Source organism: Phyllobates terribilis, unplaced genomic scaffold (assembly GCF_046119375.1).
Source record: "Phyllobates terribilis strain yellow unplaced genomic scaffold, ASM4611937v1 Scaffold_12__6_contigs__length_324123572, whole genome shotgun sequence".
Taxonomy (NCBI): domain Eukaryota; kingdom Metazoa; phylum Chordata; class Amphibia; order Anura; family Dendrobatidae; genus Phyllobates; species Phyllobates terribilis.
Window position 1 is genome coordinate 295,689,282 of NW_027362772.1, and position 144,179 is coordinate 295,833,460.

The 144,179-nt window shown below is 47.2% G+C and overlaps 1 pseudogene; it reads right to left on the reverse strand.

Moving 5' to 3' along the window:
• Positions 1–31,196: 31,196 nt before the first annotated feature.
• LOC141171814 (nicotinamide N-methyltransferase-like) lies at positions 31,197–84,320 on the reverse strand (annotated as a pseudogene).
• Positions 84,321–144,179: the final 59,859 nt, after the last annotated feature.

The following is a 144,179-nucleotide window of genomic DNA, read 5'->3' on the forward strand; positions in this document are numbered from 1 at the left end:
GGGGGTCTAGTTTCCAAAATGGGGTCACTTGTGGGAGAGCTCCAATGTTTGGGCACACAGGGACTCTCTAAATGCAACATGGTATCCGCTAACAAATTGAATGGAAAATCGGCTCAAATTGTTAGCGGACGCCACATTGCATTTGGAGAGCCCCTCTGTGCCCAAACTTTGGAGCTCCCCCACAAGTGACCCCATTTTGGAAACTAGACCCCCCAAGGCACCTATCTAGATGCATAGTGAGCACTTGGAACCCCCAGGTGCTTCACAAATTGATTCGTAATAATGAAAAAGTGAAAAAAAAAACACTTTTTCATTTTTACGAATTAATTTGTGAAGCACCTAGGGGTTCCAAGTGCTCACTATGCATCTAGATAGGTGCCTTGGGGGGTCTAGTTTCCAAAATGGGGTCACTTGTGGGGGAGCTCCAATGTTTGGCCACACAGGGACTCTCTAAATGCAACATGGTATCCGCTAACAAATTGAATGGAAAATCGGCTCAAATTGTTAGCGGACGCCACATTGCGTTTGGAGAGCCCCTCTGTGCCCAAACTTTGGAGATCCCCCACAAGTGACCCCATTTTGGAAACTAGACCCCCCAAGGCACCTTTCTAGATGCATAGTGAGCACTTGGAACCCCCAGGTGCTTCACAAATTGATTCGTAATAATGAAAAAGTGAAAAAAAAAACACTTTTTCATTTTTACGAATTAATTTGTGAAGCACCTAGGGGTTCCAAGTGCTCACTATGCATCTAGATAGGTGCCTTGGGGGGTCTAGTTTCCAAAATGGGGTCACTTGTGGAGGAGCTCCAATGTTTGGGCACACAGGGACTCTCCAAATGCAACATGATATCCGCTAACAATTTGAGCCGACAATTTGTTAGCGGATATCATGTTGCATTTGGAGAGTCCCTGTGTGCCCAAACATTGGAGCTCCCCCACAAGTGACCCCATTTTGGAAACTAGACCCCCCAAGGCACCTATCTAGATTCATAGTGAGCACTTGGAACCCCAGGTGCTTCACAAATTGATTCATAAAAATGAAAAAGTGTTTTTTTTTTCACTTTTTCATTTTTACGAATCAATTTGTGAAGCACCTGGGGGTTCCAAGTGCTCACTATGCATCTAGAAAGGTGCCTTGGGGGGTCTAGTTTCCAAAATGGGGTCACTTGTGGGGGAGCTCCAAAGTTTGGGCACAGAGGGGCTCTCCAAACGCAATGTGGTGTCCGCTAACAATTTGAGCCGATTTTCCATTTAATTTGTTAGCGGATACCATGTTGCATTTAGAGAGTCCCTGTGTGCCCAAACATTGGAGCTCCCCCACAAGTGACCCCATTTTGGAAACTAGACCCCCCAAGGCACCTATCTAGATTCATAGTGAGCACTTGGAACCCCAGGTGCTTCACAAATTGATTCATAAAAATGAAAAAGTGTTTTTTTTTTCACTTTTTCATTTTTACGAATCAATTTGTGAAGCACCTGGGGGTTCCAAGTGCTCACTATGCATCTAGAAAGGTGCCTTGGGGGGTCTAGTTTCCAAAATGGGGTCACTTGTGGGGGAGCTCCAAAGTTTGGGCACAGAGGGGCTCTCCAAACGCAATGTGGTGTCCGCTAACAATTTGAGCCGATTTTCCATTCAATTTGTTAGCGGACACCATGTCGCGTTTGGAGAGCCCGTGATGTGCCTAAACAGTGGAGCTCCCCCACAAGTGTCCCCATTTTGGAAACTATACCCCTCAAAGATTTTATTAAGGTGTATAGTGAACATTTTGAACCCAGAGGTACGGCACATTATTTGTTTACATTAGGTCATCATATTGAATAAGTTTTCATTATTCTTGAGCGCAAGTGCTCGCTACTTGAGTTTGCATCGGGTACTCAGGTATGCACCATGTACAGCGTGTGCTCGAGTGACATGCTCGAGTCCCTGCTCCGCATGTTTCACGGTTATTAGACACCCAAAAAAAAACATGCGGGGATCGCTCGTGCATGGCAGGCAATCCCCGTAAAGTTTTTTGGCCGCGAAGCATATGGGGCAGAGACTCGAGCATGTCACTCAAATACCCACGATACTAAATGCATACCAGAGCACCCGATGCAAACTCAAGTAGCGAGCACTTGCTCTCAACACTAGTCGCCATATCGTCATCTTTTTTTCTTACTTTTGAAAAAAATCCCAACCCCAGCCCTAACCCTAGCACAACCCTAGCCCCAGCACAACCCTAGCCCCAGCACAACCCTAGCCCCAGCACAACCCTAGCCCCAGCACAACCCTAGCCCCAGCACAACCCTAGCCCCAAACCCAGCCCTAACCCTAGCCCAATCCTAACTCAAGAGTTTATTTTTGACGCCGTTCCTTGTGCGGTATAAGTGATTAGACGACTTTATTCTTCGGGTCGGTGTGATTACAGCAATGCCAGAATCATATGGGGTTTTTATGACTGACAGCTGTCACACACTAAAAGACGCATTTTTTGTAAAATCTAGTTTTTGCATCGCCATATTTTGAGAGCTATAATTTTTCCAAATTTTGGCAGACAGTCATGTGACGGCTCGTTTTTTGCGGGATGACTTGACGTTGTTATTGGTGCCATTTTCAGGCACGTGACATTTTTTGATCGCTTTCTATTCCGATTTTTGGGAGGCAGAATAAACAAAAACCAACAATTCAGGAATTGTTTTTTTTTTTTTTTTTTATTCTGTTCCGCGTGTGGTAAAATTGATGAGGCAGCTTTACTCTTCGGGTCAGTACGTTTACAGCGGTACCACATTTGTATAATTTTTCTATGTTTTGGCGCTTATACACAATAAAAGCTATTTTATAGAAAAAAATATTTTTTAGTATCGCTTTATTCTGAGAGCTATAACTTTTTTATTTTTCGGCTGATGGAGCTATATGGCGGCTTGTTTTTTGCGGGACGAGATGACGTTTTCAGCGGTATCATTTTTATTTATATGCGTCTTTTTGATCGCGTGTTATTCCACTTTTTGTTTGGCAGTATGGTGATAAAGCATTGTTTTTTGCTTGTTTTTTTTTTTTTTTTTTTTATCGTGTTCACTGAAGGGGTTAACTAGTGGGACAGTTTTATAGGTCAGGTTGTTCCGGACGCGGCGATACCAAATATGTGTACTTTTATTGTTTTTTTTTTATTTTTTTTATAATAATATTTATTGATGGGTACATTATATTTTTATTTTTGGTGTATTATTTTTTTTATTTTTTTATAATATTTTTGCACATTTTTTTTTTTTTTTTTTTTCCACTTTCACACAGTTTATACACTTTATTACTTTGTCCCACTCTGGGACTTTCACTTTTTTTTTTCTGATCGCCTGCATGGCACAGGAATGGAGCACCATCCCTATGCCATGAAGGCTGTCAGAAGTGCACAGTGTGAAGATTGCTTGGAGATGCACTGCGCATGTCCAAGCAATCTTCCTGCTCTCTGGTGACCCGGATGTTGTCATGACGACATCGGGTCGTCATGGCAACACCCGGGAAGCCTTTGCAGACTGCGCTGGAAGCCGGAAGAGGAGGTGAGTATCGGCGATCACCTCCCCTTGCCCCCGCAATGCCGCGATCGACTTCGATCGACTTCGATCGCGGCATCGCGGGGGTTAATGTGCTGGGAGCGGTGCGTGACCGCTCCCTGCACATAGTACCGGGTGTCAGCTATGACAATCAGCTGACACCCGGCGGCGATCGCGCCTGCACAGCCTGTGTGCGCGCGCGATCGCCATGACGTACTAATACGGGTCTGGCTCTTAAGTCCCAGGGCACAGACGCGTATTAGTACGTCAGATGTTATTAAGGGGTTAAGTGGGTGCGTCAATGTACTATATGTGCTAGATCTAAGTCCTCACATACTCCTGCTGCGGGGTTACTTTGCCCTCTGGAGGTTCCCAGTGCTCCTTGGACACATTTGGCTATGGACTTTATAACTGACCTTCCCCCCTCTGAGGGTTTTACTGTCATCTGGGTGGTCGTGGACCGTTTTAGCAAGATGTGTCACTTGGTTCCCTTCGTCAAACTGCCCTGCGCTAAGACTCTCGCTAAGGCCTTTGTCAAGGAAATTGTCAGACTTCATGGCGTTTCTACTGACATTGTTTCTGATAGCGGACCTCAGTTCGTGGCTCGTTTTTGGCGCGCCTTTTGTGACAGGTTGGGAGTTCATTTGTCGTTCTCATCCGGATATCATCCTGAATCTAATGGCCAGACAGAAAGGAAAAACCAGGATGTTGAGCAGTTCTTGCGTTGTTTTGTGGCAGACAATCAAAAGGGGTGGTCTGAGTTTCTGCCACTTGCTGAATTTGCTCTGAACAATCATACATCTTCTTCTGCTGGTTGTTCGCCTTTTTTTTGTTGTTCTGGGAGACATCCGTCGTTTGGGTCGTTCTCCAAGTTGGTATCTGCCGTGCCTGAGGAGGAGAATTTTTCCGGCGATTTGGAGAGAGTTTGGACGGATGTGCGTGGTAATCTTCAGGAGGCTAACAGAAAATCTAAAGACTACTTTGATAGGAAACGACAGGAGGTTTTGTTCGCTGTTGGTGACATGGTTTGGTTGTCCTCTAGGAATCTGCGGTTGAGGATTCCTTCTAAGAAATTGGGTCCCAAGTTTGTAGGGCCCTTTAAGGTGCTTCAGGTTGTCAACCAATCTGCTGTTAGGTTGGAGGTTCCTACCTTCTGGAGAATTAATCCGGTGTTTCATGTCTCTCTGTTCAAAAAAGCTGTTATGTCGGATTGTGACGCCTCTGCCTCTGTTCCTCCGGTGGTGGAGGACGGGGAATATGAAATTTCTCGCATCCTTAATTCTAGACGGTATAGAGGTAGTTTGCAGTATCTCGTGGCCTGGAAAGGTTTCGGACCCGAGGATAACTCATGGGTGAGGTCGGATGATGTTTCCGCAACCAGACTTATCAGAGCGTTTCACAGGAGATTTCCTGATAAGCCTGGTCCTAGGGGATCCGGAGGATCCTCTTAGAAGGGGGGGTACTGTTAGAACCTTGCTCTTAGGTTTTTTCTATTGCTGGTCACATGACCTTGTTGGCCTATTTAGTCCTGCTCCGCCCTTCTGGCTTTGCTGGACTTCATTGTATTACTACTCTTTAGCTAGCCTGTGCTCAGTATCTAACTCTGTTAGTTTGCTTGGTCTTCGGACCTCTGTGTTATATATATTTTGTTTGTTCGTCTGTCTGCTACTATTTCTGTTAGGAGGTGTCCATTTTGCTCCCAGTCCCTAGTACTTGTAGGGATTTCTTTCCCCACATCTATAGGTCTCCGTACAGACTAGCTGAGGACTTTAGCAGGTCTGATCGCAGGGTCAGGTTCCCTGTTACATCATAGGGATCAAGCTGAGTTCTATCGTAGGGACAGATCTCCTCTCTTTCCTTAGCTCTGGTAGCAGAACCTAACACTTGCAATGCTCCTTACAAGAGCCATGCAGTACACCATATTACAAACATAAGTCCCATTATTGGGGAGTGGGTGTCCCATAGTATTTGCTTATGCCTTGCAAGCAAACGCTGCCAAAAATAAAGACGGAGGAACTTGCAATGCTGGCACCCTGGTGGTATAGTGATGGTGGAGGCTGAGGATAAGGAGAAAAGATTAAACAGCTGAAACGAGGAAGCGTATACCCATGTGTGGGTGTGAAGCGGTGCATGTGAATACACCTCCCGAAATAACACAGTGGATTTGACTTTATGTTACTCTGCTGTCATTTGGTGGTGATGAGAAGTCTGGCCCAATCCAGCCCTTGTTCATTTTGATAAGGGTCAGCTTGCAGCATTGTCAGTTGACAGGCGAGTGCGCTTATCAGTTATAATTCCCCCAGCGGCAATAAAAACACGCTCCGATAACACGCTAGCGGCAGGGCAGGCCAGGACCTCCAAGGCGTACAGAGCGAGTTCATTCCAAGTGTCCAGCTTGGATACCCAATAATTAAAAGGCACAGAGGAATCACGGAGGACACTGGTACGATCGGCAAGGTACTCCCTCACCATCTTTTGAAACTTTCCACTCCTTGTGAGAGTACCCCGCGACTCAGGGCCTGTAAGCTGGGCGGGAGTCAGAAAACTGTCCTAGAACGTTGACAGTGTTCCCCTGCCTCTGCTGGATTGGAGTTGCATCTCTCTCGCCTGTACGTCTTGGTTGGGCAACGAACTTTGACCTCTGCCGCTAGCGTGTTCAGATGGGAATTTTTTTAAGAGTTCTGCAGCAAGGGCCTTCTGGTATTGCCCCATTTTTGTAGACCTCTCCACCTCAGGAATAAGAGAGTGAAAGTTCTCCTTGTATCGGGGGTCTACAAGTGTCACCAACCAGTAATGACTGTCACCCAACATTTTGACAACGCGAGGGTCACAGTTAAGGCAGCGTAACATAAAGTCAGTCATGCGTGCCAGACTGGTAACAGGCAAGATTTCCGTGTCCTCACCAAGATGACGACTGACCATGCTCTCCTCCTCCTCCTCCTCTTCCTCCTCCCCCCTGCCTTCAATCCACCCACGCTGAACCGACGGTATGACACTTGTACAGGTACTACCGTCTGCAACGCATGATTGCTGCTCCTGTTCTTCCTCCTCCTCCTCCTCTCCCTCATTGTCCCCCAATGCACGTTGGGATGAGATGAGGCTGGGCTGTGTGTAATCGCCCGCTACGGCTTCTTGATCCATCTCATCAAACTCTGGCTGCAATGCCTCCTCTTTAATTCTCTGCAGAGAGCGTTGCAAAAGACATGTGGAGGGTAGAGTTCCAACATGTGGGGACATCACACACCAGTGTGTTTGTCGGAAGCTGCAAACGCTGCTGCAACACAGCAAGGGTGGCGGAAGCTGTAGCCGACTTGCGAAAATGAGCTGACAGGCGGCGTACTTTCACGAGCAGATCTGGCAACTCGGGGTACGATTTAAGAAACCGCTGAACCACGAGGTTAACCACATGAGCCAGGCATGGTACGTGTGTGATCTCACCTCACCTCAGAGCCGCCACCAGGTTACGGCCATTGTCACACACGACCATGCCGAGATGTAGGTTCAGCGGTCTCAGCCACAGATCTGCCTGCTCTTTCACAGCTGTCCACAACTCACAAGCAGTGTGAGCTTTATCACCTAAGCTTATGAGTTTCAGCACAGCCTGTTGCCGCTTGGCAGAGGCAGTACTGCAATGCTTCCAGCTTGTAACTGATGTGGTGATATCTGAGATGGAGGCTGAACATGAGGAGAAGGAGGAGGAGGAGGATGCGCAGGAGCTGTACACTGTGGGGGCAACTCTGACAGACATAGGGCCCGCAATCCTCGGTGTGGGGAGGATGTGTTCCGTCCCAAGGTACGACTGGGTCCCGGCTTCCACTATGTTTACCCAGTGTGCCGTCAGAGAGATGTACCGTCCTTGGCCACAAGGACTTGTCCACGTGTCCGTTGTCAGGTGGACTCTCCAAGTAACTGCGTTGTTGAGGGCACGGAAGATGCTTTGGGACACGTGCTTGTTTAGTGCGGGGATGGCACACCGGGCAAAATAGTGTCGGCTGGGGACCGAGTACCGAGGTATTGCCACCGCCATAAGATTGCGGAAGGATTCCGTCTCCACCAGCCTAAAAGACAGCATTTCCAATGCAAGCAGTCGTGAAATGTGCGAATTTAAGACTGTGGCCTGTGGGGCGTTAGCTGCGAATTTCCGCTTTCGTTCAAAGGTCTGGGATATGGACAATTGAACGCTGAGGTGGGACGTGGACGTTGATGCTGTTTCTTGAGAAACTGCCATAACAAGTGAAGACTGAGAGGAGGGGGCATCTTTAAATGCAGTATGGACAGGGGATTGCCTTGCACACACAAAAGGGGGTTCTATTGCACGCACAATAGTGGAAGAAGCAGTGGTGACACCCGCTGACACTGGTCGTGGACCCTGGGTTTCACCCCACAAAGTCGGGTGCTTTGCTGCCATGTGCTTGATCATGCTGGTGGGGGTCAGGCTGGTAGTTTTGTCACCACTGCTGATGCTGGCATGGCAGGTGAAACATATGGCCTTTTTGGGGTTATCAGCAGAGTCTTTAAAAAAATTCCAGACTCTGGAAGACCTACCGCTTGTACTGGCAACGTCCCTCGTGTTGGTGTTACGGGGAACGGTTGCCTGCCTTCTGTCTGCGGCCACCACACTGCTTCTTCCTGCCTGTTGGGGTACTCTGCCTCCCTCCCCCTGTGTGCTGCTGGCCTCACTCTGCATGTCCTCCTTCCACGTTGGGTCAGTTACTAGATCATCCACCACCTCCTCCTCTTCCACTTGCGCAGCACGATCCTCCTCCTCACTTCCTGGCAATTGTGTCTCGTCATCGTCCACCTCTTGTGACAGATTGCCAACCTCGACTTCCTGTGGCCGTAGCTGTTCAAATATTTGGGCATCGCAACATGGGATCTCCTCTTCCACCACTTCAAGCGTATCAGGCGATGGGCCCAAATATGGAAATGGACCAGTGAACAGCTCTTCAGAGTGTCCAAGTGTGGGATCACTTGCTGTCTGACGACACTCGGCATGGTGGGAGGAAGGAGCATCAGGGTGAAGAGGAGTATGCGGTCGAGACTCACGGCTACTAAGAGTTGACCGTGTGGAAGACAGACCGGAGGTGGTGGTGCCCAGGTAACTGGAAGTATTATCTGCTATCCAATTAATAACCTGTTCACACTGATCAGTTCTCAATACTGGTGTTGATCTGTGCTTCCCTAGTAATTCGGTCAAGAAGTGGGAGCGAGAAGATGTGGCTGTTGGTTGTGGCACATTTTCACCTTGGCCACGGCCCCGTCCTCTGCATGAACCATCACCAGAACGTCCACTTCCACGTCCCTTGCCACGCGCCTTGCCCATTGTAAATGAAATAAAATAGCTTACACTTGCACAATCAATGGAAAAAGGGTAATAAAGAGTAGATTAGAACAGTGGAAGAGGAAAACCACAGTTATTGTTTACTGGGGTATACCACACTTTTTTAAATAGAGATATTTGCGGCTGAACAGTGAGCGACACACTCAAACTGCTTTTTTTTTAGATACGAAAGGCCCACACCTGGATAGTACAGCGATTTGACCCGTGGAACTGCGAAACCACACTGGGATATCGGGCCTACACAGGACTATTTTCAACAGATATATTTTTGTGTCTCAACAGTCAGGAGACACTATGTTTTTCTTTACGGAAAAAACTACCAAAAGCTGAATAATAGAGATATTTTACCGTGGGATGGCAAAACCACAGTTATTGTTTACTGGGGTATACCACACTTTTTTAAATAGAGATATTTGCGGCTGAACAGTGAGCTACACACTCAAACTGCTTTTTTTTTAGATACCAAAGGCCCAAAACTGAATAGTACAGCGATTTGACCCGTGGAACTGCGAAACCACACTGGGATGTCGGGCCTACACAAGACTATTTTCAACAGATATATTTTTGTGTCACAACAGTCAGGAGACACTACTGTTTTTCTTTACAGAAAAAACTACAAACAGCTGAATAATAGAGATTTTTTACCGTGGGATGGCAAAACCACAGTTATTGTTTACTGGGGTATACCACACTTTTTTAAATAGAGATATTTGCGGCTGAACAGTGAGCGACACACTCAAACTGTTTTTTTTTTTAGATACAAATGGCCCAAAATGAATAATACAGAGGTTTGAACCGTGGAAGTGCAAAACAACACTTCTGTTTCTCTAGCCTACACCAGACTATTTTCAACAGTTATATTTGTGTCTGAAAAATCAGAGACACGCTTTTTTTAGGGGGGACGGGAGGGGGGACACACCAAAAGGTTAATAAGACGGGTATTTGTACAGTGTGAAGGAGGAAAAAAAAGGAGGATTTAGATGTAAAAAAAGGATTTTTCCTGGCCCCCGACACCTGGTGCTAAGTCCAGCAATTTGAGCAACAGGAGCACACAGGACTGTAATGCAGCATTTGCTGGTATAACCACTGTGTCTCCTATACAGCCTGCCTGCCTGGTATCTGGGATGGATATTAGTCCTGAAAAGGACTGTTTGTTTGTTCTGGCAGCCTTTACAGACCCTACACTAATTATTTTGCAGTTTATATCTCTCCCTAAATCAGCAGCGCTGTCCCTACACTGTCTAATCCGGAGCGACTGTGTCCAAGATGGCGGCGCCCGGTTTTAAATACTCGAGGTGACGCTGTGCGGCCAGCCAATCACTGTAATGCCCACAACCAACATGGCTGCAGCATTACAGTGACTGGCTGGCAATCCCTGCATGTTCATTGGCTCTGTAAAGAGCGCCAAACATGCAGGGCGGAGAACCGAGCTCCCGCCCGAGTAACCCGGAAATGCTCGGTGCTCGCCGAACATCCCGAGTAGCGTGATGCTCGGACGAGTACCGAGCAGTGTCGAGCATGTTCGCTCAACACTACTCCTTACGTTTCCTGTCAAAATACTTCTTGGACTTCTTGCTAGCCTCTTGAAGGTTGCAACGTACATTAGTCCAAACTCTCTCCAAATCACAGGAAAAATTCTCCTCTTGCTGCACCCTCGACCCCAATTTGGAGAACGAACCAAAAGATGGATGTCTCCCAGTACATCAAAAAAAAGAAGAACTTCCAGCAGAGGAGGATGCATGATTGTTAAGAGCAAATTCTGCAAGAGGCAGAAACTCAGACCACACCTCTTGATTGTCCGCCACAAAACAACACAAAAACTGTTCTTTCTTTCAGTCTGTCCATTAGACTCAGGATGATAACCAGACAAAAATGACAAATGGACTCCCAACCTGTCACGAAAAGCAAGCCAAAAGCGAGCCACAAACTGAGGCCATCTATCTGAAACAATATCTGTGGGAACGCCATGGAGCTTGACAATCTCCTTAACAAACGCCTTAGCGAGTGTCTTGGCGCAGGGCAACTTAAATGAATGGAACCAAATGACACATCTTACTAAAACGGTCCACGACCACCCAGATGACGGTAAAACCCTCGGACACAGGAAGATCAGTAATAAAATCCACTCTGAGATGCAGGCAAGGCACACTAGGAACCTCCAGAGGGCAAAGCAACCCCGCAGCAGGAGTATGTGAAGCCTTTGACCTTGCACACACAGTACATTGACGCACCCACTTAATGACTTCCTTCTGCCATCCAGGCCACCAAAAACTGCGACTGATAAGTCTCTTAGTGTCCGAAATTCCTGGAAGACATGCCAACCGAGACTCATGACACTCCACAAACAAATCTCTCCTAAAGGCTCTAGGCACGAACAACCTCCCATGGGGAGTGTTAGATGGAGCATCATCTTGAGCTTTCAGAATCCTATTCTCCAATGCCACCACCACAACTCCTTTCTGTAAAATTCTCTCCTCCTCCTCGGCACCGACCGTAGGAGAGAAGCTGCGAGATAAAGCATCGGCTTTAACATTCTTAGTACTAGGGATATACAGTCATATGAAAAAGTTTGGGCACCCCTATTAATCTTAAGCTTAATGTTTAATAAAAATTGGTGTTTTTGCAACAGCTATTTCAGTTTGATATATGTAATAACTGTTGGACACAGTAATGTTTCTGCCTTGAAATGAGGTTTATTGTACTAACAGAAAATGTGCAATCTGCATTCAAACAAAATTTGACAGGTGCATAAGTATGGGCACCCTTATCATTTTCTTGTTTTAAATACTCCTACCTACTTTTTACTGACTTACTAAAGCACTTTTTTTGGTTTTGTAACCTCATTGAGATTTGAACTTCATAGCCAGTTGTATGCAATCATGAGAAAAGCTACTTAAAGTGGCCACTTGCAAGTTGTTCTCATGTTTGAATCTCCTCTGAAGAGTGGCATCATGGGCTCCTCAAAACAACTGTCAAATGATCTTAAAACAAAGATTATTCAACATAGTTGTTCCGGGGAAGGATACAAAAAGCTGTCTCAGAGATTTAACCTGTCAGTTTCCACTGTGAGGAACATAGTAAGGAAATGGAAGAACACAGGGACAGTTCTTGTTAAGGCCAGAAGTGGCAGGCCAAGAAAAACATCATAAAGGCAGAGAAGAAGAATGGTGAGATCAGTCAAGGACAATCCTCAGACCACCTCCAGAGAGCTGCAGCATCAACTTGCTGCAGATGGTGCCACTGCGCATCGGTCAACTATACAACGCACTTTGCACAAGGAGAAGCTGTATGGGAGAGTGATGCGAAAGAAGCCGTTTCTGCAAGCACGCCACAAACAGAGTCGGCTGAGGTATGCAAAAGCACATTTGGAGAAGCCAATTTCTTTTTGGAAGAAGGTCCTGTGGACTGATGAAACCAAGATTGAGTTGTTTGGTCATACAAAAGGCGTTATGCATGGTGGCAAAAAAACACAGCATTCCAAGAAAAACACTTGCTACCCACAGTAAAATTTGGTGGAGGTTCCATCATGCTTTGGGGCTGTGTGGCCAATGCCGGAACTGGGAATCTTGTTAAAGTTGAGGGACGCAAGGATTCCACTCAGTATCAGCAGATTCTTGATAATAATGTTCAAGAATCAGTGATAAAGTTGAAGTTACGCAGGGGATGGATCTTTCAGCAAGACAATGATCCAAAACACCGCTCCAAATCTACTCAGGCATTCATGCAGAGGATCAATTACAATGTTCTGGAATGGCCATCCCAGTCCCCAGACCTGAATATCATTGAACATCTGTGGGATCATTTGAAGAGGGCTGTCCATGCTCGGCGACCATCAAACTTAACTGAACTGGAATTGTTTTGTAAAGAGGAATGGTCAAAAATACCTTCATCCAGGATCCAGGAACTCATTAAAAGCTACAAGAAGCGACTAGAGGCTGTTATTTTTGCAAAAGGAGGATCTACTAAATATTAATGTCACTTTTCTGGTGAGGTGCCCATACTTATGCACCTGTCAAATTTTGTTTGAATGCAGATTGCACATTTTCTGTTAGTACAATAAACCTCATTTCAAGGCAGAAACATTACTGTGTCCAACAGTTATTACATATATCAAACTGAAATAGCTGTTGCAAAAACACCAATTTTTATTAAACATTAAGCTTAAGATTAATAGGGGTGCCCAAACTTTTTCATATGACTGTAGGTAACAGAAAAATGAAACTGAGAAAAAAAAAGTGCCAACCTAGTTTGACGGGCATTCAAGCACTTGGCAGCATCCAGATAGATCAAATTCTTATGATCTGTGAAAACCTGAATAGGAAATCTAGCGCCCTCCAAAAAATGACGCCAATGTTCAAACGCGAGTTTAATAGCCAGCAACTCCCGATTTCCAACATCATAATTCAGTTCGGTTTCCGAATTTTTTTTCGAAAAGAAGGTACAAGGATGTACTCCACCCTTATTCTCCTGAGACAAAACTGCACCGACCCCCACCGATGAAGCATCGACCTCGACCAAAAAAGGCTTGGTCTCTTCAGGCTGCATAAGTTTAGGGGCAGAACTGAACCTCTCTTTGAGATAATCAAACGCTTCAATGGCCTCAGTAGTCCTCTGGACCGTATTCGCACCTTTCCTGGTGAGATCGGTCAGAGCCTTAACAATTATAGAAAAATTCTTAATGAATTTCCTGTAATAATTGGCAAAACCCAAAAATCTCTGTATAGATTTCAAACCAATAGGCCTAGGCAATTCCTGCACAGCCTGAACCTTCACCGGGTCCATCTCAAAGCCCTCGCTGGAGACAATGTAGCCCAAAAAACTAATTTTCTGCACAGCGAACTCACAGTTCTCCAGCTTAGCAAAGAGTGAATTATCACTCAATAACTGCAAAACTTCACATACACTCTGACAATGGAACTCTTAATCTGGTGAATAAATCAAAATGTCATCCAAATACACAACCACATTCTTACTAGTGTTGAGCGAACATACTCGACACTGCTCGGTACTCGCCCGAGCATCACGCTAGTCGGGATGTTCGGCGAGCACTGAGCATTTCCGGGTTACTCGGGCGGGAGCTCGGGTCTCCGCCCTGCATGTTTGGTGCTCTTTACAGAGCCAATGAACATGCAGGGATTGCCAGCCAGTGACTGTAATGCTGCAGCCTTGTTGGTTGTGGGCATTACAGTGATTGGTTGGCCGCACAGCGTCACCTCGAGTATTTAAAACCGGGCGCCGCCATCTTGGACACAGTCGCTCCGGATTAGACAGTGTAGGGACAGCGTTGCTAATTTAGGGAGAGATATAAACTGCAGAATAGTTAGTGTAGGGTCTGTAAAGGCTGCCAGAACAAACAAACAGTCCTTTTCAGGACTAATATCCATCCCAGATACCAGGCAGGCAGGCTGTATAGGAGACACAGTGGTTATACCAGCAAACGCTGCATTACAGTCCTGTGTGCTCCTGTTGCTGAAATTGCTGGACTTAGCACCAGGTGTCGGGGGCCAGGAAAAATCCTTTTTTTTTCATCTAAATCCTCCTTTTTTTTTCCTCCTTCACACTGTACAAATGCCCGTCTTATTAACCTTTTGGTGCCCCCCCCCCAAAAAAAAGGCGTGTCTCTGATTTTTCAGACACAAATATAACTGTTGAAAATAGTCTGGTGTAGGCAAGAGAAACAGAAGTGTTGTTTTGCACTTCCACGGTTTAATCCTCTGTATTATCCATTTTGGGCCATTTGTATCTAAAAAAAAAAACTGTTTGAGTGTGTCGCTCACTGTTCAGCTGCAAATCTATATATTTAAAAAAGTCTGGTATACCCCAGTAAACAATAACTGTGGTTTTGCCATCCCACGGTAAAAAATCTCTATTATTCAGGTTTGGGTATATTTTCCGTAAAGAAAAACAGTAGTGTCTCCTGACTGTTGTGAAACAAAAATATATCTGTTGAAAATAGTCTTGTGTAGGCCCGACATCCAAGTGTGGTTTTGCAGTTCCACGGTTCAAATCGTTGTACTATCCAGTTTTGGGCCTTTGGTATCTAAAAAAAAATCAGTTTGAGTGTGTCGCTCACTGTTCAGCCGCAAATATCTCTATTTAAAAAAGTGTGGTATACCCCAGTAAACAATAACTGTGGTTTTTGCCATCCCACGGTAAAAAATCTCTATTATTCAGCTGTTCGTAGTTTTTTCCGCAAAGAAAAACAGTAGTGTCTCCTGACTGTTGTGACACAAAAATATATCTGTTGAAAATAGTCTCGTGTAGGCCCGACATCCCAGTGTGGTTTCGCAGTTCCACGGGTCAAATCGCTGTACTATCCAGTTTTGGGCCTTTAGTATCTAAAAAAAAAGCAGTTTGAGTGTGTCGCTCACTGTTCAGCCGCAAATATCTCTATTTAAAAAAGTGTGGTATACCCCAGTAAACAATAACTGTGGTTTTCCTCTTCCACGGTTCTAATCTACTCTTTATTACCCTTTTTCCATTGATAGTGCAAGTGTTAGCTATTTTACTTCATTTACAATGGGCAAGGCGCATGGCAAGGGACGTGGAAGTGTACGTTCTGGTGATGGTTCGTGCAGAGGACGGGGCCGTGGCCAAGGTGAAAATGTGCCACAACCAACAGCTACATCTTCTTGCTCCCACTTCTTGACCGAATTACTAGGGAAGCACAGAACAACACCAGTATTGAGAACTGATCGGTGTGAAGAGGTTATTAATTGGATAGCAGACAATACTTCCAGTTACCTGGGCACCACCACCTCCGGTCTGTCTTCCACACGGTCAACTCTTAGTAGCCGTGAGTCTCGACCGCATACTCCTCCTCACCCTGATGCTCCTTCCCCCCACCATGCCGAGTGTCATCAGACAGCAAGTGATCCCACACTTGGACACTCTGAAGAGCTGTTCACTGGTCCGTTTCCATATTTGGGCCCCTCGCCTCATACGATTGAAGTGGTGGAAGAGGAGATCCCATGTTGCGATGCCCAAATATTTGAACAGCCACGGCCACAGGAAGTCGACGTTGGCAATCTGTCACAAGAGGTGGACGATGACGAGACACAATTGCCAGGAAGTGAGGAGGAGGATCGTGGTGCGCAAGTGGAAGAGGAGGAGGTGGTGGATGATCTAGTAACTGACCCAACGTGGAAGGAGGACATGCAGAGTGAGGCCAGCAGCACACAGGGGGAGGGAGGCAGAGTACCCAAACAGGCAGGAAGAAGCAGTGTGGTGGCTTCAGACAGAAGGCAGGCAACCGTTCCCCGTAACCCCAACACGAGGGACGTTGCCAGTACAAGCGGTAGGTCTTCCAGAGTCTGAAATTTTTTTAAAGACTCTGCTGATAACCCCAAAAAGGCCATATGTTCCACCTGCCATGCCAGCATCAGCAGGGGTGACAAAACTACCATCCTGACCACCACCAGCATGATCAGGCACATGGCAGCAAAGCACCCGAATTTGTGGGGTGAAACCCAGGGTCCACGACCAGTGTCAGCGGGTGTCACCACTGCTTCTTCCACTGTTGTGCATGCAATAGAACCCCCTGTTGTGTGTGCAAGGCAATCCCCTGTCCATACTGCATGTAAAGATGCCCCCTCCTCTCAGTCTTCACTTGCTTTGGCAGTTTCTCAAGAAACAGCATCAACGTCCACGTCCCACCGCAGCGTTCAATTGTCCATATCCCAGACCTTTGAACAAAAGTGGAAATTCGCAGCTAACGCCCCACAGGCCACAGTCCTAAATTCGCACATTTCATGACTGCTTGCGTTGGAAATGCAGCCTTTTAGGCTTGCGGAGACGGAATCCTTCCGCAATCTTATGGCGGTGGCTGTCCCTCGGTACTCGGTCCCCAGCCGACACTATTTTGCCCGGTGTGCCATCCCCACACTACAAAAGCACGTGTCCTAAATCATCTGCCGTGCCCTCAACAACGCAGTTAGTGGGAGAGTTCACCTGACAACGGACACGTGGACAAGTGCTTGTGGCCAGGGACGGTACATCTCTCTGACGGCACACTGGGCAAACATAGTGGAAGCCGGGACCCAGTCGGACCTTGGGACGGAACACATCCTCCCCACACCGAGGATTGCGGGCCCTATGTCAGTCAGAGTTGCCCCCACAGTGTATAGCTCCTGCGCATCCTCCTCCTCCTCCTCCTCCTCCTCATGTTCAGCCTCCATCTCAGATATCACCACATCAGTTACAAGCTGGAAGCATTGCAGTACTGCCTCCGCCAAGCGGCAACAGGCTGTGCTGAAACTCATAAGCTTAGGTGATAAACCTCACACTGCTTGTGAGTTGTGGACACCTGTGAAAGAGCAGGCAGATCTGTGGCTGAGACCACTGAACCTACATCCCGGCATGGTCGTGTGTGACAATGGCCGTAACCTGGTGGCGGCCATGAGGCGAGGTGAGATCACACACGTACCATGCATAGCTCATGTGCTTAACCTCGTGGTTCAGCGGTTTCTTAAATCGTACCCCGAGTTGCCAGATCTGCTCGTGAAAGTACGCCGCCTGTCAGCTCATTTTCGCCAGTCGGCTACAGCTTCCGCCGCCCTTGCTGTGTTACAGCAGCGTTTGCAGCTTCCGGCACACCGACTGGTGTGTGATGTCCCCACACGTTGGAACTCTACCCTCCACATGTTGCAAAGAATTTGTAAGCAGAAGAGAGCAGTTGTGGAGTACCAGCTGCAACAAGGCCGTCGATATTCAGGTCAGACTCCACACATAAGACCTCAGGAGTGGACCTGGATGTCTGACATATGTACCATCCAAGATGGTGAGTGGCGATGACGCCATCATTAGTGTCAGCATCCCACTTGTCTGTCTTTTGCAACGCTTTCTGCAGAGAATTAAAGAGGAGGCATTGCAGCCAGAGTATGATGAGATGGATCAAGAAGCCGTAGCGGGCGATTACCCACTGCCCAGCCTCATCTCATCCCAACGTGCATTGGGGGACAATGAGGGAGAGGAGGAGGAGGAGGAGGAAGAACATGAGCTGCTATCATGCGTTGTAGACGGTAGTACCTGTACAAGTGTCATACCGTCGGTTCAGCGTGGGTGGCCTTAGGACAGGGGGGAGGAGGAAGAGGAGGAGGAGAATGAGGAGAGCATGGTCAGTCGTCATCTTGGTGAGGACATGGAAATCTTGCCCGTTACCAGTCTGGCACACATGACTGACTTTATGTTACGCTGCCTTAACCGTGACCCTCGCGTTGTCAAAATGTTGGGTGGCAGTCATTACTGCTTGGTGACACTTGTAGACCCCCGCTACAAGGAGAACTTTCAATCTCTTATTCCTGAGGTGGAGAGGTCTACAAAAATGGGGCAGTACCATAAGGCCCTTGGTGCAGAACTCTTAAAAAAATTCCCATCTGAATACGCTAGCCTCAGAGGTCACAGTTCGTTGCCCAACCAAGGCGTACAGGCGAGAGAGATGCAACTCCAATCCAGCAGAGGCAGGGGAACACTGTCAATGTTCTGGGACAGTTTTCTGACACCCGCCCACCTTACAGGCCCTGAGGAGCAGGGTACTCTCACAAGGAGTGGAAAGTTTCAAAAGATGGTGAGGGAGTACCTTGCCGACCGTACCAGCGTCCTCCGTGATTCCTCTGCGCCTTTTAATTATTGGGTATCCGAGCTGGACACTTGGAATGAACTCTCTCTGTACGCCTTGGAGGTCCTGGCCTGCCCTGCCGCTAGCGTGTTATCGGAGCGTGTTTTTAGTGCCGCTGGGGGAATTATAACTGATAAGCGCACTCGCCTGTCAACTGACAATGCTGACAAGCTGACCCTTATCAAAATGAACAAGGGCTGGATTGGGCCAGACTTCTCATCACCACCAAATGACAGCAGAGTAGCAAAGTCAAATCCACTGTGTTATTTCGGGAGGTGTATTCACATGCACCGCTTCACACCCACACATGGGTATACGCTTCCTCGTTTTGGTTGTTTAATCTTCTTCTCCTTATCCCCAGCCTCCACCACCACTATACCACCAGGGTGCCAGCATTGCAAGTTCTTCCGTCTTTATTTTTAGCAGCTTTTGCTTGCAAGGCATAAGCAAATACTATGGGACACCCACTCCCCAATAATGGGACTTATGTTTGTAATATGCTGTACTGCATGGCTCTTGTAAGGGGCATTGCAAGTTGCTCTGTCCTATTTTTTGGCAGCTTTTGCTGGGAAAGCATAAGCAAATACTATGGAACACCCACTCCCCAATAATGGGACTTATGTTTGTAATATGCTGTACTGCATGGCTCTTGTAAGGGGCATTGCAAGTTGCTCCGTCCTAATTTTTGGCAGCTTTTGCTGGGAAAGCATAAGCAAATACTATGGGAAACCCACTCCCCAATAATGGGACTTATGTTTGTAATATGCTGTACTGCATGGCTCTTGTAAGGGGCATTGCAAGTTGCTCCGTCCTAATTTTTGGCAACTTTGCTTGGAAAGCATAAGCAAATACCATGGGACACCCACTCCCCAATAATGGGACTTATGTTTGTAATATGCTGTACTGCATGTGACGCGCCCCCTGGGCCGTGTGTACACGTGTGTGGGATACCCGGTGCCGGGTCTCTGGGGTCTGTAGTCTCCGTGGCGGTGACCCGGTCCCGTGACTCAGGCTGGTCAAACCAGTGGCAGTCTTTCTTAGGTTTTGAGGTTAATTGTCCGACTGCGCCACCCGTGGATTGCGGTCAGGGAGTACCACCGCTGCGAGGCAGACCGCTGAGGCTGGTGTTGTGTGCGCAGCATAGAATGGGATAACTCCCCTCGGGAGGAGTATAGCCTCAGGGCAGTGAGTGTGGATGATGGGGGTGATGGTGCACGAACGCAGCAGGAACGACTCAGAGTCTTTGCAGTGCAGTTCAGGGTGTTTACTGTTGATTATAAGGTAGACCCTCCCGGGAGTACTGGCTAGCATAAGAGGCCTGGTCAGTCTGTGAGCAAGCAGGAGTTCCCTTGGCCAGGTGGAGTTGTAGGCCTCCCCGTCTGTCTGCACTCTTCCTGGCTACCTTGCTGTAAGCGGGTAGAAGTAGCCCACGTCCATGAGTGTACCGTGTAGTGCTCACCCATATGGCTGGTGACTTGGGGCCTTCTGTTAGCCCCCACTCCACGACGGCGGTGCTGGTCCCTTGCTTGTGACTGAGCCTCCGGGCTTCTATGGTCAGAGGACCTGAAATCCCCTGCCGGCTGGTTTCTGCTGCTGGATATATAAGTCCTCACAGCCTCGGACTCCTGTGTCCGGTTCCTACTGTCTTCTGCCAGGGAGAGCTCTGCTCAGCTTCCTGCCCCTGGTCTTTAGCTCCTAGCTCCTACAGAGCTCCTTGCTGTTACTTTCCCTTGCTCTCACTCTGACTCTGACTGTTCTCTGTCTCACTCAACCCCGCCCCAGATCCAGTTTATAAGGGCAGAATTCTCCCCTCCCAGGACTGGGGCAGGAGGATGTTGCATGTTTAAGGGATCCTGACCAGGAAACCTCCCACTTGCTCTCTGACGTAATATCTCTATTATTGTGATCAGACCCCTGGGGTGCCACACAGGGCTCTTGTAAGGGGCATTGCAGTTCCTCATAATTTTTGGAAAGCCTTCCATTCACTGCTTAGGCCAACAGTGCACAGGAAACCCAGTTGCTATAAATGGAAAAAAAGGTTTAGTTAACGCACTCTGACCTCCATGTAATTTCCAAGGGGCATTGGAGTGGCTCGAAATTTTTGGTAGGCATTGCACTCACTGTATGCCCTATAACTATGTAGCCGAACCACTCCTTTTGTTACAGAAACATATCCTACAAGACATATCTGGTTGACTGACCTGATATTGATTTGAATGGTCCCTGTTCCTCCTGCTCTTTCTCCTTTGCCACTTCCTCATCCATCATTTATCACCTGAAGCTTTGTTTTAACGGGAGTCATAGAACTTGGATAGTAGCAGGAAAACATCCAGCAATCCTCGGAGGAGGTAGGATATGCGCCAAAACGCTGACCACCTCATGCCTAGCCGCTACTACATACATGGGCTTGCATTACAACAAAACAAAGCAGATGCTAACTTCTATCATCCTCATCATGCTCCTCACCTTGGCACTCTCAACTCCCCTGATGGAGAAGCCAGGGCCCACTGGAGGAGTCTGATAGTCCGGTGGGCTCGGCCAATGCTGCCCTAAAGCAGGCCAGGCTAAGAAAAGTGTGGGAAAGGTTACCGGGACAAATAGGGGTGGCTGGGAACTGAGTATGGACACCCGGCCACCCCCTGGAGGCTGGGGAGCAAGCGAGGACACCCGGCCACCAGGCGGCTGGGGACTGAGTATGGATACCAGGCCGCCGACACAGCCATGGCGTGGTGGCCAGATTCCGTCTCCACATGCCTAAAAGGCCCAATTTAAAGTGCAAGCAAGCAGTATGGTATTGCAACCTGGGGGTGGGTGGGTGGCAGGCTGCATGCTTGCGCTTGCATTGCAAGGAATGGGAGAGGTACAATTGAACACTGCCCTGGGACAAGGACTTGAATGGGGATAGTTGCAAGTCTGCAACGACAGGTGCAAGGTGGGAGGCATCTTCGCATGTACCATGAACAGGGGTTTGGCATGCACACACTACAGCGGAATAGGCTCTCCTTCCCACTAAATGCACTGGGGAGGGCACAGGTAATGTTTTGGTATACGCGCTTAATCTTATGTATAAGGCACACCAGGACAAATAGGGGTGGCTGGGGACTGAGTATGGATACCTCGCTGCCGAAGCAGCCATGAGGTAGTGGCCAGCTTCGGCCTCCTCCAAACTAAAAGGCCCCATTTCAAGTGCAAGCTAGCAGTATGGAATTGCAGTCTGGGGGTGGGTGGTTGGCAGGCTGCACACTTACACTTGCATTAAAAGAAAACATAGCAGATGCTAACTTCTGTCATCATCATCATGCTCCTCACCTTGGCACTCTCAACTCCACCGATGGAGAAGTCAGGGCCCACCGGAGGAGTCTGGTTCTCTGGTGGGCTCGTCCAATGCTGCCTAAAGCAGGCCGGGCTAAGAAAAGTGTGTGGGGGGATGTTCCAAGGAGAAATAGGGGCGGCTGAGGACCGTTTATGGACAGGCTGGGGACCGAGTATGGACACCCGGCCGCCAGGCGGCTGGGGACTGAGTATGGATTCCAGGCCGCCAACACAGCCATGACGTGGTGGCCAGATTCCGCCTCCACATGCCTAAAAGGCCCAATTTCAAGTTCAAGCAAGCAAGCAGTATGGTATTGCAGCCTGGGGGTGGGTGGGTGGCAGGTTGCATACTTGCGCTTGTATTGCAAGGAATGGGGGAGGTACAATTGAACACTGCCCTGGGACTAGAACTTGCATGGGGATAGTTACAAGTCTGCATCTTCGGATGCGGCAAGGATCACTTCTGATGGGCACACTTTTAGACAGTGACCTGGGAGTCAGAGATGCTTCCAGGGGTCTTCCCCATGCTGTTCCCATGTCATTTCAGCACTTTATGCATGTGTCACACAGCACATGGCCAGATAAGGTTGTAAAATGTTAAAATGACATTTCCCGGTGAATGCATTTGTCATAGTTGAAAGCAATACAAAAGTGCAAAAACGCATAACAAATGCTAGTTGTGAACATAGCCGAAGGTGTGGAGGAGTATTTTTGTTTTTGGTCATTTATTTTAACTTATACACAAGTCTTTTCCATGGAAAGGATGTTCCTTAACATATTTCACAGGAAAAAAGTTTCACTTTTGTTTTTGAACGTTTTATTGTGAGCCCGTAAAAGTGGCTTAATACCTCTGACCACGTTGTTGACAGCAGTGACCTGGGGGTAAGAAATGCTTCCTGGGGTGATCCCCATGCTGTCCCCATGTCATTTGAGCACTGTCACTATCGTTTTGGGCACTTGTTAGGCTTTTAAAAGACTGCCAGGGGGTGCCACCGCAAAAATGCTCGAGTCTCCCATAGACTAAGATTGGACTCGTTGCTCGGGTCGAGCACTCGAGTATCACGGCGAGCTCGGCCCGAGCTTCGAGCACCCGAGCATTTAAGTGCTCGCTCAACACTAATTCTTACCAATCAAAGGTCTCAGGATGTCATTAATACGGTTCTGAAAAAATGCAGTTGCATTGGTAAGACCAAAAGGCATCACCAGCTTCTCAAAATGACCTACCGGAGTATTAAAAGCAGCTTTTCATTCATCACCCTTCTTCACTCGTAACAAATTGTATGCCCCCCAGAGATCAATTTTAGATAACCACTTGGCCCCCACCAACTGGTTAAACAAGTCAGGAATTAACAGCAATGGGTAGGAATTGCGTACGGTAATCTTATTAATTTCACAAAAATCCAGACATGGACGTAAACCCCCATCCTTTTTTTTAACACAGAAAAATCCAACTGCCACAGGCGACTTAGAAGGTCTAATGTGACCAGCAGCCAGGCTAGTCTGCATGTACTCCTCCAAGTCCTTTCTTTCAGGAATAGTCAGATTAAACAAGCGACTCTTGGGAAGAGTAGCTCCCGGAACAAACTCAATGGTGGTAAAACTTGTGACTCCTCCTCTGAAAATACCCTTCAAAAATCTTGAATAGGTACAGGTAATTCCCTTTTTTCCACAGTTGCAATGCGACCATTACAACATTTATCATAGCACTTCGGACTCCAAGACTTAATCACATTAGTAGACCAGTCCATTATAGGATTGTGCAGTTTTAACCAAGGCAAACCTAAAACTACCGGAGAGGGTAAATTATCTAAAACAACCAAGTCCAAAATTTCTTGGTGAACTCCATTGATATTGAGGGGAAATGCAGCAACCTTGTGAGTAATACATTTCAAGGGAGTGTTATCAATTGCAATCACAGAACTTGGTGATGACAAAGGTTTGGATTTCAATTTAAGGTTTTCCAAAAACCCTTTATCAATCACATTAAACGAAGCTCACAATACTTAATCAAATGGTCAGCTTTACCACAATAAAGACACAATCCCTCGGCGAACCTCCGGTCTCTTTCCTGAGAGTGGAGTGACATCGCCCCAACCTCCGTCGGTTCTTCGCCATCAGAGCAGATTTTCTGGGGACTAGGACCTGACATTACAGGAGTCTTTACCTCATTCACCCTGGACCTCAGTCTCCTGTCCACACGAACAGCTAACTGCATGGCATCCTGCAGAGCCTCAGGTGCGGGGAATGCAATTAGCATATCCTTAACCCTTTAACTCAGACCAGCAAGAAATAAACATTTCAGCAGAGGATCATTCCATTTGACTTCTGAAGCCCACCTACTGAAGTGTGTGCAATAATTTTCAACATCACCTGACCCCTTATTCAAACGCCTGCGTTCTGCCTCAGCAGATGAGATTCTATCAGGATCGTCATTTAATAGCCCCATAGCAGAAAAAAAATTCTTCTACAGACCTTAAACACGGATCATTAGGTTGGAGAGAAAAGGCCCACCATTGTGGTTCATTGCGCAAAAGTGACATAATAAAACCAATGCGCTGTGATTCATTCCCAGAGGACCTTGGTCTCAAATGAAAATATAACAAGCAAGCATTTTTAAAGGAAAAAAAATCTTGCTGTTTAACATAAAAAACATCAGCCAGTCCTACCTTGGGTTCCACAAAATGCACTCCAGAACAGATACTCACGTGTTGCTGTAGCTTGGCCACCTCCAGAGACAATCCCTGCAAGCATTGAGCCAAATCCTGGACGGAAACCATTAAGATCCCTGAATTTCTTTCCTTTTAGTTTTTTTGGGCTGGACTTACTGTTATGATCTGCAACAAGTACTAAGGAGAGATAGGGGAAAGCTGTCCCTACAATAAGACTAAGCTGAATCCCTACGATGTAGCGGGCTGACTGTTCCTAGTGAACAGACCCGCCTTAGTCCTCGGCTAGTCTGAACAAAGACCTATACCATAAGGGGAGGGGTCCCTAAAAGAATTAAGGACTGGGACAAAAATGGGACACCTCCTAAACAGAGAAGTTGTTGCAAGACACAAAAAGACAAACTGACAAAAGGGTACTAGAGGTCCCAGAAGGACCAAGCGAACTAACAGAGAAAGGCACCGAAGCACCTGGCTAGAGAAACAGTCAACCACTGAAGTCCAGCACATCCAAAAGGGTGGAGCTGGAATATAAAGGCAGATGGTCACGTGACCGCAAAACACAAGATGGAAAAAACAAACAGGAGGGTACTAACAGTACCCCCTTTTTTATGAGGATCCTCCAGATCCTCCAGGCCCAGGCCTATCCGGAGAGCTATAGGAATAATTAAAGGTTTTCTCATAAATATACTGTCACAGAATATATCCTAAGTTAGTGCTCTTTAATGGGTAGTATTAAATCCTACGTTTTACCATAAATACTTTATACTGTATAACTTCCTAATGGCTATGCTCATTGGATTCTGAGAATACGCTTCCAAAGGTATAAAAACAGAAGACCTGAGCAGGTCACCACTGAAGACCATCAGTGGCCAAGGCTATCCAGTCGCAGGTGCCGAAAGTGAGTGAGCATGCACAGTGATCTTCATAGCCTGATCGAAAACCGGAAACCCCAGCTTAGAGTGAACATCAGGCCGAAGATGTGGTACATTGGAGGACTGGACATCAGTCAGGAAGCAGTGGTGGCATCCGGAGAGGTGAGCAGTAGTGTTGAGCCACCCCCGTAGTGTTCGGGTTCGGTTCGGTTCGTCGAACACCGGGATGTTCGAGGAACTGTTCGTCGAACTGTTCGTCGAACACCTTAGAACACCGTCGAACACCGTTAAAACCAATGGCAGGCAAACAAAAACACATAGGAACACATAGAAAACACCTTCAAAGGTGTCCAAAAGCTGACAAACTGCTCAGAAGACGCTTTCTTTAAAAAAGCCGGCCGGCAATTCAGCAGCGGCATACACCGGTACCCGACAATTTAGACATGAAGGAATAGAGCATCACACATAGATTAGATAGATAGAAACATGTCAGTCACATATAAATGAAGTACAGTGACAGTGTTGCTTACTGTACTTGTCATTTAGTGTAAAGGATTTATTAAAAAATATAATAGTGTTTTCGTGCACCGTCTCTTTAAAAAAGCCGGCCGGCAATTCTGCAGCGGTACCCGACAATTTATAACAGACAGAATAGAGCTTCACACATAGATTAGATAGATAGAAACATGTCAGTCACATATATATGAAGTACAGTGACAGTGTTGCTTACTGTACTTGTCATTTACTGCAAAGGATTTATTAAAAAAAATAATAGTGTTTTCATGCACCGTCTCTTTAAAAAAGCCGGCCGGCAATTCAGCATCTGTACCCGACAATTTAGAATAGAAGAAATAGAGAATCACACATAGATTAGATAGATAGAAACATGTCAGTCACATATATATGAAGTACAGTGACAGTGTTGCTTACTGTAATTGTCATTTAGTATAAAGGATTTATCAAAAAAAATAATAGTGTTTTCATGCACCGTCTCTTTAGTATTAAAATAAAGGATTTATTCTTAAAAAAAATCGGCGTGGGATTCCCCGTAATTTTAGTCTCTAGCGGAGGTTAAGCAGACGGCTGGGGCAGATGTTTGAAGCCTGGGAAGGGGGTAATACCCACGGAGCTTCCCAGGCTACTAATATCAGCCCCCAGCTGCATACCTAGCCTTTACTAGCTATTAAAATGGAGGACCCCCCCAAAAAAATGACGTGGGGTCCCCCCTAATTTAATAGCTAGCAAAGGCTAGGCAGACAGCTGGGGGCTGATATTAATAGCCCAGGAAGGGAGCCATGAATATTGGCCCCCTCCCAGGCTAGAAACACCAGCCGTCAGCCGCCCCAGAAATGCCGTCACAGCCAGACACTGAGTAGCGCAAGCAAGCCTGCGCTTCTCAGTGTCTGCGGGATGACAGGCTGGATGGCAGCGTTCTGCTGCGGTCCAGCCTGTCATCTCGATGTAGCAGAGCTGAAGCTGTCGTGGGAGCCATGGAAAGGTAAGGATGATGTTGCTTTATTATTTTTCTTTTATTGCAGGAGATCGTTGGCTTCAGCTGGAATGGGCGTGATGGTAAGTATGGTTTAATTTAGAACAATAAAGAATTGTGTGTTTATTTCAATTAAAGGACTTTTTTCTGGGTGTTGTGTTTTTTTTAAATACTTTACTAGAAATTCATGGTGGTCATGTCTAATATTGGCGTGACCCCATGAATTTCGGGCTTAGGGCCAGCTGATAATGCCAAGCTGGCCTTAACCCCTTTATTACCCAGTGAGCCACCGCACCAGGGCCCTGGATGAGTTGGGTACAGCGCCAGAAGATGGCGCTTCTATGAACGCGCCATTTTCCGGGGCGGCTGCGGACTGCAATTTGCAGCGGGTGGGGCCCAGAAAGCTTGGGCCTCCCTGCGCTGCAGATTCCAGCCCCCAGCTGCCTAGTTGTACCTGGCTGGACACAAAAATAGGGCGTAGCTGCACGCATTTTTTTTTTAGATTCATGAAATTCATGGAATAATTAAGAAAAAAAGGGCTTCCCTATATTGTTGTGTCCGGCTAGGTACAAATAGGCAGCTGGTGGTTGGGAGCAGCCCGTTCCTGCCTGCTGTACCTGACTGGACACAAATATAGGGCGAAGCCCCACATCAATTTTTTTTTCATTATTTCATGAATTTCCTGAAATAATTTAAAAAAAATTGACGTGGGGCTTCGCACTATATTTGTGTCCAGCCAGGTACAGCAGGCAGGGACGGGCTGCCCCCAACCACCAGCTGCCTATTTGTACCTGGTTGGACACAACAATATAGGGAAGCCCTTTTTTTCTTAATTATTCCATGAATTTCATGAAATAATTTAAAAAAAAAATGCGTGGGGCTTCGCCCTATTTTTGTGCCCAGCCAGGTACAACTAGGCAGCTGGGAGCTGGAATCCGCAGCGCAGGGAGGCCCAAGCTTTCTGGGCCCCACCCGCTGCAAATTGCAGTCCGCAGCCGCCCCAGAAAATGGCGCGTTCATAGAAGCGCCATCTTCTGGCGTTGTACCCAACTCATCCAGGGCCCTGGTGCGGTGGCTCACTGGGTAATAAAGGGGTTAAGGCCAGCTTGGCATTATCAGCTGGCCCTAAGCCCGAAATTGATGGGGTCACGCCAATATTAGACATGACCACCATGAATTTCTAGTAAAGTATTTAAAAAAACACAAACACCCAGAATAAAGTCCTTTAATTGAAATAAACACACAATTCTTTATTGTTCTAAATTAAACCATACTTACCATCACGTCCATTCCAGCTGAAGCCAATGTCTTCTGCAATAAAAGTAAAATAATAAGCCAACATCATCCTTACCTTTCCATGGTTCCCAGGACAGCTTCAGCTCTGCTACATCGAGATGACAGGCTGGACCGCAGCAGAAAGCTGCCATCCAGCCTGTCATCCCGCAGACACTGAGAAGAGCAGGCATGCTTGCGCTCTGCAGTGTCTGGCTGTGACGGCATAAAGATGAGACAAGTTCATGTCCAATGAACTCGGCTCACCTCATGCACGTCACTGACAGCGTGGGAGAATTCTCCTGCACTCAGCACTTCAGCGTGAGAATTCTCCCACGCTGTCAGTGACGTACATGAGGTCAGCTGAGTTCATTGGACATGAATGAGCTCACCTCATGCACGTCACTGACAGCGTGGGAAAATTCTCACGCTGAAGCGCTGAGTGCAGGAGAATTTTCCCACGCTGTCAGTGACGTGCATGAGGTGAGCTCATTCATGTCCAATGATCTCAGCTCACCTCATGCACGTCACTGACAGCGTGGGAAAATTGTCCTGCACTCAGCGCTACAGCGTGAGAATTCTCCCACGCTGTCAGTGACGTGCATGAGGTGAGCTCATTCATGTCCAATGAACTCAGCTGACCTCATGTACGTCACTGACAGCGTGGGAGAATTCTCACGCTGAAGTGCTGAGTGCAGGAGAATTCTCCCACGCTGTCAGTGACGTGCATGAGGTGAGCCGAGTTCATTGGACATGACCTCGGCTCATCTGGATGCCGTCACAGCCAGACACTGCTGAGCGCAAGAATGCCTGCGCTTCTCAGTGTCTGCGGGATGACAGGCTGGATGGCGGCGTTCTGCTGCGGTCCAGCCTGTTATCTCGATGTAGCAGAGCTGAAGCTGTCGTGGGAACCATGGAAAGGTAAGGATGAGGTTGCTTTATTATTTTTCTTTTATTGCAGAGATCGTTGGCTTCAGCTGGAATGGGCGTGACGGTAAGTATGGTTTAATTTAGAACAATAAAGGAATGTGTCTTTATTTGAATTAAAGGACTTTATTCTGGGTGTTTGTGTTTTCTTTTAACTTTGACTATGGGGTTAGTAATGGGGGTGTCTTATAGACGCCTCTCCATTACTAACCTGGGCTTGATGTCAGCTGGCATTATAAGCTGACATCAACCCCAACCCTATTACCCCACTGCCACCGCTACAGGGCAGTGGGAAGAGCGAGGCTAAGTGCCAGAATTGGCGCATTCTAAGGATGCGCCATTTCTGGGGCAGCTGACGGCTGGTGTTTCTAGCCTGGGAGGGGGCCAATATTCATGGCACCCTTCCTGGGCTATTAATATCAGCCCCCAGCTGTCTGCCTAGCCTTTGCTAGCTATTAAAATAGGGGGGACCCCACGTCATTTTTTTGGGGGGTCCCCCATTTTAATAGCTAGTAAAGGCTAGGTATTCCGCTGGGGGCTGATATTAGTAGCCTGGGAAGCTCCGTGGGTATTACCCCCTTCCCAGGCTTCAAACATCTGCCCCAGCAGTCTGCTTAACCTCCGCTAGAGACTAAAATTAAGGGGAACCCCACGCCAATTTTTTTTTAAATAAATCCTTTATTTTAACACTAAATGACAAGTACAGTAATCAACACTGTCACTGTACTTCATATATATGTGACTGACATGTTTCTATCTATCTAATCTATGTGTGATTCTCTATTCCTTCTATTCTAAATTGTCGGGTACAGATGCTGAATTGCCGGCCGGCTTTTTTAAAGAGACAGTGCATGAAAACACTATTATTTTTTTTAATAAATCCTTTATACTAAATGACAAGTACAGTAAGCAACACTGTCACTGTAATTCATATATATGTGACTGACATGTTTCTATCTACCTAATCTATGTGTGATTCTCTATTTCTTCTATTCTAAATTGTTGGGTACAGATGCTGAATTGCCGGCCGGCTTTTTTAAAGAGACGGTGCATGAAAACACTATTATTTTTTTTAATAAATCCTTTACACTAAATGACAAGTACAGTAATCAACACTGTCACTGTACTTCATATATATGTGACTGACATGTTTCTATCTATCTAATCTATGTGTGAAGCTCTATTCTGTCTGTTATAAATTGTCGGGTACCGCTGCTGAATTGCCGGCCGGCTTTTTTAAAGAGACGGTGCATGAAAACACTATTATTTTTTGTTTATAAATCCTTTACACTAAATGACAAGTACAGTAAGCAACACTGTCACTGTACTTCATATATATGTGACTGACATGTTTCTATCTATCTAATCTATGTGTGAAGCTCTATTCTTTCTGTTCTAAATTGTCGGGTACCGGTGTATGCCGCTGATGAATTGCCGGCTTTTCATGTTTCACTGTGAGCACTGTTCCCATCGATTTGGGCAATCACTGTAATGCCACAACCACCATGGCTGTGGCATTACAGTGAGTGGCAGACAATCCCTGCATGATTGGTGCTCTAAATAGCGCCAGACATGCAGTACACGCTTTTGGTGCACGAACAGTTATCGAACATAACCTCGAACAGCCGAATTTTTTGCAAATCGTTCGGGTTCGTCGAACAACTCGAACACCGCCCAAAACAGCTCGAATTTGAGATTGGCGAACAGTTCTAGTCGAACACCGCTCATCTCTAGTGAGCAGTCCTGTGTAACTTTGTCTTGAACACTGAGCCTACTTGCATCCAGAAGCTGCAGCATAGAGTGAACAGATGCGGTGATCCAGACAGCGAGCTGGCCACCATTTTGCTGAATTTGTGTGGAGCAGATTCCAAAAAATTTGTATTCACCAGAATGTGGATTTTTGTTGAATTTCAGAATTAATTTCCACTCAAATAAATTTCTCCATCTTTATTTGTTACCAATAATTAATTATTATCACAAATAGGTAAACGGGACATCTGTTGTCTTACAATGGCTTCATTGTGTGCACTTATAATATTAAAGATCCAACTCCATTGTAAGAGACACGAGTGTGAATGGGTGTTCATCAGTACTTTGCAAGCTATATATGATCTTTTCCCTTGGATACATTGTGCACTACACTTTTTATAATAAAGAAAGAACAATTATATTTTATACACTTGTATACACTTGTACACTAGACACAGATAAAGGATTTTTATAGGATTTAAGCTTTACATATAGCATTTGCCATGAAGACTCATCTTGTGTCAAGATGTGAGCTGCAATGAATATCATGCTCTTGTAATCAATGTAGTCATTCATACCTGTTCTCTTTTTAACCTCACAGCGGTCAATGATAAAACCTTCTCCAGCTAGAGCTTTCCTGGCAAAATCCTCATCATAACTGAAAGCATGAAACCTGTGTTTCCCGATTGTGTAATATGTTTCCTCTAAACAACCAATTAATATGAAGTGTCCTCCAGGTTTCAGCAACTTTAAGAACTTCCTGAGATATCTCATGAAATCATCTTGATCTTTGCTGATAATATCCAGGAGACAAGCACTGATGATACAATCTGCTGGTGGTAAGACGATCGGATCCATCATATCTTCTTTCTCGAGATTACATTTCACAACATGTTGAAGGGCTGATCGCACTTTTCCTTCTTTGTCCTGTAACAGATCACTGAAAGAAATGGGAAAATGATGAAAGTGATTGTCTCACAGTCAATACTGAACAGGACGGCATTAGAGCTCAGTGGTTAGCGCTGGATCATCAGCTTCCAGATGGGGAAATAATCGAATCCTCCAAGGCTATTATATATTATTTGGATATACCATATTTTTCGGACTATAAGATGCACCGGACCATAAGATGCACCCCAAATTTTAGGGTGGAAAAAAGAAAAAAAATATTTTTTATAAGATGGGGGTCCGTCTTATAGTCTGAATAGGGATCTTACCTGGAGGGGCGGTGGAGCTAAGGTCACAGGAGGCAGGGTCCTTCAGGAAGCCGGTGGAAGTGGAGGCATGATGGTGGCTGGAGGCCTGGTGCCCTTGACGCACTCCCCCAGGCCGTGGGGTACTCGGTGCCGGGCCAGTCAGTGCAAGGGATATGTCACAGTGGCGGTGACCCGGTCCGTGACCCAGGGTGGTCAATAAAAGAGGATTTTATAGTTTTTATATTTAATGTTCATGATGCCACCTGTGGTATGCGGCTATATGGAGCCACCGCTGCAGAGCAGGTCCTCTGGAGATGTTGGTAATGCAGCAGAGTTGGTTCAGCTCTCCACAGATAGAGCTAAGCTCCAGGGCATTGCTGTGGTGATTATAGATGAGGTAGATGTTGTTGTGCAGTGTGGTGCAGGGGATGAAGGCGCAGCAATAACTCACAGAGACAGTGGGGTGCAGTCTTCAGGGTTTACTCACGATTATCACATTGATCCTGGTTACAACTGCAGATTATAACTACCCACATCGTTCTGCGTTCACCACTGGAGGGGTTCAGCAAGCCCTCAGGTAATTGAAGATCACTTAACGGGACCCCTTTCTGTGTGCCTTTCTCAGTCGTCTTCCTGCTCTGGCTCTCACCCTCCTGCCCTGTACCTCGCAAACAGTGTCCCAAGCCGGTAACCTCAGATGTTGGCGGGCAACCTGGAGTTCCCTGGATCCTGTGTGGCTACCTTTTTGGCGATTAATTGTGGCTGTGGCAACTACACCCTGAAAGTGCAGAAGCCTCCGGTTTCTAGTTGAATATTGCAATTCCCACTAGTTAGGGGCCGGTCCCCTCTGCAGCTTGATCCCTCCACGTCCTAGTAGATTAGGGCGTACGGGTGGCCTCCAGCACTTCCCGTGCCCCTAGTATTCCCTCTTTCCTTCTTGGAGCCTTCTTTCCTGCTCCTATCCTCTCTTCAGTCAGTCTCACCTCCTGGGCCTCTCTCACTCAGGCCCGCTCCTCCTGAGCAGAGCTCCTGCGGAGCTCCCGCTCCCACTACTTCTCCTCAGACTGTTCTGACCACTCCCAAGATGGCTTCCCTTTTTATACTACTCCTAAAGTGCTCCCCTAAACTACTTCCTCCACCCACACCCACTACATGTTTCCCCTTCTCTTGGTTCCCCCCATTCCAGCCAGGGGCAGGGCTCAGCAGTGAGCAAGGTGTGTCTTGCCCTGCCTGCTGGTCTGGAGTGGTGTAGTGTTGGATGCAGATTTTTGAGTCCCGGGAAAAACTCCATCCTTACCTGAGAGTGGAAAACCACACTTCTGGGTGAGATGCAATACCTCTGTGGCGACTGAACCCGCAGGGGCGCCACATACCCCCCTGGTAAAACACAGCACATCCGCGGGCTTGAACAAAGTAAAAACAAAGTATTTTAAATACATGCACATTTTTAGAATGCATTCACATAGAAGAATACCACACAACTTTTTATTCCCTTTATCGGAGGCACATCTTCTTAAACGTTACAGGTTTCTTTATCAAGACATTATAAAACTTTCTTCAATAAAATTTTCTTCACATTAATAAAACATTTTCCTTATCAAACATTTTCAATTAACTACAGTGAAATCTATAGCCGGGGACAAACTATACTAAACTATAAAAGGGGACAAACTTATGGTGTGGCACCCATACTCCCCTGACCTCAACCCCATTGAGAACCTCTGGAGCATCATCAAAAGGAGTGTCTATGATGGCGGGAGGCAGTTCACATCTAAGCAACAGCTCTAGGAGGGTATTCTGTCCTCATGCAAAACAATTGAAGCAGAAACCATCCAAAACCTGACAAATTCAATGGACGAGAGAGTTCAGAAGCTCCTTTCGAACAAGCGGTCCTATGTGCAAATGTAACATCACCTAGAATAAAGTTTTGAGTTGAAAACTGTTTGATTTCAGTTTGTAATAACCTGCTAATGCTTATAATTTCAAAAATGACCATTTTTTTTGTTCTTTATTAAAATGAAAAGGTTGAAAACTCTGCTGTGCATAATAATTTGGAACATGCATTCTGAGTGCAGTTTGAGTTTTTTATTTTTTAAAAAATATACTGTTATCATAGGCAGTTTGTACAAAAACCTTTCAATTGTACTGTAATAGTAATTTGACTGGAAAATTACAATGACTGCAATTCATATAGGTAATTTGGGAAAATCTGAGAAAATATTATTTGCATAATAATTTGGAACACAGTGTATTCTCTTCATTTAATTTGTCTTCAATGAAAAAAACACAAAAAGAGTTGTCCTAAAACCAAATTGGATATAATTCCACACCAAACCTAAAAAAGGGGGTGGACAAAAGTATTGGCACCCTTTGAAAAATCATGTGATGCTTCTCTAATTTGTGTAATTAACAGCACCTGTAACTTACCTGTGGCACCTAACACGTGTTGGCAATAACTAAATCACACTTGCAGCCAGTTAACATGGATTAAAGTTGACTCAACCTCTGTCCTGTGTCCTTGTGTGTACCACATTGAGCATGGAGAAAAGAAAGAAGACCAAAGAACTGTCTGAGGACTTGAGAAACCAAATTGTGAGGAAGCATGAGCAATCTAAAGGCTGCAAGTCCATCTCCAAAGACCTGAATGTTCCTGTTTCTTCCATGCGCAGTGTCATCAAGAAGTTTAAAGCCCATGGCACTGTGGCTAACCTCCCTAGATGTGGACAGAAAAGAAAAATTGCCGAGAGACTTCAATGCAAGATTGTGCGGATGGTGGATAAAGAACCTCGTCTAACATCCAAACAAGTACAAGCTGCCCTGCAGTCCGAGGGTACAACAGTGTCAACCCGTACTATCTGTCAGTGTCTGAATGAAAAGGGACTGTATGGTAGGATACCCTGGAAGACCCCACTTCTTATCCCGAGACATAAAAAAGCCAGGCTGGAGTTTGCCAAAACTTACCTGAGAAAGCCTAAAACGTTTTGGAAGAATGTTCTCTGGTCAGATGAGACAAAAGTAGAGCTTTTTGGGAAAAAGCATCAACATAGAGTGTACAGGAAAAAAAAAAGAGGCATTCAAAGAAAATAACACGGTCCCTACAGTCAAACATGGCGGAGGTTCCCTGATGTTTTGGGGTTGCTTTGCTGCCTCTTGCACTGGACTGCTTGACCGTGTGCATGGCATTATGAAGTCTGAAGACTACCAACAAATTTTGCAGCATAATGTAGGGCCCAGTGTGAGAAAGCTGGGTCTCCCTCAGAGGTCATGGGTCTTCCAGCAGGACAATGACCCAAAACACACTTCCAAAAGCACTGTAAATGGTTTTAGAGAAAGCACTGGAGACTTCTAAGGTGGCCAGCAATGAGTCCAGACCTAAATCCCATAGAACACCTGTGGAGAGATCTCAAAATGGAAGTTTGGAGAAGGCACCCTTCAAATATCAGGGACCTGGAGCAGTTTGCCAAAGAAGAATGGTCTACAATTCCAACAGAGCATTGTAAGAAACTCATTGATGGTTATCGGAAGCAGTTGTTCGCAGTTATTTTGGCTAAAGGTTGTGCAACCAAGTATTAGGCTGAGAGTGCCAATACTTTTGTCCGGCCCTTTTTTGGAGTTTTGTGTGAAATGGTAAATGATTTGATTTTTGCTTCATTCTCTTTTGTGTTTTTTCCTTGCAAGCAAATTAAATGAAGAGAATAATACCAAAGAATTTGTGATTGCAATCATTTTCAGGAAGAAACTGAGTATTATTTGACAGAATTTCAGGGGTGCCAACACTTTTGGCCTGCAGTGTAGAACACAGTCTCTAGGCGCACTATACCCTGTGATAACGGGTGGGTTCATATCCTGTTCGTGAGGCTAAAATTTGATGCGCCCCCCCGGGTCATGGGGTACTTGGTGCCGGGCCGGTCGGTGCAGGGGATATGTCACAGAGGCGGTGACCCGGTCCGTGACCCAGGGCGGTCAATAAAAGGGGATTTTATAGTTTTTATATTTAATGTTCGTGATGCCACCTGTGGTGTGCAGCTATATGGAGCCGCCGCTGCAGAGCAGGTCCTCTGGAGATGTTGGTAAAGCAGCAGAGTTGGTTCAGCTCTACACAGATAGAGCTAAGCTCCAGGGCGTTGCTGTGGTGATTATTGATGAGGTTGATGTTGTTGTGCAGTGTGGTGCAGGGGATGATGGCGAGGCAATAATTCACAGAGACAGTGAGGTGCAGTCTTCAGAGTTTACTCACGATGATCACGTTGCTCCTGGTCACAGCTGCAGATTATGACTATCCATGTCATCCTGCGTTCACCAAGGGAGGGGTTCAGAAATCCCTCAGGTAATTGAAGAGCACTTAACCGGACCCCTTTCTGTGTGCCTTTCTCAGTTGTCTTCCTGCGCTGGCTCTCACCCTCCTGCCCTGCGCCTCGCAAACAGTATCCCAAGCCGGTAACCTCAGATCTTGGCGGGAAACCTGGAGTTCCCTGGATCCTGTGTGGCTACCTTTTTGGCGATTAATTGTGGCTGTGGCAACTACACCCTGAAAGTGCAGAAGCCTCCGGTTTCTAGCTGAATATTGCAATTCCCACTAGTTAGGGGCCGGTCCCCTCTGCAGCTTGAGCCCTCCACGTCCTAGTAGATTTTGGCATACGGGTGGCCTCCAGCACTTCCAGTACCCCTAGGATCCCCTCTTTCCCTTTTGGAGCCTTCCTTCCTGCTCCTCTCCTCTCTTCAGTCAGTCTCACCTCCTGGGCCTCTTTCACTCTGGCCCGTTCCTCCTGAGTAGAGTTCCTGCGGAGCTCCTGCTCCCACTACTTCTCCTCAGACTGTTTTGACCACTCCCAAGATGGCTTCCCTTTTTATACTACTCCTGAAGTGCTCCCCTAAACTACTTCCTCCACCCACACCCACTACATGTTTCCCCTTCTCTTGGTTCCCCCCATTCCAGCCAGGGGCAGGGCTCAGCAGTGAGCAAGGTGCGTCTTGCCCTGCCTGCTGGTCTGGATTGGTGTAGTGTTGGATGCAGGTGTTTGGGTCCCGGTCAGTACTCCATCCTTACCTGAGAGTGGGATACCACACCTCTGGGTGAGATGCAGTACCCCTGTGGCGACTGAACCCGCAGGGGCGCCACATCCTGGTACCTGGGATGCTGGTTGCCTGTTGCTGGTGGCCTGGAACCAGGGGTGCTGGTGGCTTGGTACCTGGGGTGCTGGGGGCCTGGTACCTGGGGTGCTGGGGGCCTGGTACCTTGGGTGCTGGGGGCCTGGTACCTGGGATGCTGGTACCAGGGGTGCTGGTGACCTGGTGCCTGGGGTGCTGGGGGCCAGGTACCTGGTGCCCTGGTACCTGGGATGCTGGTTGCCTGGTGCTGGGGTCTGGTACCTGGGGTGCTGGGGGCCTGGTACCTGGGGTGCTGGTACCTGGCGTGCTGGGGGCCTGGTGCCTGGGGTGCTGGGGGCCTGGTGCTGGTGCATGAGGGCCGGGGTGCTGGTGGCCTGGTACCTGGGGTGCTGGTGCCTGGTAGCTGGGGGCCTGGTACCTGGAGTACTGGTGGCCTGGTGCTGGTGGCTTGGTACATTGGTACTGTTGGCCTGGTTCTGGTGGACTGTACCTGGGGTGCTCGGGACTGATGGCCTGATACCTGGGGGACTGCTACCTGATATGCTGGTGGTCTGGTACCTGGTCCTGGTGGCCTCTTACCTTGTGTACTGGTGGCCTGGTGCTGGTGGCCTGGTACCTGGGGGCGGGGGTGCTGGTGGCCTGGGGTGCTGGGGTGATGGGGGCCTGGTACCTGGGGTGCTGGGTCCTGGTGCGGTGGCCTGGTACCTGGGGTACTGGTGCTGGTGGTCTGGTACCTAGGGTACTGGTTGCCTGGTGCTGGTGGCCTGGTACCTGGGGTGCTGGGGGCCGGGGTGCTGGTAGCCTGGTACCTGGGGTGCTGGGGGCTGATGGCCTGGTACCTGTGGTGCTGGTGGTCTGGTGCCATGGTCCTGGTGGCCTCGTACCTGGGATGCTGGGGGCCGGGGTGCTGGGGGCCTGGTGCCGGAGCCGGTGTATTGCTGTGAGCGGAGTGGCAGAGCAGAGTGAGCGGCTTCCGGTGGCCGCGGCCAATTTTCTGAACCTGTGGTCTACAGGAAAATGGCCGCCAGCTCAGCAGAGTGCATGTGCCTGCTAAAGTGGCCATTTTCCTGTAGAGCACAGCTTCAGGAACATGGCCGTGGCCACCGGAAGCCGCTTACTCTGCTCTGCCACTCCGCTCACAGCAATACACCGGCCCCGGTACCCGGCCAGGCCCGGCCCCAAGCCAGATACCGGCCCGTCTCACCTCTTCTTCCGCCGCCGCCGCCCTGCGAGCAAACTCCACCACCACCGGTAAGTTGCATTCGTACCATAAGACGCACCCCCATTTTCCTCTCAAATTTGGGGGAAAAAAGAGCGTCTTATGGTCCGAAAAATATGGTAATTGTTTTGTTCCCTTCAAATGTCTAAATCTGTAGGACTTCATTCAGTTATCTGAGGCAATATATTGTCGCATATTGTTTTCTCTTAATGTATTAAATGCTGGCAAAACTTTTTTTACTGAATAGAAAAGCACAACAAATTGCCCTTTCCTTTACAGAGAGCCGCTACAAAAAAACTACAAGAAAAATTGTACCATTGAATTCTCTTTTTTTGCTCGTTGGCCAATGATGATCAATAGCCCCCTATTTGGATAATCAGAGGAATACGTTGAATATATACATGAGAGCTGATCTTTGTATACTCCCATTTTATTCCTCTAACTAAAACTAAGCATTACTGCGCCCCTTATTCTACAGCTATGACGTCTGAGAATTCTTTACTGACATCTAACATTTCATTTTGAATAGGTTGTGATTGTAAAATAAGGTGGACAAAGATTCACGATTTTGAAGAAGACTGCAGTCATATATTTTATTCTGTAGAAACAATGACAGCGGAATTCTGTAATTTTTGGACAAATATCTCACCTGTTTCCTTCTGTTTCTCCATGTAGTTTTGCGGCGTGGCCCCAATCAAACGCTCCTGTACGTTCATCCACTCATCTCTTCAGCTCCATGATGCATCTGTCTCTGATCTTCAACACGATGATGTGCTTGAAAAAATCACAGGTTGCAAACAAATGGTGAATCGCAGTGTGGCGCCCCTGAGGGTTCGACCGCCGCAGAGATGCTGCACCTCTTTAATGGAGTGTAGTGTTCCTCCTCTGAGGTAAGAACAGTGTGATAGCCGTGACCCAACCTTTGCATCCAACACCATATTTCTCCACCAGAGGGAACTGATATGCACTAGGTGCTGCTCCCCTTGTTACAGGGAGACTGGGGAACCAATAGTTAGGGGAACCAGTTAGTGGGTGAGGGTGGAGGACTTACAATTTAGTTACACTTTAAATTTCATATTTAATAAAAAGCCATCTTTGGTTTTGGTCTTTGATAATTCTTTTGACTGTCAAGTACTGTGATCTGCCACCCTGATAGTGGATCCTGTGTGGACCTGCAGGGGAGGGAGACATGGCGCTCGTACCCCGTCCTTGGGTCGAGGGGCAGGTTGCAGATAAGGAATGTCTCAGCCCGGTCAAGGACCATGACCAAGAAGGCCCGGAGCTTAAGAGTGTGGCTCCACAGCAAATGGATCCCAGGCAGGATGCAGACGGAGCGGAGTACGCCACCTGTCCTAGCCAACCTGATATATTCAGAGGGAGTCCGGCTGCAAGAGGGGTACCGGCCCCCGACACCCGACCTTGTTACTCCATGTCCTGGTCGGGAAAGCCCGGTAGGCCCTGAGGATCCCACCGGGTATCGGACGGAGCGGAGCTGCCACCCGTGCCCTTGTTCTGAGAGGAGCTCAGAGGGAGACACGGCCTATTTGCATGCACACGGACAGGAAAGGATTAGGCCCGTAGTTCAGGAATACTCTGGTGTAGGGTCCCGACTGAATGCTGGACTTACTCGGAGGTTGTCGGACCCCCCGTCCCTGGTGACTGCAGGACTCCGCGGGGAGCAGGGAGTCACCTTCCTCATGCCATCTATGTGAGTAAAGCCTTGGAAGTTCACCCCTATGGCCTCCGGACTGTTTATTCTGCGCCACACCGCGAGACGCGGAACCCGCACTCCTCTACTACTACCCCTTCCATCCTGTCCCTCTGCCCTGAGGCCACGCTCCGCCTGTGGGGAGTAGTAATAACTTTTGCCGCCATAACACCATGCCTCAGCGGACTGCAGCGGCGCTGGTGGCCCTTCACCAGGTGCCACAGGTGGCATAGTCGTTAATCAGCCACTGAACCCGGATAAGCCCACACCATCCTTTTTAAACTGTGACGGCCCTGAGCACGGGTCGGGTCCGGGCCACGGCTGCACCCCATCTCTCCATCGCAGGACCCGACTCTCAGTCCCCCATCTCCCAGGGTAAACTAAAGGGCTTTTTTGAGCAAGAGGTGTCACAGACCTGGCGTAGTCGGCAGGATTGCATGCCCACAGCAAAGGAAGGAGTTGCCCATTGCTACCGGGTACAACCTTGAACTGTCGTTTTTACACTTAAAATGGCACCCGCCCTAGAAGAACAGGCGCCATAATACTGTGAAAAGACTGTCTTTGAACACCTCCCATCGTGGGCTGGGCTCCCGTATGGCGCCAAAAATGTGGACTGCCCCTTCCATCAGAGACTGTCCACAGGGTAATGCCCGTCAAACCGGATGGGCTGAACGAAGGCGGGCCTGTCAACATGCCGCCCAGGAACCGCCCTGAAAGAGGAGGAAGAAGAAAAGTAACAAGTTGCGGCCATTGCAGTCTCAGCATCGCTACCACTGGAAGCGGACATGGACGCTGCGGAGGGAACTCGAAAGGAGCCTTCTGCAGCTTGCCCGGCTGCCGGTACCAGTGGAGACAGAGCCAGTAGAAACCCGCACTGGTGAGCGCCCCAAGTTCCCAGCGATGGACAGAGCAATCTGGCCCGAAGGTGCATGGAGGCGGTAGCGCGGTGGCAGGAGGAGCAATGGCGGGAGAAAGAAATATTCCACCAAGGAGCAGCAGAACAGGAAGAGGAGGCTTCGGAGGGCGCCTGCAGCCTAGAGAGTGGTGAGTCAGAACCCCTTACCCCGGCCGCTGTGGAAATGGTGCCCCTCCTGGATTTCTGGTCTGAGTGCCTACTGCCCGACATAGTGACCTGGGAGCAGGCTCTGGCTCCGGAGCTCCAGGCTGCCGCCATCTCGGGAGACCTCCGTGGTCTCCCACCTCCGTTACCGGAAGACCCCGGGCCTGCATGGGAATCTATGGGCCCCAGCCCGGAAAGACCCGCGGACTCGGGCCTGCTGCAGCGCCCCCTAACGCTGCTTCCAGGCCCCACAGTCACCTGCCCGGCGGCGGAAGAGCGGGCCTGGTACAACCAGGGGAGCAACCTAGAAGGCTTCCCACGGGAACCCCGGGCCGAAGAGAGGAGAAGGGAGCAGTGCCTCCAATGAATCCTCCAACTAAACCGGGAGCAGCAAGAACGGGAGGCAAGCTGTGAGCAGCTCTGAGTTCAGGCCAAAGCTGCGAAGTCCAGAGCCCGCCAAAGGGAGGCGTCCCACCCAAGCCCCCATGAAGAAGGGCAGGTGGTCCGAATCCACCAGGAGGCAGGATGGGGCTTCATCAGGAGTCCCGGGCTGAGACAGGACATCTTCTTCAACCATTGCGACGTCAAGCCCCAGCTCAAAAAGGGACACCCTGGCCTGAACTTCACCCCTGGTGATGTAGTTTCCTTCACCAGCCACAGTGGGGTGTGGGGGTGGTACGCCTTGGATGTTCACAGAGTCTTCAGGAGTGAGACCCCCGCACACCCACCTGTGGAGGGCCGGTCAGCCTCTGTCGGGAGGAATGAGCCCTTTCCCCGGCGGGAATATATGGACTAAGCAGCCCCCGGCTGCTGTTAAAGTTGAAGTTAAGTTGTTTCCATCTTGAGTTAATTTTCTACCCATTACCAGAGACATTGGTCCCTGTGGACTATGGCAGGCGGCAGACTTTACTTTCATATAGTTTGCATCTTTTCAGGTGCTTCATATTGGTTTTATGTAAAACCGTGTGTACCTCTCTACCTCAACACCGCAGAAGGAAAAGCTGCCAAGGTGGCTCTCTGGGAGGTCCAACTCAGGATTTTTATGCCCTGCAGCCACCCCAGGGCCCACGTTGAGAGTGTGGGACAGGTCCCTTGCACTTCTGAACTGACTCTGCGTCTTTGCACTTTAACCCGCCAGTCTGCCCAAAAATGTCTCTGGAAAAAGTTAGTACTTTTATAATTTTATAATTTTATACTTTTATATATTTTTTGTACTGTGTAACCTGTCATGCAATGTTTAAGAAGATGTGCCTCCCATAAAGGGAAGATAGTTCGTGTTTATATAAAAAGAAAATATCCTGGGTGTTACTTCTTTTACAGCCCGCGGAAGTGCTGTGTTTTACCAGGGGGGAATGTGGCGCCCCTGAGGGTTCGACCGCCAAAGGGATGTTGCACTTCTCTAATGGAGTGTAGTGTTCCTCCTCTGAGGTAAGAACAGTGTGATAGTCGTTACCCAACCTTTGCATCCAACACCACATTTCTCCACCAGAGGGAGCTGGTATGAACAAGGTGCTGCTCCCCTGGTTACAGGGAGACTGGGGAACCAATAGTTAGGGGAACTAGTTGGTGGGTGAGGGTGGAGGACTTACAATTTAGTTAACTTTAAATTTCATATTTAATAAAAAGCCATCTTTGGTTTTCGTCTTTGATCATTCTTCTGACTGTCAAGTACTGTGATCTCCCACCCTGGTAGTGGATCCTGTGTGGACCTGCAGGGGAGGGAGACACGGCCCTCGTACCCCGTCCTTGGGTCGAGGGGCAAGTTGCAGATAATGAATGTCTCAGCCCGGTCAAGGACCATGACCAAGAAGGCCCGGAGCTTAAGAGTGTGGCTCCACAGCAAATGGATCCCAGGCAGGATGCAGACGGAGCGGAGTACGCCACCTGTCCTAGCCAACCTGATATATTCAGAGGGAGTCCGGCTGCAAGAGGGGTACCGGCCCCCGACACCCGACCTTGTTACTCCATGTCCTGGTCGGGAAAGCCCGGTAGGCCCTGAGGATCCCACCGGGTTTCGGACGGAGCGGAGCTGCCACCCGTGCCCTTGTTCTGAGAGGAGCTCAGAGGGAGACCCGGCCTATTTGCACGCACACGGACAGGAAAGGATTAGGCCCGTAGTTCAGGAACACTCTGGTGTAGGGTCCCGACTGAATGCTGGACTTACTCGGAGGTTGTCGGACCCCCCGTCCCTGGTGACTGCAGGACTCCGCGGGGAGCAGGGAGTCACCTTCCTCATGCCATCTATGTGAGTAAAGCCTTGGAAGTTCACCCCTATGGCCTCCGGACTGTTTATTCTGCGCCACACCGCGAGACGCGGAACCCGCACTCCTCTACTACTACCCCTTCCATCCTGTCCCTCTCCCCTGAGGCCACGCTCCGCCTGTGGGGAGTAGTAATAACTTTTGCCGCCATAACACCATGCCTCAGCGGACTGCAGCGGCGCTGGTGGCCCTTCACCAGGTGCCACAGGTGGCGTAGTCGTTAATCAGCCACTCAACCCAGATAAGCCCACACCATCCTTTTTAAACTGTGACGGCCCTGAGCACGGGTCGGGTCCGGGCCACGGCTGCACCCCATCTCTCCATCGCAGGACCCGACTCTCAGTCCCCCATCTCCCAGGGTAAACTAAAGGGCTTTTTTGAGCAAGAGGTGTCACAGACCTGGCGTAGTCGGCAGGATTGCATGCCAACAGCAAAGGAAGGAGTTGCCCATTGCTACCGGGTACTGTGTGCCTTAAACCTTGAACTGTCGTTTTTACACTTAAAATGGCACCCGCCCTAGAAGAACAGGCGCCATAATACTGTGAAAAGACTGTCTTTGAACACCTCCCATCGTGGGCTGGGCTCCCGTATGGCGCCAAAAATGTGGACTGCCCCTTCCATCAGAGACTGTCCACAGGGTAATGCCCGTCAAACCGGATGGGCTGAACGAAGGCGGGCCTGTCAACATGCCGCCCAGGAACTGCCCTGAAAGAGGAGGAAGAAGAAAAGTAACAAGTTGCGGCCATTGCAGTCTCAGCATCGCTACCACTGGAAGCGGACATGGACGCTGCGGAGGGAACTCGAAAGGAGCCTTCTGCAGCTTGCCCGGCTGCCGGTACCAGTGGAGACAGAGCCAGTAGAAACCCGCACTGGTGAGCGCCCCAAGTTCCCAGCGATGGACAGAGCAATCTGGCCCGAAGGTGCATGGAGGCGGTAGCGCGGTGGCAGGAGGAGCAATGGCGGGAGAAAGAAATATTCCACCAAGGAGCAGCAGAACAGGAAGAGGAGGCTTCGGAGGGCGCCTGCAGCCTAGAGAGTGGTGAGTCAGAACCCCTTACCCCGGCCGCTGAGGAAATGGTGCACCTCCTGGATTTCTGGTCTGAGTGTCTACTGCCCGACATAGTGACCTGGGAGCAGGCTCTGGCTCCGGAGCTCCAGGCTGCCGCCATCTCGGGAGACCTCCATGGTCTCCCACCTCCGTTACCGGAAGACCCTGGGCCTGCATGGGAATCTATGGGCCCCAACCAGGAAAGGCCCGCGGACTCGGGCCTGCTGCAGCGCCCCCTAACGCTGCTTCCAGGCCCCACAGTCACCTGCCCGGCGGCGGAAGAGAGGGCCTGGGACAACCAGGGGAGCAACCTAGAAGGCTTCCCACGGGAACCCCGGGCCGAAGAGAGGAGAAGGGAGCAGTGCCTCCAATGAATCCTCCAACTAAACCGGGAGCAGCAAGAACGGGAGGCAAGCTGTGAGCAGCTCTGAGTTCAGGCCAAAGTTGCGAAGTCCAGAGCCCGCCAAAGGGAGGCGTCCCACCCAAGCCCCCATGAAGAAGGGCAGGTGGTCCGATTCCACCAGGAGGCAGGATGGGGCTTCATCAGGAGTCCCGGGCTGAGACAGGACGTCTTCTTCAACCATCGCGACGTCGAGCCCCAGCTCAAAAAGGGACACCCTGGCCTGAACCTCACCCCTGGTGATGTAGTTTCCTTCACCAGCCACAGTGGGGTGTGGGGGTGGTACGCCTTGGATGTTCACAGAGTCTTCAGGAGTGAGACCCCCGCACACCCACCTGTGGAGGGCCGGTCAGCCTCTGTCGGGAGGAATGAGCCCTTTCCCCGGTGGGAATATATGGACTAAGCAGCCCCCGGCTGCTGTTAAAGTTGAAGTTAAGTTGTTTCCATCTTGAGTTAATTTTCTACCCATTACCAGAGACATTGGTCCCTGTGGACTATGGCAGGCGGCAGACTTTACTTTCATATAGTTTGCATCTTTTCAGGTGCTTCATATTGGTTTTATGTAAAACCGTGTGTACCTCTCTACCTCAACACCGCAGAAGGAAAAGCTGCCAAGGTGGCTCTCTGGGAGGTCCAACTCGGGATTTTTATGCCCTGCAGCCACCCCAGGGCCCACGTTGAGAGTGTGGGACAGGTCCCTTGCACTTCTGAACTGACTCTGTGTCTTTGCACTTTAACCCGCCAGTCTGCCCAAAAATGTCTCTGGGAAAAGTTAGTACTTTTATAATTTTATAATTTTATACTTTTATATATTTTTTGTACTGTGTAACCTGTCATGCAATGTTTAAGAAGATGTGCCTCCCATAAAGGGAAGATAGTTCGTGTTTATATAAAAAGAAAATTTCCTGGGTGTTACTTCTTTTGCAGCCCGCGGAAGTGCTGTGTTTTACCAGGGGGGAATGTGGCGCCCCTGAGGGTTCGACCGCCAAAGGGATGTTGCACTTCTCTAATGGAGTGTAGTGTTCCTCCTCTGAGGTAAGAACAGTGTGATAGTCGTGACCCAACCTTTGCATCCAACACCACATTTCTCCACCAGAGGAAGCTGGTATGAACAAGGTGCTGCTCCCCTGGTTACAGGGAGACTGGGGAACCAATAGTTAGGGGAACTAGTTGGTGGGTGAGGGTGGAGGACTTACAATTTAGTTAACTTTAAATTTCATATTTAATAAAAAGCCATCTTTGGTTTTCGTCTTTGATCATTCTTCTGACTGTCAAGTACTATGATCTCCCACCCTGGTAGTGGATCCTGTGTGGACCTGCAGGGGAGGGAGACACGGCCCTCGTACCCCGTCCTTGGGTCGAGGGGCAAGTTGCAGATAATGAATGTCTCAGCCCGGTCAAGGACCATGACCAAGAAGGCCCGGAGCTTAAGAGTGTGGCTCCACCGCAAATGGATCCCAGGCAGGATGCAGACGGAGCGGAGTACGCCACCTGTCCTAGCCAACCTGATATATTCAGAGGGAGTCCGGCTGCAAGAGGGGTACCGGCCCCCGACACCCGACCTTGTTACTCCATGTCCTGGTCGGGAAAGCCCGGTAGGCCCTGAGGATCCCACCGGGTTTCGGACGGAGCGGAGCTGCCACCCGTGCCCTTGTTCTGAGAGGAGCTCAGAGGGAGACCCGGCCTATTTGCACGCACATGGACAGGAAAGGATTAGGCCCATAGTTCAGGAACACTCTGGTGTAGGGTCCCGACTGAATGCTGGACTTACTCGGAGGTTGTCGGACCCCCCGTCCCTGGTGACCGCAGGTCTTCGTGGGGAGCAGGGAGTCACCTTCCTCATGCCATCTATGTGAGTAAAGCCTTGGAAGTTCACCCCTATGGCCTCCGGACTGTTTATTCTGCGCCACACCGCGAGACGCGGAGCCCGCACTCCTCTACTACTACCCCCTCCATCCTGTCCCTCTGCCCTGAGGCCACGCTCCGCCTGTGGGGAGTAGTAATAACTTTGGCCGCCATAACACCATGCCTCAGCGGACTGCAGCGGCACTGGTGGCCCTTCACCAGGTGCCACAGGTGGCGTAGTCGTTAATCAGTCACTCAACCCGGATAAGCCCACACCATCCTTTTTAAACTGTGACGGCCCTGAGCACGGGTCGGGTCCAGGCCACGGCTGCACCTCATCTCTCCATCGAAGGACCCGACTCCGAGTCCCCCATCTCCCAGGGTAAACTAAAGGGCTTTTTCGAGCAAGAGGCGTCACAACGGAACCGACACTGAGGTCAATCAAAATGTCTCCTTTAATATGACCTGCAGAAAAAATCCAAATACTGAAATATTCATAGGTGAACACGTCACAATATCAATCCACAATATCTAAACATAGTACTTTTACAGAAAACTATAGAAGGATTCATCATTTGTATTTGTTTTTTTATGTTTAGTGATATTCGTTGACATTTTTGCACTAAATTCTTCAAAATGGAGAGATCCCAGATTATAATTAAGGGGCACATTTCCTGGGAAAAAATACAAGAACAGATCATATACAGTGGCATGCAAAAGTTTGGTCAAAATTACTGTTATTGTAAACATTTAAACAAATTGAAGATGAAATGATCTGTAAAATGCCTAATGATAAAGATGACACATGTCCTTTGTATTTTAGGCAAAAAAATAAATATACAGTACAGACCAAAAGTTTGGACACACCTTCTCATTTAAAGATTTTTCTGTATTTTTATGACTTTGAAAATTGTACATTCACACTGAAGGCATAAAAACTATGAATTATCACATGTGGAATTATATACTTAACAAAAAAGTGTGAAACAACTGAATATATGTCTTCTATTCTAGGTTCTTCAAAGTAGCCACCTTTTGCTTTGATGACTGCTTTGCACACTCTTAGCATTCTCTTGATGAGCTTCAAGAGTTAGTCACCGGAAAAGGTTTTCACTTCACCGGTGTGCCGTGTCAGGTTTAATAATTTTTTTCCACAAAAACAATTTTTTTTTTCACAATATTATTATTTTTACAAGGGTACTAGGAGAAATTGGACCCCAAACGTTGTTGTTCAATTTCTCCTGAGTATGCTGATACCTCATATGTGGGGGAAAGCCATTGTTTGGGCGCACGGCAGGGCTCGGAAGGGGAGGAGCGCCTTTTGACGTTTTCAATGCAAAACTCGCTGGAATTCACAGCGGACCCCATGTTTCGTTTGTAGAGCCTTTGATGTGCCTAAACAGTGAAAAAAAACACAAGTGACCGCATTTTGGAAACTAGACCCCTTAAGGAACTTATTTAGATGTGTGGTGAGTACTTTGAACCCCCAAGTGTTTTGCTGCTGACGTATTCAATGCAAAACTCGCTGAAATTCACAGCGAACCCCATGTTGCGTTTGGAGAGCCCCTGATGTGCTTAAACAGTGGAAACCACCACAAGTGACCCAATTTTGGAAACTAGACCCCTTAAGGAACTTATTTAGATGTGTGGTGAGCACTTTGAACCCCCAAGTGTTTTGCAAAGGTTTATGACGTAGACCCGTGAAAAAAAAAATCATTTTTTTCCCACAACAACAATCTTTTTTCCACAATATTTTTATTTTTACGAGGGTACAAGGAGAAATTGGACCCAAAATGTTGTTGTGCAATTTCTCCTGAGTATGCTGATACCTCATATGTGGGGGAAATCCATTGTTTGGGCGCACGGCAGGGCTCGGAAGGGAAAGAGCGCCATTTGACGTTTTCAATGCCAAACTCGCTGATATTGACAGCGGACCCCATGTCGCGTTTTAAGAGCCCCTGATGTGCCTAAACAGTGGAAACCCCCCACATGTGACCCCATTTTGGAAACTAGACCCCTTGAGGAACTTATGTAGATGTGTGGTGAACATTTTGAAGCCCCAGGTGCCTCACAGAAAATTATAATGTTGACTTGTGAAAATAAAAAAAAACATTTTTTCCACAAAAATGTTAAAAAAAATATTTTCACAAGGGTAACAGGGAAAGTAGACATCAAAATCTGTTGTCCAGTTTCTCCTGAATACGCTGATACCCCATTTGTTGGAGAAAACTACTGTTTGGGTGCATGTCAGGGCTCGGAATGGTAGGAGTGATGCTTTGGAATGCAGACTTTGATGGAATGGTCTGTGGGCGTCATGTCACGTTCTCAGAGCCCCTGATGGGCCTAAACAGTTGAAATGCCCAAACATTGCCCCCTTTTGGATACTAGACCCCCAATGAATTTATCTAGATGTGTGGTGAACACTTTGAACCCCCAGGTGCCTCACAGAAAATTCTAATGTTGACTTGTGAAAATAAAAAAACAACAACATTTTTTCCAACAAAAATGTTAAAAAAAATATTTTCACAAGGGTAACAGCGGAAAGTGGACCTCAAAATCTGTTTCCAGTTTCTCCTGAGTATGCTGATACCCCATGTGTTGGAGAAAACTACTGTTTGGGTGCATGTCAGGGCTCGGAAGGGAAGGAGTGACGCTTTTCAATGCAGACTTTGAAGTAACGGTCTGCAGGCGTCATGTCACGTTCTCACAGCCCCTGATGTGCCTAAACAGTGGAAATGCCCAACAAGTGCCCCCTTTTTGGAAGTGGTAGCTTATTTTTGAATTTTATAATGTAGTGTCATACGTCAGTTGTGTAGGACAACCTGACGAACACTACACAACTGACGTATGACAACCTAACCAACACTACGTCAGCTGTGTAGTGTTCGTCAGGTTGTCATACGTCAGAAATTACTTTAGTATAGTAGTGCATGGAAGTATTGTACTTTTTGAAGCATTCTTTCATGCACAGGCCAGGTTTGTCGGGGCAGGTGTCATATTGATAAATGGTGTCCTTGACTATACCCATTTTATAACACACTCTGCACCTCTTTTGTGACTTACCTTTTTTTGCGACTTGAGGGATCTGCCCCTGGAAATGCTGGCCTGGTACAATTCTTGGTCCTTCAGTTCCGGAAGTACTGGGGCCCGCTTCGTCACCGCTGCCAAATATCAGGGCCTTGATAACTGTCTCCTGGAAGTGAAGTTACGACGCAGAAGTCTGGCCTGCACATTGTGACAGAAGGAAAGCGTTGTGCATTGCCATCTGTACAAGGTGCACCGCCAACTTCTTATACCATACCTTTGCCTTTCTCAAAGCACTGTATGGCTGGAGGACTTGATCAGAGAGATCAACTCCCCCCATGTACTTGTTGTACCCCACTACACAGTCTGGTTTGCCGACCTGTGTAGTGGAACCTCGTACAGTGCTGAGGGTGCTGCCATCACCATGTATGGTGGTCAAGAGAAGGATATCCCTCTTGTCCTTGAACTTGACCACCAGCAGGTGGTCGCTACATTGGGCTCTGCTCTCACCCCTTCTGAGCATCTGCCCAATTAGCGTCTTTGGGAGGCCTCTCTGATTTTTGCGGACAGTACCGCAGGCTGCGGTACGTCACGCAGAGAGGGTTTTGAAGAGAGGGACACTGGTATAAAAGTTATCCACGTACAGGTGATAACCTTTATCAAGCAGTGGGTGCACCAAGTCCCACACAATTTTCCCACTCACTCCCAGAACAGGGGGGCATTCAGGGGGTTCAATCCGGGAGTCTTTCCCTTCGTAAACTCTAAACTTGTGAGTGTACCCTGAGGTACTCTCACAAAGTTTATACTGCTTGATTCCGTACCTGGCCCTCTTACTGGGCAGGTACTGCCGGAATCCAAGCCGCCCCTTAAAAGCAGTTAAGTACTCATTCACACAGATGTCCCTTTGGGGCACGTACACTTCAGCAAACTTGTTGTTGAAGTGTTCGATGACCGACCGAACTTTGAAAAGACGATCAAAGTTCGGGTCATCACGTGCAGGACACCTTGCATTATCGTTGTAATGCAAGAACTTGTGGATGGCCTCAAAACATGTCCGGGTCATGACCATTCGGAACACTGGAGTGTTATACAAAACGTCAACACTCCAGTATTGCCGAACCTCTGGCTTCTTTTCGATCCCCATATGAAGGACCAGGCCCCAAAACTTCATCATTTCTTCTGCATCTACAGGAGACCAGTTAGAAAATGATGAAGAGGGGTTTTGTTCCAAAAACTGATGAGGGTACAAATTAGTTTGGCCCACCATGAGGTTTATAAAATCCTCAGACAAAAAGACTTTGAAAAAGTCTATTTCTGTGAGGCCTGTGGTGTCAAACTTGATTCCTGATTCCGCCACGAAATCAGGAATCAGTGGCTCATAGTTTTCGGGGGGGCGGGGTACATATGGGGTCAGTAGTGGGGGGGCGCTGGTTCGTCTTCTCTCCTGGTATGACTGCGGGGCAGTCCAGCAGCACCTGAGGAGGAAGAAGAGAAGGAGGAAGAAGAGGACGATGAGGAGTCGGAAAAATAAAGAAATGTGGGATCCTCGCCCTCACTGTCAGTGTCAGTGTCGGAGGCAAGAATAGCGTATGCCTCCTCCGCTGAATAGCGAGTTTGGGATGAGCGGGACATTTTTTTTTGTTATTTATGTAGTGTGTGTGTGTCAGTACTTTATTTAGAGTGTGTATGTGTCAGTGTGCTTAGTGTGAACTTTTGTTCTGAAAAAAAGGGACTACTGTATGTGGTGCAAACAGCGAGCACGAGTGTGGATCGGTGAACTATGTCAACGATCAATGCTCGTCAGCTGCTGGATGTGCGCACGGATGTGTGGGAAGTGGGAAGAGGGGAATTGGGGTGGATGAGGGGAGATCATAGATGACTTACCAAAGTCTTCTCTGTTCTCCTTCCAGCAGCAGGTTCTGGAGCAGGATCAGCAGCAGGACCGACGCAGAAGACCCAGGAGCAGGAGACGGTGCCCGGGGCAGGAGACGGCGCCCGGGGCAGAAGACGGCATCCGGAGCATGAGACGGCGCCTGGGGCAGGAGATGGCGCCCGGGGCAGAAGACGGCGTCCGGTGCAGGAGACGGCACCCGGGGCAGGAGACATCGCCCGGGGCAGGAGTCGGCGCCCGGGGCAGAAGACGGCGCCCGGGGCAGAAGACAGCTTCCGGAGCAGGAGACGGCGCCTGGAGCAAGAACTGGAGCCCCGAGCAGGAACTGGAGCCTGGAGCAAGCACTTGAGCCTGGAGCAGGAGACCAGAACCAAGAGAATTAACAAAAAAAGTCCTGAAAAGCAGCGAGCACGGACGTTGATCAGTGACATAGTTACTGGTGAGCGCTCGGCAGCTGCAGGATGCACAAAAAAAAAAATGGTGGGAAGGGGGGTAAAAAGAGGGGGGAGGGGAGAGGGGGGATTGGGTGGATGAGGGGAGAACAGAGATGGACTTACCAAAGTCTTCTCTGTTCTTCAGCAGGATCAGCAGCAGGATCAGCAGCAGGCTCTGGAGCAAGAACCACAGCAGGTCAGGAGCAGGAGACCCAGGACGCTGAAGCAGAAGATCCAGGAGCAGCAGCAGCAGTGACTGGAACAGGTGAGAAGATGGTCTTGTGGTGTCACTGAAGATTCTGTGGCACTACAACGCCCAGCGACAGATAGATCAGATGTGACCACTCTGTAGAAATCCTCACCAAGTGTGAGGGTCTGCAGGGCGGTCACAGGGGGGTGATAGGGTGGTGACAGGTGGAGGCCACCACCCAGTAACCTCCCGGTCAGGTAATCTGATTGGAGCAATCGATGATGACATTGATCGCTCCAATCAGAGTTCCTGAATACAGGTGACCAGGCGGTCACAGGGTGGTGTCTCCTCTCTTTGACCCCCTGTGGTGCATGCTGTGGCCCAGCCATCTGATTGGTGCAATCATTGTCACCAATCAGACATGACTGGGGCAGAGCACGCACCACAGGGTGTCACAGGGATGTGACACCTCCCTGTGACCGACCGGTCATCTGTATTCAGGAACTCTGATTGGAGCGATCGATGTTATCATAGATCGCTCCAATCAGAACAGTCTGGGGGCTTTCATCACATTGCAGGGGGTCATGGGGCAGTGACAGGCAGGTCACAAGCTGGTCACCGCCCCATGACCGCCCTGTCACCGCGCGGTCCCGCTATGATCGGCGCGATCGATGTGATCGGCGATTGCACCGATCTTAGCTCTTTGGGGTCAGGGCTGGGGTCTCCTAGCAACAAGCTAGGATCGGTTCTCTTAGGAGCACCGATCCTAGGCTGCACATCACTGTTTCCGGCAATCTGATTGCCGGAAACAGTGAGAATGCTGTGATTGGCTGTTCAGAATTGAACAGCCAATCACAGCGATAGTGGGTGCAGAGGGGCTGCGACACCCCCCGGGATGCTGGCGCCATCTACCCTGAGGTGAGATGGCACCGGAAATTTAATGCGATCACCGCGACTTTAGTCTCGGGACCGCATTAAAGACCATGACCTAATAGTACGTCATTGGTCCAATCGGCCCAGGTCACAATAAAGTACTATTAGGTCACACGTCAGAAAGGGATTGAGAGCTTCGTAGACTCCGCCCCGGTGCCTAGTCTATCTCTTTCTAACCTGGGGTGAGGTCTCTGGCAGTAAATGCAGTGTATAAGAGTCGTTGTCAAGGGTTCCTGCTGTGTGCTCCCTAGTCATCCAAGCCATCAATTAGGGCTAGTGGAATGCTGTGAGCAGCATGCTCTACAGTATCGGTTCACCGGTTGGTGTCCACGCCACCGAGGCGTCCTCGCTACCGATCCAGCATTCCAGGTTTCCGCCATTGTATGTGTGGTCACACTGCCGCTTTTACACCCATGTGTTGGGTGCTGCAGGGATCCTCCCCCTCTTTAGGAACTTAGGTTTCAGGCCTTTCCTGGCCTGCAGCTATCTGCAGCTCAATACGCCCCCATCTAGTGCTCGGGCGTTTCATTCTGCCGAATCCTTCCTGCTCTGCACAGCGGTGTCTTGCAGTGCAGAAGTTTATTAGTTTTGTTTTTGCAGTATTGCTATCTCCCAGCATTGTACCTTGTTTAGTTACTACTTGTGTGTGCACTTAACACACTAGTTTATTTCTTTCTCTGTGCTTAGCTGAACATTCCTCTGGGACTCAGCTGCTGCAGCTCCTCTGCAGTCCGGCGGACCCCGACGTGTCCTTTCAGTTTTATTTTATTTTATTTAAGGACACACCAGCGTAACACAGTGTGACTCCTTCTACCCCGGAGCTCAAGGTCTTTATATCATCACCATAAATCTATTTACAAAGCATGTTAGCAATGAATATGTTTTCTTATATCACAAGTTCTTCTCTTCATTAATAGAGACATGCGATCAACAAATAACAAAAGCAAGAAAAATAATGTTTAACCCGTTAGGGACCAGACTTTCAGGAGTAAGAACAATTTTTGAGTTTGATTTTTGCCATTCTAAAAATAATATTTTATCCATATTTGCTCATATTCTGTGACAAAGCCTGGCGAAACATGAAACAGGATGCCTCACCACAATAGTTGACTTGGGTATACTGTTTAGTATCTTCTATAGCAGTTACTACTTACTTATGGTGCCGACAGTGAAATATGGCGGCATTGTCCTTATGTGGGGCTGCTGGTGTCGGGGAGCTACAGTTCATTGATGACATCATGAATTCTTAGTTGTACTGCTCTATAATGAAAAAGAAGCTGCCATTGCTCGTTGGCCTTGGAAGATGTGCACAAACTCAAATCTGTTGCATTTCCGAAGAAGAACAGGATGACAGTGATTCCGAGGCCGAGTGTCTCCTGATCTGACCCCAACAGCACACCTATGGGGAGTTCTGAGGAGACAAATAGTCATCACTTTCCATCAAGCATCTGGGTCTAGAACTCATCTCAAAGAATTGAATAGGATCGATGTTGCAATATGTCGCCAACCTGTTCATTTCAGGCCTAGAAGACTTGGTGTTGTCCTTTCAAATTGTAAAGATCATATAATATTATAGACTTAGTAGTTTTTGATGTGGGGTGTACTCATTTTTGCATCAACTAATTTGAGTATATATATATATGTATATATTGTGGTAGGACGACTCGCTCGGCCACTTCCTTAAGTAGACTCAGGAACCCGGGTACTCTCTACAGGCTTTATTAACAGCATAAAGCTCTGCGCTCCAGCAAAATAAATACAGTCTTACTTGGCTAAGCAACAAAACAAAAGATAAACTATGGCACAGTCCATACAGTGCCTACAAGTAGTATTCAACCCCCTGCAGATTTTGTTGGTTGACACATGCGGAATTAACTTGGCATTGTGACATTTGTACTGTAGGTCAGCCTGGAAGTGGGAAATGCACTGCAGCAAATATTGTTTTTTTTTGTTTGTTTGTTTGTTTGTTTTTTTTAAACGTTAAAAGTTAATTCAGAGTGTCATTTATTATTCAACCCCTCAAACCACAAGAATTCTGTTTGGTCCCCCTAAAGTATTAAGAAGTAGTTCAGGCACCAAGAATAATGAGCTTCACATGTGTGGATTAAAGATCTCTTTTGCCAGCCTTTTCTGACTATTTAAGACCCTCCCCAAACTTGTGAACAGCACTCAGACATGGTCAACATGGGAAAGACAAAGGAGCATTCCAAGGCCATCAGAGACAAGATCGTGGAGGGTCACAAGGCTGGCAAGGGGTACAAAACCCTTTCCAAGTAGTTGGGCCTACCTGTCTCCACTGTTGGGAGCATCATCCGTAAGTGGAAGGCTTATGGAACTACTGTTAGCCTTCCACGGCCTGGACAGCCTTTGAAAGTGTCCTCCCGTGCCGAGGCCAGGCTTGTCCGAAGAGTCAAGGCTAACCCAAGGACAACAAGGAAGGAGCTCCGGGAAGATCTCATGGCAGTGGGGACATTGGTTTCAGTCAATACCATAAGTAACGTACTCCACCGCAATGGTCTCCATTCCAGACGAGCCCGTAAGGTACCTTTACTTTCAAAGCGTCATGTCAAGGCTCGTCTACAGTTTGCTCATGATCACTTGGAGGACTCTGAGACAGACTGGTTCAAGGTTCTATGGTCTGATGAGACCAAGATCGAGACCTTTGGTGCCAACCACACACGTGACGTTTGGAGACTGGATGGCACTGCATACGACCCCAAGAATACCATCCCTACAGTCAAGCATGGTGGTGGCAGCATCATGCTGTGGGGCTGTTTCTCAGCCAAGGGGCCTGGCCATCTGGTCCGCATCCATGGGAAGATGGATAGCACGGCCTACCTGGAGATTTTGGCCAAGAACCTCCGCTCCTCCATCAAGGATCTTAGGATGGGTCGTAATTTCATCTTCCAACAAGACAACGACCCAAAGCACACAGCCAAGAAAACCAAGGCCTGGTTCAAGAGGGAAAAAGTCAAGGTGTTGGAGTGGCCTAGTCAGTCTCTTGACCTTAACCCAATTGAAAACTTGTGGAAGGAGCTCAAGAATAAAGTCCACATGAGACACCCAAAGAACCTAGATAACTTGGAGAAGATCTGCATGGAGGAATGGGCCAAGATAACTCCACAGACCTGTGCCGGCCTGATCAGGTCTTATAAAAGACGATTATTAGCTGTAATTGCAAACAAGGGTTATTCCACAAAATATTAAACATAGGGGTTGTATAATAATTGACCCACACTTTTATGTTTAAAATTTATTAAAATTCAACTGAGCAACATAACTTTTTGGTTTGCAAGATTTATGCTTCTGTTCATAAATCCTACTCTCGTTTGCAGTTTGAAGGCTCTAACTTATTTGCATCTTATCAATCCAGCTAAATCTGCAGGGGGTTGAATACTACTTGTAGGCACTGTATATGTGTGTGCGGGTCGCACACACAAGTTATGTCCAGCCTTCAGCTCCCTCCTGAGCTATGGCTGTCCAGTCTGGAGACCTTGCCTCTCCAAACACAACTCAAAGAAAAAAAAACAGGCTCTGTTAGCACATCATGTTCTACCACCTGGGTATGCCCCGGCAACTCTGAGAACAGGTCCCAATTCTGCTGGAGCAGTTCTCGACACTGTTGCTTCTGGGCTGGCAAAAGGGTCTCCGCTATCGTGACATCTTCCACCTGGCCTTCGGGAGTGGCTCCCAGGCAAGGAGTTCCCACGGGTTCCCAATCTCGTCACGGCTTGAACAGGTTTACATGGTACACCCGGTGTGGCTTTCTTCGGCCAGGCTGGTAGACTCTGTAGTTCACTTCACCAAGCTTCTCCATCACCTCATATGGGCCTTGCCACTTGGCCAGAAACTTACTTTCAACGGTGGGAATAAGAACCAGGATGCGATCCCCAGGTTGGAACTGTCTCAGCCTTGCTGACTGGTTATACACCCTCGCCTGGTCTTCCTGCGCCTGGAGGAGATGTTGCTTCACGATGGGCATCACCTTCACCATTCTCTCCTGTAACTGGGCGACATGTTCGATGATGCTCTGGTGGGGCATGACTTTGGCCTCCCAGGTTTCCTTGGCGATGTCTAGGAGACCTTTTTGATGCCGTCCATACAGGAGCTCAAATGGAGAGAAGCCAGGGGAGGCTTGAGGAACTTCTCTGACAGAGAAAAGTAGAAATGGGAGCAGGTAGTCCCAGTCTCGCATATCCTTTTCAATGACCTTCCTGAGCATCGCCTTTCAGGTCTTATTGAAGAGTTCCACTAAGCCGTCCGTCTGCGGATGATAAACTGAGGTCCGAATCTGGGCAATCTGAAGGACTCTGCATAGCTCCTTCATCACCTTGCTTATGAAGGGGGTTCCTTGGTCTGTCAAAATCTCTTTTGGCAGACCTGTCCGAGCAAAAATATGAACTAGCTCTCGGGTTATACTTTTACTGGACGAGTTCCTTAGGGGTACCGCTTCGGGGTACCAGGTCGCATAGTCCATGACCACGAGGATGTATTGGTGGCCCCGGGCCGATTTAACGAAGGGACCCACAAGGTCCATGTCAATCCTCTCAAAGGGAACTTCTATGACAGGTAGTGGAATAAGGGACTATGGAAGTGGGAGGTGGGCGCGGTTATCTGGCAGGTGGGGCAGGACCTACAATAGTTTAAGATTTCCCGATAACATCCTGGCCAATAAAACCTCCTTATAATTCTATCCTGGGTTTTCTCAACCCCTAGGTGTCCCCCCAGAATAAGTGTGCCATGTTTAATATCCTCTGACGGTATGAACCTGGAACTAACAGCTGTTCCACTACCTCTTCACTTTTTAGTTTGGTCACCCGGTATAATAGCTCCCCCTGAACTGCGACGTGTGGGTACCTGGTGTCCGCTCTTGAGCAACACCATTACAAACAGTAACATTATCCCATGCCCCTTTCAAGGTCAAGTCCCGAACCTGAATTGACCCAAAGTTCTCTCCAGGCACCTCTAATTCAGGGAGGTCGACCACCTCAGACACAGGCTCATCCCCATCGCCGAAAAGGACACATGGTGGGAACTCATCCACTTCTGATGTCGACCAGGGTGTTTCTCTAGGGTCCTGGCTTTTTCCCACAGGACTCGGTCTGGATCCCTTCCCCCACAAGTCCCAGAACAAGGGAAAATCGCGCCCCAAAATGACTGGATGTATCAGGTTCCTGACCACCTCGACCTCGTGGGGTTGAGTGCCACAGTCTGTTTCGACTGTCACTCTGGCAACTGGGTAGTTCTTGGCATCCCCATGTATGCAGCGGATGCCCACAGATTTGGTAGAGATCAGGTGGTAGGCATGGGTGGCACTGATTAAGGTTACTAGACTCCCAGGATCCAACAGCCCCAGGACCATCACTCCGTTAACAGATACGGCACACGCCTGCGGGCCTTCGCTGGGTTGACATTTATGCGGGGCATTTATGCATATAGCATTTATGCATACTTTATCGAAGTGCCATAGTGCTCCCCCACTGAGCTCCCCCACGTTCGTGCTGGGCGGGGAACAGCCCTTGGAAGAAAAGCTGCTTGCGCATCCCTTTGAGGTTAAGGGCGCGAGTGGGCAGAGGGACTACGCTGGAGTGCGGTGCCGACACGGCCAGGCCGTTCCTGCCCATGCGACTTCGGTGTCGCCGGGTTTGTGCCAGAGCCGCGGTGGACCCTGACGGCCAGCCCCCCTCTCCCAATACTGGTGCCTGTCCGCTGGTGGGAGGCAGGTCTAAGCTCTGTAATTTAAATTGGCTCTGTAATTTGAATGAGTACACTTTAAATCCTTTTACAAGGATCTATTGGAGGGAAAGTCTGGTGCCAGCAGCCGCGGTAATTCGAGCTGCAGTAGCGTCCACTAAAGCTGCTGCGGTTAAAAAGCTTTTATAAGGACTGAGCTTGGCGGTCCCCCGCAAGGCGTGCTACCGCCAGTCCCAGCCCCTTTGCCTTGGGGCGCCTCCCCGATGCTCTTGACTGAGTGTCCCGGGGGCCCGAAGCGTTTCCTTTGAAAAAATTAAGTGTCCAAAGCACAGGTGGTGTAGCTTGCTTAACAGCTGGGCTACTCCGCTGACTAGCAGACACTTCTACTATGCCCAAAGTATTGCCTGGGCTCGATGCAGTTAAAAATTTGTAATTAGATCTACAGGCGGTGTAGCTTGCTTAACAGCTGGGCTATTCCGCTGACTAGCAGACAGTGCTACTATGTCCAAAGGATTGCCTGGGCTAGATGCAGTTAAAAAATTGTTATTAGGTACACAGGTGGTGTAGCTTGCTTAACAGCTGGGCTACACCGTTGACTACCAGACACTGCTACTAGGCCCAAAAGGATTTCCTGGGCTAGATGCAGTTAAAAATTGTTATTAGATACAAAGGTGGTGTAGCTTGCTTCAGATGGGCTACTCCACTGACTACCAGACACTGCTACTAGGCCCAAAAGGATTTCCAGGGTTAGATGTAGTAAAAAATTGTAATTAAATACACAGGTGGTGTAGCTTCCTTCAGATGGGCTACTCCGCTGACTACCAGACACTGCTACTAGTCCCAAAAAGATTTCCTGGGTTAGATGCAGTAAAAAATTAGAATTAGATACGCAGGCGGTGTAGCTTCCTTCACAGGTGGGCTACTCCACTGACTACCAGACACTGATACTAGGCCTAAAAAGATTTCCTGAGTAGGATGAAGTAAAAAATTAGAATTAGATACACAGTCGGTGTAGCTTTCATGACAAGGTGGGCTACTCCGCTGACTACGAGACACTGCTACTATGCCCAAAAGTATTTACTGGGTTAGATGCAGTAATAAATTGTTCTGAGATACACAAGTGGTGTAGCTTGCTTCAGATGGGCTACTCCACTGACTACAAGACACTGCTACTAGGCCCAAAAGGATTTCCTGGGTTAGATGCAGTACAAAATTAGATTTAGATACACAGGCTGTGTAGCTTCCTTCACAGATGGGTTACTCCGCTGACTACGAGACATTGCTACTATGCCCAAAAGGAATTCCTGGGTTAGATGCAGTAAAAAATTGTTATTAGATACAAAGGTGGTGTAGCTTGCTTCAGATGGGCTACTCAACTGACTACCTGACACTGCTACTATACCCAAAAGGATGTACGGGGTTAGATGCAGTAAAAAATTGTTATTAGATACACAGGTGCTGTAGTTTGCTTCATATGGGCTACTCCATTGACTACCAGACACTGCTATTAGGCCCAAAAGGATTTTCTGGGTTAGATGCAGTAAAAAATTAGAATTAGATACACAGGCGGTGTAGCTTAATTCACAGGTGGGCTACTCAGCTGACTACCAGACACTGCTACTAGGCCCAAAAAAATGTACTGGGTTACATGCAGTATAAAATTGTTATTAGATACACAGGTAGTGGAGCTTGCTTCAGATGGGCTACTGCATTGACTACCAGACACTGCTACTAGGCCCAAAAGGTTTTCCTGGGTTAGATGCAGTAAAAAATTATAATTAGATACACATGTGGTGTAGTTTCCTTCACAGGTGGGCTACTCCGCTGACTACGATACACTGCTATTAGGCACAAAAGGATTTACTGGGTTAGATGCAGTAAAAAATTGTTATTAGATACACAGGTGGTGTAGTATGTTCAGATGGGCTACTCCACTGACTACCACACACTGCTACTAGGCACAAAAAGATTTCCTGGGTTAGATGCAGTAAAAAATTAGAATTAGATACACAGGAAGTGTAGCTTCCTTTACAGGTGGGCTACTACGCTAAATACCAGACACTGCTACAAGACCCCAAAAGATTTCCTGTGTTAGATGCAGGAAAAATTAGACTTAGATACACAGGTGGTGTACCTTCCTTCACAGGTGGGCTACTCTGAGGACTACGAGTCACTGCTACTATGCCCAAAAGGATTTACTGGGCTAGATGCTGTAAAAAAGTGTTATTAGATACACAGGTGGTGTAGCTTGCTTCAGATGGGCTACTCCATTGACTGCCAGACACTGCTACTAGGCCCAAAAGGATTTATTGGGTTAGATGCAGTAAAAAATTAGAATTAGATACACAAGCAGTGTAGCTTCCTTCACAGGTAGGCTCCTCCACTGACTACCATACACTGCTACTAGGCCCAAAAGAATTTCTTGGATTAGATGCAGTAAAAAACTGTTATTAGATACACAGGTGGTGTAGCTTGCTTCAGATGGGCTACTCCACTGACTACCTGACACTGCTACTAGGCCCAAAAGGATTTACTGGGTTAGATACAGTAAAAAATTGTTATTAGATGCACAGGTGGTGTAGCTTGCTTCAGATGTGCTACTCCACTGACTACCAGACCCTGCTATTAGGCCCAAAAGGATTTCCTGGGTTAGATTCAGTAAAAGTTTGAATTATATACACAGGCGGTCTAGCTTCCTTCACAGGTTGGCTACTCCGCTGACTACCAGACACTGCTACTAGGCCAAAAAAGATTTCCTGGGTTAGATGCTGTAAAAATTTGAATTATATACACAGGCGGTCTAGCTTCCTTCACAGGTGGGCTACTCGAATGACTACCAGACACTGCGACTTGGCCCAAAACGATTTCCTGGGTAAGATGCAGTAAAAAATTGTTACTAGATACACAGGCGGTGTAGCTTGCTTCAGATGGGCTACTCCACTGACTACCAGACATTGCTACTAGGCACAAAAAGATTTCCTGGGTTAGATGCAGTAAAAAATTTGAATTAGATACACAGGAAGTGTAGCTTCCTTTACACGTGGGCTACTACGCTGAATACCAGACACTGCTACAAGACCCAAAAAGATTTCCTGTGTTAGATGCAGCAAAAAATTAGACTTAGATACACAGGCGGTGTACCTTCCTTCACAGGTGGGCTACTCTGAGGACTACGAGTCACTGCTACTATTGTTAGAACCTTGCTGTTAGGTTTTTTTTCCTTTGCTGGTCACATGACCTTGTTGGCCTATTTAATCCTGCTCCGCCCTTCTGGCTTTGCTGGACTTCATTGTATATCTACTTTCTAGCTAGCCTGTGCTCTGTGTCTTGCTCTGTTAGTTTGCTTGGTCTACGGACCTCTATGTTCTTTATATTTTGTTTGTTCGTCTGTCTGCTACTATTTCTGTTAGGAGGTGTCCCATATTCCTCCCAGTCCTTAGTACTTGTAGGGATTCCTCCCCCACATCTATAGGTCTTCGTACAGACTAGCTTAGGACTTTAGCAGGTCTGATCGCAGGATCAGGTTCCCTGTTACATCATAGGGATTCAGCTGAGTCCTATAGTAGGGACAGATCTCCTCTCTTTCCTTAGCTCTGGTAGCAGAACATAACAGTAAGTCCAGCCAGCAAATTCTCTAAGGAAAGATTTTTTTTGTTCCATCATGGTGTCGGTTCAGGATTTGGCTAAACACCTGCAGGGACTCTCTCTGGAAGTGGCCGAGCTCCGTCAGCACGTGAGTAACTGTTCTGGAGCACATTTCTTGGAGCCTAAGGTATGTTTGCCGGATTTATTTTTTGGTGAACATCGAGAATTTTTTTCATTTAAAAATGCTTGCTTATTGTATTTTCGTTTGAGACCCAAGTCCTCTGGGGATGAATCCCAGCGCGTAGGGTTCATAATGTCACTTTTGCGCAAAGAGCCTCAGGAGTGGGCCTTTTCTTTGCAACCTAGCGATACATGCTTCAGATCAGTGGATAGTTTTTTTTTCTGCTTTAGGACTATTATATGATGATCCTGACCGTGTCGCATCAGCTGAGACTGAGTTGAGACGTTTAAAACAAGGATCAGGTAATGTCGAAAAATATTGTACACATTTTCGTCGTTGGTCCACTCAAACAGGGTGGAACGATTCTGCTCTGAAAAGTCTATTTCTTGCTGGGCTCAGTGAAAGGGTTAAAGACCTGCTAATTGCTTATCCTACACCTGAGGATTTGCAACAGGCTATGCAATTAGCTATACGGGTGGATAGAAGACTGCGTGCTAGGGTTAATGAGAGCAAATCCTCTGCTATGTCAGTTTCTGGTTATGAGAATGTGTGTACTAACAGTGGTGAACCGATGGAGATTGGATCGGTGGCACCTCGCTCTCAAGAAAAAGACCGTCGTTTTTCGAAAGGCTTGTGTTTCTATTGCGGAAAATCTGGTCATTTGATTAAAGGCTGTGAGCTTCGTATGAAGAAAGAAAAAAAAATGGTCAGTCACGCCCGTATTGCCTGTTTAAATTCCAAGGGTGTATTTTTAGCTGCTTCCACGATTGCTCAGGAAAAATTAATGGAATTTCGGGTGTTTGTTGATTGCGGGTCTACACTGAATGTAATTGATGGGGGATTCGTGGAAAAACTCAATTTAAAACCTGAACCTTTATCATCCCCCATTGCTGTGGTTTCTGTGGATGGTTCCCCTTTGAAGAATATTACTCTCAAGGTCTGTGAATTTCCTCTCACTATTAATGGTGTTCACCATGAGAAATTGGATTTGGTAGTGTTGAATAACTTGCCTTCTCCAGTAATATTGGGTTTGCCCTGGTTAAAATTTCACAATCCTGTACTGGATTGGTCTACCAGTGAAATTAAATCCTGGAGCCATAAATGTTATGACAAGTGTTGTAACGGGCGTATTGCAGCTTTGGATAGGGGAGAATTACCTGTTCCTATTCAGGATTTTTGGAGAGTTTTTTCTGAGAAAGATTCGCAGGTTTTGCCTCCCCATAGAGACTATGATTGTTCTATTGAATTTGTCCCTGGAGCGACTCTTCCTAAAAGTCGTTTATTTAACCTTACTATTCCTGAGAGGAAGGCTTTGGAGGAATACATACAGACAAGTTTGGCCGCCGGTCACATTAGGCCCTCTAAGTCTCCTGTGGCGGTTGGATTTTTTTTTGTAAAAAAAAAAGGACGGCGGTTTACGTCCTTGTCTGGATTTTCGTGAGATTAACAAAATTACGGTACGCAATCCTTACCCACTGCCATTGATTCCTGATCTGTTTAACCAGTTATTGGGGGCCAAGTGGTTCTCTAAAATTGACCTTAAGGGGGCATACAATCTGTTGCGCATGAAGGAGGGTGATGAATGGAAGACTGCTTTTAACACTCCTGTGGGTCATTTTGAGAATCTGGTTATGCCTTTTGGTCTTACTAATGCTCCTGCATTTTTTCAGAATCTGATTAATGACATCCTTAGACCTTTGATCGGTAAAAATGTGGTTGTGTATTTGGATGACATTTTGATTTATTCGCCAGATCTGGAGTCTCATTGGCGGAGCGTGCGTGAGGTATTACAGTTATTAATGGACAATTCGCTTTTTGCTAAGCTGGAGAAATGTGAGTTCGCTGTACAGAGAATTAGTTTTTTGGGCTACATTATCTCCAGCAAAGGTTTTGAGATGGATCCGGTTAAGGTTCAGGCTGTGCAGGAATGGCCTAGGCCTATTGGTTTGAAATCGATACAGAGGTTTTTGGGTTTCGCCAATTACTATGGAAAATTCATAAAAAATTTTTCTAGTATTGTCAAACCTCTGACTGATCTCACCAGGAAAGGTGCTGATGCGGTTCAGTGGTCTTCTGAGGCCATTGAAGCTTTTGTGTATCTCAAGGAGAGGTTCACCTCTGCTCCCATCCTTATGCAGCCTGATGTTACTAGGCCGTTTTTGGTTGAGGTTGATGCTTCCTCTGTGGGGGTTGGCGCAGTATTGTCTCAGGATAACGGGGATGGATTACATCCCTGTGCCTTTTTTTCAAAAAAATTTTCGGAGACTGAATTGAATTACGATATTGGTAATCGGGAATTATTGGCTATTAAACTCGCATTTGAACACTGGCGCCACTTCTTGGAAGGTGCGGAATTTCCCGTTCAGGTTCTTACGGATCATAAAAATCTGATATATCTTGACGCTGCCAAGCGCCTGAATGCCCGTCAGGCTAGGTGGGCACTGTTTTTCTCGCGGTTTAATTTCTCCGTTACTTACATCCCTGGTACTAAGAATGTTAAGGCGGATGCCTTGTCTCGCAGTTTTTCTCCCATAGTCGGTGCTGAGAAAGAGGAAAACATTTTACAAGAAGGTGTTGTGATAGCTGCTTTAGACTCCGTTTTGGAAGATGAGATTCTTAAAGCTCAGGAGAATGCCCCATCTAACACTCCTCATGGGAGGTTGTTTGTGCCTGGGACCTTTAGGAGAGATTTGTTTGTTGAGTGTCACGAATCTCGGTTGGCAGGTCATCCCGGAATCTCTGAGACCAAGAGACTGGTGGGTCGCAGTTTTTGGTGGCCTGGATGGCAGAAGGAAGTCATTAAGTGGGTACGCCAATGTACTGTATGTGCTAGATCTAAGTCCTCACATACTCCTGCTGCGGGGTTGCTTTGTCCTTTGGAGGTCCCCAGTGCTCCTTGGACACATTTGGCTATGGACTTTATAACTGACCTTCCCCCCTCTGAGGGTTTTACTGTCATCTGGGTGGTCGTGGACCGTTTTAGCAAGATGTGTCACTTGGTTCCCTTCATCAAACTGCCCTGCGCTAAAACTCTCGCTAAGGCCTTTGTCAAGGAAATTGTCAGACTTCATGGCGTTCCTACTGACATTGTTTCTGATAGGGGTCCTCAGTTCGTGGCTCGTTTTTGGCGTGCCTTTTGTGACAGGTTGGGAATTCATTTATCGTTTTCGTCCGGATATCATCCTGAATCTAATGGCCAGACAGAAAGGAAAAACCAGGATGTTGAGCAGTTCTTGCGTTGTTTTGTGGCAGACAATCAAGAGGGGTGGTCTGAGTTTCTGCCACTTGCCGAATTTGCTCTGAACAATCATACATCTTCTTCTGCTGGTTGTTCGCCTTTTTTTTGTTGTTCTGGGAGACATCTGTCGTTTGGGTCGTTCTCCAAGTTGGGATCTGCCGTGCCTGAGGAGGAGAATTTTTCCGGTGATTTGGAAAGAGTATGGACGGATGTGCGTGGTAATCTTCAGGAGGCCAACAGAAAATCTAAAGACTACTTTGATAGGAAACGACAGGAGGTTTTGTTCGCTGTTGGTGACATGGTTTGGTTGTCCTCTAGGAATCTGCGGTTGAGGATTCCTTCTAAGAAATTGGGTCCCAAGTTTGTAGGGCCCTTTAAGGTGCTTCAGGTTGTCAACCAATCTGCTGTTAGGTTGGAGGTTCCTACCTTCTGGAGAATTAATCCGGTCTTTCATGTCTCTCTGTTAAAAAAAGCTGTTGTGTCGGATGGTGACGCCTCTGCCTCTGTTCCTCCGGTGGTGGAGGACGGGGAATATGAAATTTCTCGCATCCTTGACTCTAGACGGTATAGAGGTAGTTTGCAGTATCTTGTGGCCTGGAAAGGTTTCGGACCCGAGGATAACTCTTGGGTGAGGTCAGATGATGTTTCCGCGTCCATACTTATCAGAGCGTTTCACAGGAGATTTCCTGATAAGCCTGGTCCTAGGGGATCCGGAGGATCCTCTTAGAAGGGGGGGTACTGTTAGAACCTTGCTGTTAGGTTTTTTTTCCTTTGCTGGTCACATGACCTTGTTGGCCTATTTAATCCTGCTCCGCCCTTCTGGCTTTGCTGGACTTCATTGTATATCTACTTTCTAGCTAGCCTGTGCTCTGTGTCTTGCTCTGTTAGTTTGCTTGGTCTACGGACCTCTATGTTCTTTATATTTTGTTTGTTCGTCTGTCTGCTACTAGTTCTGTTAGGAGGTGTCCCATATTCCTCCCAGTCCTTAGTACTTGTAGGGATTCCTCCCCCACATCTATAGGTCTTCGTACAGACTAGCTTAGGACTTTAGCAGGTCTGATCGCAGGATCAGGTTCCCTGGTACATCATAGGGATTCAGCTGAGTCCTATAGTAGGGACAGATCTCCTCTCTTTCCTTAGCTCTGGTAGCAGAACATAACAACTATGCCCAAAAGGATTTTCTGGGTTAGATGCAGTAAAAAATTATAATTAGATACACATGTGGTGTAGCTTCCTTCACAGGTGGGCTACTCCGCTGACTACGAGACACTGCTATTATGCACAAAAGGATTTACTGGGTTAGATGCAGTAAAAAATTGTTATTAGATACACAGGTGATGTAGTAGGTTCAGATGGGCTACTCCACTGACTACCAGACACTGCTACTAGGCACAAAAAGATTTCCTGGGTTAGATGCAGTAAAAAATTAGAATTAAATACACAGGAAGTGTAGCTTCCTTTACAGGTGGGCTACTACGCTGAATACCAGACACTGCTACAAGACACAAAAAGATTTCCTGTGTTAGATGCAGTAAAAAATTAGAATTAGATACACAGGCGTTGTAGCCTCCTTCACAGGTTGGCTACTCGAATGACTACCAGACACTGCGACTTTGGCCAAAACGATTTCCTGGGTAAGATGCAGTAAAAAATTGTTACTAGATACACAGGCGGTGTAGCTTGCTTCAGATGGGCTATTCCACTGACTACCAGACATTGCTACCAGGCCCAAAAGGATTTCCTGGTTTATATGCAGTAAAAAATTAGAATTAGATACACAGGCAGTATAGATTCATTCACAGGTGGGCTACTCCGCTGACTACCAGACACTGCTACTAGGCCCAAAAAGATTTCCTGGGTTAAATGCAGTAGAAAATTAGAATTAGATACACAGGCGGTGTAGATTCCTTCACAAGTGGGCTACTCCGCTGACTTCGAGACACTGCTAATATGCCCAAAAGGATTTACTGGGTTAGATGCAGTAAAAAATTGTTATTAGATACACAGGTGGTATAGCTTGCTTCAGATGGGCTAGTCCATTGACTACCAGACACTGCTACTAGGCCCAAAAAGATTCCCTGGGTTAGATGCAGTAAAAAATTAGAATTAGATAAACAGGTAGTGTAGCTTCCTTCACAGGTGGGCTACTCCGCTGGATACCAGACACTGCTACAAGGCCCAAAAAGATTTCCTGGGTTAGAAGCTGTTTAAAATTAGAATTAGATACACAGTCGGTGTAGCTTCCTTCACAGGTGGGCTACTCCGCTGACTACGAGACACTGCTACTATGCCCAAAAGTATTTACTGGGTTAGATGCAGTAATAAATTGTTCTGAGATACACAAATGGTGTAGCTTGATTCAGATGGGCTACTCCACTGACTATCAGACACTGCTACTAGGCCCAAAAGGATTTCCTGGGTTAGATGCAGTACAAAATTAGATTTAGATACACAGGCTGTGTAGCTTCCTTCACAGATGGGCTACTCCGCTGACTACGAGACACTGCTACTATGCCCAAAAGGAATTCCTGGGTTAGATGCAATAAAAAATTGTTATTAGATACAAAGGTGGTGTAGCTTGCATCAGATGGCCTACTCCACTGACTACCTGACACTGCTACTATACCCAAAAGGATGTACGGGGTTAGATGCAGTAAAAAATTGTTATTAGATACACAGGTGCTGTAGCTTGCTTCAAATGGGCTACTCCACTGACTACCAGAGACTGCTATTAGGCCCAAAAGGATTTTCTGGGTTAGATGCAGTAAAAAATTAGAATTAGATACACAGGCGGTGTAGCTTCCTTCACAGGTGGGCTACTCAGCTGACTACCAGACACTGCTACTAGGCTCAAAAAAATTTACTGGGTTACATGCAGTATAAAATTGTTATTAGACACACAGGTAGTGGAGCTTGCTTCATATGGGCTACTCTACTGACTACCAGACAATGCTACTAGGCCCAAAAGGTTTTCCTGGGTTAGATGCAGTTAAAAAGTTATAATTAGATACACATGTGGTGCAGCTTCCTTCACAGGTGCGCTACTCCGCTGACTACGAGACACTGCTAATATGCACAAAAGGATTTACTGGGTTAGATGCAGTAAAAAACTGTTATTAGATACTAGAGATGAGCGTTGTTCGACTCGAATTGTTCGCCAATCTCAAATTCGAGCTGTTTTGGGCGGTGTTCGAGCCGTTCGGCGAACACGAACGATTTGAGAAAAATTCGGCTGTTCGAGGTTATGTTCGATAACTGTTCGTGCACCAAAATCATAGCTGGATTTTTTCTCAGTAATGATGAAAATTAATGTTAATACGCAGTTTGAGTGTACAGCGGGGAGGGGGGAGTAGCAGGGGATGGATCTCTGCAGGAATAATGAAGATCTCCATTTTTTTTTCTCTTTCCCGCATTTACAGTGGGGAGGTGCAATCTGTCAGCCTATCAGCAGCGCACACACGGAGCGAAGTGCTTTTTTTCACACAAGCAAGGGCATGTGTCATTGGCAGTGTATGTCACATGTCCTTGCCCTATAAGACCAAGCCATTTTCCCCATCGCCACCATTTTCTCACTGCTGCAGCTGCGTGTTAGACGGCACCGCTGTTGCTGTGTGCGCTATACCTTGTTAATTTCAAGCCAATTTTCGCACAAATCTACAGATAGCTTGGGAGTAGGGAATAGTTGTGATTGCAGTCCTTTTAAGGACTAGGTTACAGCATTTCCTATGACTTTTATCAGGCAGGTCTGTGCTCTTAAATAGATAGATTGTGGGAGTAAAGACTAATTGTAATTGCAGTCCTTTTCAGGACTAGGTTACATCAGTTCCTATCAGTTTTTGCCAGGCAGGTCTGTGCCAGTGCTGTGCAAGTTTTTTTCACAGCATTTGGCTGAATCTAGCAAAGCTAATCCTTTTTGGCCTATTGCAGAGTGTGTTAGTCAGTGGAGTAGCCTATCTGTGTTGCAAGATATACCACCTGTGTATAGAATACCAATTTTTTTACTGCACCTAGTGAAGTAAAATGTTTTGGGCATAGCATCATTCTATTAGTCCATCTATACTGACCTCCATCAGGTTGCAAATTGAATATAATTTTTTTCTACATCAAGCTCTGAAAAAATATTTGGGCTTCTAGCAGTGTGTGGGACTTGTTCTATTAGTCCATCTATACTGACCTGCATCAGGTTGCAAATTAAAAATAATTTATATCTGCAATAAGTTCTGAAAAAATATTTGGCCTTCTAGCAGTGTGTGGGACTTTCTATAATAGTCCATCTATACTGACCTCCATCAGGTTGCAAACTGAATATATTTTTTTTCTGCATCTACCTCTGAAAAAATATTTGTGCTTCTAGCTGTGTGTGGGACTTGTTCTATTAGTCCATCTATACTGACCTCCATCAGGTTGCAAACTGAATATAATTTTTTTCTGCATCTACCTCTGAAAAAATATTTGGGCTTCTAGCAGTGTGTGGGACTTGTTCTATTAGTCCATCTATACTGACCTCCATCAGGTTGCAAACTGAATATAATTTTTTTCTGCATCTAGCTCTGAAAAAATATTTGGCCTTCTAGCAGTGTGTGGGACTTGTTCTATTAGTCCACCTATACTGACCTCCATCAGGTTGCAAATTCAAAATAATTTTTTGTCTGCATCTAGCTCTGAAAAAATATTTGGCCTTCTAGCAGTGTTTGGGACTTTCTCTATTAGTCCATCTATACTGACCTCCATCAGGTTGCAAACTGAATATATTTTTTTTCTGCATCTACCTCTGAAAAAATATTTGGGCTTCTAGCTGTGTGTGGTACTTGTTCTATTAGTCCATCTATACTGACCTCCATCAGGCTGCAAATTGAATATAATTTTTTTCTGCATCTAACCCAGCCAATAGTTTTGGCGTAATACCACAGTTTGGCCACTCAGCTCTGCTCGGTTCCCATCCATTGTTTTTTTGTGCAAACAACTCCAGAGTTGTGAATTAGTTAACCACCAAAATGAGTGGAAAAGGGCCTGCTGCTGGTGGAAAGGGGAATAGGCGTGTTGGGAAGGGGAAAAAAGGTTGTGTCTGTGGGGTAGGTGTTAAAGCAACAGTAACATGTGCAGAAGAAAGACCATCTTCCAGCCAAACTAAAATGTCTACTTCTTTTAGCAGACAATGTGATAAGATCCCTTTCTTACGGCCACGCCAATCGCTACAAATTCCAGATGAGGCACAAAAACAGCAGGTGCTTCAACGGATATCAAGTGCTCCTTTAAGTAGGCTCTCCTCCACATCAACTTCAACATCACAAATACTCCAGTCCTCAAAGGTGTCACCCCAATCGCACTTGCTTCCTCACAGCTCCCAAATCTCCAGCTGCCCATCTGAGTATGAGGTAGAACAGATGGTTGAGTCTGCAGAGCTGTTTACTCATACTATAGCCTGGGAATCAGAGGTCGACTCCAGCGCTTCTGTGAATCCAGACGAGGAAATGATCTGCACTGATGCCCAGAATCTTTATGAGTCGGATCCAGGACCAGACGCAGAAGGTTCTGACCATAATGTAGACCCTCATTCCCAAACTGTAACTCCTGTTGGTGGAGACAATGAGGAAGACGATGATGAGACTCAAATACCTGATTGGAGCGACAACTTTAGTTTTTTGTCAGGGCAGGAACAGGTTGGCTCTGAGGACGACGGGTGTGATTATGCACAGGGTGATGATGATGAGGTTGGAGATCCCACTTACTGTCAACCCACAGTCAGCCAAGAGATGAGGTCAGCAGAGGAGGTGGAGGAAGATGCTAGTGACGACGAGGTCAGGTTGCGCCTTCCTGGACATAGACGTAGTACTGGAAGCACGTCAACAACTGCATCCTCAAACACAACTCTGCCTCTCACCACTAGTCGTGGTGGCTCTTCAGGTCGCATGGGTGCTAAGCCTTGCATAGCCTGGGCATTTTTTCAGATCGATAAAGATGACCCAACTCGTGTTATCTGTAACATTTGTCAGCAAAAGCTAAGTAGAGGCCAAAAAATACATAGTTTGAGTACTTCATGCATGAACCGGCACATGGACATGAAGCATAAGTTGCAGTGGGAAGCTCAGTGTGCTACAATGCGGCCTAGCCGGCCGGGCCAACCACCTTCTGCCATATCTTGTGCATCCGTGGCCTCTTCATCCTCTGTGACTGGGGGGACAGCAGTCACACCTGTTTTGGGGCGCAGACCTGCCACCTCTTTACCCGCAACAGCCAGCGTGATTGGCAGGTCATCATTTTCTTTGGAGGTGGTAACACCAGCTGGTGTTGAGCGTTGTCCGACATCGATAGCACCACCTTTGGATCAAGGCAACCTAACATGTCCGCCTGCATCTTCCTCACAGACCGGCAGTTTGCCGGGGACACCCTTATCAACCCCGTCTAAGCACAATAGCCAGCCCTCGGTCCCTCAGATGAGGACAAGTAAAAGACCATTTCCTCCTAGCCATGAAAAAGCTAAGAAGTTGAATTTCACCATCTGCAAGCTCTTTGCTACAGAAATGCTGCCTTTCCGCCTGGTGGACACAGAGGATTTTCGAGAACTTATGTCCGTCGCAGTGCCCCAGTACCAGATGCCCAGTCGGCACTACTTCTCAAAGAAAGGTGTGCCTGCGCTCCACCAGCATGTCGCACACAACATCACCGCTTCTTTGAGAAACTGTGTGTGTGACAGGGTGCATTTCACCACAGACACTTGGACGAGTAGGCATGGACAGGGGCGTTACATGTCGCTGACTGGGCACTGGGTAACTATGGTGACAGCAGGACAAGGGGCTGCTGTCCAAGTCTTGCCGTCCCCACGAGTTGTGCGTCAATCCTCTTTATGTCAAAGTTCCTCCACTGCTTCTGCCTCCTCAACCTCCTCTCGGTCTTCCACCTGCACCCAAAGCCTGTCTGGTCATGCCACAAGCTTTCTAACTGCGCAGAAGGGATCCTGCACACCTCCTTACTATGCTGGCAGTAGGGCTCAACGTCATCAGGCGGTATTTACTTTGAAATGTCTGGGAAATGTGAGTCACACAGCTGAGGAGTTGTGGTCAGCTCTGGAGAACCAATTTCATGAATGGTTGTCTCCACTGGACCTGAAACCAGGGAAAGCCGTGTGCGACAATGCTGCAAACCTGGGTGCGGCCCTTCGCCGGGGCAATGTCACACACGTGCCTTGTATGGCTCACGTGTTGAACCTGGTTGTCCAGCAATTTTTAGCCCACTATCCCAGACTAGATGGCCTTCTGCAGAGGGCATGGTCGCTGTGTGCTCACTTCCGCCGTTCGCATCCCGCAGCTCAGCGACTTACATCTCTACAGAAGTCGTTGGGCCTGCCACTTCACCCGCTAAAATGCGATGTGCCTACCCGGTGGAATTCAACTCTGCACATGTTTCAGCGACTGTGGCAGCACCGACAAGCCCTGGTGCAATACGTTCTGACGTATAGCCTGGGCCAACGAGATCCAGAGGTGGGGCAAATCACGCTGGAGGAGTGGTCTCAGATCAGGTACCTATGCACCCTTCTGCACAGTTTTGAAATGGCGACGAAGATGTTTAGTGCTGACGATGCCATTATCAGCATGACTATTCCGGTGATTTTCATGCTGGAGCACATGTTAAACAGAATTCGGAGTCAGGTGGTGGCACAAGAGGAGGTGGAGGAAGTAGAGGAGGAGGAGTTGTATGCGGAAGGGCTAACATCTGCAAGGTCCAGACGGTCGGCAGCACCAAGGCGGCAGGCATGTGAGGGTGGGGAGATGGTTTTACCAGGGCGCATGGTAGCAGCCAAACTAGTGAGGAAGGTGCAGGAGCCCAGGAAGAAGTGGAGGACGAACTGATGGAAGACTCATCAGATGAGGGAGACCTTGATCACATTTCTGTTGTGCGAGGTTGGGGGGAGAGGACAGAGGAAGGAAGCATGATTGTTACCTCGCCACCAACACAACAGGGACTTGGTGCTCCTGGATGCGCAACACACATGAGTGCCTTCTTGCTGCACTACCTGCAACATGACCCTCGAATTGTGAGAATTAGAAATAATCCTGACTACTGGGTTGCCACACTGTTATATCCCCGGTACAAAAGTAAATTTGCAGAAATTATTCCTGCCATAGAAAGGGATGCACGCATGCAGGAGTATCAGCAGAGACTGTTGCAGAATCTTACATGTGCTTTTCCACAAAACACCAGTGGTGCACGTAGTGAATCTCACAGTTCCAACTTGCCAACCGTGGGACCGTCAAGTGTTCAGCACTCAAACCGTAACAGAACCACAGTATCTGCTGGTAACATCAATTTTGCGGAATCATTTCACCACTTTTTTAGCCCATCCTTTGCAAGGCCACAGGAGACAAGAAGTCTGACACATAGTCAACGCCTAGAGACGATGGTACAGGAGTATCTCCAAGTAAACATTGAAGCCATGACTGTGTCACTGGACCCTTGCTCTTTTTGGGCTTCCAATCTGGATAAATGGCCGGAGCTAGCCACTTACGCCTTGGAGATCTTGTCATGCCCCGCAGCCAGCGTTCTGTCTGAACGTGTGTTTAGCGCTGCTGGTGGTGTGCTGACAGATAAGCGCACGCGGCTCTCCACTGATAATGTAGACAGACTCATGTTCATAAAGATGAACAAATCATGGATCCGAAACGACTTTTCTACCCCTGTATCATCCTGGAGAGAGTAAAAGCTTGATGATTAGTTAAAATCACCCTACCAACCGTTTTAAGCTTTCAAATTACTAATCATGTTTATCTGTATCTTGGCTGAAAAATAATTTGGGCTTTGTAGCAGTGTGCAGCACTGATTCTATTAGGCCATCTATAATAAGCTCCACCAGATTTAAAATTACTAATCATGCTTATCTGTATCTTGACTGGAAAAAAATTTGGGCTTTGTAGCAGTGTGCAGCACTGATCCTATTAGCCCATCTATACTAAGCTCCACCAGATTTAAAATTAATAATAATTTTTAGCTGCATCTAGCCCGGAAAATAATTTTGGGGCTCCGAGATGCGCAAGACACATAAGTGCCTTCTTGCTGCACTACCTGCAACATGACCCTCATATTGTCAGAATTTGAAGTAATCATGACTACTGGGTTGCCACACTCTTAGATCCCCCAAACTTTTCGATCAACCTTTTCATTTTAATAAAGACCAAAAAAATGGTCATTTTTGAAATTATAAGCATTAGCAGGTTATTAGAAACTGAAATCAAACAGTTTTCAACTCAAAACTTTATTCTAGGTGATGTTACATTTTCACATAGGACCCCTTGTTCGAAAGGAGCTTCTGAACTCTCTCGTCCATTGAATTTGTCAGGTTTTGGATGGTTTCTGCTTCAATTGTTTTGCATGAGGACAGAATACCCTCCCAGAGCTGTTGCTTAGATGTGAACTGCCTCCCGCCATCATAGACACTCCTTTTGATGATGCTCCAGAGGTTCTGAATGGGGTACAGGTCAGGCGAGCATGGGGGTCACACCATAAGTTTGTCCCCTTTTATGCCCATATCAGCCAGAGATGCAGATGTTTTATGTGCAGCATGAGATGGTGCATTATCATTCAAAAAAATGATCTTGCTGTGAAATACACGGTTCTTCTTCTTGAACCATGGCAGGAAGTGCTGTTTGAGAAAATTCACATACATTATGGAGTTCATCTTTAGCGCCTTCAGGGATCCAAAAGGGGCCGACAATCTCTCTCCCCATGATTCCAGCCAAAAACATTACTCCACCTCCTCCTTGTTGGCGCTGTAGCCGTGTTTGCGTGGGGTGTCCATCAACCAGCCATCCTCCACTCCATCCATCTGGACCATCGAGCGCTGCACGGCACTCATCCGTGAACAAAACAGTTTTGAAATCAGTCTTCATGTAATGTTTGGCCCACTGGAGCCGTTTCTGCTTGTGTGAAGTGGATAGAGGAGGTCGACAGAATGGCGTATGCACAGCTGCAAACCTCTGAAGGACCCTGCATCTTGTTGTTCGGGGGACGTTGGAGGTACCAGCAGCTTCAAAAACTTGTCTGCTGCTATGACAAGGCTTTTTTGCCGCTGCTCTTTTAACCTGACGTAATTGCCTGTAGGAAAGAGTCCTCAATTTGCCCTTATCAGCACGCACACGTGTGTACTGTGAATCAGCTACATGCTTCTTGATTGCCAAGACACTTCATCCTGATCATCGCACAATGTTGATTGTAGTCATGCCTTGACCTAAACACTCCACAATTTGTTGCTTCTCAGCAGCCGACACATCCTTTTTATTTCCCATTTTGGCAGAAAATGTATGCTGCTTAATAATGTGAGACAGCCTTCTTAAGTAGTCTTGCCTTTCATTGGACACACCTGCCAAACTAATTAGCACAAGTGTCTGCAATTGCTTACAGTGATATAAAGAGCCCTGACACACATCACCATCAATGAGTTTAACTGACAAACAAACAAATTCTTCCCTTATCACTCCTAAACACTTTTTGCATAATAATTTGGAACACAGTGTACATGTGCTTTTCCACAAAACACCAGTGGTTCATGTAGTGAATCTTACAGTTCTAACTTGCCAACCGTGGTCTGTATGGAGTTGTTCAATAAAGGGCCCAAAATTAAGATAACATAGATGGGAGAGGTCTCTATGAATAGGAATTCCTAAGTATTTGATACCCTGTGAGGGACAGGCAAAGGGAAAGTTGGACTGGATGGAATCCTATATGGATTTGGGGAGGGAGACATCGAGGGCCTCAGACTTTGCTGCATTGATTTTAAAATTTGACCATGTAACAAAGTGATCTATTTCAGCCATAACAGCATGGATGGATATATGTGATTGAGTGATATATACTAGGACATCATCAGCAAATAGAGAGCACTTGTACTCGGTGCCTCCCACCTCAATCCACCTAATATTGGGGTTATAGCGAATTGATGAGAGCAGGTGCTCCGTCACTAGGATGTATAAGAGAGGGGACAGAGGACATCCCTGCCTTGTCCCATTGGTGATTGTGAAAGGTGATGAAAATGTTCTGATGCACCCCCTGGGCCTTGGGACACCCGGAGCCGGACCCTTTTTGGTGGATGCTGGTGGTTGTAGTCTTCGTGGCGGCGACCCGGTTCCGTGGCTCAGGGTGGTCAAACCAGTGGCGGAACTATTTATGTGGTTTTGATGTTTAAATGTCCGACTACGCCACCCGTGGATTGCGGTCAGAGTGAACCGCCGCTCCAGGGCAGACCGCTGAGGCTGGTGTTGTGGGTGCAGCAGAGCGTAGCATAACTCCCCACGGGAGGAGTATAGCCTCAGGGCAGTGTATGCGGAGGATGGGGGTGATGGTGCAGGGCAGCAGCAGTAACGACACAGAGTCAGTGATGCAGTCCAGGGCCTTTACTCTCAGTTCTTATTATCCAGACCACGTCTGCAGGTAACGGCTGCCCACGTCGTACTGTGCTCACCAGGTGAGGGGCTCAGACAACTCCCAGATAACTTTGGAGCGCTTCACAGGACCCCCTTTGTGTGTCCTTTGTCTGGCCTTTCTTACCAACCCTTCTGTCTGGCTGCCTCGGGCCTCCTCTTGGTAAACTTGGCGCCAGTTTCCCTGACCCTATGTGGTGCCTTCCTAGCGGGTGTAGCGAGGAGCTTCGCCACATAAAATGTCACAGCCTCCGGTTTCTAGCTGAGGGTCGTTTCCTGCCTCCACTAGTTTCGGGGACCGGTCTCCCCCTTTGGCCTGACCCCTCCACGCAGGTGGATTCGGGCGTGCGGTGGCGACTCGCCCGTCCGCACCCCTGGGATCCCTTCATTCCTCGTTCCTGGAGCCTTCTCCGCTCCTCTTCCTTCCTTCTCCCTCTTCCAGGCCTGGGCCTCTGTTACTAGGCCTGCCTCCAGAGCAGAGCTCATGCAGAGCCCCTGCTCCCTGCCACTTTTGCTCAGACTTCTCTGCACTGAACTAAGATGGTGCCCACCTTTTATACTCCCTTATCAATGCACCCAGGAACTGCTTCCTCCCTGCTCCTGCACTACAGGGTTCCCCTTCCTCAGTGTTCCCTCCCCCAAGTCCAGCCAGGGACAGGGACTGTCGTGCCCATCTCAGAGGCATATTGGTCGCCCTGCCCCACGGCAATGTGGTGTAATGCATGCAGGTGTCGGGTCCTGATCCACACTCCATCCTTACCTGAGAGTGAGATATCACACCTCTGGGTGAGGTGCAATACCTCTGTAGCAACCGAGCCCTCAGGGTGCTACAGTTCCATTTATCTTCAGCCTAGGTGACGTATTGTGATACAGGGCCATGATTTTGGCTATAAAAGGGTCCCGTAGACCCCTACCCCAAGCTTTTTAAGAGAATCATATATGGCGTGCCAGGAGACTCTATGGAATGCTTTCTCAGCATCCAACGAGAGTATCTAATTACAAATTTTTAACTGCATCTAGCCCAGGAAATACTTTGTGCCTAGTAGCAGTGTCTGCTAGTCAGCGGATTATCCTGGCTGTTAAGCAAGCTACACCACCTGTAGTTTGGACACTTAATTTTTTCAAAGGAAATGCTTCGGGACCACGGGATACTCAGTGAAGAGCATCAGGAGGCACCCCAAGGCATAGGGGCTGGGACTGGCAGTAGGATGCCTTGCGGTGGACAGCCGAGCTCGATCCTTATAAAAGCTTTTTAACTGCAGCAGCTTTAGTGGACGCTACTGGAGCTGGAATTACGCGGCTGCTGGCATATTGCCCTCCAATAGATCCTTGTAAATGGATTTAAAGTGTATTCATTCAAATTAGAGAGACAATTTAAATTGAAAAGCTTAGAGCTGCCTCCACCACAGGGGGGCTCGCTCGACCCACCAGCGGACAGGCACCAGTATTGGGAGAGGGGGGCTGGCCGTCAGGGTTCACCGCGGCTCTGGCACAAACCCGGCGACACGGAGGTGGCACGGGCAGGAGCGGACTGAACGTGTCGGCTTCTCACTTTTTGGATTTTAGAAGGGCATGACATGCCAATATCTGTGTCTCCCCCTCCTTTTACTCCTCCACCTCTTTTCTTTTCGCATGACTATATGTACTTGTCACTTTTCCATGTGTCAGTTGTGTCTTCTGAGCAGTTTGTCAGCTTTTGGACACCTTTGAAGGTGTTTTCTATGTGTTTCTATGTGTTTTTGTTTGCCTGCCATTGGTTTTAACGGTGTTCGAAGGTGTTCGACGAACAGTTCGGCGAACACACGGGTGTTCGACGAACCGAACCGAACTCGAACACTACGGGGGTGGCTCAACACTACCTCTGACTACGTTGTTGACAACAGTGACCTGGGGGTCAGAAATGCTTCCTGGTGCCATGCCCATGCTGTCCCCATGTCTTTTGAGCACTGTCACTATTGTTTTGGGCACTTTTTAGGCTTTCTACATACTGCCGCAAAAATGCTCGGGTTTCCCATAGACTAACATTGGGCTCGTTGCTTGGGTCGAGCACCCGAGTATCACGGTGAGCTCGGCCTGAGCTTCGAGCACCCGAGCATTTTAGTGCTCGCTCAACACTAATCACCAGGCATAAAAAGGAAAATACCAAAAACGATAATTCTTCCCATAGTATACAGTGAAAGTACCATATTTAGATATTGGTGACTGATATTGTGACTTTAGCACTTGTATATGTATGTAAATATATTTCAATATTTGGATTTTCTTCTGTAGGTCACATCAAAGGAGATGGCTTGATTGACCTAAGTCTTGGTTCCATAGTTCACCATTTGTTTGCAGCCTGTGAGTTTTTCAAGCACATCATAGTGCTGAAAAGCAGAGACAGATGCATCATAGATCTGAAAAGATGGGTGGACTCACGTACAGGAGCATTTGATTGGAGCAATGCCACAAAACTTCATGTAGACACAGAAGGAAACAGGTAAAATATTCCACTGTCATTGTTTCTACAGTACAAAAGATATGTCTGCAGTAGTGATGAGCGAGCACTAAAATGCTCGGGTACTCGTTGTTCGAGTCGAGTAAATTGGAATACTTGGGTGCTTGACCCGAGCAACGAGCCCAATGTAAGTCTATGGGAAACTTGAGCATTTTTCTGGCAGCTCCACCCCGGCGGTCTGCAGAGGTCCTAAAAATTTCCCAATTCAATAGGAACAGTGCAGAAATGTCATGGGAACAGCATGGGGAAGACCCTTGGAAGCATTTCTGACTCCCAGGTCACTGCTGTGAACAATGTTGTCAGAGTATTACGCTACTTTTATGGACTCACAATAAAACACACAAAAATGAAACCAAAATGGAATTTCCTGGGAAATATGTTAAGGAACATCCTTTCCAGGGTAATGACTTGTACAGTATATAAGGCAAAATAAATAACCAAAAACAAAAATGCTCCTCCACACCTTTGTCTATGTTCACATATAGTGTTTTTGATGCATTTTTGCACTTTTGCATTGCTTTCAACAGTGACAAATGCATTCACCGTGAAATGTCGTTTTAAAATTTTACAACCTTGTCTGGCCATGTGGTGTGTGACACATCATCAGACACATCCTGTTTTATTTATGATGGAGGGGCTCTGAAAGTCATACAGCCTATTTTTATGGGGCCATCAGGTTGCTCTTAATATTCTTGAAGGGCCAGCAGTCGGTATTCACTATTGTTAGAGAGCCATCAGCTGGCTATGCTTTGTTGTTCTCATTATTAATGAGTGGAACTCCTATACTGTTATTGCCTATGTAGTGACTGCAAGGGCTGCCAAAAATTTGGATGCAACCCCATAACCTTTTGAAGAGACAAGGAGGAGGGTCTCAGTAACAAAAAATGTTCCCATTATAAAGGAGCGGGTCTCCTATAATGAAAATGCTCATGCTGTGACTGCAAGGGCTGCCAAAAATTGAGAAAAACCCTACTAACAATTTTAAAACACATAGAGCAGGGTCACAGTAACGGCAGGTTCCCATTAGAAAGGAGCTGGTCTGCCATCCAGTTACAGGGTATGCAGTGACTCCAACGGCTGCCAACATTTTGGAAAAAACCCACTAACAATTTAAAAACACATAGAGCTGGGCCACAGTAATGACATGTTCCCAGTAGAAAGAAGAGGGTCTGCTATACAGTTATAGGGTATGCAGTGAGTCCAACGGCTGCCAAAATTTGGCAAAAACCCCACTAACAATTTAAAAACACATAGAGCTGGACCACAGTAATGGCATGTTCCCAGAAGAAAGAAGAGGGTCTGCTATACAGTTATAGGGTATGCAGTGAGTCCAACGGCTGCCAAAATTTGGCAGAAACCCCACTAACAATTTAAAAACACATAGAGCTTGGCCATAGTAGTGGCATGTTCCCAGTAGAAAGAAGAGTGTCTGCTATACAGTTACAGGGTATGCAGTGAGTACAATGGCTGCCAAAAATTTGGAGGAACTCTAATGCCCCTTGCAAGAGACATAGATGTCAGAAGGCCTCCTGAAAGCAATGTTCCTATTATTAGGAAGTGGGTCTCCCATGCTGTTTGCCCATGCAGTGAATGCAATGGCTGCCAAAAATTTGGAGGAACTTCAATGCCCATTGCAGGAGACATACAGGTCAGAGGGCCTCCTGAAAACAAAGTTCCCATTATTAGAAAGTGGGTCTCCCATACTGTTTTGCCTATGCAGTGAAACGGCTGCCAAAAATTTGGAGGAACTCCAATGCCCCTTGCAAGAGACGTAGAGGTAGGAGGGCCTCCTGAAAACAATGTCCCCATTATTAGGAAGTGGGTCTCCAAACAGTTTGCCTATGCAGTGAATGCAACGGCTGCCAAAAATTTGGAGGAGCTCTTCAACGGCTGTTCTGAGTGTTTAAGTGTGGAATCAGTTGTCTCCGGGCACTCAGCATGGTGGGAGGAAGGAGGATCAGGGTGAGGAATATGCAGTCTAGACTCACGGCTACTGACACTTGACCAAGTGGAAGGCAGGGTGAAGGTGGTGCCAAAAGACAGGGTGCTGGTGGTGGTGTCAAAGTGATTGAAAGCATCATCTGCTATCCAGCTAACAACCTTTTGACACTGCTCTGGGTTCAATAGTGTTGTGCTGTGGTCCCCTAGTAATTTGGACAGGAAGGTCGAGCGGCAAGAAGTGGGTATTTGTTGTGGCACAATATCAGCTTGCCCATGGCAACGTCCTCGGCCTCTGCATGCACCATCACAATATTGTCCACGTCCCCGTTCTTTGCCATGCACCTTGCCCATTTTAAATGGAGAACAATATTTTCGACTTTCACGAGAAATGGCTGATTTTAGAATGCAGTTATATGTGATACGTGTGACAGAGAACCACGGTTTTAAACAGCAGGCCAGTAATTTACTGATACTATTCTTCACAGACACCTAGTGTGAATAGTTTGACCGACACACTGCAACAAAATGTAAATGGAAGAAATGGCTGATTTTCGAACACTCTTATAGGTGATATATCTGACAGAGAAACACAGTTTTAAATAGCAGGCCAGTAATTTACAGATACTATTCTTTACAGACCCCTTGTAAGGCGCCGGGCACTTGCTGGATCAGAAATGGGTTCTGAATCATCAGTGGATTCTGTGGTCTGTGGATTCTGGTTCAGCCAGGGCTGATGCTGCACAGCATCACCATTGGTCCCAACGCCTAGCCAATGCACGAGAGGTACAAGTGGTATCTTGTGTATTTGTGCCTAGCAACATGAAGCACAAGTTGCGGAGAGAGACTAGGCCACTGCAGCCTAAGTCTAAAATGCATCGCACTGAGCATGCCCGTGACATGGCGCACCGTGATTGATGGTTCAAGAACCAGCTGACCCGGTGACCTGGCACCGCTTGATTGGTCACAGGTGACGTCACCAATGGTGCGACAGTGGGTCAGGGCTTAGTTTTTAAAAGGCCCGCCCACAAACATGGTGGCACGCTCAGATCATTTGAGCTAGTTGTTTGGTTGTGCGCGCATATCTCCAGAGCTCCTCTAAGAGGCATATTGAGTGGGTCGGCTCAGTCCGGTAGCACGCTGGCTGAGTGCACGAGTACCTGGCGGAAATCACTCCCGCACACTAGCGCCGTCTCTTTAGCGTAGCGCCTGTATCGAAGACAGGGCTACTGCTCCTAGTCCAGTCACACGTCTCCCTGCGGTTCTTGGAGATTGTGAGAACCGTTAGTCTCCTCCTGTATGCTGCAACACGGAGAGGTTAGGCAGGTTTTAGGTGCGTCGGCGGATGCTCTTCTCCCGAGCACATATCGGAGATAGAGCGTACTGCTATACCCTGTCCGGTGTGAAGTTAACACAGAAGGGTTATCTTTTAGTTGGTTGTCTTCCCTTCTCACCCGGGAAGAGTTCGGCAGCAGTCCACCAGGCTGCATCGTGGACCCCGGGGTCGGTTGCGTTCCTATTTAATAAAGTGTTTGCAACCGTCCCCCTAACACCCCTAGTGTGAATAGCTTGACCGACACACTGCAACAGAATGTAAAAGGAGGCCAATATTTTCCAAGTTCAGTTCAAATTTCTGGATTTTTATTGCTCACATATGGAACTGATCTGGCTGTATTCTGTAGTGCTAACAAGCAAATGGAGCAGAAAAATGGTGTACTCTGGATTGCTTTTTAAGAAAATAAACAGGATTAAGTAAAAAAAAAATTGCCCTGGCCCCTGATATCTGGTGCTATGTCTACAAATATCTGAAATTATTACAGCAGCAGCAGACCCTTTTGTGCTATATGCACTGCAGTCTGCCACATACACTGCCTGCCTAACTCCTGCCTGCACTGATTATATGCAGCTGGATTAGTCCTCAGAAGGACTGTTAGTTCAGATGTATATACTGTATATATATATATATATATATATATATATATCTTGTGGAATACTTTTAATACTTTTAATAACTATAAACAAGCAAATCTCTCCCTCACACAGCAGCACCTCTCCCTACTCTGCCTGGTCTGGTTCCGGGGTAGACTGTGAGGAGCATAGCGGCGCCAAGTATTATATAGACCTGATGACGCTGTGCAGCCAGCCAATCACTGTAATGCACACAACCAACATGGCTACGTCATTACATTGCGTGGCAGTCAATCCCTGCATGTTCATTGGCTCTCTAAAGAGCATAAAACATGCAGGGAAGGGACCCGAGCAACCCAGAAATACTCGCCGAGCTCCAAGCTTGTCGAGCACAGTGATGTTCGGGCGAGTACTGAGCAGTGTATCATCACTAATACATACCCCTCTGTGAAAGTTTTTGTAAGATTTTCAATGGGAAATATCAAGGTATCATCTGCAAAGACCATATCAGGTTTATCTAAAAAATAATTCACTAGACTTTGTTTGGAATCAAACACATCTTCATGGTAGCGCTTATAGGTGCTGAAAATGAATCCATCGACTAATCTTGTATCACAGACCGGGTGACTCTTTTTGCACTGGTGCTCGAGGTCTTCATATCAGTAGGAATCAATTAAAGCATGTTAGTAAGTACATTTACTTATCATATCATGAGTTCTTACTTTACTTTAGAGAATCATATGATCCTACATTTAATTGGAATTTGAAACATGAAAGCATGTTAGTAAGTACATTTACTTATCATATCATGAGTTCTTACTTTACAAGTAAATGTACTTACTAACATGCTTTCATGTTTCAAATTCCAATTAAATGTAGGATGGTATGATTCTCTAAAGTAAAGTAAGAACTCATGATATGATAAGTAAATGTACTTACTAACATGCTTTAATTGTTTCCTACTGATATGAAGACCTCGAGCACCAGTGCAAAAAGAGTCACCCGGTCTGTGATACAAGATTAGTCGATGGATTCATTTTCAGCACCTATAAGCGCTACCATGAAGATGGGTTTGATTCCAAACAAAGTCTAGTGAATTATTTTTTAGATAAACCTGATATGGTCTTTGCAGATGATACCTTGATATTTCCCATTGAAAATCTTACAAAAACTTTCACAGAGGGGTATGTATTAGTGATGATACACTGCTCAGTACTCGCCCGAACATCACTGTGCTCGACAAGCTTGGAGCTCGGCGAGTATTTCTGGGTTGCTCGGGTCCCTTCCCTGCATGTTTTATGCTCTTTAGAGAGCCAATGAACATGCAGGGATTGACTGCCACGCAATGTAATGACGTAGCCATGTTGGTTGTGTGCATTACAGTGATTGGCTGGCTGCACAGCGTCATCAGGTCTATATAATACTTGGCGCCGCTATGCTCCTCACAGGCACTCTGGAACCAGACCAGGCAGAGTAGGGAGAGGTGCTGCTGTGTGAGGGAGAGATTTGCTTGTTTATAGTTGTTAAAACTATTAAAAGTATTCCACAAGATAGATATATATATATGTTAAAATGTAGCAAAAATAAGTTGCTTAATCCATTAAGGTCTAGGCCTTCAGGAGCACACAGAATGTTTCAATTTATTTTTTGGCAATGAAAACTAATAAAATATTTTTTTGCATCAACGCAGCTTTGTGAGGTCTTTGTAGGAAAGTAGGGTGTTCGTTCTACACGTCTCATTTATTGGTATGTGTTTGGGGGACAATCAATAAGAATAACAATTCTGTAATGTTTTTATTTTTTGTGTCCGCTGTTGATTTTATTTTTACTTTGTTTCTTTTTTAAATTCATACAAAAACATTTGTCAAGTTACATTTTTAACAGAGTGTCACAGCTCTCTATGTAGTCCGGGCTAGACAATGTTTTTTGGAGCTCATAATGCTTACAGACATTTACTCCAAAGGGCATTGTTTTTTACAGGGCCAATTTGTAGAACTGCTGCTCGATACTTGAATATGGAGGGAAAATTTTTGTGTTATTCTGGCATCAACATTTCTCATTCTTGAATTATCTTTAGTCTACCTCTTGGTATTTGGTTTTTGGCAAAAAATAATATAGTTAAACAGTATAAATGAGCAAATAAATTCATGATCCAGTGGCCATGTCAGTAGTCTGGGAGAAAGAGAGGGAGAGAGAGACCAAATTAGCACTGAGGGGTTTAATACTGCCCTCCTTATTTGCAGTGTATAAAGAATAAAGGGGGTTGTTATTATGGTGCTGTTTCTGCAGTTTATCTCAGTTTTCATGAATATAACTTGAATCTTTGGATTATAGCCACAGACTCAGACAATCACTCTCATTTTCAATGTGTTTCAGCAATGCAGTAGTACACCACAATCTGATTAGGCCTATTTCTATCCCTAGGTTATATAAACTGCATGCGTGACCTCCTATATCTATTATAGAAAATGCCTAAAATGGTGCTGATTAGCTGGCCCACATCTTTTATACTGGCTGTGATAACCCATGTGATATTATGGCTGTAGGGCATCACAGGAAGACCCATGCATCCATGGCTGATGTCATTAGCCTGGTTTCTGAGTTTTGAGCAGTATGTGAAATGTCTCCCCCCTTCCTGATTCCCACATCAAGATTTGCCCTGACTCAACGTACTACTACCAACACAACTAAAAGTGCCATCAACAATAGCTAAAAGCTCCAAGGCTCCTGATTTTCCACAGTGCAGACCACCATTTTGGTAAATCATCAATAGCTAAGCATTTGAATAGTATTCTCCATCTAAACTGCCCCCATCTTATCCAAGTCCAAACACTGACTGTTAGGTTGAGTTCACACGATGCGTATTTAATGCGTTTCCACTGCGTTTTTGCAGTTGCGTAAACGCCGCGGAAACGCATTAAAAATGCATGGTAGAAGAGCAGCAATGTTCCCCAATTGAAATCCGCAAGTGCTGTGCCCATGATGTGGATTTTTCCGCAGCGTAAACGCTGCACTCAAAAATCCGCAGCATGTCAATTAATTTTGCGGAGACGCGGCGTTTTCGCCACCATTGACTTGCGTTAGAACGCGCCAATTCCGCAAGACTGCATCTGTACTTGCGTTATTGGCGCGTTCTAATGTGCGGATGGTACCCGGGTGTGGAGGAGAGGAGAGTCTCATCCACACCCAGGTACCATTAAAAAAGCTGTAAAACAAGAATAAAATAAAAAATAAATGTATTCTTACCTTCTGTCGGCCCGCGCACCGCTCCTGCTTGAAGCGGGCCATCGGAGGTAAGTATATACACTCTCTCGGGTCACACTATATAAATCCATGCTGTTTGCATGGATTTATATAGTGTGACCTAGTTGTAAAGCACTTTCCAGGTGATGCTAAAATCGCCTGGAAAGCGCTTGTCAATCCGCATGCGGAAACGCATGTGGAAACGCATGTGGATCCGCATGTATTCCGCAGGAAAAACACATGCACAATCTGCATGCGTTTTTTCTGCCAGGGAGATGCAGAAATGATGCAGAAATTTTCTGCTTCATTTCTGCATCGTGTGCACATACCCTAATACAGGAATTCTGGACAATATTTTACAACAACTTCTTCTATTTGAATTATTGGTAGAGAGTAAGGGTATGTGCACACGATGCAGAAATGAAGCAGAAAATTTCTGCATCATTTCTGGATCTCCCTGGCAGAAAAAACGCATGCAGATTGTGCATGCGTTTTTCCTGCGGAATACATGCGGATCCACATGCGTTTCCACATGTGTTTCCGCATGTGGATTGACAAGCGCATTCCAGGTGATTTTAGCATCACCTGGAAAGTGCTTGACAACTAGGTCACACTATATAAATCCATGCAACCGGCATGGATTTATATAGTGTGACCCGAGAGAGTGGTAAAAATAAAAAATACATGTATACTTTATCCTCTGATGGCCCGCGCTGTCCTGCTCCGTTCTCCCTCGCCAGCAACTTTGAATTGAAAGACCTGCCGACGTTAGCGTCACGTGACTCGTCACATGACTCTGATGTCAGCGCAGGTCCTACAACTCACTGCAAGTGCAGGGAACCAAGCAGGAGCGGTGCGCGGGCCGACAGAAGGTAAGAATACATTTATTTTTTATTTTATTCTTTTTTTTACAGATTTTTTAATGGTACCTGGGTGTGGATGAGACTCTCCTCTCCTCCACACCCGGGTACCATCCGCACATTAGAACGTGCCAATTAGGCAAGTACAGATGCAGTCTTGCGGAATTGGCGCGTTGTAATGCAAGTCAATGGCGGCGAAAACGCCACGTTTCCGCAAAATTAATCGACATGCTGCGGATTTTTGAGCGCAGCGTTTACGCTGCGGAAAAATCCGCATCATGGGCACAGCACATGCGGATTTCAATTGGGAACATTGCTGCGCTTCTACCATGCGTTTTTAATGCGTTTCCGCGGCGTTTCCGCAACTGCAAAAACGCCGCGGAAACGCATTAAATACGCATCGTGTGAACTCAGCCTTACTGTGGCTTAAGAAACTAAGGGACAGAACAGATAGAAGTGTCATTCATGGAATAGAAAGTCTGCAATGTAAAAGATTAACTGTTACAGCAGCAGAAGAGGAGGACTGTTCTAAATACTTACTCAAATTGATGGTGTCACGGTCAGAGGTAACATCATCCTGCTATGAATGAGACAAATGATGTGCCACATATTCCATAATATCCCATGCTTCTTCCACATTAATACATTTTCAAAGGCCAATTGGTCAATTACCAAATGCCATGGTATTTTTTTTTTCTACAAATTATTGTGTCCATTGCCGTTTTCACTTTTTATTTTACTATCCATTTGTTCCTATACTTTAACCTTGGTCACTATTTTCAACTTTAATTATTCACCCCTTCCCAAATAGAACTGAAGAAGAAATTCTAAGTGGGTTCACGTCCAGAAAGCTAGCAGTGGCAACAGACCGCCATATTCATGTGGATATGGAGTGTACAGGTGTCAAACTAAAATTGTTGTATAAAAAAACGTAGTAACAGTTAAATGTGTGTATTTTTTATTATTTTTTTTGCTATTTGTTTACAAAATATTTACCCCTTCCAAAAAAGGACTGAACAAGAAATATTCACTGGTGTGGCGCTTATAAAAGACAAATTTGACTACTAAAATAGGTGTGTAAAAAAAGAAAATTTGTGACACGCACACTTTGTGAGATAAACAGTCACAGTTAAATGTCTAGACTTTTGACTTTAGACTAATTTTGTTTAGTATTTTTTTCACACTATTATTTCTTCCTTCCCAAAAAGGATTGGAAAAAAACTCAAAAAACTCAGTCAGTATGTTCGCTTGTGTCAACCGTGCTTTCTCTAACAGACACTGAGTTTAGATTTTTTTTTAAATTAAGGAACATTGTGTTGGCTTGCTGTTTGCCTGTACATGAAGAATGAGAAAAATGTTTGTCAGCTGTCAGCTACACTATATCAATGTGTTATCAATCACACTGGCACTACTGCTGGTATCTCCCAAATCTCCCTCCCCCATATCAATTAAATCTTTGTATTATTTAGAGACAGCAAGACTCATACTCTATTTTACTTCTGTTGAACAACAAAGACTGGAGCATTTATTCAAACCTTTAGGGGTTTCTTAACTATATTGCTAAGCTGTTAGCTGTTATGTCTTTAATTATCAAAATGTATCCTAAAATCTCTGCTTCATTCCGTACTTCGACTTTTAAACAGGCTCTTACATTCTCTCTTTATTGGTTGTGCTTTATAATGTGATGTGATAGCTGCAACGCAATATGGGGAAGCCCATGTGGCAGAACCTGAAATCATGTGTGTCTTCTTTGGCTGATGCAATCTTCTGCTTTATATACAATAGTGAAGAACTTTTTTTTCAATTTTCACAAATCAAATTGAGTTTTAGGAATCCAGAAAATTTCCTAAAATTCAGTTCAAGTTTAATCTGCAACAAATTGATTTGCTACTGCTAAGTAGTAAGTGTTAAAAATAAATGAAGAGACAAGATGTACTGTATTTTTCGGACTATAAGACGCACCGGACCATAAGACGCACCCCAAAGTTTGGGGTGGAATATAGAAAAAATATATATTTTTATTAGATGGGGTCCATCTTATAGTCTTAATAGATACAGTATCTTACCTGGGGGTCGGTGGAGCGAGGGTCACAGGAGGCAGGATCCTTTAGGAATCCAGTGCTCCAGCAGTGGGGAGTCGCAGTGGAGCAGGATTGCAGGGCTCTCTGTTCTCTCCCTCAGGAACCTGGCAGCTGCAGCAGAAGAGATGGCTGGGGCCCGATGCCAGGCTGGGGCCTGGCTGGGGGCCCGGGCATGGCTGAGGCCTGGTGCATGGCTGGGGGCCTGGCTGAGGCCCAGTGCATGGCTGGGGGCCTGGCTGAGGCCCAGTGCATGGCTGGGGACCGGGCCCTGGGCTTGGCGGAGGACCGGGGCCAGTGTTTGCCAATAGGTGCCTGCCTGAGGGCAAGGATCGGGGTCTGGCTGCGTGCCGCCGAGGCCTGCCTGGGGACCGGGACCGGTGGTGGTAGTGGTGGCGGCAACAGCAAAGGAGGAGGAGGTGAGGTGCTGCGGGTGACTGGCTGGGGGCCATGAGTGTCTGGCTGGGGTTAGACTGCGGGTCGGGGCAGTGAGCGGCACAGGTTTCCGGTGTGCGTGGCCATCTTCCTGAAGCTGTGGTCTATAGGAAAATGGCCGCCCGAGCTACAAATCAGCGCATGCGCCGGCTCGGGCGGCCATTTTCCTGTGGATCACAGCTTCAGGAAGTGACCGTGCACACCGGAAACCTGCGCCACTCATCGCCCCGGCCCTCAGCCAGACACTGCTCGCATTCAGTCCAACCCGCGCTGACCCCAGCCAGACACCCGCAGCCCCCAGCCAGACACCCGCAGCACCTCACCTCCTCCTCCTTTGCTGCCGCCGCAACCTTAAAGGAGGGAGATTCCGCTCCACCACCACTGCAGGTACGCAACGTTCGGACCATAAGACGCACCCCCCATTTTCCTCACAAATTTTGGGGAAAAAAAGTGCGTCTTATGGTCCGAAAAATACGGTAATCATCTGATTTTAATGTTTTTGTTTAATTAAGTCATTTTCAACAAATAATGACAGCACATGATGATCAGAAGATCTGACAGTCAACCAACAGCTGAGTATACCTATAAAGTACAAAGTCACATAGCAAAGAGTTTTACTTAACCCTTTACACTGTTCGTAGCATGCCTTGCATGATTACTTGCTGGGGGAATACCTTTGATTGATATTATGTGACAATGGCTTGAATTTTAGAAATCTCCATTCCCATCGGTTTTACTATTGTCGATAGCAGTAACTATCACAGAATCACAAGGACCTTTGTTTGACCTAGCCTGTAATAGTTTTAAGGACGAACCCTGACCAGAGATATGAAATGTATTTAATGGTACAATTTACAACCAAATGTTATAAGTTAGGAAGCCAAGTTTTGTGTACTGTGTCCAATTGGATTGCAATGTCATTAGTGTGCTTTGGTGGAAAACATCTAGGACAATCAATTTACTGTGGTTCTTTCTCATAAAATTACTGCTCCAGATTATTTCACAACATGGTGTTTGTTAATAGGTGGTGTTACTATTTTAACAGACTGCTTTTTGCACATGGCTTATGACTTTAATTTGATTAGAGCCCCAACTAAAATTATGGGAAAATGAAGTTGCCGTAGTGGAAATTGTACATCCTTATTGTTGTTTGAAATTTAATTTTACATCTTAATGGAGTGAATCCAATTTCCAGACATTTGCTCAACTCTATTTTGCTTTGTTATATTTTCTCTGTGCACCTTAGGGTTCTCAGCAGCAGTACAGGTTGGAACATGATGGACATTCAGACAATGTTTGACTGTGGCGTAAAAGTGGTACTGGCAGCGACCCCGTATGTAATTGTTACATCCATGTCTGGACTCACTCTTAGGCTATGTGCCCACGATGCAGAAATGAAGCAGAAAATTTCTGCAGCATTTCTGCATCTCCCTGGCAGAAAAAAACACATGCGGATTATACATGCGTTTTTCTTGCGTAATACATGCGGATTCACATGCGTTTCCGCATGCGGATTCACAAGCACTTTCAAAGCGATTTTAGCATCACTTTGAAAGTGCTTGACAACTAGATCACACTATATAAATCCATGCAAACAGCATGGATTTATATAGTGTGACCTTTAAATGGTTAAAAAACAAACAAAAAAAAACCCTATACTTACCTTCCGATGGCCCGGGGTGTGTTGCTGCGCTCCTTCCTGGCTGCCAGCTGATCGTGGGACACTGCACTGAAAGACCTGCGGTCACATGACTGTGACGTCACCGCAGGTCCTTCAGTCCTGCCCGCAAGCACGGGGAAGGAGACCGGAGGCCGTCGGAAGGTGAATATAATCTTCATTTTTTATTTTATTCTTTTTTTTACAGGTACAATGGTACCCAGGTCTGGAGGAGAGTCTTCTCTCCTCCAGACTTGGGTACCATCCGCACATTGAAATGCATATAATCCGTGAGTACAAATGTACTGACACGGATTATGTGCGTCTCAATGCAAGTCAATGGCGGCGATTACGCCGCGCTTCCGCAAAATTAATGGACATACTGCGGATTTTTGAGCGCAGCATAAACGCTGCGGAAAGATCCGCAGCATGGGCATTGAAAGTGCGGAATTGCATAGGGGACCATGGGGGAAGGTTTACCATGAGTTTATCATGCGTTTACGCTGCGGAAATTTCCGCACCAAAAACGCATGAAATACGCATCATGGGCACGCAGCCTTACTCTCTGCTCCTGTCATTAGGCAGCACCGTTCTTGCTATGTGGACAGTACTGGGTGATGCAGTCATGGTCCATACAAGAGCATTTACGTAGCCAGAACTTGTAGTTCTGCCTAGCCAGAAATCTGTGTGTTTAAGTCGTCCTGAATAGATCATCTAGATTGAAAGGGAGTGTTCCTCTGGAACCTGCTAAGCAGAGTAGCAATGTCAGCCTGTGGAAGTCCTGTTAAAAGCTTCCAGTGTTGCACGCAGAGCTAAAATCCTCAGTAACCTATTGAAGAGGAAGGAGATGTCAAACTCTGTAGGGCTAATTGTAGTGGCAGCAGTACAGTATGGAACAAGGAGATTTCCAACTTTGATGTGACAATGGTAACAACGGCTTCTTTTATGCCATGATTTAACTTTTTCATTTTTGGCAGTAATTTCATGTGTATTGTTATGGTACAGAGAAATTTTACATTTCTTTTCACGCCCCTAAAATTCCTATTGGCTATATATTTTGGAGGGAGCTTTCCTTTTTGTCTGTGACACTGCTTAAGTGCCTGTTATGCAATAAAGGAGTATTTCAGGGAGATAAAAAAATTTGCACTGTCCCTGCCCTCATAAACTATAAAGATGAGATGCCTAGTGCACTTCTATTATCTTTATAATCCTTGCAATTCAGTTTGACAGGAGCTGCTCATCACTGCTCCCCCCTCCCATCTTAGACAACAAGTCACACAAGAGTGTGCAGCTCCCAAATGAGAGTAACAGCAAGCCCAAGAAGAGGGGATATGGACACATCCCCTGTTCTCTGCAGAGAAACAGCTACTATCAGGAGACTGGCTGATAGCAACAGCATGGAGCTGCACACTGTTGTAATGTCCTAGATGGAAGGGGTGAACAGTGAAGAGCAGCTCCTGTCACACCAGCCCACTGTTATTGGTTTCTTGTCTGCAGTCTGAGCTGAGGGGGTGTGGCCTGATCCCTACTAGTAGTAGCCAGTCTTCTGACAATGTCTCCTTCGCTGCATATCTACTAGCAGGGAGTAGACCATGCCCCATCACCTCAGACAGCAAAAAAGGAGACATTATCTGTGAGGAGCAGCTCCTGTCACACTGAATTACAAGTGTTATAAAGATGATAAAAGCTAACTGGGCGTCTCATCTTTATAGTTTATGGGGGCAGGGACAGTGCAGAAATGCTTTATCTCCCAGAGTACCCCTTTAATAAAGGAGAAATCCTTCTGAGTACACCATGCTATGGTTGTACTCTCTTCATTCTTCTTTCCAACATGATGTCGTCTTTGGCCTTTGGCCTTTACTCTGCCCTGGAGCTTCCGCACGGAGAAGGCCTCTGATATTAAAGTGTCGCAGTGGTAGTGGACAGTACAATTGACTCGCCCCCTGGGCCGTGGGGCACTCGGAACCGGGCAATAGGGAGACGATGGGGGTAGTAGTGGCAACCCGGTGCCGTGGCTCAGGGTGGTCAGACCAGTGGCAGTCTTTTAGATGTTTCAGATAATGTCCGACTATGCCACCCGTGGATTGCGGTTATTAGAAACCGCCGCTGCAGGGCAGACCGCTGGGGCCGATGATGTATGCAGCTGGGATGGTGTGACTCCCCACAGGAAGAGTGCGGCCCCAGGGCAGTGTAGTGGATGGTGGGAGTGATGGTGGTGAGAGTCCCAGTACCGGTAGTGCCGGAGGAGCGAAAAAGCACACAGACAACGTACTGCAGTCCAGGGTCTTTACTCACGGTTAATATCCAAGTCACTTCTGCAGGGAATGACTGCCCAAGCCGTGCGGCGTTCACCAGGTGAGGGGCTCGGTCAACTCCCAGGCAGCTCAGGAGTATGGCTCAGGACCCCCTTCAATCCTTCCTCTGGCCTGCCTCACCAGTGACCCACTTTTGTCCAGCTGCCGCGGACTTGTGTGGTTAAACGTGGGCCCCGTCCTCCGCTGTCCTATATGGTGCCTTCCTAGCAGGTTTGATGAGGTGTCGCACCAATAAATGATCACGACGTCCCGTCTTTGGCTGAGGGTAGTTTCTCCTCCACCAACTTGGGATCCGGTACCCTTAATCTGCCTGACCCTTCACCCTGTATTCTCGTGGGTTCTTAGGGTCCCTTCCACCTTCTTGTTCCTGAGCCCTTCAGTTTCTCTGTCTCTCCTTCTTCTTTCCTGTTCCTTCTTCTCCTCCCTTCTCGTGGAGCTGGGCTGAGGTGACACCACAGCTCCCCTTCACCTCCTCCTTGGCCTCTCACTAGGCCCTCTTGGAGTAGAGCTCCTACAGAGCCTCTACTCCCTGTCTTCTCCTCTCTGGACAGAACCTGGATCTAAGATGGTGCCCACCTTTTATACCTCCCTCTGACCATGAGCCCAGGTGACCAGCAACCAATGGGCTCCTTCCTACGATCAAAAACCAACCCCTATCTGCCCCTACAGCACTGGGTGTTCCACCCCCCTCCCCACTCCAGGCAGGGACATAGTCGGTCGTGCCTGCACTTCTGTCTAGTGGGAGCACCGTTGAGCTGTCCCTCGGAAATGGGGTGTGTGTGCTGTATGCAGCTAACTGAGCCCTGGTCCATACTCCATCCTTACCTGGGAGTGGAATTTCACACCTCTGGCTGAGGTGCAATACCCCTGTAGCGGCCGAACCCTCGGGGCGCTACATTCCCCCCTGGTAAATCACAGCACGTCCTCGGGCTGGAAAAGAGCAAAAACAGTTGATTACAGGACATGCAAAACTTTTTAAAACTTTTTACATTTAGAAACGGACGACATTGTTCAATTCCCTTTATGGGACACACTCTTCTTTTTCACTAGACATTATAGAAACATTTTCAGTACTTCCGGAACTCTTTTGTATAAAACATCTTATAAAACTCTTGCATTATCTCCTAGCAGCATATAAAACTTTCTCATGTAAAACATTTTTAAGTAAAGCACATTCTTGTATTCTTGGATCATGGCCGCGGTGCAACTTGCGACCAGATGTTCTTTCTTCTTAAAGGGGCAACAGTCCTGTAAACTTGTCTTGAGGTAGACGTTGCAATTTTTATATAAAACTAGTAGGGGGCGCTTTAGGAAGCGCAACTATGTACAAGGGATTGGCTGTTCCCAGTCCTCGGCCGGTTTTGGGGAGGGGGAGTGGCTGCTCTCAGTCCTCAGCCTGGTAAAGGGAAGAGGGATGGCTGCTCTCAGTCCTCAGCCAGTTTACTTAGGGGATAGGGCAACAGTCAAACAGTCCTATATCAGTCCCAACGGGGACCACACTTTAATCTGAAACAGTCCCAAACAGCTCCTTTGTACCCTGACGGGTAACTATTTACACACACGCTTTTGCTACTTACTAGTAGCGGTGTCCTTTATATGCTCCTTGCTCCTCATAATCTTCAGGCCCGTCCGGGTCCTCTTGGTACTCTGGATCTGAGTAGTGCTGTTCTTCTTTTATCCGCTGGACATGAAGGGCATACCATCCCTTCACGCCTTGGTGTCGGGTGTAGGACACAACGTCTCCTGGATATAGATCCCGCCCTCGATGACCTTCTGGCAGGTGGCTCTCTACATCCCTCCTAGTCACGAACACGTTGCTGATGGTCTCAGGATCTTTAATGAAACCCCAGCCATGTTCCATGTGAAATTTCACGACAGTCCCGGTGACTCGGGGACTGCGGGCAGCTCGGGGATCTCGCCGGGTCTTCATCTTCTGCTTCGCACTCTGGACCTGCAGCTTCTCCTGTTTCATGTGCCGCTCCCGCTGCTCCCTCTCGAACATCTCCAGCTGTTGGCGGCAGTACTCCCTTCGACGGGCGGCGTCCGGATACGCTAAGCCTTGCGACCGGGCCTGCGATTGTGGTCTGCTGAGCATGCCCGGGGTCAGAGGGCATGGCGTGGGGTGGGGCTCGCTGGCGGTGTCGATGTCCTGGGAACCGTTTGGTAGCGGTGGAGGCACGGTGTCGATAGCGGGTTCAGGTACGTTGGGCTCCGCAACAGGGTGCAGGGGCAGGTCGGCGGCCCCCGGGTTCGGGGTAGGGGCGTCTCCGTTACCTGCCTCTGCTGTCGCGGCCTCCTCCGCGGCGTCGTCCTCGGCCTCCGCTCTGCTTTCACTGCCCTCGGTGGCTGGTGTGCCGCTGGATGTCGACGGTGCCTCCTGCTGCAGGATCACGGCCCGCCGGGCCATTTCTTCTTTCCACCCGGCAATCACGTCCCGCTGCGCCCGGACCATCCTCCGGTCCAGCTCCTCCAGCTCAGCCCGCACATACTCGGGGACTTCCTTGGGGAGGTGTGCTAGCAGCTCCGTGAAGCTGCATGGGGATTCGGCCTGCAGCAGGCCACGCGCCAGGGCGCTGGAGCTGGTTCCTGTCTCTACCTTCGGGTGCGGTCTGGTGAGACTGATCCAGACCACCCCCTGCCCCGCAGTTTTCTTCTCTTCCCACCCCCATTGGGGGTGGTCCTGGGGCAACTTGGTGACAATCACTTTCAGGGGCAGCCCCCCCACCTTGATGGACATCTCCACAGCCGTGGTCATGGCTGTTGGGGGCGGGCTCCTTCTTTGGCGCCATTCTGGGACCTGGCCCACGATGGGAGACGGCTTCCTGTGGTCTTTTGGCGCGCACATTATGGCGCTCGTTCTTCTAGGGCGGGCGCCGTTTTCAGTACAGTCAATTTTCAATAAAACAGTCTCTTTCTCTTCAGGCGCGCAGTACCCGTTTTTAGCGGGCACGTAATCCTGCCGACTACGCCAAAGCTGACTCACCCCCTGGGCCGTGGGGCACTCGGAACCGGGCAATAGGGAGACGATGGGGGTAGTAGTGGCAACCCGGTCTCGTGGCTCAGGGTGGTCAGACCAGTGGCAGTCTTTTAGATGTTTCAGATAATGTCCGACTACGCCACCCGTGGATTGCGGTTATTAGAAACCGCCGCTGCAGGGCAGACCGCTGGGGCCGATGATGTATGCAGCTGGGATGGTGTGACTCCCCACGGGAAGAGTGCGGCCCCAGGGCAGTGTAGTGGATGGTGGGAGTGATGGTGGTGAGAGTCCCAGTACCGGTAGTGCCGGAGGAGCGAAAAAGCACACAGACAACGTACTGCAGTCCAGGGTCTTTACTCACGGTTAATATCCAAGTCACTTCTGCAGGGATTGACTGCCCGAGCCGTGCGGCGTTCACCAGGTGAGGGGCTCGGTCAACTCCCAGGCAGCTCAGGAGTATGGCTCAGGACCCCCTTCAATACTTCCTCTGGCCTGCCTCACCAGTGACCCACTTTTGTCCAGCTGCCGCGGACTTGTGCGGTTAAACGTGGGCCCCGTCCTCCGCTGTCCTATATGGTGCCTTCCTAGCAGGTTTGATGAGGTGTCGCACCAATAAATGATCACGACGTCCGGTCTTTGGCTGAGGGTAGTTTCTCCTCCACCAACTTGGGATCCGGTACCCTTAATCTGCCTGACCCTTCACCCTGTATTCTCGTGGGTTCTTAGAGTCCCTTCCACCTTCTTGTTCCTGAGCCCTTCAGTTTCTCTGTCTCTCCTTCTTCTTTCCTGTTCCTCCTTCTCCTCCCTTCTCGTGGAGCTGGGCTGAGGTGACACCACAGCTCCCCTTCACCTCCTCCTCAGCCTCTCACTAGGCCCTCTTGGAGTAGAGCTCCTACAGAGCCTCTACTCTAGTGTTGAGCCACCCCCGTAGTGTTCGAGTTCGGTTCGGTTCGTCGAACACCCGTGTGTTCGCCGAACTGTTCGTCGAACACCTTCGAACACCGTTAAAACCAATGGCAGGCAAACAAAAACACATAGAAACACATAGAAAACACCTTCAAAGGTGTCCAAAAGCTGACAAACTGCTCAGAAGACATAACTAACACATGGAAAAGTGACAAGTACATATAGTCATGCAAAAATAAAAGAGGTGGAGGAGTAAAAGGAGGGGGAGACACAGATATAGGCATGTCATGCCCTTCTAAAATCCAAAAAGTGAGAAGCCGACACGGCCAGTCCGCTCCTGCCCTTGCCACCTCCGTGTCGCCGGGTTTGTGCCAGAGCCGCGGTGAACCCTGATGGCCAGCCCCCCTCTCCCAATACTGGTGCCTGTCCGCTGGTGGGTCGAGCGAGCCCCCCTGTGGTGGAGGCAGCTCTAAGCTTTTTAATTTAAATTGTCTCTCTAATTTGAATGAATACACTTTAAATCCATTTACAAGGATCTATTGGAGGGCAAGTCTCATGCCAGCAGCCGCGTAATTCCAGCTCCAGTAGCGTCCACTAAAGCTGCTGCAGTTAAAAAGCTTTGATAAGGATCGAGCTCGGCTGTCCACCGCAAGGCATCCTACTGCCAGTCCCAGCCCCTATGCCTTGGGGTGCCTCCTGATGCTCTTCACTGAGTATCCCATGGTCCCGAAGCATTTCCTTTGAAAAAATTAAGTGTCTAAACTACAGGTGGTGTAGCTTGCTTAACAGCCGGGATAATCCGCTGACTAGCAGACACTGCTACTAGGCACAAAGTATTTCCTGGGCTAGATGCAGTTAAAAAGTTGTAATTAGATACTCTCGTTGGATGCTGAGAAAGCATTCCATAGAGTCTCCTGGCACGCCATATATGATTCTCTTAAAAAGCTTGGGGTAGGGGTCTAGGGGACCCTTTTATAGCCAAAATCACGGCCCTGTATCACAATACGTCACCTAGGCTGAAGATAAATGGAACTGTAGCACCCTGAGGGCTCGGTTGCTACAGAGGTATTGCACCTCACCCAGAGGTGTGATATCTCACTCTCAGGTAAGGATGGAGTGTGGATCAGGACCCGACACCTGCATGCATTACACCACATTGCCGTGGGGCAGGGCGACCAATATGCCTCTGAGATGGGCACGACAGTCCCTGTCCCTGGCTGGAGTGGGGGGAGGGAACACTGAGGAAGGGGAACCCTGTAGTGCAGGAGCAGGGAGGAAGCAGTTCCTGGGTGCATTGAGAAGGGAGTATAAAAGGTGGGCACCATCTTAGTTCAGTGCAGAGAAGTCTGAGCAGAAGTGGCAGGGAGCAGGGGCTCTGCATGAGCTCTGCTCCGGAGGCGGGCCTAGTAACAGAGGCCCAGGCCTGGAAGAGGGAGAAGGAAGGAAGAGGAGCAGAGAAGGCTCCAGGAACGAGGAATGAAGGGATCCCAGGGGTGCGGACGGGTGAGTCGCCACCGCACGCCCGAATCCACCTGCGTGGAGGGGTCAGGCCAAAGGGGGAGACCGGTCCCCGAAACTAGTGGAGGCAGGAAACGACCCTCAGCTAGAAACCGGAGGCTGTGACATTTTATGTGGCGCAGCCCCTCGCTACACCCGCTAGGAAGGCACCACATAGGGTCAGGGAAACTGGCGCCAAGTTTACCAAGAGGAGGCCCGAGGCAGCCGGACAGAAGGGTTGGTAAGAAAGGCCAGACAAAGGACACACAAAGGGGGTCCTGTGAAGCGCTCCAAAGTTATCTGGGAGTTGTCTGAGCCCCTCACCTGGTGAGCACAGTACGACGTGGGCAGCCGTTACCTGCAGACGTGGTCTGGATAATAAGAACTGTGAGTAAAGGCCCTGGACTGCATCACTGACTCCGTGTCGTTACTGCTGCTGCCCTGCACCATCACCCCCATCCTCCGCATACACTGCCCTGAGGCTATACTCCTCCCGTGGGGAGTTATGCTACGCTCTGCTGCACCCACAACACCAGCCTCAGCGGTCTGCCCTGCAGCGGCGGTTCACTCTGACCGCAATCCATGGGTGGCGTAGTCGGACATTTAAACATCAAAACCACATAAATAGTTCCGCCACTGGTTTGACCACCCTGAGCGACGGAACCGGGTCGCCGCCACGAAGACTACAACCACCAGCATCCACCAAAAAGGGTCCAGCTCCGGGTGTCCCAAGGCCCAGGGGGTGCATCAGAACATTTTCATCACCTTTCACAATCACCAATGGGACAAGGCAGGGATGTCCTCTGTCCCCTCTCTTATACATCCTAGTGACGGAGCACCTGCTCTCATCAATTCGCCATAACCCCAATATTAGGTGGATTGAGGTGGGAGGCACCGAGTACAAGTGCTCTCTATTTGCTGATGATGTCCTAGTATATATCACTCAATCACATATATCCATCCATGCTGTTATGGCTGAAATAGATCACTTTGTTACATGGTCAAATTTTAAAATCAATGCAGCGAAGTCTGAGGCCCTTGATGTCTCCCTCCCCAAATCCATATAGGATTCCATCCAGTCCAACTTTGCCTTTGCCTGGCCCTCACAGGGTATCAAATACTTAGGAATTCCTATTCATAGAGACCTCTCCCATCTATGTTATCTTAATTTTGGGCCCTTTATTGAACAACTCCATACAGACCACGGTTGGCAAGTTAGAACTGTAAGATTCACTACGTGAACCACTGGTGTTTTGTGGAAAAGCACATGTACACTGCGTTCCAAATTATTATGCAAAAAGTGTTTAGGAGTGATAAGGGAAGAATTTGTTTGTTTGTCAGTTAAACTCATTGATGGTGATGTGTGTCAGGGCTCTTTATATCACTGTAAGCAATTGCAGACACCTGTGCTAATTAGTTTGGCAGGTGTGTCCAATGAAAGGCAAGACTACTTAAGAAGGTTGTCTCACATTATTAAGCAGCCTACATTTTCTGCCAAAATGGGAAAGAAAAAGGATGTGTCGGCTGCTGAGAAGCAACAAATTGTGGAGTGTTTAGGTCAAGGCATGACTACAATCAACATTGTGCGATGATCAGGATGAAGTGTCTTGGCAATCAAGAAGTATGTAGCTGATTCACAGTATACACGTGTGCGTGCTGATAAGGGCAAATTGAGGACTCTTTCCTACAGGCAATTACGTCAGGTTGAAAGAGCAGCGGCAAAAAAGCCTTGTCATAGCAGCAGACAAGTTTTTGAAGCTGCTTGTGCCTCCAACGTCCCCCGAACAACAAGATGCAGGGTCCTTCAGAGGTTTGCAGCTGTGCATACGCCATCCTGTCGACCTCCTCTATCCACTTCACACAAGCAGAAACGGCTCCAGTGGGCCAAACATTACATGAAGACTGATTTCAAAACTGTTTTGTTCACGGATGAGTGCCGTGCAGCGCTCGATGGTCCAGATGGATGGAGTGGAGGATGGCTGGTTGATGGACACCCCACGCAAACACGGCTACAGCGCCAACAAGGAGGAGGTGGAGTAATGTTTTGGGCTGGAATCATGGGGAGAGAGATTGTCGGCCCCTTTAGGATCCCTGAAGGCGCTAAAGATGAACTCCATAATGTATGTGGATTTTCTCAAACAGCACTTCCTGCCATGGTTCAAGAAGAAGAACCGTGTATTTCACAGCAAGATCATTTTTCTGCATGATAATGCACCATCTCATGCTGCACATAAAACATCTGCATCTCTGGCTGATATGGGCATAAAAGGGGACAAACTTATGGTGTGACCCCCATGCTCCCCTGACCTGTACCCCATTCAGAACCTTTGGAGCATCATTAAAAGGAGTGTCTATGATGGCGGGAGGCAGTTCACATCTAAGCAACAGCTCTGGGAGGGTATTCTGTCCTCATGCAAAACAATTGAAGCAGAAACCATCCAAAACCTGACAAATTCAATGGACGAGAGAGTTCAGAAGCTCCTTTCCAACAAGGGGTCCTATGTGAAAATGTAACATCACCTAGAATAAAGTTTTGAGTTGAAAACTGTTTGATTTCAGTTTCTAACAACCTGCTAATGCTTATAATTTCAAAAATGACCATTTTTTTGGTCTTTATTAAAATGAAAAGGTTGATCGAAAAGTTTGGGGGATCTAAGAGTGTGGCAACCCAGTAGTCATGATTAGAGATGAGCGTTGTTCTACTCGAACTGTTCGCCAATCTCAAATTCGAGCTGTTTTGGGCGGTGTTCGAGCCGTTCGGCGAACACGAACAATTTGAGAAAAATTCGGCTGTTCGAGGTTATGTTCGATAACTGTTCGTGCACCAAAATCATAACTGGATTTTTTCTCAGTAATGATGAAAATTAATGTTAATACGCAGTTTGAGTGTACAGCGGGGTGGGGGGAGGGGCAGGGGATGGATCTCTGCAGGAACAATGAAGATCTCCATTTTTTTTTCTCTTTCCCGCATTTACAGTGGGGAGGTGCAATCTGTCAGCCTATCAGCAGCGCACACACGGAGCGAAGTGCTTTTTTTCACACAAGCAAGGGCATGTGTCATTGGCAGTGTATGTCACATGTCCTTGCCCTATAAGACCAAGCCATTTTCCCCGTCGCCACCATTTTCTCACTGCTGCAGCTGCGTGTTAGACGGCACCGCTGTTGCTGTGTGCGCTATACCTTGTTAATTTCAAGCCAATTTTCGCACAAATCTACAGATAGCTTGGGAGTAGGGAATAGTTGTGATTGCAGTCCTTTTAAGGACTAGGTTACAGCATTTCCTACGACTTTTATCAGGCAGGTCTGTGCTCTTAAATAGATAGGTTGTGGGAGTAAAGACTAATTGTAATTGGAGTCCTTTTCAGGACTAGGTTACATCAGTTCCTATCAGTTTTTGCCAGGCAGGTCTGTGCCAGTGCTGTGCAAGGTTTTTTCACAGCATTTGGCTGAATCTAGCAAAGCTAATCCTTTTTGGCCTATTGCAGAGTGTGTTAGTCAGTGGAGTAGCCTATCTGTGTTGCAAGATATACCACCTGTGTATAGAATACCAATTTTTTTACTGCACCTAGTGAAGTAAAATCTTTTGGGCATAGAATCATTCTATTAGTCCATCTATACTGACCTCCATCAGGTTGCAAACTGAATCTAATTTTTTTCTGCATCTAGCTCTGAAAAAATATTTGGCCTTCTAGCAGTGTGTGGGACTTGTTCTATTAGTCCACCTATACTGACCTCCATCAGGTTGCAAACTGAATATATTTTTTTCTGCATCTACCTCTGAAAAAATATTGGGCTTCTAGCTGTGTGTGGGACTTGTTGTATTAGTCCATCTATACTGACCTCCATCAGGTTGCAAACTGAATATATTTTTTTCTGCATCTACCTCTGAAAAAATATTGGGCTTCTAGCTGTGTGTGGGTCTTGTTCTATTAATCCATCTATACAGACCTCCATCAGGTTGCAAACTGAATATATTTTTTTCTGCATCTACCTCTGAAAAAATATTGGGCTTCTAGCTGTGTGTGGGTCTTTTTCTATAAATCCATCTATACTGACCTCCATCAGGTTGCAAACTGAATATAATTTTTTTCTGCATCTAGCTCTGAAAAAATATTTGGCCTTCTAGTAGTGTGTCGGACTTTCTCTATTAGTCCATCTATACTGACCTCCATCAGGTTGCAAATTAAAAATAATTTTTATCTGCATCTACAGTACCTCTGAAAAAATATTTGGGCTTCTAGCTGTGTGTGGGACTTGTTGTATTAGTCCATCTATACTGACCTCCATCAGGTTGCAAACTGAATATATTTTTTTCTGCATCTACCTCTGAAAAAATATTGAGCTTCTAGCTGTGTGTGGGACTTGTTCTATTAATCCATCTATACAGACCTCCATCAGGTTGCAAACTGAATATATTTTTTTCTGCATCTACCTCTGAAAAAATATTGGCCTTCTAGCAGTGTGTGGGTCTTGTTCTATTAATCCATCTATACTGACCTCCATCAGGTTGCAAACTGAATATAATTTTTTTCTGCATCCAGCTCTGAAAAAATATTTGGCCTTCTAGTAGTGTGTCGGACTTTCTCTATTAGTCCATCTATACTGACCTCCATCAGGTTGCAAATTAAAAATAATTTTTATCTGCATCTACAGTACCTCTGAAAAAATATTTGGGCTTCTAGCTGTGTGTGGGACTTGTTGTATTAGTCCATCTATACTGACCTCCATCAGGTTGCAAACTGAATATATTTTTTTCTGCATCTACCTCTGCAAAAATATTGGGCTTCTAGCTGTGTGTGGGACTTGTTGTATTAGTCCATCTATACTGACCTCCATCAGGTTGCAAACTGAATATATTTTTTTCTGCATCTACCTCTGAAAAAATATTTGGCCTTCTAGCAGTGTGTGGGACTTGTTCTATTAGTCCACCTATACTGACCTCCATCAGGTTGCAAATTCAAAATAATTTTTTGTATGCATCTAGCTCTGAAAAAATATTTGGCCTTCTAGCAGTGTGTGGGACTTTCTCTGTTAGTCCATCTATACTGACCTCCATCAGGTTGCAAACTGAATCTAATTTTTTTCTGCATCTAGCTCTGAAAAAATATTTGGCCTTCTAGCAGTGTGTCGGACTTTCTCTATTAGTCCATCTATACTGACCTCCATCAGGTTGCAAATTAAAAATAATTTTTATCTGCATCTACAGTACCTCTGAAAAAATATTTGGGCTTCTAGCTGTGTGTGGGACTTGTTGTATTAGTCCATCTATACTGACCTCCATCAGGTTGCAAACTGAATATATATTTTTCTGCATCTACCTCTGAAAAAATATTGGGTTTCTAGCTGTGTGTGGGACTTGTTGTATTAGTCCATCTATACTGACCTCCATCAGGTTGCAAACTGAATATATTTTTTTCTGCATCTACCTCTGAAAAAATATTGGGCTTCTAGCTGTGTGTGGGACTTGTTGTATTAGTCCATCTATATTGACCTCCATCAGGTTGCAAATTGAATATAATTTTTTTCTGCATCTAACCCAGCCAATAGTTTTGGCCTAATACCACAGTTTGGCCACTCAGCTCTGCTCGGTTACCATCCATTGTTTTTTTGTGCAAACAACTCCAGAGTTGTGAATTAGTTAACCACCAAAATGAGTGGAAAAAGGCCTGCTGCTGGTGGAAAGGGGAATAGGCGTGTTGGGAAGGGGAAAAAAGGTTGTGTCCGTGGGGTAGGTGTTAAAGCAACAGTAACATCTGCAGAAGAAAGACCATCTTCCAGCCAAACTAAAATGTCTACTTCTTTTAGAGGACAATGTGATAAGATCCCTTTCTTACGGCCACGCCAATCGCTACAAATTCCAGATGAGGCACAAAAACAGCAGGTGCTTCAACGGATATCAAGTGCTCCTTTAAGTGGGCTCTCCTCCACATCAACTTCAACATCACAAATGCTCCAGTCCTCAAAGGTGTCACCGAAATCGCACTTGCTTCCTCACAGCTCCCAAATCTCCAGCTGCCCGTCTGAGTATGAGGTAGAACAGATGGTTGAGTCTGCAGAGCTGTTTACTCATACTATAGCCTGGGAATCAGAGGTCGACTCCAGCGCTTCTGTGAATCCAGACGAGGAAATGATCTGCACTGATGCCCAGAATCTTTATGAGTCGGATCCAGGACCAGACGCAGAAGGTTCTGACAATAATGTAGACCCTCATTCCCAAACTGTAACTCCTGTTGGTGGAGACAATGAGGAAGACGATGATAAGACTCAAATACCTGATTGGAGCGACAACTTTAGTTTTTTGTCAGGGCAGGAACAGGTTGGCTCTGAGGACGACGGGTGTGATAACACACAGGGTGATGATGATGAGGTTGGAGATCCCACTTACTGTCAACCCACAGTCAGCCAAGAGATGAGGTCAGCAGAGGAGGTGGAGGAAGATGCTAGTGACGACGAGGTCAGGTTGCGCCTTCCTGGACAGAGACGTAGTACTGGAAGCACGTCAACAACTGCATCCTCAAACACAACTCTGCCTCTCACCACAAGTCGTGGTGGCTCTTCAGGTCGCATGGGTGCTAAGCCTTGCATAGCCTGGGCATTTTTTCAGATCGATAAAGATGACCCAACTCGTGTTATCTGTAACATTTGTCAGCAAAAGCTATGTAGAGGCCAAAAAATACATAGTTTGAGTACTTCATGCATGAACCGGCACATGGACATGAAGCATAAGTTGCAGTGGGAAGCTCAGTGTGCTACAATGCGGCCTAGCCGGCCGGGTCAACCACCGTCTGCCATATCTTGTGCATCCGCGGCCTCTTCATCCTCTGTGACTGGGGGGACAGCAGTCACACCTGTTTTGGGGCGCAGACCTGCCACCTCTTTACCCGCAACAGCCAGCGTGATTGGCAGGTCATCATTTTCTTTGGAGGTGGTAACACCAGCTGGTGTTGAGCGCTGTCCGACATCGATAGCACCACCTTTGGATCAAGGCAACCTAACATGTCCGCCTGCATCTTCCTCACAGACCGGCAGTTTGCCGGGGACACCCTTATCAACCCCGTCTAAGCACAACAGCCAGCCCTCGGTCCCTCAGATGTGGACAAGTAAAAGACCATTTCCTCCTAGCCATGAGAAAGCTAAGAGGTTGAATTTCACCATCTGCAAGCTCTTGGCTACAGAAATGCTGCCTTTCCGCCTGGTGGACACAGAGGATTTTCGAGACCTTATGTCCGTCGCAGTGCCCCAGTACCAGATGCCCAGTCGGCACTACTTCTCAAAGAAAGGTGTGCCTGCGCTCCACCAGCATGTCGCACACAACATCACCGCTTCTTTGAGAAAACTCTGTGTGACAGGGTGCATTTCACCACAGACACTTGGACGAGTAGGCATGGACAGGGGCGTTACATGTCGCTGACTGGGCACTGGGTAACTATGGTGACAGCAGGACAAGGGGCTGCTGTCCAAGTCTTGCCGTCCCCACGAGTTGTGCGTCAATCCTCTTTATGTCAAAGTTCCTCCACTGCTTCTGCCTCCTCAACCTCCTCTCTCAACCTTCCACCTGCACCCAAAACCTGTCTGGTCATGCCACAAGCTTTCTAACTGCGCAGAAGGGATCCTGCACACCTCCTTACTATGCTGGCAGTAGGGCTCAACGTCATCAGGCGGTTTTTACTTTGAAATGTCTGGGAAATGTGAGTCACACAGCTGAGGAGTTGTGGTCAGCTCTGGAGAACCAATTTCATGAATGGCTGTCTCCACTGGACCTGAAACCAGGGAAGGCCGTGTGCGACAATGCTGCAAACCTGGATGCGGCCCTTCGCCGGGGCAATGTCACACACGTGCCTTGTATGGCTCACGTGTTGAACCTGGTTGTCCAGCAATGTTTAGCCCACTATCCCAGACTAGATGGCCTTCTGCAGAGGGCACGGTCGCTGTGTGCTCACTTCCGCCGTTCGCATCCCGCAGCTCAGCGACTTACATCTCTACAGAAGTCGTTGGGCCTGCCACTTCACCGGCTAAAATGCGATGTGCTTACCCGGTGGAATTCAACTCTGCACATGTTGCAGCGACTGTGGCAGCACCGACAAGCCCTGGTGCAATACGTTCTGACGTATAGCCTGGGCCAACGAGATCCAGAGGTGGGGCAAATCACGCTGGAGGAGTGGTCTCAGATCAGGGACCTATGCACCCTTCTGCACAGTTTTGAAATGGCGACGAAGATGTTTAGTGCTGATGATGCCATTATCAGCATGACTATTCCGCTGATTTATATGCTGGAGCACATGTTAAACAGAATTCGGAGTCAGGTGGTGGCACAAGAGGAGGTGGAGGAAGTAGAGGAGGAGGAGTTGTATGCGGAAGGGCTAACATCTGCAAGGTCCAGACGGTCGGCAGCACCAAGGCGGCAGGCATGTGAGGGTGGGGGAGATGGTTTTACCAGGGCGCATGGTAGCAGCCAAACTAGTGGGGAAGGTGCAGGAGCCCAGGAAGAAGTGGAGGACGAACTGATGGAAGACTCATCAGATGAGGGAGACCTTGATCACATTTCTGTTGTGCGAGGTTGGGGGGAGAGGACAGAGGAAGGAAGCATGATTGTTACCTCGCCACCAACACAACAGGGACTTGGTGCTCCTGGATGCGCAACACACATGAGTGCCTTCTTGCTGCACTACCTGCAACATGACCCTCGAATTGTGAGAATTAGAAATAATCCTGACTACTGGGTTGCCACACTGTTAGATCCCCGGTACAAAAGTAAATTTGCCGAAATTATTCCTGCCATAGAAAGGGATGCACGCATGCAGGAGTATCAGCAGAGACTGTTGCAGAATCTTACATGTGCTTTTCCACAAAACACCAGTGGTGCACGTAGTGAATCTCACAGTTCCAACTTGCCAACCGTGGGACCGTCAAGTGTTCAGCACTCAAACCGTAACAGAACCACAGTATCTGCTGGTAACATCAATTTTGCGGAATCATTTGACCACTTTTTTAGCCCATCCTTTGCAAGGCCACAGGAGACAAGAAGTCTGACACATAGTCAACGCCTAGAGACGATGGTACAGGAGTATCTCCAAGTAAACATTGAAGCCACGACTGTGTCACTGGACCCTTGCTCTTTTTGGGCTTCCAATCTGGATAAATGGCCGGAGCTAGCCACTTACGCCTTGGAGATCTTGTCATGCCCCGCAGCCAGAGTTCTGTCTGAACGTGTGTTCAGCGCTGCTGGTGGTGTGCTGACAGATAAGCGCACGCGGCTCCCCACTGATAATGTAGACAGACTCACGTTCATAAAGATGAACAAATCATGGATCCGAAACGACTTTTCTACCCCTGTGTCATCCTGGGGAGAGTAAAAGCTTGATGATTGGTTAAAATCACCCTACCAACCGTTTTAAGCTTTCAAATTACTAATCATGTTTATCTGTATCTTGACTGGAAAATAATTTGGGCTTTGTAGCAGTGTGCAGCACTGATCCTATTAGGCCATCTATAATAAGCTCCACCAGATTTAAAATTAAAAATAATTTTTAGCTGCATCTAGCCCGGAAAATAATTTTGGGGCTCCGAGATGCGCAAGACACATAAGTGCCTTCTTGCTGCACTACCTGCAGCATGACCCTCATATTGTCAGAATTCGAAGTAATCATGACTACTGGGTTGCCACACTCTTAGATCCCCCAAACTTTTCGATCAACCTTTTCATTTTAATAAAGACCAAAAAAATGGTCATTTTTGAAATTATAAGCATTAGCAGGTTGTTAGAAACTGAAATCAAACAGTTTTCAACTCAAAACTTTATTCTAGGTGATGTTACATTTTCACATAGGACCCCTTGTTCGAAAGGAGCTTCTGAACTCTCTCGTCCATTGAATTTGTCAGGTTTTGGATGGTTTCTGCTTCAATTGTTTTGCATGAGGACAGAATACCCTCCCAGAGCTGTTGCTTAGATGTGAACTGCCTCCCGCCATCATAGACACTCCTTTTAATGATGCTCCAAAGGTTCTGAATGGGGTACAGGTCAGGGGAGCATGGGGGTCACACCATAAGTTTGTCCCCTTTTATGCCCATATCAGCCAGAGATGCAGATGTTTTATGTGCAGCATGAGATGGTGCATTATCATGCAGAAAAATGATCTTGCTGTGAAATACACGGTTCTTCTTCTTGAACCATGGCAGGAAGTGCTGTTTGAGAAAATCCACATACATTATGGATTTCATCTTTAGCGCCTTCAGGGATCCTAAAGGGGCCGACAATCTCTCTCCCCATGATTCCAGCCCAAAACATTACTCCACCTCCTCCTTGTTGGCGCTGTAGCCGTGTTTGCGTGGGGTGTCCATCAACCAGCCATCCTCCACTCCATCCATCTGGACCATCGAGCGCTGCACGGCACTCATCCGTGAACAAAACAGTTTTGAAATCAGTCTTCATGTAATGTTTGGCCCACTGGAGCCGTTTCTGCTTGTGTGAAGTGGATAGAGGAGGTCGACAGGATGGCGTATGCACAGCTGCAAACCTCTGAAGGACCCTGCATCTTGTTGTTCGGGGGACGTTGGAGGCACAAGCAGCTTCAAAAACTTGTCTGCTGCTATGACAAGGCTTTTTTGCCACTGCTCTTTCAACCTGACGTAATTGCCTGTAGGAAAGAGTCCTCAATTTGCCCTTATCAGCACGCACACGTGTGTACTGTGAATCAGCTACATACTTCTTGATTGCCAAGACACTTCATCCTGATCATCGCACAATGTTGATTGTAGTCATGCCTTGACCTAAACACTCCACAATTTGTTGCTTCTCAGCAGCCGACACATCCTTTTTCTTTCCCATTTTGGCAGAAAATGTAGGCTGCTTAATAATGTGAGAGAGCCTTCTTAAGTAGTCTTGCCTTTCATTGGACACACCTGCCAAACTAATTAGCACAGGTGTCTGCAATTGCTTACAGTGATATAAAGAGCCCTGACACACATCACCATCAATGAGTTTAACTGACAAACAAACAAATTCTTCCCTTATCACTCCTAAACACTTTTTACATAATAATTTGGAACACAGTGTACATGTGCTTTTCCACAAAACACCAGTGGTTCACGTAGTGAATCTTACAGTTCTAACTTGCCAACCGTGGTCTGTATGGAATTGTTCAATAAAGGGCCCAAAATTAAGATAACATAGATGGGAGAGGTCTCTATGAATAGGAATTCCTAAGTATTTGATACCCTGTGAGGGCCAGGCAAAGGGAAAGTTGGACTGGATGGAATCCTATATGGATTTGGGGAGGGAGACATCGAGGGCCTCAGACTTCGCTGCATTGATTTTAAAATTTTACCATGTAACAAAGTGATCTATTTCAGCCATAACAGCAGGGATGGATATATGTGATTGAGTGATATATACTAGGACATCATCAGCAAATAGAGAGCACTTGTACTCGGTGCCTCCCACCTCAATCCACCTAATATTGGGGTTATGGCGAATTGATGAGAGCAGGTGCTCCGTCACTAGGATGTATAAGAGAGGGGACAGAGGATATCCCTGCCTTGTCCCATTGGTGATTGTGAAAGGTGATGAAAATGTTCTGACGCACCCCCTGGGCCTTGGGACACCCGGAGCCGGACCCTTTTTGGTGGATGCTGGTGGTTGTAGTCTTCGTGGCGGCGACCCGGTTCCGTGGCTCAGGGCGGTCAAACCAGTGGCGGAACTATTTATGTGGTTTTGATGTTTAAATGTCCGACTATGCCACCCGTGGATTGCGGTCAGAGTGAACCGCCGCTACAGGGCAGACCGCTGAGGCTGGTGTTGTGGGTGCAGCAGAGCGTAGCATAACTCCCCACGGGAGGAGTATAGCCTCAGGGCAGTGTATGCGGAGGATGGGGGTGATGGTGCAGGGCAGCAGCAGTAACGACACGGAGTCAGTGATGCAGTCCAGGGCCTTTACTCACAGTTCTTATTATCCAGACCACGTCTGCAGGTAACGGCTGCCCACGTCGTACTGTGCTCACCAGGTGAGGGGCTCAGACAACTCCCAGATAAATTTGGAACACTTCACAGGACCCCCTTTGTGTGTCCTTTGTCTGGCCTTTCTTACCAACACTTCTGTCCGGCTGCCTCGGGCCTCCTCTTGGTAAACTTGGCGCCAGTTTCCCTGACCCTATGTGGTGCCTTCCTAGCGGGTGTAGCGAGGGGCTGCGCCACATAAAATGTCAGAGCCTCCGGTTTCTAGCTGAGGGTCGTTTCCTGCCTCCACTAGTTCGGGGACCGGTCTCCCCCTTTGGCCTGACCCCTCCACGCAGGTGGATTCGGGCGTGCGGTGGCGACTCGCCCGTCCGCACCCCTGGGATCCCTTCATTCCTCGTTCCTGGAGCCTTCTCCGCTCCTCTTCCTTCCTTCTCCCTCTTCCAGGCCTGGGCCTCTGTTACTAGGCCCGCCTCCGGAGCAGAGCTCATGCAGAGCCCCTGCTCCCTGCCACTTCTGCTCAGACTTCTCTGCACTGAACTAAGATGGTGCCCACCTTTTATACTCCCTTCTCAATGCACCCAAGAACTGCTTCCTCCCTGCTCCTGCACTACAGGGTTCCCCTTCCTCAGTGTTCCCTCCCCCCACTCCAGCCAGGGACAGGGACTGTCGTGCCCATCTCAGGGGCATATTGGTCGCCCTGCCCCACGGCAATGTGGTGTAATGCATGCAGGTGTCGGGTCCTGATCCACACTCCATCCTTACCTGAGAGTGAGATATCACACCTCTGGGTGAGGTGCAATACGTCTGTAGCAACCGAGCCCTCAGGGTGCTACAGTTCCATTTATCTTCAGCCTAGGTGACATATTGCGATACAGGGCCGTGATTTTGGCTATAAAAGGGTCCCCTAGACCCCTACCCCAAGCTTTTTAAGAGAATCATATATGGCGTGCCAGGAGACTCTATGGAATGCTTTCTCAGCATCCAACGAGAGTATCTAATTACAAATTTTTAACTGCATCTAGCCCAGGAAATACTTTGTGCCTAGTAGCAGTGTCTGCTAGTCAGCGGATTATCCCGGCTGTTAAGCAAGCTACACCACCTGTAGTTTAGACACTTAATTTTTTCAAAGGAAATGCTTCGGGACCATGGGATACTTAGTGAAGAGCATCAGGAGGCACCCCAAGGCATAGGGGCTGGGACTGGCAGTAGGATGCCTTGCGGTGGACAGCCGAGCTCGATCCTTATAAAAGCTTTTTAATTGCAGCAGCTTTAGTGGACGCTACTGGAGCTGGAATTACCGCGGCTGCTGGCATGAGACTTGCCCTCCAATAGATCCTTGTAAATGGATTTAAAGTGTATTCATTCAAATTAGAGAGACAATTTAAATTAAAAAGCTTAGAGCTGCCTCCACCACAGGGGGGCTCGCTCGACCCACCAGCGGACAGGCACCAGTATTGGGAAAGGGGGGCTGGCCGTCAGGGTTCACCGCGGCTCTGGCACAAACCCGGCGACACGGAGGTGGCACGGGCAGGAGCGGACTGGCCGTGTCGGCTTCTCCCTTTTTGGATTTTAGAAGGGCATGACATGCCTATATCTGTGTCTCCCCCTCGTTTTACTCCTCCACCTCTTTTATTTTCGCATGACTATATGTACTTGTCACTTTTCCATGTGTTAGTTATGTCTTCTGAGCAGTTTGTCAGCTTTTGGACACCTTTGAAGGTGTTTTCTATGTGTTTCTATGTGTTTTTGTTTGCCTGCCATTGGTTTTAACGGTGTTCGAAGGTGTTCGACGAACAGTTCGACGAACAGTTCGGCGAACACACGGGTGTTCGACGAACCGAACCGAACTCGAACACTACGGGGGTGGCTCAACACTAGTCATGATTACTTCGAATTCTGACAATATGAGGGTCATGCTGCAGGTAGTGCAGCAAGAAGGCACTTATGTGTCTTGCGCATCTCGGAGCCCCAAAATTATTTTCCCGGCTAGATGCAGCTAAAAATTATTATTAATTTTAAATCTGGTGAAGCTTTAGTATAGATGGCCTAATAGGATCAGTGCTGCACACTGCTACAAAGCTCAAATTATTTTCCAGTCAAGATACAGATAAACATGATTAGTAATTTTAAATCTGGTGGAGCTTATTATAGATGGCCTAATAGAATCAGTGCTGCACACTGCTACAAAGCCCAAATTATTTTCCAGCCAAGATACAGATAAACATGATTAGTAATTTGAAAGCTTAAAACGGTTGGTAGGGTGATTTTAACCAATCATCAAGCTTTTACTCTCCCCAGGATGACACAGGGGTAGAAAAGTCGTTTCGGATCCATGATTTGTTCATCTTTATGAACGTGAGTCTGTCTACATTATCAGTGGAGAGCCGCGTGCGCTTATCTGTCAGCACACCACCAGCAGCGCTGAACACACGTTCAGACAGAACTCTTTATTTATCCAGATTGGAAGGCCAAAAAGAGCAAGGGTCCAGTGACACAGTCGTGGCTTCAATGTTTACTTGGAGATACTCCTGTACCATCGTCTCTAGGCGTTGACTATGTGTCAGACTTCTTGTCTCCTGTGGCCTTGCAAAGGATGGGCTAAAAAAGTGGTGAAATGATTCCGCAAAATTGATGTTACCAGCAGATACTGTGGTTCTGTTACGGTTTGAGTGCTGAACACTTGACGGTCCCACGGTTGGCAAGTTGGAACTGTGAGATTCACTACGTGCACCACTGGTATTTTGTGGAAAAGCACATGTAAGATTCTGCAACAGTCTCTGCTGATACTCCTGCATGCGTGCATCCCTTTCTATGGCAGGAATAATTTCTGCAAATTTACTTTTGTACCGGGGATCTAACAGTGTGGCAACCCAGTAGTCAGGATTATTTCTAATTCTCACAATTCGAGGGTCATGTTGCAGGTAGTGCAGCAAGAAGGCACTCATGTGTGTTGCGCATCCAGGAGCACCAAGTCCCTGTTGTGTTGGTGGCGAGGTAACAATCATGCTTCCTTCCTCTGTCCTCTCCCCCCAACCTCGCACAACAGAAATGTGATCAAGGTCTCCCTCATCTGATGAGTCTTCCATCAGTTCGTCCTCCACTTCTTCCTGGGCTCCTGCACCTTCCTCACTAGTTTGGCTGCTACCATGTGCCCTGGTAAAACCATCTCCCCCACCCTCACATGCCTGCCGCCTTGGTGCTGCCGACCGTCTGGACCTTGCAGATGTTAGCCCTTCCGCATACAACTCCTCCTCCTCTACTTCCTCCACCTCCTCTTGTGCCACCACCTGACTCCGAATTCTGTTTAACATGTGCTCCAGCATGTAAATCACCGGAATAGTCATGCTGATAATGGCATCGTCAGCACTAAACATCTTCGTCGCCATTTCAAAACTGTGCAGAAGGGTGCATAGGTCCCTGATCTGAGACCACTCCTCCAGCGTGATTTGCCCCACCTCTGAATCTCGTTGGCCCAGACTATACGTCAGAACGTATTGCACCAGGGCTTGTCGGTGCTGTCACAGTCGCTGCAACATGTGCAGAGTTGAATTCCACCGGGTAGGCACATCGCATTTTAGCCGGTGAAGTGGCAGGCCCAACGACTTCTGTAGAGATGTAAGTCGCTGAGCTGCGGGATGCGAACGGCGGAAGTGAGCACACAGCGACCGTGCCCTCTGCAGAAGGCCATCTAGTCTGGGATAGTGGGCTAAAAATTGCTGGATAACCAGGTTCAACACGTGAGCCATACAAGGCACGTGTGTGACATTGCCCTGGCGAAGGGCCGCACCCAGGTTTGCAGCATTGTCGCCACGGCCTTCCCTGGTTTCAAGTCCAGTGGAGACAACCATTCATGAAATTGGTTCTCCAGAGCTGACCACAACTCCTCAGCTGTGTGACTCACATTTCCCAGACATTTCAATGTAAAAACCACCTGATGAAGTTGAGCCCTACTGCCAGCATAGTAAGGAGGTGTTCAGGATCCCTTCTGCACAGTTAGAAAGCTTGTGGCATGACCAGACAGGCTTTGGGTGCAGGTGGAAGACCGAGAGGAGGTTGAGGAGGCAGAAGCAGTGGAGGAACTTTGACATAAAGAGGATTGACGCACAACTCGTGGGGACGGCAAGACTTGGACAGCAGCCCCTTGTCCTGCTGTCACCATAGTTACCTAGTACCCAGTCAGCGACATGTAACGCCCCTGTCCATGCCTACTCGTCCAAGTGTCTGTGGTGAAATGCACCCTGTCACACACAGAGTTTCTCAAAGAAGCGGTGATGTTGTGTGCGACATGCTGGTGGAGCGCAGGCACACCTTTCTTTGAGAAGTAGTGCCGACTGGGCATCTGGTACTGGGGCACTGCGACGGACATAAGGTCTCGAAAATCCTCTGTGTCCACCAGGCGGAAAGGCAGCATTTCTGTAGCCAAGAGCTTGCAGATGGTGAAATTCAACCTCTTAGCTTTCTCATGGCTAGGAGGAAATGGTCTTTTACTTGTCCACATCTGAGGGACCGAGGGCTGGCTATTGTGCTTAGACGGGGTTGATAAGGGTGTCCCCGGCAAACTGCCGGTCTGTGAGGAAGATGCAGGCGGACATGTTAGGTTGCCTTGATCCAAAGGTGGTGCTATCGATGTCGGACAGCGCTCAACACCAGCTGGTGTTACCACCTCCAACGAAAATGATGACCTGCCAATCACGCTGGCTGTTGCGGGTAAAGAGGTGGCAGGTCTGCGCCCCAAAACAGGTGTGACTGCTGTCCCCCCAGTCACAGAGGATGAAGAGGCCGCGGATGCACAAGATATGGCAGACGGTGGGTGGCCTGGCCGGCTAGGCCGCATTGTAGCACACTGAGCTTCCCACTGCAACTTATGCTTCATGTCCATGTGCCGGTTCATGCATGAAGTACTCAAACTATGTATTTTTTGGCCTCTACTTAGCTTTTGCTGACAAATGTTACAGATAACACGAGTTGGGTCATCTTTATCGATCTGAAAAAATGCCCAGGCTATGCAAGGCTTAGCACCCATGCGACCTGAAGAGCCACCATGACTTGTGGTGAGAGGCAGAGTTGTGTTTGAGGATGCAGTTGTTGACGTGCTTCCAGTACTACGTCTCTGTCCAGGAAGGCGCAACCTGACCTCGTCGTCACTAGCATCTTCCTCCACCTCCTCTGCTGACCTCATCTCTTGGCTGACTGTGGGTTGACAGTAAGTGGGATCTCCAACCTCATCATCATCACCCTGTGCGTTATCACACCCGTCGTCCTCAGAGCCAACCTGTTCCTGCCCTGACAAAAAACTAAAGTTGTCGCTCCAATCAGGTATTTGAGTCTTATCATCGTCTTCCTCATTGTCTCCACCAACAGGAGTTACAGTTTGGGAATGAGGGTCTACATTATGGTCAGAACCTTCTGCGTCTGGTCCTGGATCCGACTCATAAAGATTCTGGGCATCAGTGCAGATCATTTCCTCGTCTGGATTCACAGAAGCGCTGGAGTCGACCTCTGATTCCCAGGCTATAGTATGAGTAAACAGCTCTGCAGACTCAACCATCTGTTCTACCTCATACTCAGACGGGCAGCTGGAGATTTGGGAGCTGTGAGGAAGCAAGTGCGATTGGGGTGACACCTTTGAGGACTGGAGTATTTGTGATGTTGAAGTTGATGTGGAGGAGAGCCCACTTAAAGGAGCACTTGATATCCGTTGAAGCACCTGCTGTTTTTGTGCCTCATCTGGAATTTGTAGCGATTGGCGTGGCCGTAAGAAAGGGATCTTATCACATTGTCCGCTAAAAGAAGTAGACATTTTAGTTTGGCTGGAAGATGGTCTTTCTTCTGCAGATGTTACTGTTGCTTTAACACCTACCCCACGGACACAACCTTTTTTCCCCTTCCCAACACTCCTATTCCCGTTTCCACCAGCAGCAGGCCTTTTTCCACTCATTTTGGTGGTTAACTAATTCACAACTCTGGAGTTGTTTGCACAAAAAAACAATGGATGGGAACCGAGCAGAGCTGAGTGGCCAAACTGTGGTATTAGGCCAAAACTATTGGCTGGGTTAGATGCAGAAAAAAATTATATTCAATTTGCAACCTGATGGAGGTCTGTATAGATGGATTAATAGAACAAGTCCCACACACAGCTAGAAGCCCAATATTTTTTCAGAGGTAGATGCAGAAAAAAATATATTCAGTTTGCAACCTGATGGAGGTCAGTATAGATGGACTAATACAACAAGTCCCACACACAGCTAGAAGCCCAATATTTTTTCAGAGGTAGATACAGAAAAAATATATATTCAGTTTGCAACCTGATGGAGGTCTGTATAGATGGATTAATAGAACAAGTCCCACACACAGCTAGAAGCCCAATATTTTTTCAGAGCTAGATGCAGAAAAAAATATATTCAGTTTGCAACCTGATGGAGGTCTGTATAGATGGATTAATAGAACAAGTCCCACACACAGCTAGAAGCCCAATATTTTTTCAGAGGTAGATGCAGAAAAAAATATATTCAGTTTGCAACCTGATGGAGGTCTGTATAGATGGATTAATAGAACAAGTCCCACACACAGCTAGAAGCCCAATATTTTTTCAGAGGTAGATGCAGAAAAAAATATATTCAGTTTGCAACCTGATGGAGGTCTGTATAGATGGATTAATAGAACAAGTCCCACACATAGCTAGAAGCCCAATATTTTTTCAGAGGTAGATGCAGAAAAAAATATATTCAGTTTGCAACCTGATGGAGGTCTGTATAGATGGATTAATAGAACAAGTCCCACACACAGCTAGAAGCCCAATATTTTTTCAGAGGTAGATGCAGAAAAAAATATATTCAGTTTGCAACCTGATGGAGGTCTGTATAGATGGATTAATAGAACAAGTCCCACACACAGCTAGAAGCCCAATATTTTTTCAGAGGTAGATGCAGAAAAAAATATATTCAGTTTGCAACCTGATGGAGGTCTGTATAGATGGATTAATAGAACAAGTCCCACACACAGCTAGAAGCCCAATATTTTTTCAGAGGTAGATGCAGAAAAAAAATATATTCAGTTTGCAACCTGATGGAGGTCTGTATAGATGGATTAATAGAACATGTCCCACACACAGTTAGAAGCCCAATATTTTTTCAGAGGTAGATGCAGAAAAAAATATATTCAGTTTGCAACCTGATGGAGGTCTGTATAGATGAATTAATAGAACAAGTCCCACACACAGCTAGAAGCCCAATATTTTTTCAGAGGTAGATGCAGAAAAAAATATATTCAGTTTGCAACCTGATGGAGGTCAGTATAGATGGACTAATACAACAAGTCCCACACACAGCTAGAAGCCCAATATTTTTTCAGAGGTAGATGCAGAAAAAAAAATATATTCAGTTTGCAACCTGATGGAGGTCTTCTCATCCATCCTCCCAGTGGATGGCCATGGAACAATGAGGTGGAATAAGATTCTACAGGTGAACAACTGGCTACGTCGATGGTGCCGTCAACAAGGATTTGGATTTCTGGATCACGGAATGAATTACCTATACGATGGACTACTTGCTAGAGATGGGGTGCACCTTGCGAAGACTGGAAAACATGTATTTGGAAGTCGCCTTGCTACACTCATCAGAAGAGCTTTAAACTAGAACAATGTGGGAAGGGAAGCAAAAGGCCAGAAAAAGCCATACAGCTGACAAATACTATTGAGATCTCTGCTACTGGAAGTGGAAAAGAAGAACAAAGACAAAACAATTTAAATAATAAAAATATGGGAGGAAGAGAAACCAATCACAAACTAAAATGTTTTTATACAAATGAACAAAGCATGGGCAACAAACAAGGAGAATTGGAACTACTAATGCAGGAAAAGGAATATGATGTCATTGGAATCACTGAAACTTGGTGAGACGATACACATGATTGGAATAAAAGGCTAAAAGGATACAACTTATTTGCAAGAAACAGACTTGATAAACGAGGAGGAGGTGTTGCATTGTATGTTAGAAAAGCGTATATCTGCACAGAGATTGAAGCTTCAGAGACTGGGAGTTCTGTGGAAACTGTTTGGGTAAGAATACAAGGAGAGAACAACGGAAAGGACACCATTGTAGGCATTTACTACAGGCCACCTGGGCAAGCTGAAGATATGGATGAACTCTTTATGTATCAAATGACGAAGTTCTCCAAAAAATATGACGTAGTGGTCATGGGAGATTTCAACTATCCAGACATTTGTTGGGAATCTCTCTCAAGTAAAACTAACAGGTCAAGCAAATTCTTATCCTCTCTTGCTGACAACTTTATCTTCCAAAAGGTAGGGGAGAAAACAAGGGGATCTGCTACTTTGGATCTAATCCTTATAAACAGGGAGGAAATGGTTGAGGAGGTAAAGGTGGCTGGGACCCTAGGAGGCAGCGATCATGCTATTATAGAATTTTGGATAACTAGAGGAGGAAGACATGTGAAGACTCAAACTTCAAGGTTAGATTTTAGAAAGGCAGATTTTAAGAGACTCAGAAAGAGAATAGGAGGGATCCAATGGCTGGATGTCCTTAAGGACAAAAATGTCCAGGAAGGATGGGAAATTTTTAAAAATGAGATTCTCAAAGCACAATCGTTAACAATCCCGAAAAGTAGGAAGAATGGGAAGCATTTAAGGAAACCAGGATGGATGAACACAGAACTTAAACACATGCTAAAAAGAAAGAAAGAAATGTTTATTAAATGGAAAGAGGTAGGCATATCTAAAGAAGATTATAATGCAGTCTGTAGATCCTGCAGGGCACGTATCAGGTTAGCTAAAGCTGACAATGAATTAAGGCTTGCAAGAGATGTCAAAAGCAATAAAAAAGGATTTTGGGGGTATGTCAAAAGTAAAAGAAAAGTCAAAGATGCTATAGGATTTTTACAGGATGAAAATGGAGAAATGGTAAGAGAGGATGTTGAGAAGGCCGAACTTTTTAATTCCTATTTTGCATCTGTTTTCTCTCAGAAAGAAAATGTAACATCAACTGATCTTCACTGTCCTTTTAAAGGAATAGAGGAATCCAAGTTATCTGTAAACAGAAAGATTGTGAGGGAATATTTAGCTAACATAAATGAGTTCAAGTCTCCAGGTCCAGATGAATTACACCCCAGAGTACTGAAGGAGATCGTAGAAGAAATTTTAGAACCACTCTCCATAATCTTTGAAAATTCTTGGAGAACAGGAGAAGTCCCAGAAGACTGGAGAAGAGCAAATGTTGTTCCTATCTTCAAAAAGGGGAAGAAGGTGGACCCAGGGAACTATAGGCCGGGGAGTCTGACTTCTATACCAGGAAAGATCTTTGAAAAAATTATTAAACAACATGTATGTAAGTACATGGATAAGAATGAAGTGATTAACCAGAGTCAGCATGGGTTTGTAACTAACAAGTCATGTCAGACTAACTTAATTTCCTTCTATGACAGAATCACTGACTGGGTGGATCAGGGAAATGCTGTAGATATAGTATATCTTGACTTCAGCAAAGCATTTGACAAAGTATCTCACACCATCCTTATTGAAAAAATGACCAAGTATGCAATGGACCAGGCAACTGTTAGGTGGATTCATAACTGGCTTAGTGATCGGACTCAAAGGGTGGTTGTAAATGGCTTCACATCCAGCTGGATGAATGTCTCAAGTGGGGTACCACAGGGCTCCGTCCTGGGACCTGTATTGTTCAACATCTTTATCAATGATTTAGATGAAGGAATTGAGGGTAAACTGATTAAATTTGCTGATGACACAAAGCTAGGAGGGATAGCTAATACTAGAGAAGAGAGAGAGAGGATTCAAAAAGACCTAAATAAACTGGAGCAGTGGGCAGCAACCAACAGAATGGTTTTTAGCAGGGAAAAATGCAAAGTACTACATCTGGGCAATAAAAATGAAAAAAGCATATACAGAATGGGAGGAATAGAGCTAAGCAACAGTACATGTGAAAAAGACTTAGGTATACTAATAGATCATAGACTGAACATGAGTCAACAGTGTGATGCAGCAGCAAAAAAGGCAAATACAATTCTGGGATGTATTAACAGAAGCATACAGTCTAGATCACGTGAAGTCATTATCGGTCTTTACTCCTCTTTGGTCAGACCTCATCTGGAATACTGTGTACAGTTTTGGGCACCACATTTTAAAAAAGACATAGACAAACTGGAGCAAGTTCAGAGAAGAGCGACCAGAATGGTGACTGGTCTGCAAACCATGTCCTATGAGGAACGGTTGCAGGATTTGGGAATGTTTAGCTTGCAAAAAAGAAGACTGAGAGGAGACTTAATAGCTGTCTACAAATATGTCAAGGGCTGTCACATTGTAGAAGGATCATCTTTATTCTCATTTGCACAAGGAAAGACTAGAAGCAATGGGATGAAACTAAATGGGAGGAGACACAGATTAGATATTAGAAAAAACTTTTTGACAGTTAGGGTGATTAATGAGTGGAACAGGCTGCCACGAGAGGTGGTGAGTAGAGATGAGCGTTGTTCTACTCGAACTGTTCGCCAATCTCAAATTCGAGCTGTTTTGGGCGGTGTTCGAGCCGGTCGGCGAACACGAACAATTTGAGAAAAATTCGGCTGTTCGAGGTTATGTTCGATAACTGTTCGTGCACCAAAATCATAACTGGATTTTTTCTCAGTAATGATGAAAATTAATGTTAATACGCAGTTTGAGTGTACAGCGGGGCGGGGGGAGGGGCAGGGGATGGATCTCTGCAGGAACAATGAAGATCTCCATTTTTTTTTCTCTTTCCCGCATTTGCAGTGGGGAGGTGCAATCTGTCAGCCTATCAGCAGCGCACACACGGAGCGAAGTGCTTTTTTTCACACAAGCAAGGGCATGTGTGATTGGCAGTGTATGTCACATGTCCTTGCCCTATAAGACCAAGCCATTTTCCCCGTCGCCACCATTTTCTCACTGCTGCAGCTGCGTGTTAGACGGCACCGCTGTTGCTGTGTGCGCTATACCTTGTTAATTTCAAGCCAATTTTCGCACAAATATACAGATAGCTTGGGAGTAGGGAATAGTTGTGATTGCAGTCCTTTTAAGGACTAGGTTACAGCATTTCCTACGACTTTTATCAGGCAGGTCTGTGCTCTTAAATAGATAGATTGTGGGAGTAAAGACTAATTCTAATTGGAGTCCTTTTCAGGACTAGGTTACATCAGTTCCTATCAGTTTTTGCCAGGCAGGTCTGTGCCAGTGCTGTGCAAGTTTTTTTCACAGCATTTGGCTGAATCTAGCAAAGCTAATCCTTTTTGGCCTATTGCAGAGTGTGTTAGTCAGTGGAGTAGCCTATCTGTGTTGCAAGATATACCACCTGTGTATAGAATACCAATTTTTTTACTGCACCTAGTGAAGTAAAATCTTTTGGGCATAGCATCATTCTATTAGTCCATCTATACTGACCTCCATCAGGTTGCAAACTGAATATAATTTTTTTCTGCATCTAGCTCTGAAAAAATATTTGGGCTTCTAGCAGTGTGTGGGACTTGGTCTATTAGTCCATCTATACTGACCTCCATCAGGTTGCAAATTAAAAATAATTTTTTTCTTCATTTAGCTCTGAAAAAATATTTGGGCTTCTAGCAGTGTGTGGGACTTGTTCTATTAGTCCTTCTATACTGACCTCCAGCAGGTTGCAAATTGAATATAATTTTTTTCTGCATCTAGCTCTGAAAAAATATTTGGGCTTCTAGCGGTGTGTGGGACTTGGTCTATTAGTCCATCTATACTGACCTCCATCAGGTTGCAAATTAAAAATAATTTTTTTCTGCATCTAGCTCTGAAAAAATATTTGGGCTTCTAGCAGTGTGTGGGACTTGGTCTATTAGTCCATCTATACTGACCTCCATCAGGTTGCAAATTAAAAATAATTTTTTTCTTCATTTATCTCTGAAAAAATATTTGGGCTTCTAGCAGCGTGTGGGACTTGTTCTATTAGTCCATCTATACTGACCTCCATCAGGATGCAAATTAAAAATAATTTTTTTCTGCATCTAGCTCTGAAAAAATATTTGGGCTTCTAGCAGTGTGTGGGACTTGGTCTATTAGTCCATCTATACTGACCTCCATCAGGTTGCAAATTAAAAATTATTTTTTTCTGCATCTAGCTCTGAAAAAATATTTGGGCTTCTAGCAGTGTGTGGGACTTGGTCTATTAGTCCATCTATACTGACCTCCATCAGGTTGCAAATTGAATAAAAAAAATTTCTGCATCTAGCTCTGAAAAAATATTTGGGCTTCTAGCGGTGTGTGGGACTTGGTCTATTAGTCCATCTATACTGACCTCCATCAGGTTGCAAATTAAAAATAATTTTTTTCTGCATCTAGCTCTGAAAAAATATTTGGGCTTCTAGCAGTGTGTGGGACTTGGTCTATTAGTCCATCTATACTGACCTCCATCAGGTTGCAAATTAAAAATAATTTTTTTCTTCATTTAGCTCTGAAAAAATATTTGGGCTTCTAGCAGTGTGTGGGACTTGTTCTATTAGTCCTTCTATACTGACCTCCAGCAGGTTGCAAATTGAATATAATTTTTTTCTGCATCTAGCTCTGAAAAAATATTTGGGCTTCTAGCGGTGTGTGGGACTTGGTCTATTAGTCCATCTATACTGACCTCCATCAGGTTGCAAATTAAAAATATTTTTTTTCTGCATCTAGCTCTGAAAAAATATTTGGGCTTCTAGCAGTGTGTGGGACTTGGTCTATTAGTCCATCTATACTGACCTCCATCAGGTTGCAAATTAAAAATAATTTTCTTCTGCATCTAGCTCTGAAAAAATATTTGGGCTTCTAGCATTGTGTGGGACTTGGTCTATTAGTCCATCTATACTGACCTCCATCAGGTTGCAAATTAAAAATAATTTTTTTCTTCATTTAGCTCTGAAAAAATATTTGGGCTTCTAGCAGTGTGTGGGACTTGTTCTATTAGTCCTTCTATACTGACCTCCATCAGGTTGCAAATTGAATATAATTTTTTTCTGCATCTAGCTCTGAAAAAATATTTGGGCTTCTAGCGGTGTGTGGGACTTGGTCTATTAGTCCATCTATACTGACCTCCATCAGGTTGCAAATTAAAAATAATTTTTTTCTGCATCTAGCTCTGAAAAAATATTTGGGCTTCTAGCGGTGTGTGGGACTTGGTCTATTAGTCCATCTATACTGACCTCCATCAGGTTGCAAATTAAAAATAATTTTTTTCTGCATCTAGCTCTGAAAAAATATTTGGGCTTCTAGCAGTGTGTGGGACTTGGTCTATTAGTCCATCTATACTGACCTCCATCAGGTTGCAAATTGAATAAAAAATTTTTCTGCATCTAGCTCTGAAAAAATATTTGGGCTTCTAGCGGTGTGTGGGACTTGGTCTATTAGTCCATCTATACTGACCTCCATCAGGTTGCAAATTAAAAATAATTTTTTTCTGCATCTAACCCAGCCAATAGTTTTGGCCTAATACCACAGTTTGGCCACTCAGCTCTGCTCGGTTACCATCCATTGTTTTTTTGTGCAAACAACTCCAGAGTTGTGAATTAGTTAACCACCAAAATGAGTGGAAAAAGGCCTGCTGCTGGTGGAAAGGGGAATAGGCGTGTTGGGAAGGGGAAAAAAGGTTGTGTCCGTGGGGTAGGTGCAGAAGAAAGACCATCTTCCAGCCAAACTAAAATGTCTACTTCTTTTAGCGGACAATGTGATAAGATCCCTTTCTTACGGCCACGCCAATCGCTACAAATTCCAGATGAGGCACAAAAACAGCAGGTTCTTCAACGGATATCAAGTGCTCCTTTAAGTGGGCTCTCCTCCACATCAACTTCAACATCACAAATACTCCAGTCCTCAAAGGTGTCACCCAAATCGCACTTGCTTCCTCACAGCTCCCAAATCTCCAGCTGCCCGTCTGAGTATGAGGTAGAACAGATGGTTGAGTCTGCAGAGCTGTTTACTCATACTATAGCCTGGGAATCAGAGGTCGACTCCAGCGCTTCTGTGAATCCAGACGAGGAAATGATCTGCACTGATGCCCAGAATCTTTATGAGTCGGATCCAGGACCAGACGCAGAAGGTTCTGACCATAATGTAGACCCTCATTCCCAAACTGTAACTCCTGTTGGTGGAGACAATGAGGAAGACGATGATAAGACTCAAATACCTGATTGGAGCGACAACTTTAGTTTTTTGTCAGGGCAGGAACAGGTTGGCTCTGAGGACGACGGGTGTGATAACGCACAGGGTGATGATGATGAGGTCGGAGATCCCACTTACTGTCAACCCACAGTCAGCCAAGAGATGAGGTCAGCAGAGGAGGTGGAGGAAGATGCTAGTGACGACGAGGTCAGGTTGCGCCTTCCTGGACAGAGACGTAGTACTGGAAGCACGTCAACAACTGCATCCTCAAACACAACTCTGCCTCTCACCACAAGTCGTGGTGGCTCTTCAGGTCGCATGGGTGCTAAGCCTTGCATAGCCTGGGCATTTTTTCAGATCGATAAAGATGACCCAACTCGTGTTATCTGTAACATTTGTCAGCAAAAGCTAAGTAGAGGCCAAAAAATACATAGTTTGAGTACTTCATGCATGAACCGGCACATGGACATGAAGCATAAGTTGCAGTGGGAAGCTCAGTGTGCTACAATGCGGCCTAGCCGGCCGGGCCAACCACCGTCTGCCATATCTTGTGCATCCGCGGCCTCTTCATCCTCTGTGACTGGGGGGACAGCAGTCACACCTGTTTTGGGGCGCAGACCTGCCACCTCTTTACCCGCAACAGCCAGCGTGATTGGCAGGTCATCATTTTCTTTGGAGGTGGTAACACCAGCTCGTGTTGAGCGCTGTCCGACATCGATAGCACCACCTTTGGATCAAGGCAACCTAACATGTCCGCCTGCATCTTCCTCACAGACCGGCAGTTTGCCGGGGACACCCTTATCAACCCCGTCTAAGCACAATAGCCAGCCCTCGGTCCTTCAGATGTGGACAAGTAAAAGACCATTTCCTCCTAGCCATGAGAAAGCTAAGAGGTTGAATTTCACCATCTGCAAGCTCTTGGCTACAGAAATGCTGCCTTTCCGCCTGGTGGACACAGAGGATTTTCGAGACCTTATGTCCGTCGCAGTGCCCCAGTACCAGATGCCCAGTCGGCACTACTTCTCAAAGAAAGGTGTGCCTGCGCTCCACCAGCATGTCGCACACAACATCACCGCTTCTTTGAGAAACTCTGTGTGTGACAGGGTGCATTTCACCACAGACACTTGGACGAGTAGGCATGGACAGGGGCGTTACATGTCGCTGACTGGGCACTGGGTAACTATGGTGACAGCAGGACAAGGGGCTGCTGTCCAAGTCTTGCCGTCCCCACGAGTTGTGCGTCAATCCTCTTTATGTCAAAGTTCCTCCACTGCTTCTGCCTCCTCAACCTCCTCTCGGTCTTCCACCTGCACCCAAAGCCTGTCTGGTCATGCCACAAGCTTTCTAACTGCGCAGAAGGGATCCTGCACACCTCCTTAGTATGCTGGCAGTAGGGCTCAACGTCATCAGGCGGTTTTTACTTTGAAATGTCTGGGAAATGTGAGTCACACAGCTGAGGAGTTGTGGTCAGCTCTGGAGAACCAATTTCATGAATGGTTGTCTCCACTGGACCTGAAACCAGGGAAGGCCGTGTGCGACAATGCTGCAAACCTGGGTGCGGCCCTTCGCCGGGGCAATGTCACACACGTGCCTTGTATGGCTCACGTGTTGAACCTGGTTGTCCAGCAATTTTTAGCCCACTATCCCAGACTAGATGGCCTTCTGCAGAGGGCACGGTCGCTGTGTGCTCACTTCCGCCGTTCGCATCCCGCAGCTCAGCGACTTACATCTCTACAGAAGTCGTTGGGCCTGCCACTTCACCGGCTAAAATGCGATGTGCCTACCCGGTGGAATTCAACTCTGCACATGTTGCAGCGACTGTGGCAGCACCGACAAGCCCTGGTGCAATACGTTCTGACGTATAGCCTGGGCCAACGAGATCCAGAGGTGGGGCAAATCACGCTGGAGGAGTGGTCTCAGATCAGGGACCTATGCACCCTTCTGCACAGTTTTGAAATGGCGACGAAGATGTTTAGTGCTGATGATGCCATTATCAGCATGACTATTCCGCTGATTTACATGCTGGAGCACATGTTAAACAGAATTCGGAGTCAGGTGGTGGCACAAGAGGAGGTGGAGGAAGTAGAGGAGGAGGAGTTGTATGCGGAAGGGCTAACATCTGCAAGGTCCAGACGTTCGGCAGCACCAAGGCGGCAGGCATGTGAGGGTGGGGGAGATGGTTTTACCAGGGCGCATGGTAGCAGCCAAACTAGTGAGGAAGGTGCAGGAGCCCAGGAAGAAGTGGAGGACTTACTGATGGAAGACTCATCAGATGAGGGAGACCTTGATCACATTTCTGTTGTGCGAGGTTGGGGGGAGAGGACAGAGGAAGGAAGCATGATTGTTACCTTGCCACCAACACAACAGGGACTTGGTGCTCCTGGATGCGCAACACACATGAGTGCCTTCTTGCTGCACTACCTGCAACATGACCCTCGAATTGTGAGAATTAGAAATAATCCTGACTACTGGGTTGCCACACTGTTAGATCCCCGGTACAAAAGTAAATTTGCCGAAATTATTCCTGCCATAGAAAGGGATGCACGCATGCAGGAGTATCAGCAGAGACTGTTGCAGAATCTTACATGTGCTTTTCCACAAAACACCAGTGGTGCACGTAGTGAATCTCACAGTTCCAACTTGCCAACCGTGGGACCGTCAAGTGTTCAGCACTCAAACCGTAACAGAACCACAGTATCTGCTGGTAACATCAATTTTGCGGAATCATTTCACCACTTTTTTAGCCCATCCTTTGCAAGGCCACAGGAGACAAGAAGTCTGACACATAGTCAACGCCTAGAGACGATGGTACAGGAGTATCTCCAAGTAAACATTGAAGCCACGACTGTGTCACTGGACCCTTGCTCTTTTTGGGCTTCCAATCTGGATAAATGGCCGGAGCTAGCCACTTACGCCTTGGAGATCTTGTCATGCCCCGCAGCCAGCGTTCTGTCTGAACGTGTGTTCAGCGCTGCTGGTGGTGTGCTGACAGATAAGCGCACGCGGCTCTCCACTGATAATGTAGACAGACTCACGTTCATAAAGATGAACAAATCATGGATCCGAAACGACTTTTCTACCCCTGTGTCATCCTGGGGAGAGTAAAAGCTTGATGATTGGTTAAAATCACCCTACCAACCGTTTTAAGCTTTCAAATTACTAATCATGTTTATCTGTATCTTGACTGGAAAATAATTTGGGCTTTGTAGCAGTGTGCAGCACTGATCCTATTAGGCCATCTATAATAAGCTCCACCAGATTTAAAATTAAAAATAATTTTTAGCTGCATCTAGCCCGGAAAATAATTTTGGGGCTCCGAGATGCGCAAGACACATAAGTGCCTTCTTGCTGCACTACCTGCAGCATGACCCTCATATTGTCAGAATTCGAAGTAATCATGACTACTGGGTTGCCACACTCTTAGATCCCCCAAAATTTTCGATCAACCTTTTCATTTTAATAAAGACCAAAAAAATGGTCATTTTTGAAATTATAAGCATTAGCAGGTTGTTAGAAACTGAAATCAAACAGTTTTCAACTCAAAACTTTATTCTAGGTGATGTTACATTTTCACATAGGACACCTTGTTCGAAAGGAGCTTCTGAACTCTCTCGTCCATTGAATTTGTCAGGTTTTGGATGGTTTCTGCTTCAATTGTTTTGCATGAGGACAGAATACCCTCCCAGAGCTGTTGCTTAGATGTGAACTGCCTCCCGCCATCATAGACACTCCTTTTAATGATGCTCCAAAGGTTCTGAATGGGGTAGAGGTCAGGGGAGCATGGGGGTCACACCATATGTTTGTCCCCTTTTATGCCCATATCAGCCAGAGATGCAGATGTTTTATGTGCAGCATGAGATGGTGCATTATCATGCAGAAAAATGATCTTGCTGTGAAATACACGGTTCTTCTTCTTGAACCATGGCAGGAAGTGCTGTTTGAGAAAATCCACATACATTATGGAGTTCATCTTTAGCGCCTTCAGGGATCCTAAAGGGGCCGACAATCTCTCTCCCCATGATTCCAGCCCAAAACATTACTCCACCTCCTCCTTGTTGGCGCTGTAGCCGTGTTTGCGTGGGGTGTCCATCAACCAGCCATCCTCCACTCCATCCATCTGGACCATCGAGCGCTGCACGGCACTCATCCGTGAACAAAACAGTTTTGAAATCAGTCTTCATGTAATGTTTGGCCCACTGGAGCCGTTTCTGCTTGTGTGAAGTGGATAGAGGAGGTCGACAGGATGGCGTATGCACAGCTGCAAACCTCTGAAGGACCCTGCATCTTGTTGTTCGGGGGACGTTGGAGGCACAAGCAGCTTCAAAAACTTGTCTGCTGCTATGACAAGGCTTTTTTGCCGCTGCTCTTTCAACCTGACGTAATTGCCTGTAGGAAAGAGTCCTCAATTTGCCCTTATCAGCACGCACACGTGTGTACTGTGAATCAGCTACATACTTCTTGATTGCCAAGACACTTCATCCTGATCATCGCACAATGTTGATTGTAGTCATGCCTTGACCTAAACACTCCACAATTTGTTGCTTCTCAGCAGCCGACACATCCTTTTTCTTTCCCATTTTGGCAGAAAATGTAGGCTGCTTAATAATGTGAGAGAGCCTTCTTAAGTAGTCTTGCCTTTCATTGGACACACCTGCCAAACTAATTAGCACAGGTGTCTGCAATTGCTTACAGTGATATAAAGAGCCCTGACACACATCACCATCAATGAGTTTAACTGACAAACAAATTCTTCCCTTATCACTCCTAAACACTTTTTGCATAATAATTTGAAACGCAGTGTACATGTGCTTTTCCACAAAACACCAGTGGTTCACGTAGTGAATCTTACAGTTCTAACTTGCCAACCGTGGTCTGTATGGAATTGTTCAATAAAGGGCCCAAAATTAAGATAACATAGATGGGAGAGGTCTCTATGAATAGGAATTCCTAAGTATTTGATACCATGTGAGGGCCAGGCAAAGGGAAAGTTGGACTGGATGGAATCCTATATGGATTTGGGGAGGGAGACATCGAGGGCCTCAGACTTCGCTGCATTGATTTTAAAATTTTACCATGTAACAAAGTGATCTATTTCAGCCATAACAGCATGGATGGATATATGTGATTGAGTGATATATACTAGGACATCATCAGCAAATAGAGAGCACTTGTACTCGGTGCCTCCCACCTCAATCCACCTAATATTGGGGTTATGGCGAATTGATGAGAGCAGGTGCTCCGTCACTAGGATGTATAAGAGAGGGGACAGAGGACATCCCTGCCTTGTCCCATTGGTGATTGTGAAAGGTGATGAAAATGTTCTGACGCACCCCCTGGGCCTTGGGACACCCGGAGCCGGACCCTTTTTGGTGGATGCTGGTGGTTGTAGTCTTCGTGGCGGCGACCCGGTTCCGTGGCTCAGGGCGGTCAAACCAGTGGCGGAACTATTTATGTGGTTTTGATGTTTAAATGTCCGACTACGCCACCCGTGGATTGCGGTCAGAGTGAACCGCCGCTACAGGGCAGACCGCTGAGGCTGGTGTTGTGGGTGCAGCAGAGCGTAGCATAACTCCCCACGGGAGGAGTATAGCCTCAGGGCAGTGTATGCGGAGGATGGGGGTGATGGTGCAGGGCAGCAGCAGTAACGACATGGAGTCAGTGATGCAGTCCAGGGCCTTTACTCACAGTTCTTATTATCCAGACCACGTCTGCAGGTAACGGCTGCCCACGTCGTACTGTGCTCACCAGGTGAGGGGCTCAGACAACTCCCAGATAACTTTGGAGCGCTTCACAGGACCCCCTTTGTGTGTCCTTTGTCTGGCCTTTCTTACCAACACTTCTGTCCGGCTGCCTCGGGCCTCCTCTTGGTAAACTTGGCGCCAGTTTCCCTGACCCTATGTGGTGCCTTCCTAGCGGGTGTAGCGAGGGGCTGCGCCACATAAAATGTCAGAGCCTCCGGTTTCTAGCTGAGGGTCGTTTCCTGCCTCCACTAGTTCGGGGACCGGTCTCTCCCTTTGGCCTGACCCCTCCACGCAGGTGGATTCGGGCGTGCGGTGGCGACTCGCCCGTCCGCACCCCTGGGATCCCTTCATTCCTCGTTCCTGGAGCCTTCTCCGCTCCTCTTCCTTCCTTCTCCCTCTTCCAGGCCTGGGCCTCTGTTACTAGGCCCGCCTCCGGAGCAGAGCTCATGCAGAGCCCCTGCTCCCTGCCACTTCTGCTCAGACTTCTCTGCACTGAACTAAGATAGTGCCCACCTTTTATACTCCCTTCTCAATGCACCCAGGATCTGCTTCCTCCCTGCTCCTGCACTACAGGGTTCCCCTTCCTCAGTGTTCCCTCCCCCCACTCCAGCCAGGGACAGGGACTGTCGTGCCCATTTCAGGGGCATATTGGTCGCCCTGCCCCACGGCAATGTGGTGTAATGCATGCAGGTGTCGGGTCCTGATCCACACTCCATCCTTACCTGAGAGTGAGATATCACACCTCTGGGTGAGGTGCAATACGTCTGTAGCAACCGAGCCCTCAGGGTGCTACAGTTCCATTTATCTTCAGCCTAGGTGACGTATTGCGATACAGGGCCGTGATTTTGGCTATAAAAGGGTCCCCTAGACCCCTACCCCAAGCTTTTTAAGAGAATCATATATGGCGTGCCAGGAGACTCTATGGAATGCTTTCTCAGCATCCAACGAGAGTATCTAATTACAAATTTTTAACTGCATCTAGCCCAGGAAATACTTTGTGCCTAGTAGCAGTGTCTGCTAGTCAGCGGATTATCCCGGCTGTTAAGCAAGCTACACCACCTGTAGTTTAGACACTTAATTTTTTCAAAGGAAATGCTTCGGGACCATGGGATACTTAGTGAAGAGCATCAGGAGGCACCCCAAGGCATAGGGGCTGGGACTGGCAGTAGGATGCCTTGCGGTGGACAGCCGAGCTCGATCCTTATAAAAGCTTTTTAACTGCAGCAGCTTTAGTGGACGCTACTGGAGCTGGAATTACCGCGGCTGCTGGCATGAGACTTGCCCTCGAATAGATCCTTGTAAATGGATTTAAAGTGTATTCATTCAAATTAGAGAGACAATTTAAATTAAAAAGCTTAGAGCTGCCTCCACCACAGGGGGGCTCGCTCGACCCACCAGCGGACAGGCACCAGTATTGGGAGAGGGGGGCTGGCCGTCAGGGTTCACCGCGGCTCTGGCACAAACCCGGCGACACGGAGGTGGCACGGGCAGGAGCGGACTGGCCGTGTCGGCTTCTCACTTTTTGGATTTTAGAAGGGCATGACATGCCTATATCTGTGTCTCCCCCTCCTTTTACTCCTCCACCTCTTTTATTTTCGCATGACTATATGTACTTGTCACTTTTCCATGTGTTAGTTATGTCTTCTGAGCAGTTTGTCAGCTTTTGGACACATTTAGTGTTAAAATAAAGGATTTATTAAAAAAAAAATTAGCGTGGGGTTCCCCGTAATTTTAGTCTCTAGTGGAGGTTAAGCAGACGGCTGGGGCAGATGTTTGAAGCCTGGGAAGGGGGTAATACCCACGGAGCTTCCCAGGCTGCTAATATCAGCCCCCAGCTGAATACCTAGCCTTTACTAGCTATTAAAATGGGGGACCCCCCAAAAAAATGATGTGGGGTCCCCCCTATTTTAATAGCTAGCAAAGGCTAGGCAGACAGCTGGGGGCTGATATTAATAGCTCAGGAAGGGTGTCATGACTATTGGCCCCCTCCCAGGCTAGAAACACCAGCCGTCAGCCGCCCCAGAAATGGCGCATCCATAGGATGCGCCAATTCTGGCACATAGCCTCGCTCTTCCCACTGCCCTGTAGCGGTGGCAGTGGGGTAATAGGGCTGGGGTTGATGTCAGCTTATAATGCCAGCTGACATCAAGCCCAGGTTAGTAATGGAGAGTCGTCTATAAGACACCCCCATTACTAACCCCGTAGTCAAAGTTAAAAAAAAACACAAACACCCAGAATAAAGTCCTTTCATTGAAATAAACACACAATTCTTTATTGTTCTAAATTAAACCATACTTACCGTCAAGCCCATTCCAGCTGAAGCCAACGATCTCCTGCAATAAAAATAAAATAATAAACCAACATCATCCTTACCTTTCGATGGTTCCCAGGACAGCTCCAGCTCTGCTACATCGTGGGAAAATTCTCCTGCACTCAGCGCTTCAGCGTGGGAGAATTCTCATGCTGAAGCGCTGAGTGCAGGAGAATTTTCACACGCTGTCAGTGACGTGCATGAGGTGAGCTGAGATCATTGGACATGAACTCACCTCATGCACGTCACTGACAGCGTGGGAAAATTCTCACGCTAAAGCGCTGAGTGCAGGAGAATTCTCCCACGCTGTCAGTGACGTGCATGAGGTGAGCTCATGTCCAATGAACTCAGCTCACCTCATGCACATCACTGACAGCGTGGGAAAATTCTCCTTCACTCATCGCTTCAGCGTGAGAATTTTCCCACGCTGTCAGTGACGTGCATGAGGTGAGCCGAGTTCATTGGACATGACCTCGGCTCATCTGGATGCCGTCACAGAGAGACGCTGAGGAGCGCAAGCAAGCCTGCGCTTCTCAGTGTCTGCGGGATGACAGGCTGGATGGCAGCTTTCTGCTGCGGTCCAGCCTGTCATCTCGATGTAGCAGAGCTGAAGCTGTCGTGGGAACCATGGAAAGGTAAGTATTATGTTGCTTTATTATTTTTCTTTTATTGCAGGGGATCGTTGGCTTCAGCTGGAATGGGCGTGATGGTAAGTATGGTTTAATTTAGAACAATAAAGAATTGTGTCTTTATTTCAATTACAGGACTTTATTCTGGGTGTTTGTGTTTTTTTTTAACTTTGACTACGGGGTTAGTAATGGGGGTGTCTTATAGACGACTCTCCATTACTAACCTGGGCTTGATGTCAGCTGGCATTAAAAGCTGACATCAACCCCAGCCCTATTACCCCACTGCCACCGCTACAGGGCAGTGGGAAGAGCGAGGCTAAGTGCCAGAATTGGCGCATCCTATGGATGTGCCATTTCTGGGGCGGCTGACGGCTGGTGTTTCTAGCCTGGGAGGGGGCCAATATTCATGGCACCCTTCCTGGGCTATTAATATCAGCCCCCAGCTGTCTGCCTAGCCTTTGCTAGCTATTAAAATAGGGGGGACCCCACGTCGATTTTTTTGGGGGTCCCCCATTTTAATAGCTAGTAAAGGCTAGGCATTCAGCTGGGGGCTGATATTAGTAGCCTGGGAAGCTCCGTGGGTATTACCCCTTCCCAGGCTTCAAACATCTGCCCCAGCTGTCTGCTTAACCTCCGCTAGAGCCTAAAATTACGGGGAACCCCACGCCAATTTTTTTTTAAATAAATCCTTTATTTTAACACTAAATGACAAGTACAGTAACCAACACTATCACTGTACTTATTATATATCTGACGGACATGTTTCTATCTATCTAATCTATGTGTGATGCTCTATTCCTTCTATTCTAAATTGTCGGGTACAGATGCTGAATTGCCGGCCGGCTTTTTTAAAGAGACGGTGCATGAAAACACTAATATTTTTTTTAATAAATCTTTTACACTAAATGGCAAGTACAGTAATCAACACTGTCACTGTACTTCTTATATGTGTGACTGACATGTTTCTATCTATCTAATCTATGTGTGATTCTCTATTCCTTCCATTCTAAATTGTCGGGTACCGCTGCTGAATTGCCGGCCGGCTTTTTTAAAGAGACGGTGCATGAAAACACTAATATATTTTTTTAATAAATCCTTTACACTAAATGACAAGTACAGTAAGCAACACTGTCACTGTACTTCTTATATATGTGACTGACATGTTTCTATCTATCTAATCTATGTGTGAAGCTCTATTCTTTCGGTTCTAAATTGTCGGGTACCGGTGTACGCCGCTGCTGAATTGCCGGCTTTTCATGTTTCACTGTGAGCACAGTTCCCATCGATTTGGGCAATCACTCTAATGCCACAACCACCATGGCTGTGGCATTACAGTGAGTGGCAGACAATCCCTGCATGATTGGTGCTCTAAATAGCGCCAGACATGCAGGACACGCTTTTGGTGCACGAACAGTTATCGAACATAACCTCGAACAGCCAAATTTTTTCAAATTGTTCGGGTTCGTCGAACAACTCGAGCACCGCCCAAAACAGCTCGAATTTGAGATTGGCGAACAGTTCTAGTCGAACACCGCTCATCTCTAGTCCATATGTGTTTAATTAAACTGATAGGACTTGATTTGGAAAGGCACACACCTGTCTATATAAGACCTTACAGCTCACAGTGCATGTCAGACCAAATGAGAATCATGAGCTCAAAGGAACTGCCCAAGTAGCTCAGAGACAGAATTGTGGCAAGGCACAGATCTGGCCAAGGTTACAAAAGGATTTTTTGCATTACTCAAGGTTCCAAAGAGCACAGTGGCCTCCATAATCCTTAAATGGAAGAAATTTGGGTTCACCCGAAGTCTTCCTAGACCTGGCCGTCCAGCCAAACTGAGCAATCATGGGAGAAGAGCCTTGGAGAGAGAGGTAAAGAAGAACCCCAAGATCACTGTGGCTGAGCTCCAGAGATGCAGTAGGGAGACGGGAGAAAGTTCCACAAAGTTAACTATCACTGCAGCCCTCCACCAGTCGGGCCTTTATGGCAGAGTGGCCTGACAGAAGCCTCTCATCAGTGCAAGACATATAAAGCCCGCATAGTTTGCTCAAAAACACATGAAGGACTCCCAGACTATGAGAAATAAGATTCTCTGGTCTGATGAGATGAAGATAGAACTTTTTGGTGATAATTCTAAGCGGTATGTGTAGAGAAAACAGGCACTGCTCATCACCTTCCCAATACAATTCCAACAGTGAAACATGGTGGTGGCAGCATCATGCTATGGGGGTGTTTTTCAGCTGCAGGGACAGGATGACTGGTTGCAATTGAAAGAAACATGAATGCGGCCAAGTACAGAGATATCCTGGATGAAAACATCTTCCAGAGAGCTCTGGACCTCAGACTTGGCCAAAGGTTCACCTTCCAACAAGACAATGACCCTAAGCATACAGCTAAAATAACAAAGGAGTGGCTTCAGAACAACTCTGTGACCGTTCTTGACTGGCCCAGCCAGAGCCCTGACCTAAACCCAATTGAGTATCTCTGGAGAGACCTGAAAATGGCTGTCCACCAACGTTCACCATCCAAGCTGACGGAACTGGAGAGGATCTGCATAGAAGAATGGCAGAAGATCCCCAAATCCAGGTGTGAATACCTTGTTGCATCATTCCCAAGAAGATTCATGGATGTACTAGCTCAAAAGGGTGCCTCTCTCAATCCTGAGCAAAGGGTCTGAATACTTATGACCATGTGATATTTCAGTTTTCCTTTTTTAATAAATTTTCCAAAATTTCTTCATTTCTGTTTTTTTCAGTCAAGATGGGGTGCAGAGGGTACTTAAATGAAAAAAAATGAACTTTTTAGAATTTACCAAATGTCTGCAATGAAACAAAGAGTGAAAAATGTAAAGGGATCTGAATACTTTCTTTACCCACTGTATATCCTTTGTTGGCAATGACAGAGGTCAAACGTTTTCTGTAAGTCTTCACAAGGTTGGCACACACTGTTGCTGGTATGTTGGCCCACTCCTCCATGCAGATATCCTCTAGAGCAGTGATGTTTTGGGGCAACACAGACTTTCAACTCCCTTCAAAGCTTTTCTATAGGGTTTAGAACTGGAGACTGGCTAGGCCACTCCAGGACTGTAAAATGCTTCTTACGAAGCCACTCTTTCGTTCCCCTGGTGGTGTGCTTGGGATCATTGTCATGCTGAAAGACCCAGACGCATTTTATCTTCAATGCCCTTGCTAATGGAAGGAGGTTTGCACTCAAATTCTCATGATACATGGCCTCATTCATTTTTTCATGTACACGGATCAGTTATCCTGGTCCCTTGGAAGAGAAACAGCCCCAAAGCATGATGTTGCCACCCCCATGCTTCACAGTAGGTATGGTGTTTTTTGGATGCAACTCAGCATTCTTTCTCCTCCAAAAACGCTGAGTTGTGTTTCTTCCAAACAGTTCTACTTTGGATTTATCTGACCATATGACATTCTCCCAATACTCTTCTGGATCATCCAAATGCTCTCTAGCAAACTTCTGACGGGCCCGTACATGTAATGGCTTAAGCAGGGGGACAGGTCTGGCACTGGAGGATCTGAGTCCCTGGCGGCGTAGTGTGTTACTGATGGTAGCCTGTGTAACGTTGGTCCCAGCTCTATGCAGGTCATTCACTAGGTCCCCCACATGTGGTTCTGGGATTTTTGCTCACCGTTCTTAAAATCATTTTGACCCCACGGGGTGAGATCTTGTGTGGAGCTCCAGATCGAGGGAGATTATCAGTGGTCTTGTATGTCTTACATTTTCTAATTATTGCTCCCACAGTTGATTTCTTCACACAACACTGCTTGTCTACTGCCGACTCAGTCTTCCCAGCCTGGTGCAGGGCTACAATTTTGTTTCTGGTGTCCTTCGACAGGTCTGTGGTCTTCACCATAGTGGAGTTTGGAGTGTGACTGTTTGAGGTTGCGGACAGGTGTCTTTTATACTGATAACAAGTTCAAACAGGTTCCAGTACTACAGGTAATGAGTGGAGGACAGAGGAGCCTCTTAAAGAAGAAGTTATATGTCTGTGAGAGCCAGAAATCTTGCTTGTTTGTAATTGACCAATACTTATTTTCCACCAAAATTTGAAAAAAATTTCTTTCCAAATCAGACAATGTGATTTTCAGGATTTGTTTTCTCATTTTGTATCTCATAGTTGAGGTCTACCTATGATGTCAATTACAGGCCTCTCTCATATTTTTAAGTGGGAGAACTTGCACAATTGGTGGCTTACTAAATACTTTTTTCCCCACTATAATAATATCCAATACTGTGTCTTTGTCTTTCTCTTTATGGCCCTCAACATAGTATGAGGTCCCAATAGTACATTCCTCCTTACAGTACAATGACTCAAAAGTATATTCCTCCACAAAGTATGATGCCCCCAGACCCCTAATCACAATATGATGGCCTTCACAGCATTCCACACAGAATGATGACCCTCATAATATGTTCTTCCCAACAGTATGATGACTAGAGATGAGTTAACATTTCAATGTTCGGTTTGGAAATGTTTGCCGAATATTTAGACATTCACAGATTTTATTCGTCGAATCTTCATCGAATATAACCAAACGCCATAGGATTCAATGGGGGAACAAAAAAAAAGCATATACAACACCTTTAAACGGGCCCAAAAGCTGACAAAACACATCAAATAAGGGGTAGACACCAGGAAAGTGTCATTTGACTTGGAGTACAAGTACTATAATTATTATTACAGCGATATTGATTCCGTGAACCCTGCCCGCAAGGGCGCACAAACAATTTACAAGGGATGGGTGAAGGTACAGTTGGTCAAGGTACAGCTAGTCATGCAGTGGTATGCTGGAGGGAGACTTACCACAGATTGTACGCTTGTCTTGAGTCTTCAGCTTCCTTTTCAAGATTTCCACGGTAGGCAAAAGTCTGATGTGTTGGGGTGCAGAGTTGCACAGTAGGGGAGATGCATGGGACAAATTTTGTATGCGATTGTGACAAGAAGAGATAAGAGGGAAGTAGAGAAAGAGATCATGGAAGGATGGGAGGTTGCGTGCAGGTAACTAGTACAGGGAGACTAGGTCACACATGTATGGAGGAGACAAGTTTTTGATGGCTTGGTATGCCAAAGTTAGGCTTTTCAAATGGAGTCTCTGGGCAACAGGGAGCCAGCACAGTGATTGACAGAGGGGAGAAGCCTGGGAATAGCAGGGTGACAGGTTGATTAATCAGCCAGCACAGTTTAGTTTAGATTAGAAGGGTGCGAGAGTGGTAGAAGGGAGGCCACAGACTAGGAGTTTGCAGTAGTCGAGGTGGGAGATGCACTGGTGTTTTTCTATATTCATGGTTGAGAAATGTGCGGATTCCTGAGATACTTTGGAGTTGGAGTCAGCAGCAAGTGGAAAAGGCTTGGATCTGATGTTTGAAGGACAGATCAGAGTCAAGCTTGTGGGGTTGGGGAGAGAGGGCAGTCATTCACTTTGATGGATAGGTCAGTTGGGGAGGATCAATTAGATGGTGTAATGATGATGCATTCTGTTTTATCCATGTTAATTTTTACAAATCTAGCAGAGAAAAAAGATGAAATACTGGACCACATTGTGGGATTCTGGTTAGTAAGGAGGTGAAATCAGGTCCAGGGAGGTAGATCTGTGTGTCCTCAGCATACAGGTTATACTGAAAACTGTGAGACTATTAGCTGTCCCAGGCTGAAGGTGTAGATGGAGAAGAGAATGGGTCCTAGAACTGAACCTTGGGGAACACATAGGGGGTGAGATGAGGAGGTGGTGTGTGAGTGGGAGACACTGAATGTCCTGTCGGTTAGAAATGAAAAGATCCAAGACAGGACCAAGTCTGTGATTCCGAGAGATGAGAGATTGTAGTAAGAGGGTATGGTCTACTGTGTCGAAGGAAGATGACAGGTCTAGGAGGTGGAGGACAGAGTAGTCTTGCTTGGATTTGGCAGTTAGTAGGTCGTTGGTGACTTTAGTCAGGGCAGTTTCAGTGGAATGGTGAGGTTAGAAGCCAGATTGTAAGCGGTCAAAAAAGGAGCAGGAGGAGAGGTGGGAGGACAGTTCGAAATAGACGTGCTGATCCAGCAGTTTGGAGGCATAGGGGAGAAGTGTGATGGGGTGATAGCTAAACATAGGATGGGTCAAGGGAGGGCTTTTGGAAGATGGGTGTGATTGAGGTATGTTTGAATCATGAAGGGAATACGCCAGTTATTAGTGACAGGTTGAAGAGGAGTTTTAGGCTTGGGATGAAGACTGTGGTATGATTTGGAATGAGGTGGGATGGTATTGGGTCAAGTTCACGGGTGGTGAGATGAAATTTGGAGAGTAAAGATGATCTTCCATGATGGCGGAGAAGCTGGTTTTGGAGGAGGAGAGTTGAGTCATTATGAGAAGGGGCTGATGGGTGTTAGGAGGGCGGTTGCAAACAACTTTAATTTAATGGAACGCAACCGACCTCGGGGTCCGCAATGCAGCCTGGTGGGCTGCTGCCGAACACTTTCCGGGTGGAAAAGAAAGCGACAACTTAAATATTAAACCCTTCCGTGTTTCTCCACACAGGAACGGGTATAGCAGTATGCTCTATCTCCGTTAATTGCACGGGAGAAGAGCGTCCGGGATAGCACCTACTGAACTGATAAACCACTCCGTGTTAAAGCACACGGAGTGGGTTTCAGCGGTTCACACAATCTCCAAGAACTGCAGGGAGACGTGCGACCGGGGAAGAAGCAGTAGCCCTGTCTTTGATACAGGCGCTACGCAGTAGGAGATGGCGCTAGGATGCGTGTGTGACTACGCGACAGGTGCATGTGCCTCCAGCCGGCGTGCCACCGGACTGAAGGGTACTACACCACGTGGCTGACAGGTGATAGCCGTGGACAGGACGTCTGCAGGCTGCTCGAGGTGTTAGGCGATCCCTTTGGCTGAGCCAGGCTGCAAGACGTAGCTACCTGCCTAAGCAAATCTAAGCCTGCCTGAGTGACCTGTGCTAATCAGCCAAGCGAACTCTAGCATCGGCAGGTCACGGGGAGAGCAGCTAGGGAGCACGTGGAATACACTCGTAAACACAACAGCAACACTTGCTAAAATGATCTGAGCGCGTCGCCATGTTTGTGGGCGGGCCTTTTAAAGACTAAGCCCTGCCCACCTACGCGCCATTGGTGACGTTACCTGTGAACCAATCAGGCGGTGCGAGGTCAACGGGTCAGGTGGATACCAGACCACGAATCATGATCCGCCAGGTCACGGACATGCTCAGTGCGGCAAATCCTGGACTTAGATTCCACAAGCCCTGTCTCCCTCTGCAGCCCAGGCTTAAAATTGCTAGGTTCAACTACCTGGGAGATAGACAGCGCTCGCGGACCAGCTAGGTGTTGAGGCTGACGACAATGCTGAGCAGCATCAGCCCCAGCTGGACTGAAATGAGAAACCACAGAAGGTCCTGGACCCATTTCGAATCCAGCACCAGACCGACGCCTAACATTATCCCCCCCTCTAACATCCCCCTCCACTTGACGCTCATTTTCCTCCATGAGCCGGGGGGCAAGGATGTGGTCCATCGGGTCACAGAGAGGATTCACGAAACTGTGACCTCTCCGGAGTACAGGATACCTTTTTTTAGGGCGGGAAGCAGGATGGCAAAAAGTGACAGCTGGTTCTCTATGTGTGGGATCCTTCACGGGTGACAGAGGGAAAGAACCCGCCGGTCTCTGGCGGAAAGATTTATCTCTCGTCCTTGACGTCCTGGCGCCACCGGGGCCACCAATAGGACCGTTGAAGGAACTTAGTGGTACGTTTGACCCCCAGGTGAGCTCCGGTTTTAGGGGCATGAGCCCAAGAGAGCACCATACTCCGTAGATTAGGGGAAACAAATGACCTCTCCGATGGAACCAGGTTGGAGGACACTGCAGCCACTCTCTCCTCCTGAGAATTTTTTGCGACAAAATCTGACAAGCCCGGGGCCTGGAAACAGACAAGGAATCTGTACCGGATGTGGCAACGATAGGAGGATCAGAGACTACCCTCCGGGTGACTTTGACCAAACAATGAGATGCACAATTCTCACTCCAGGAAGAAATTCTCCCCGTCTTCCAGTCAATGTGTGGAGTATGACAACGTAACCAGGGGAGACCCAGTAACACCTCGTCTAATCCACCGGGAATAATAAGAAATGAGATAACCTCCCGGTGGCCCTGAGGGAATGACATGGTGAGAGGGATCGACTGATGGGTGATTTGCACATCCAGGAATGAACCATTGGCAACACAAATGTTTATTGGTCTGGAGAGTAACTCAATAGGGATGGCATGCCTCTGGGCAAATGTAGATGATAAAAAATTGCCATCAGCACCAGAGTCCACCCACGCCTTGGCAGTAACTGTAGATCTACCAAAGGACAATGTCACATTATATGATAATTTGGAGGAAGAAGTCCCAGACTTTAATACACATTCTCAAACGGTGGTAAGACCTACTCGTTTTACCGACTGCTTGGAACCCTTATTAACGTGGTGCTCCAAGAGATGTGCGGGTCGGGAACGAGAGGGACTAGACTCAGTCCGGGATATATCTATAGCCTCAGGCTCCGGGTCGAGAGTCTTGGGTTTGGGTCTAAAGGCGCCTGGTGCCAAAAGATGCTGAGGTCTAGCAACCTCCAGCTCTAACTTATGTTCCGCATGACGCAAGTTAATACAGTCAGCGAGAGATATTAACTCCTCCAGAGAGGTTGGAATTTCTCTGGTAGATAAAGCATCTTTAATATGCCCAACCAGACCCCTCCAGATCACTGGAATAAGCGAACGCTCCGACTAATCCAGTTCAGCCGCTAGGGTTCTGAACTGGACGGCATAGTGGCTGGCGGTGGCCGAACCCTGGACCAACACAAGAAACTTTAGAGCCATATCATGCATGACCTGAGGACCCAGGAAAACATTTTTTAGGGTCTCAAGAAAAAGACCCGCGTTTATTACAACCGGGTCGTTCCGCTCCCATAGAGGAGTAGCCCACTCCAGAGCCCTGTGAGAAAGTAAAGAAATGATATATCCCACTTTGGCTCTTTCGGAGGGGAACCGTGCCCCCCCTACAGAGTTTACTGTCCCCAGAAAATTTCTCCGGGAGAGCAAAATGGGGTAATGGGGCACTTACAGTGGTTGCAGTATTCACCGCAGCCGAGTTAATAAAGTTGGCTGCTAGAGTAGCCGCCTGGGAAGCTACTGCAGTGATATCAGCGACCGGAGCAGTTTGTTCCAGAGTTCTAAGTCTGGCCTCCAGTTGCTGTATATACCGCTGCAGTTGTTGGTTGTCGGCCATGTTCGGCAAGACCCTGGCGCTCAGATACTGTTAGGAGGGCGGTTGCAAACAACTTTAATTTAATGGAACGCAACCGACCCCGGGGTCCGCAATGCAGCCTGGTGGGCTGCTGCTGAACACTTTCCGGCTGGAAAGGAAAGCGACAACTTAAATATTAAACCCTTCCGTGTTTCTCCACACAGGAACGGGTATAGCGGTACCCTCTATCTCCGTTAACTGCACGGGAGAAGAGCGTCCGGGATAGCACCTACTGAACTGATAAACCACTCCGTGTTAAAGCACATGGAGCGGGTTTCAGCAGTTCACACAATCTCCAAAAACCGCAGGAAGACGTGCGACCGGGGACGAAGCAGTAGGAGATGGCGCTAGGATGCGTGTGTGACTACGCGGCGGGTACACGTGCCTCCAGCCGGCGTGCCACCGGACTGAAGGGTACTACACCACGTGGCTGACAGGTGATAGCCGTGGACAGGACGTCTGCAGGTTGCTCGAGGTATTAGGCGACCCCTTTGGCAGAGCCAGGCTGCAAGACGTAGCTACCTGCCTAAGCAAATCTAAGGCTGCCTGAGTGACCGGTGCTAATCAGTTGAGTGAACTCTGGCATCGGTAGGT